General features: G+C 41.9%; 1 long non-coding RNA gene and 1 pseudogene across 1 annotated transcript; one reads left to right on the top strand and one right to left on the bottom strand.

The window, feature by feature from the left end:
* The first annotated feature begins 25,058 nt into the window (after positions 1 to 25,058).
* LOC132538693 (uncharacterized) lies at positions 25,059 to 136,784 on the top strand. The gene is made up of 3 exons (XR_009550047.1): positions 25,059 to 25,147; positions 66,728 to 66,827; positions 136,484 to 136,784. It is a non-coding gene; the product is annotated as an uncharacterized LOC132538693 (long non-coding RNA).
* LOC132538829 (U6 spliceosomal RNA) lies at positions 69,135 to 69,230 on the bottom strand (annotated as a pseudogene).
* Positions 136,785 to 144,179: the final 7,395 nt, after the last annotated feature.

Raw genomic sequence — 144,179 nt, 5'->3', positions numbered from 1 at the left:
TAGCTGGATTCTTGGGCTTGACTCTCTGACCATCTTTGCTCTCCACTAGACTGCAGGGTTGAGCATCTGCAAGGAGGGCCACATCCCAGACCATGTAGATGACCTGAGCTTCCCTGCTCTTTGTGGCTGCTGGAAATGGGACAGGGGACTCTGAAGAGCTATTTCAAGATGGTTCAGACCAACCCAAAGGTCTGGCAGAGTTCTTCCCTTTCCCAGGCTTTGGGGTTCTCTGCCTTTTGGTTCAAAGCTCTTAGAATGTTAATAAGCAGGGACTTACAAAGTCCTGAAATAGTTCTCAGGACACAAAGGAAATGCCCCAGTTCAGACAGTAAGCGGAGTCAGAAACTCAGAGGTCTTTTTTGAATTTGCTGACTAAACCTAGTCTTTACTTTTTCTTCTTCTTCTTCTTCTTCTTCTTCTTCTTCTTCTTCTTCTTCTTCTTCTCCTTCTCCTTCTCCTTCTCCTTCTCCTTCTCCTTCTCCTTCTCCTTCTCCTTCTCCTTCTCCTTCTCCTTCTTCTTCTTCTTCTTCCTTCCTGTATCCCATTTTCAAGTCATTTTCCTATCTGTGCCTCTGTTGGAGAGGAGGGGTGGGCAGAGCAGCAAACCACCGCTTCCTTTGGCAAAGCTGTTAACAGTCTCCCTGAGAAGTGAGGAAGGAATTACCTTTAAAAGCCAGGATTACAATTAGCTATTACCAATGTTTTTCCCACCTCTCTCTCACCATGTTCTGACTTGGCTGTATTACAGTTTGAAAGACTTTAATATTTATTAAATTCTATTGCCCTTTTTAAAACATGCAATTCATTTACTGTAAAAAAAAATAGACAAAGGATTTGAATAAATAATTGACAAATCACCTCCCACCCCGAGTTCACTTACAAGACAATACTCCTTTGGAGCTGTTCTATTTAGGGGGAAAACAGTTATACCAATAGGTGTGTATTAAAATATATGTTGGTACACACACAATCACCACGTCACACAAGTTAAAAATATATATATATATATGTATGAGTGCATCTTGAAAATCTTTCTGTATCAGTAAATAAAATTTTCTTTTCATGGTTCAATAGTATTATGTGGATATAACTTAATATATTTGGCTCACAATAACTTGTTTTTTAAAAAAGACTTCTGGATCTTTTTCAAATCAGAAAGAAAGTTGACTGTAAGACAAATTTGTTTGAAAGTTTAGGCTTATGAGGTCACTAGATTTTCCATTTCCCTCCTTGCATTTAATACCTCTGTCAAGAGTGCTTAGCACCACAAAATGTCCCAAAAAGTTGAATACCCCAGGAAACTTAATCTAGATTTTTTTTAATGAATGTTTATTATCTTTTCTTATGGAAAGCCACTATGATCCCAGCTCATGATATTAACAACAGAAAAGCCTGTTTCAGCCTGGGGCAAGCCATTGTGCCTCTACTTGGTTCCCAATTTTAACATTAGAAAAGAAAACGGGGCGGGGGGGGAATCTGGGCAGTATTCTGGAGTCTTAGAAGCTTTGTGGTGGGCAGGGTTAGCTGAGATTCAAAAGGTCCTACTTATCTGCACTATATTTCTGTGGTACAATCGGGCCCCATGTGAAACATGAACATATTTTAAGTAAAGAAGGAGTTTTGTTGTATCTGGAGCCAAAGAAAGGGCAGGCAGAAGGGCCGTCGGGGTGTACAGCGTTCTGGGGCTGAGGGACTTTGAAATCCTTCCTGTGTTGTCACTTGAATGTCGAACACGCTATTCCCAGTGGACACTAAAAAGAAGTACAGGTACCGAGGGCTCCGGGAAGATTCATTATTCACGGCCACAAATTTTCCGACTCCGGCCTGCAACACATTATAATTCAAATGAGCCCCGCACAATAGAAGGAAAATACACACGCAGATTTCTCGCTGTCGCGTCGCCCCCCCCCCCTTCGAAGCCCTGTAATTACAGCAGACAGGTGGAGCATCTGGAGTGTGGGGGAGTCCACTGCATTTTTACCTTGCCAGAACATGCCTTGTTTGTCGCATCAATATAGTTTATTTTTCATTAGACGCTTATTGCAAAAGCCGAGTCTTTGCTCAAAAAGCCCGATACACAACCTCCTCCCCCTTCTTTTCTCCCTTCACTGCGCACCGAGCGTATTACCATCTCAAATTCCACTGCGCGCCCTACGCTTTTACCGTCTCAGAATTCTTTTCTTAAAATGATCAGGGCGATCCCAGATGACATGCTTGCAAAACAGATCCCATTTCTGGAAGGGGGTAGGAGTGCTCTTTTCGTCCGCTAGATCTGCCTCGGGACTCAGAGGTGGTCGGGTGGAAGCCTCAGTCCCGCGCGGCTCCTCTGCTCCCCAGGGCCCCGCTTCCCCTCTGGGCGGCGGGCGGCTCTGTCTGTGCTCCCCAGAGGCCTCCACCGGCCCGCGCGGGGCAAAGGAGACGCAGAAACTGCAAAACAAGCCAGCTCCACCGCGCAGCGCCCCCAACAGCTTCTCCAACAGCACCCCAGCAGCACCCCCAGCCGTGCCCCCAACAGCACCCCCAGCAGCACCCCCAGCAGCGCCCCCAGCAGCATCCACAGAGCGCCACCAACAGCACCCCCAGCAACACCCCCAGCAGCGCCCCCAACAGCGCCCCCAGCAGCGCCCCCAGCAGCACCCCCAGAAAGCCCCCAACAGCACCCCCAGTAGCGCCCCCAACAACACCTCCAACAGCAGCCACAGAGCGCCCCCAGCAGCGCCCCCAACAGGGCCCCCAGGGTGTCCCCAGCAGCGCCCCCACTAGGCGGGGGCTTTCCGAGGTCCTGCACGGTGGAGCTTGGCGCCACCCTGAGGGGGCGGCGGGATCGGAGCCCCTCCGGAGGCGGGAGAGGGTGGGGTGCTGTGCGAGGCAGCCCCCCAAGATGTGGTTGACCCGGCCTGGAAGGAGGGTTGCGGCGGGGTCGAGGCAAGTCGGTCCCTCTGGCCTCCCGCGCGGCACAGGGGCAGCCCCCGCCCTCCGCCCACCCGGGTTTTCCTGTCGATCGCAGTCGGGGACTCCAGGAAGGCGGAGTGGAAAGAGATGTCCCGGAACTGAGTCCTGGCGGGGTGGAGGTCCCGGGCCCCGGTACTAGGGAGGAAGGGGCTCCGAGCCCCATTGCTGTGTGGGCAGGGACTCTGCGGGGGCCCCGGGCGTCTCCCGATTTCGGCGCTGGGATCCCTGGCTCCCTGTCCCCAAACCCGCGGCTGATCCAAGTGGGTTCCCGGCAGCGCGCGGGGCCCTGCCTAGGCCCGCAGGCCTCGCAGGGATGGCTCCCGGCCACTGCACCCCGAGTGTCACCTCCGGGGAGAACGCAAGTTGAAGTGTGGTCAGGGTGGTGGGGAGGGGGGGCAAGGGCTAGCCCGGGGACTCAGTGAGGACTTGGCAGAGAGAGGAAGCTCCCTTATCTTCAGTGAATTTGAACCAGGGGAAGGAAGAGTCCAGGGGAGTCCACAAAGGAGAGGGTTTCTCTACAAACTATACCCGGCAAACAGACTCCCACGTGGGGCAAAATCGGGGGCCAAGCTGGGCGTCCGTACTGCCCTGTGCATTTTCTTCAGTTTCCTGGATGCCCCCTGCAGGGGACCGACCTGTATTGAGGGGGATCCAGCAGCAGGGTGGTGGTGGTGGTGGCTTGACCTCAGGGAAGGGCCCCACGGCGCATTCTGTGGGTCATTTCTGAGACTGGATCCATCTTTTCCCCACCCGTTTTCTCAGAGACCGGGGCTCTGTGACAACTTTCATTGTTCTTTTTTCTTCCTCATTACAAAAGCAGTCCATGTTTATTGTAGAATTAATGAAAAATGCAAACATGCAAAAGGAAGAAAATAAAAACCAAGCAAACACACTCTCATTACCTAGAGAAAAATCTTGTACAGTCTGTGTATAAACATAGTCATTCTGTGGGACAACAGACTTTTTCTTCTTAAAAACCAATACAGTGTAAAAATCTTTCTGTATGAGTGTCCTTCCAATGAATATAGTTAAATAAATAGACTCTTCTGAATGACTTAAGGGTACTTTCCTTGCAAGGATATAATAATGTTTTCAGCCAGTTTCTTATGGGGTGTTACCATGGTATTTTACTTTTGTCTACACCATTCCAGGGTCATTCTCCTGCCTGGTCACCTTAATTATTTCCTTAAGATCTATTTCTCAAAACAACTAGGTTAACTGTTCTGCATTTCTAAAAAGTTTTTACCACATTTTGTAAAATTGACCTTTAGAAAGGTTATGTCAATTCATACTCTCACCTTCAGAGAATGCAAAAAAAGTCTGCTGGCAGAATTCATCATTGTCAAGCTTATTAGTCCTCCTTTTGTTCTCTTTCTTTCTTTCTTTCTTACTTTCTTTTTTTCTTTCCTTCCTTCCTTTTTAAATATGTTTTACTTTATTTATTTTTAATTTTTAAAAAATTTCTTTATTGGGGAATTAATGTGTTACATTTGACAGTAAATACAATAGTTTGTCATGCATAACTTTTCTCAGTTTTCCATGTAACAATACAATCCCCACTAGGTCCTCTGTCATCCTTCTTGTACCTGTATTCTCCCCCCTACCCACCCCAAGACACAACTGAGAGTCTTTTACTTTGGTGCAATTCTCCAATTCCAGTTCAGGTTCTACTTGTGTTTTCTCTTCTGATCTTGTTTTTCAACTTCTGCCTGAGAGTGAGATCATCCCATATTCATCCTTCTGTTTCTGACTTGTTTCACTTAACATGAATTTTTCAAGCTCCATCCAAGATTGGCTGAAAATGGTGAAGTCACCATTTTTTATAGCTGAGTAGTATTCCATTGTGTATATATACCACAACTTGCTCAGCCACTCATCTGTTGTTGGACACCTGGGTTGCTTCCAGGTATTGGCTATTACAAATTGTGCTGCTAAGAACATCTGTGTACACAGATCTTTTTGGATGGGTGTGTTGGGTCCCTTAGGACATATCCCCAGGAAAGGAATTGCAGGATCATAGGATAGGTCCATTTCTAGACTTCTGAGAGTTCTCTAGACAGTTCCCCGCAGAGGTTGGACCAATTTACATTCCCACCAACAGTAGGGTTCCTTTGACCCCACAACCTCTCCAGCATTTGCTACTGTTACATTTTCTGATGTATGACATTCTCTCAGGAGTGAAGTGGTATCACATTGTTGTTTTTATTTGCATTTCTCTGACAATCAAAGACTTGGGAGCATTTTTTTCATGTGTTTCTGGGCCTTTTGGATCTCTTCTGTGGTGAATAATCTGTCCATGTCCTCTCTCTTTGGATGGGGTCATTTGTTTTTTTCTTGTTGAGCTTGGCAAGCTCTTTATATATTTTGGTTATTAGCCTCTTGTCTGATGTATGACATGTATCTTATCCCAGGGAGTCAGAGGGTAGCACAGTGGTTGAGTGCAGGTGGCGCAAAGCACAAGGACCAGCACAAGGATCCCGGTTCAAGCCCCCGGCTCCCCACCTGCAGGGGAGTTGCTTCACAGGTGGTGAAGCAGGCCTGTAGGTGTCTATCTTTCTCTCTCCCCTTCCCGTCTCCCCTTTCTCTCTGTATTTCTCTCTGTCCTATCCAACAATGAAGACATCAATAACAACAATAAAAGTACAAGAATAAAACAAGGGCAACAAAAAGCGAAAATGAATAAATAAATATTAAAAAAAAAGATCTCTCATTCTGTGAGGTGTCGTTAGAGTTCGGGGCTCCAGCAGGCTGGGCTAGCTTCGTGGTGGTAGACAGAGACGACCAGAGACACTCGGCTGAGCTGAGAAGCTATCTTTCTTTATTCACAAACAACGATTCATAAACTAACCCAAACTAATCACCACACAGATCTGTTCTGCATCCTTCTCCTCCGACGGCTCCGCCAGAACTCTGGAACTAAGTAGCATAGGGGGCGGGGAGAAAGAGAGGCACGAAACTAGCAAGGGCCAAACCAATTCTCCTGGTGGGGGGAGAGCGAGACCAAACCAATGTGAAGCATAGCAACAATTCCCCATTTTCTTTTTAACTAAATGACCATAGTATCAGGGGTGTGGGGTGAACAGAAACCTATATCGTACAGGCATTTTTTTAAAAAAAGAAAGTGGCACAAACATGGAGGAACATGTAAGCGAGTAACAAGAACCAGTGTGCTGCCAAGGGAAGGCCTGAGGGGGACCTTTTTTTGCCTCTGGGGGGCGTTACTTGCCTCGACGGGCATTTTCTAGCATGGGGGGAGGGTGAGGCCTAGAGTCTCAAGGCAACTGGCTGCAGTCAGTCTTTGAGAAACCCAGTAGCATAAAGGGAAACTGCTAGTTTTGTGCAAAGTGTCCAAGAGGTGTACCAGTGAGTCCGATAGAAATGCCAGTCCAAAGCAGATGCCCACGGAAGAATGCCAGGGGTGGAACGTTGTATGAGGAAGGTCAGCTGTTGGAATTCTGCTTTTCTGTAGAGAACTTGACAGCTGCAATTTACTTACTATGAAACAAAACTTGTAGCAGGTTAGAAGTTTATCACAATTGATAACTCTATTACAATCATTAGCATAACCATAGTGCAATCTAACATTTTTAGTTGAGAAGGAGTTTGAGAATTTTTCATATCAATAAGTCTATTTAACCTTTTGTTACACCCAATCAAGATGGAGACACACCCTAGGTGTGCTCAGGTTGTTTTTTTTTTAGACTTAGTTAAAATATATTGATTTTTAACTAATTTTTACCTCAGACTTTAAATGTAAGTTAATTTTATCTTTATGAGAATTACGTTGAAAACCTTTTTCATTTAACTCTGTCTAAGTTATATTTTTAACCTTAAAGTTAATGTTACCAAAATTTAAACACACACATAAACATGGTCTTTAATACACAAGGAGAGAAACCTTTGTTATGAAGACATGTCATTTTAAACACGAATTTAGATCTATACTGTCTTAGTTGTTGGGGGGGGGGTCACCATCCAGAGGTGGCCTCCCGCGCAGCTCCACTTCTAGGAATTGTAGGTTGCAATCTCTGGACGAATCTCTGCGTATTCTAGCTCATCTGCCTTCAGACCCAAGTTTGGAATCTCTGCCAAGGGGCCCAGTTTCGGCAGGGAGCCCGCGATCTCCAGATGGTCTGGGATCTGTCCAGACTTCATAGCAGGAGGGTGGGCGGGCTGGCCATGAAGAAGGCACAGGCCAAGGTGCTCTGGGGTGGCGGCCATGATAGGCCGCAGCTCTGTCTGCCATGTCTGCTGCCCTGCTTCCAGCGGCCGAGCAGCATGGGAGGAGCCCACGCCCAATGCCCTGCGCCATGCAGTGGAAAGTCAGCTCCTGTGGGCTGGCGTTGGGCTCCTGTGGGCTGGCGTTGGGCGGAAACCACAGAGTGGTCAAGAGATAAATGTTCCAGAAACAGCGAAACAGTTTCATGAAGAAAGGGCAGAGGCCTTTGGAGATCTCTTCACAAGCAGAAAAGAAGGCTATATAGTGCATAGGTAGCCAAATTGTCTTCACTTATCTGAGAGATGCTCAGGTCAGGTCCATGTGGGTGCCATTTGTCGTTAATGTTCAGAGCTCCAGCAGGCCGGCCTAGCTTCATGGTGGTAGACAGAGACTCGTGAACACACGGCTGGGCCAAGAAGCTGTATTTCTTTATTCATGAACAACGATTCATAAACTAACCCAAACCAATCACCACACAGATCTGTCCTGCATCCTTCTCCTCCGGTGGCCACAGCCAGAACTCTCAAACTCCATCAGGGTTCTGGGGGCAGGGAAAAGAGGGCCCGTGAAACTAGCAGGGGCCAACCCATGAACATGGAATATCTTTCCACTTCTTTGTGTCTTTTTCAGTTTCCTTGAGTAGTGACTCATAATTTTCAGTATACAAGTGTTTCACTTCTTTGGTTAGGTTTATTCCTAGATATTTTATTGTTTTTGTTGCTATAGTAAAAGGAATTGATTTCTGGATTTCATCTTCTTCTAACTTAGTGTTTGCATAGAGGAATGCCACTGACTTTTGAATGTTAATTTTGTAGCCTGACCCCTTACTGTATTGCCTGATGATTTCCAAAAGCTTCTTGCTGGATTTCTTAGGTCTTTCTATGTATACTATCATGTCATCTTCAAATAGGGAGAGTTTGACTTCTTCTCTTCCAATCTGTATCCCTTTAATTCCTTGCTCCTGCCTGATTGCTATGCCAAGAACTTCCAATACTATGTTGAATTATAATGGTGATAGTGGGCATCCCTCTCTAGTACCTGATCTGAGGGTAAATGCTTCCAGTTTTTCACCATTGAGTATGATGTTGGATATATAGACTCCACTATCTTCAGGAATTTTCTATCTATTCCCATTTTGTGTAGTGTTTTGATCATAAAGGGATGTTGTATTTTGTCAAAGGCTTTCTCTGCACCTATTGATATGACCATGTGGTTTTTGGTCTTGCTTTTGTTGATGTGGTGGATCACATTGATTAATTTATGCATATTAAACCAACCTTGCATGCCTGGGATATACCCTACTTGGTCATTATGAACAATCTTTTTAATATACTGCTGTATCCAGTTGGCTAGAATTTTGTTCAATATTTTAGCATCTATGTTCATCAGATATATTGGTCTATAGTTTTCTTTTTTGGCTGTGTCCCTATCTGCTTTTGGTATCAAAGTGATGTTGGCTTCATAGAAGCTGGAAGGGAGTATTTCTGTGTCTTCAATCTTCTGGAAGACTTTTAAAAGTAGAGGTATTAGTTTTTCTTTGAAGGTTTTGTAGAATTCATTTGTAAAACCATCTGGTCCAGGACTTTTATTTTTGGAAAGGTTTTTGATAATTGTTTCGGTTTCATTAGCTGTGATGGGCCTGTTCATGTCATCTAGTTCCTCTTTACTTAATTTTGAAAGTTCGTAGGTATCTAGGAACTTGTCCATTTCTTCCAGGTTCTCTAGCTTAGTGTCATAGAGTTGTCCATAGAAGTCTGGCATGGTATGTTGAATTTCTGCAGTGTCTGTTATAATATCTCCTCTTTCATTTAGTATCGGAATTATTTGGGACTTCTCCCTTTTTTGTTTTGTGAGTCTGGCTAAAGGTTTGTCGATTTTGTTCACTCTTTTGAAGAACCAACATTTAATTTCGCTGACCTTTTATATAGTTTTCTTATTTTCAATGCTATTTATTTCTGCCTTAACTTTAGTGATTTATGTCCTTCTGGTTGCTTTAGGGTTCCTTTAATCTTCTTCTAGGTATTTAAAATATGAAATCAGACTGTATATTTGTGTATATTTCTTGTTTCCTAGTGTGTGCTTGTATGGCTATGAACTTCCCTCTCAGTACTGCCTTAGCTGTGTCCCAAATATTTTGATAGCCTGTGTCTTCATTTTCATTGAACTCTCAAAACATTTTGATTTCTTCTTTTAATTCCTCTTTGACCCAGTAGTTGTTAAGTAGTGCACTGTTGAGCTTCCACATTTTGGGACTATTACTAATCTTTTGTTGATTGTTAAGTGTTAGTTTAATTCCATTGTGGTCTTTGAGGGTGCTTGAGATGATTTCAATGCTCTGGAATTTGCTGATGCTGTCTTTGTGGCCTAACATATGGTCTATCCTTGAGAATGACCCTTGTGGATTTGAGTAAAATGTGTATTCCAGTTTCTTGGGATGAGTGACTCCGAAAATGTCCAATAGTTCTAGTTTATCTATCTCATCATTTAGCGCCCTCATTTCTTTATTGATTTTCTTCCTGGATGATCTGTCAAGTTGAGAAAGTGGGGTGTTGAAGTATCCTACTATGACTGTGTTGCTGTTAATATATTGCTGTAGCTCTTTCAGTAGGTGTTTGATGTATTAAGATGGCTTCCTATTGGATGCATAGATGTTAATAATTGTTAAGTCCTTTTGATTGACTGATCATGTGAACATTAACTAGTGTCCATCCTTATCTTCTTTAATTTTATTTATTTATTTATTTATTATTATTATTATTTTTTAATATTTATTTTATTTATTTATTCCCTTTTGTTGCCCTTGTTGTTTTATTGTTGTAGTTATTATTGTTGTTGTCGTTGTTGGATAGGACAGAGAGAAATGGAGAGAGGAGGGGAAGACAGAGAGGAGGAGAGAAAGACAGACACCTGCAGACCTGCTTCACCGCCTGTGAAGCGACTCCCCTGCAGGTGGGGAGCCGGGGGCTCGAACCGGGATCCTTATGCTGGTCCTTGTGCTTTGTGCCACCTGCGCTTAACCTGCTGCTCTATAGCCCGACTCCCTAATTTTATTTATTTTAAAGTCTATTGTGTCAGATATGAGAATATCTCTTCATGCCCTTTTTTTGTGGGGCATTGGCTTGTATGATAGTTTTCCATCCTTTCACTTTGAATCCATGTTTGTCTTGTTGAGTTGGGTGGGTTTCCTGTAACAGCATATTGTGGGGTTGTTTTATCTGATCCATCTTCCTACTCTGTGCCTTTTAATAGGTAAATTCAGGCCATTGACATGTAATGATAGCAAAGATTGAAGATATTTTAACTCTATTCTTGTAAAGTTTTAGAGTGTTCTGATATATGGCATATTTATGGTGGTTTGACTGTTTATAGGAGACCTTTCAGAACTTCTTTCAGGGCAGGCTTGCTGATAGTTGATTCTTTCAAGTGTTGCTTGTCTGAGAAGATTTTTATGCCTCCATCTGGCCTGAATGACAGTCTAGCAGGATACAGTAGTCTTGGTTGAAAGCCTTTCTCATTGAGCACTCGAAAGATATCTTGCCATTCTCTTCTGGCATATAGAGTTTGTGTGAAGTCTGCTGCTAATCTTATGGGTTTTCTTCTGTAGGTGACTCTTCGTTGTTTTCTTGCAGCCTTCAGGATCCTTTCTTTATCCTTATTCCTTTTCATTCTAAATATGGTGTGTTTTGGTTTTTTTAAGTCTGGGTTAACTCTGTTTGCGACCCTCTGGGTTTCTTGAACCTTTATATCTTTTATGTTGTCTAGACTAAAGAAGTTCTCAGCTAATATGTCCTGAAGAATTCTTTCTTCCCCTCCCTCTCTTTCTTCCTCTGGTAAGCCAATAATGTGTATCCTACTTCTTTTGAAGTCATTCAATACGTCTCTGTTGTTGTTTTCAGTATCACTTAATCCCTTTTTGAAATTGCCTACTTATTTTTTAGTTGTCTTTAATTCATCCTCGATCTTGCTAATTCTGTCTTCAGCCTCATTGATTCTATTCTCTCTCCCCTCTACTGTTTTCTGGAGTTCATCTATTTTGTTATCCTGTTCTGATACTGTTTTAGCTTGTTCAGCTAGTTGTGTTCTTACTTCAGCTATTTCAGCTTTCAGTTCTCTAATAACCTTGAGATAATTAATATTTTCTTCTGGAGTCTCATTTGTTGTTTCTGCACTTCTGACGACAATTGTTTCAAACTCTTTACTCACTCCTGTGACTATTTCCTTAACTAGTGTTTGGATGGTGACCTCATTATTTTGTGCTTCAACTTTTGGTGGTGGTGGGGGGTTTAGCTGGACTCTCGTCCTGGTTCATTTCTCCAATATTTCTTCTTGTTGGTTTAAACATTTTATATAGTGTATTATGAGATCCCTTTCTCAGTACTTTTCAAATTACTGATCACTCTTGCTTGGATCGACTTGTGTCTAAGTAAGGTAATTAAAGGGTTCACAGTTGTGGAAATTGACAGTTGTTTCAATAATATTTTAATCCCTGAGTTGGAGCTCATTGGCTTAAAAGCCTCTTTTGTTCTTTTTTCTTCCCTGTAGGCTATGGAAGCCTGTGGGCTTTTAAACTATAAGTAGGCTTCTTAGCTTAATCACTGACTCCTGACCACGAGATAAAGCAAGGTGGGTTAGAGATAATCCAGTGGTTATGCAAAGAGAATTTCACAGCCCCATCACTAGGCCACAGAGATATAGATCTTATCCTGAGTTTCCTCATTAGTTATTTGTCCCCTGGTGTGTCAGCACTGGGCCTCCCTGATGCTGCTTCAGATTCTGAGGGCAGTAGTAATGGATACTCATAGTTTCGTTTGGTGAGTCTTAGGGGAGTCGTCTCCTACCTTCAGCTGTCTTTTTGTTGTTGAAACAGACTGGAGGTGGTGTCTCAACTGGCAAACTGCCACTGTTACCAGCCACTTAATCATCTCCCTAAGTCCTCTCTGTCCACGAACCATACATGTTAGCACTCACTGGTGATTTGGTGGGTTCCTGATGTCGTTCTAGTCCTGTCTTGTTGCAGTCCCAGGTGGTCTCCTTTGGTATTCCTAGTTGACCTGGGAGAGGAGAGGAGAGAAACACAGCTGCTGCTGCTCTGTGGCCCCCCTTAACTCTGTCTTAAAACATAGACTATTCACTTTTTTGTGTTTTGCAAGAATGTTTTATGTATTTCTATATCAATTATTTATTATACTTTTTGAAATTATCTCCAATGTTTTCATTGAATTTTTTTGTCAATATATGTATTTTTTTCTTATATGTGTTTTTAATGTCTTTATTTATTGGATAGAGACAGCCAGAAATGAAGAGTGAAGGGTGTGGTAGAGAGGGAGAGACACAGAGAAACACCTGCAGCACTGCTTCACCACTCACAAAGTTTCCCCCCTACAGGTAGGGGCCAGGGCTCGAACCTGGGTCCTTGAGCATTGTAATATATGCATTCAACCAGTTCTGCCACCACTCAGCCCCATATTTTTTGTATGTAGCTGAAGTTTCTGGTATTTTAACTTATGGCTTCTGCTTTTGGTGATAAAGTCCTTTCTTCCCTCAAGTTGTTCTAGTTCTTCACCAAATAGTTTTCTTGCACATTCATTGTTTTGCTTACATTTTAAATTCAGATGGCATTAATTTTGACATATGTCATAAGACAGATATTGAAGGACTTCTGGAGATGAAGCTATAGAATAGCAGCAGCAAGTTTCACTCTCCCTGGTCAACTAGGAAAAGCAATGAAAATCACCTGAAAACTCAACAAAATATGACCAGGATTTCTTCAGAAACTCACCAAGCCACAGGTAAGTACAGACAGGTGTGGCTCATGGACAGAAAAAGGGTGTGTGGAACTATTCATTATAATCTTATAATCTTGTAACAAACTATTAATAAAAAATAAAAAATTGCTAATAAGAAAAAAAGGGGGGTGAGTGAGGGAGAGATTTCCAGGATTAAAAGGCTATACTCAAGGGCAGCTGGCACCAAAATGAGAGAGTGACAGCTGAGGCACATGACTTCCAGATCTGAGTCAACAAAACAACTGTTTAAAAAAAAGAAGGGGAGTCAGGTGGTAGCCCAGCAGGTTAAGAGCACAGACCAGTGTAAGGATCCCAGTTTGAGCTCTTGGCTCCCCACCTGCAGGGAAGTCACTTCACAAGTGGTGAACCAGGTCTGCAGGTGTCTATCTTTCTCTCCCCATCTCTGACTTCCCTTCCTCTCTCCATTTCTCTTTGTCCTATCCAACAATGAGAAAATCAATAACAAGAACAATAATAACTACAACAATAAAAAAGGGCAATGAAAGGGAAAATAAATAAATAAACATAAAAAAAACTTTAAAAAAAAGGAGAAAACTTTGCTACAGTTGAGTACACACACATGTGGATAGAAAGGGGATGAGGGAGAGATTCCCAGGACTAAAAACCAGTGCTCAGGGATGGTTGACACCAAATTGGGAGCTGAGCTGCACCACTTCTGGGTCAAAGTTTAAGCAACAAAGAACTGTTAAAAAGCAAAAACTGCATAAAAATTTACTAATTTGTAGCTGACTTCTTGAGTTTCCAGTGCTATTGTTGCCCCACAGTGACTGGAAGAACAGCAGGGAGACCCTATATTGACACCAGGGACACTGACCTGGCCTTGCGACTCAGGATAAAATCTCCCATCCCACATCAAGCTATGTAAGCAGGGAAACTGAATACCTTAGCTGCAGCACCTCCTGCTGGCACAATAACAAAAGAACACTAAATGTAGAAACTGAGAAATACTCAGTCAGCAATGACAAAAACCCCAAAACCAGACAGACACAGATCTAGAAAAAAATAACAGAGATAGAGAAAAAAATGGCAGAGATAGGAACTCATTATGAAATCACTTCAAGAAACCTAAGTTAAGATTCAAGAACTTAGTGACCATTTTACAAAAGAACTGGAAAGTATAGAAACCAAACAAACCACCAAACAGAATTGCAGGGCCTAAAGATACTACAAATGCACTTCAGGTTGAGGTAAGAGGCCTCAGAAGTAGACTTAATCAGGTGGAGGAGACAATATCAATACTAGAAGATACAACCACCACACTGTGAATTTAAAACTCTTGGAGAGGAAAGGTTTAGGGGAAATGAAACAGTTCTCAGTGAAATAGCAGACTCCATCAGAAAGACGAACATCAGATGGTGCTGGGGAAATTGGACAGCCACATGTAGAAAAGTGAAACTCGACCACCACCTAACAGCACATGCCAAGGTCAAATCAAAATGGATTAAAGATCTAGATAGTAGACCAGACAATCTAAAATTTAGAAGTAATTTTTGGTGAAACTTTGCAGGACCTTCACATCCAAGATATATTTGGTGACTCAGCCCCTGGGCATGGGAAATGAAAACAGGAGTAAATAAATGGGATTACATGAAACTTAAGAGCATCTCCATATCAGAAGCTGTTGGTATTCTTCGTGTTGGTTTGGCCCCCTTCCCCCTACCTCTGAGAGAAATGGTTTGGTCCTTGCTAGTTTTGCGGCCCTCTTTCTCCCCACCCCGTATGCTAAGGACGTGGAGAGTCCCAGCAGCAGCAGCAGCAGCAGAAAGAGAATGATGGGGGAAGCACATGGTGTGGTGATTTGCTCGTTCATGAATAAAGATTAAACTGCAGCTACTCAGCCCAGCTGTGTGTCCTCGAGTCTGTCTCTGTCTACCACCGTGACGCTAGCCTGGCCTGCTGGAGCCTCCGAAAATTAACAAGAAGCAAACTACACGAGGATAATCAGGCAACTAAGTAAATGGGAGAAGATATTTGCACACCACACATCAGACAAGTGACTGATACCAAACATCTATACAGAATTGGTACAGATCTACAAAAGAAGCATAAATAACCCAATAAAAAAGTGTCACAAAGAATTAAACAAAGTTTTCTTTTCTTTTTTAAAAATTTGTTTATTTATAAAACAGAAACACTGACAAGACCATAGGATAAGAGGGTTACAGTTCCCACCACCAGAGCTCCATATCCCATCCCCTCCCCTAAACATAGTTTTCTTTTTGTTTTTTATTTTTTAAATATTTATTTTATTTATTTATTCCCTTTTGTTGCCCTTGTTGTTTTATTGTTGTAGTTATTATTGTTGTTGTCGTTGTTGGATAGGACAGAGAGAAATGGAGAGAGGAGGGGAAGACAGAGAGGAGGAGAGAAAGATAGACACCTGCAGACCTGCTTCACCGCCTGTGAAGCAACTCCCCTACAGGTGGGGAGCTGGGGTTCGAATCAGGATCCTTATGCCGGTCCTTGTGCATTGCGCCACCTGCGCTAAACCTGCTGCGCTACAGCCCGACTCCCCCCTAAAAAGAGTTTTCTAAAGAAGAGATACATATGGCCAATGGGACACATGAAGAAATGCTCCACTTATAATTAGAGAAATGGAAATTAAAATTACAATGAGAGAACAACAAACATGTAACACCAAACCAAGAAATAACAGGCATCGGGGAGGTTGTGGAGAAAAGAGAACTATGCTACATTACTGGTTGGGACTTAAACTGGTGCAGCACTTACCGAAGACTGGATGGAGAGTCCTTAAACAAATAAAAATGGAATTACTTTATGATCCAGCAATACTACCCTTAGGCATTTATCCAGTGGACACTCAAGCACTAATTAAGAGGGTTATATGCACCCTTATATCATAGCTGTATTGTTTACAATAGCCAAAGAGTGAAAGCAGCCTAAATGTTCATCAACAGATGACTGGCTAAAGAAGGTATGGAATATGTTATGGAATAATACTCTGCCATCAAAAAGATGATATCGTGTCCTTTGGGACAAAATGAATGGAACTGGAAGTGATTATGCTTAGTGAATTAAGTAAAGACATGGAAGAAAACTACCAGATGATTTCACTGTTATGTGGAGTCTAGAGATCGATGTATATGAACTTGACAAATGAACAAACACCACAAACAAACAAACAAACAAACAAAACAGAAGCCTGCAAAGTATTTCTAAGACTTGTGAGAACTATGGTAGATATCTTGTGAAGTTGGAGGGTGGTGAGTGTAGTGTGGACCTATACACTGTAATCTTATTATCTTGTAACAAACTATTAGTAACAAATGAAAAATTACTAACAAGAATAAAAAAAAAGAAATCTAAGCTTATTTCCTGCCCCACACTCCCACACTTTTGCTATTGTTTTAAACTTAAAAAAAACACAGCATTTTTAGTGGTTTGACAGTTTTTTTAACAAAATCGTAAGATTTCAGGGTGCAAGTTCATATATGATGTGAATAAGTTATTTCACCATTCACTAATGTCCTGTGGTTCCCCCTACCTCGCTTCATAACCACCATAATTCTCACAAAGGTTGATAGACAATTTAGCTGCCACTTTTTTTGCAAGTTATTTTTTGCTTCATTCATCAATATTCCACATATGAATGAAATCATCCAGGAGCTATCCTTTACTTCTTATTTCACGTGATAGAATCATCTTCAGTTCCATCCATGTTATCCCAACTGATAGGACCTCATCATTTTTGATTACATAGTAACATCCCATTGACTATATAATTCACAGCTTCATTATTCAGTCATCCATCATTGGGCATTTAGGCTGCTTCTTCTATATTTTGGCTATTGTGATTAGTGCAGCCACGAATACTGGGGTGCTTTTATCCTTTTGAATTAATACTCTGATGTCCTTTGGAGATATGCCTAGGAATGGTATTGTTGGATCATCAGCTACCAAATCTTTTGATCTTAGCACACACCATGGCCAGTTCCCAAACCAGCAAAGGCACTGCATCTAGGGAGAACAGTGACTCGAGATGAAGGATTAGGAAACTTTTTCAAAACAGGAACAAGACCTGTTTTGTGGGCAGATCAATTGGAGTCACTTAGATCTGGATAAAGTCCAGTTTCAGCCACTTCCATCCTGTGGAATCTGGGGCAAGTTACTTCACTTATTTAATCCTCAATTTTGTAAATTGAGTAAAATGGGTATACCAATAGCACATAACCTCTCAACACAGGTGATAAAGCATTTGGCAATACCAAGTCCACAATGCCCATGGTAGTAGTGGGTGGGAGAGCAACATACTTCTATGTGATATGGAAATGCTTAAAAAAGAAATGCAAACTGCCAGTGGTTGTAGAAATAAAACTAAAGTGTCCATTTGCTATAGAGACTGTTGGAAGGCTGGCAGTTTTTACAGATCAGGTAAGAAGGGTTCCTCATGGATAAAAAGGGCATATAGTCTGACAGCTTGATCTTCTGGAACTGATTTAGTTGAACTAAACACACACATTTTCAAGGAATACAAAGATAATTGCCAAGCATATGACCCAGGTTCGAGACCCATTTCCACTACATTGGAGTAAACATCTGTGCTGTCATATCTTTCCTTCTCTCCCTCTGTCTCTATCTTTCTGTTTTTGTCTGAAAAAGTTAGCCTGGAATGGTGTAACCTCAGTGAAAACAAAACAAAACACAACAAAGAAAAAAAAAAAAAAAAGAAAAAAGAAAAGAATCCAGTGGCATTTATGCTCAAAACCTGTTCCAAGGTTTTCTGCTGGACCCTAAGTCAAACCTGACTCAGCTGGCATTTGGAGAGCTTAATGGGCAGAGAGCACCAGGGCTCTGGGCTCTAGGTGGGCAACCATCTCCCTCCTGGCTCACCCACAGCTGAGGATTGCTGCAGTGAGAAGTAGTCTCTGGATATGAGCCAGGGGCATCAGTCAGCTTAACCAGAGGAATCAATGGACACTGTGTTTTCCCTCTGCAAGTGAGGAAAATGACATGGTAAGAAGGCATATGCCCTGTCCTGAATCACAAATCCCTGGGGCAAGGAGAGCAAAGTGAAATGCCGCCTCATAAGGGGCCACTTGCCATTGTGAGTTGCCCAGAGTTGGGCCTTGCTTAACAAAGAGGATGGGAATGCTGCCCTTGAGCTCCTGGGCAGTGGAGGCCTAGCATATTTTTATGAGGCATGGACAATGAATAGCCATTCAAAAGGCTGAAGCTGCCTCCTCTTAGAAAAAAAAAAGGCAAATATTTTAGGAATCCCTTGTTACTAGGCAAATGCCTGATTGCTTTTTAGGGGAGTGAGACTTGGCTTGATGCTCTGTATCATGGATTTTTCTTTGGTTCTGAATTTTGCTGTACTAGAACAATGGTTTGCGATTCTTGCTGCACACTGGAATTCCCTGCAGAACTCTTAAAATACAGATGCCTGAAAAATAAAATAAAATAAAACAAAAAACCCCACAGATGCCTGTGTTCCACTTCTGGAAAGTTGGTTTAAATTACCCTGTGACAGGGCTGAGTTGTCAGGACTGTAAAAAATCTGCTTTGTTGGGGTCAGGTAGTAGCATACTTGTTAGAGGACCCAGGTTCAAGTCCCTAGGTCCAGTTGTAGGGGGCCGGGGGAACTGCATGAGTGGTAGAAAAGCGCTACAGGTGTCTCTCTCTCCTTCTTTCTCCCTCTATCTCTATCAGAAAAAGATAGAAAAATATAAGAAAATGGCTTTCAGGAGCTGTGTGGTCATTGCGCAGCCACGAAACCCAGCAGTGACACTGCTGACAATGAATAAACAAGCAAACAAATCAAATTTGAAAAGCAGTTAAAAAGTCTGCAGTGCCATTCTAGTGTGTAGTTTAGTGTAGTTTACTAAAAAGAATGTTATATTATTACTCAGGCTTAGAGTCCCTCCTCTCCTACCCCCTGCTTCACTTTCCTCAATTACGCTACCTACTCAACTAATTACACAAAAGAAAGTATGTAAGATGGGGAGTCGGACGGTAGCGCAGCAGGTTAAGCGCATGTGTTGCAAAGCCTTAATGGACTGGCATAAGGATCCTGGTTCGAGCCCCCAATGCCCCACCTGCAGGGGAGTCACTTCATAGGCAGTGAAGCAGGTCTGCAAGTGTCTATGTTTCTCTTCCCCTCTGTCTTCCCCTCCTCTCTCCATTTCTCTCTGTCCTACCCAACAATGACAACATCAATAACAACAACAGCAATAAAACAAGGGCAACAAAAGGGAATAAATAAATAAAATAAATATCAAAAAAAAATCTCTTAGTTTCTTCTGACATCAGCATTATTGTCACCCTTTGATAAGTTTTAGAAGAAACACTGTATACACCTGGCCAAGAGATATACTAGCAAAGAATATATATCAACGGAAGGACAATTATTCTATGACAACCTTTATTAGAAACACCGAACATGTAACTGTAGTAAAACTCAAGGTTAACTTAGGCCAATTTTATCCTGCTTTATATCTTACCATGTTTTAGTCACCGAGTTGCAGATGATACTATGATTTAATCCTGAACTCCCTGGACAGACAACCTCACCGACAGAACCTCACCTCTCTAGAACCCTACCGCTCTGGGGGAAGCTAGAAATAGGCTAGGGGTACGGATCGACCTGGAAATGTCCATGTTCAGCATAGAAGTTATTTCAGAACCAGACCTTCCACCTTCTGCACCCCATAAAGAATTATGGTCCATACTCCCAAAGGGGAAAATGTTAGGGGAAAATGACTAGAGGGCTCTGAACTTCAATTCCACTAGGCCCTGGAGAAAAAAGAGGGAAAAAAAAAAGAATAAGAAAGAAAGAAAAAGGGGCACTCAGAAGTAGTAGGTGTGACTTAGAAAAGAAAAGACAGGACCATAGGGAAGAAAAAAGAAGGGGAAAACATATATAAATACAGATAGATATAGAAATACTAATCAATTCCTATCTGCGATCTTGGGAGAACTAATACAGTTTCCAATGGGGAAAATGAATACACAGAACTCTGGTGGTTGGGAAAGGTATGATAACAGGTGTACCCCTGTTATTTTAGGATTTAAAAACAATTTTAAATGCTTTTTAATTATCTTTATTTATTTATTTGGATAGAGACAGCCAGAAATCGAGAGTGAAGGGAGGGACAGAGAGGGAGAGAGACAGAGAGATACCTGCAGCCCTGCTTCACCACTTGTGAAGCTTTCCCCCTGCAGGTGTGGGCCAGGGGCTCGAACTCAGGTCCTTGGGCACTGTAACATGTGCACTCAGCTAGGTGCGCCACCACCTGGCCCCTTCTTAGGATTTTTTAAATCACTAATAAAAATTTTTTAAAAAGGCAGATTCTAATTCAATAGGTCTGAGATGGCACTTGAGAATCTACATTTCTGACAAGTTCTGAGATGATGCTTCTATTACTGGCTTGAGGACTACCTCTGAGTAGCAAGAGTCAGGAGACAGTTCTCAATGAGCATAACAAGTTACCTGCTAACTCTAATGTAAAGACAGATTCTGGAGCAAGTGTCAAGATGGGGTGCAGGAATTCACAATTCCACCAAGTTGCTGGGTGAATTGATATACCTGTTCAAAGGCAAATGCGATGAGCCTACCTTGGTTTTTGCAGGCATCTTTTTAACACATCCTGACTTAAATACTGCACTAGGAGATGATGCAGTCAATTGGCTAGAGTGGAAATTGAACAGAGAGCCCACGATGACTGCCTTCCAGGTTGCAGCTTCAGCTCAGTGACTTTGAGATCCCTTAAGGTTCAGGCAAAATCCATTACCACAGAAGACCTGCTTGTCACTGTGTTCTTTTGGAATAAAAGAATTATCTTTTTAGGCTTGGGTTTTGACAGCAAAATCATTTGACCTGTCCTCCCCCATGGAACTGCGTCTAACGCATCAAAAATCCTTCTCCAAGAACCTTGGGAGAAAGAAAGGCAAAATACTTTAAAGATGGCTTCCACCCAAGAAAAAAGCTCATACAAGAAGGTGTAAAATGATATTAAAGGATCAATACTGGAGCTCCGCTTCCCCAGAGACCCACCCTACTAGGGAAACAAAGAGGCAGACTGGGAGTATGGACCGACCAGTCAACGCCCACGTTCAGCGGGAAAGCAATTACAGAAGCCAGACCTTCTACCTTCTGCAACCCACAATGACCCTGGGTCCATGCTCCCAGAGGGATAGAGAGTGGGAAAGCTATCAGGGGAGGGGGTGGGAAATGGAGATTGGGTGGTGGGAATTGTGTGGAATTGTACCCCTCCTACCCTATGGTTTTGTTAATTAATCCTTTCTTAAATAAAAAAGAAAAAAATTTAAAAAAAGGATCAATACTATATGTGATCTCCAAGATGCCACTAAACTCTTCACCAAATTGATGATTTTTCCTCTCCATTGAGATAGTCTACAAGATTGGATAAGCCCAGAACCTAAATTGAGAGTCTGAAAGAAAAATCAACAAATCCTACCTACTCTCTCATTCTGTTACAGTTAGGTCCACTATTTCAAATGTCTGTTTCTGAGCTTGTAGTTAGACCTTTGTTTTTAACCCGATTGTTCTTGTTTAGGCCATTGTTTGCACAAAGGATGGAAAGAGGACATGAACACTGTGTGAGATAATGCGATATTTGTAAGTAAGTCTACCTAGTCTGAGGCTTGATGGGGAGGAGAGAACTATCCTGACCCATTTTATATCACTGATGAAATCTTTATAGTAAAAACAAAGCGCCTTCCCCAAAGCTCAACAACAGGCAGCAAGAGCTTTGTAGAAAAAGTTGAACTTAAGGAATGATTTTTTTTCTTTTTTTTTAGAAAATGCAGACTTTTATTTAAATGTGTGGAAGTATAAATATAAAATTTGGAATTTTTGGTATGTATTTTTATGAAAATTAATTTGAGTTTTATTATACTAAGTAATATCTAGGTTAACATCAGTGTTTGAAATCAAGTCTTATTTTAAGTACCTCATCTATTACTTGCATAAAATGTAAATGTCAATTCACCTCCTTTAAGATTGTTTTCTCCTCTGTCATACAAACAACCGTAGGCATTTGGAAGGGTTTTGTTAAACCACACATGTAACAGCTTTTTGAGTTAAAAGCACTAGACTTTCCAGCTTAAATTGATTCACTCATCAGTTTTGGTGGCTAAGCTAGGATCTGCTACTCCTTCATCTTTTCATGCCCATAGTTCATTCCTGGAGAAGAGTTTGGGCACTGATATGCCCTACAGTTTCTGGAAATGGACCTGGAATTGCTACTGGTCTCCTACGTGCAGAACTGGAAGTCCACCAACCCCTTCAGCTTGGATTTCTGCTTCTTGTCTTCATGGACTTCTTAATTTGTGAACCCTTTAACAGTTTAATACCTCACTGTGAGAGAAGTTCTGTTTTCTGACTCGCCTCACTGTAGACAGTTTTGAATATGACCCTGCTTGGACTTCCTGGTTGCATCATGGTTGCACCAGTGTCTAAACTCTTCTCCTGGAATGATTTTTAATTGCATTCATTCAAATATATGTATTATATCGCATGCTTTTCATTCTCAGTCACATGGCTAAATTCTTGGGAGGTGAGGGGGGGATGATGGCATACATTTAAATTACCACATGTGTGATCCTTGTGTTTCAGGATTTTTAAATTTTTGGTCTATTTTTTTTCCATCTAGTTACAATATATAGCAAATTCTCCTATTCTCATTACTTACGCAGTAAATATCTTTGTGAAATTTCTTACAGAGTTTGATTACCCAGTTCTAGGCTTTGGCTGAATTGAGTAGTTACTGGTAAGAGAAGAAAGACACAGGCAATTAGAATTTTTTTATTGTTGTTGTAGCAAACACACTGAGCTCCTCAAAAATGAATGAACTAATGAGAAGTATAAAATTTCTTCTCAAACATCTATTTTCTCTTTTCCTTACAGTACTCATTGAAGCTGTAGAAAATAACTCTAGAGACTTGGCTTGTACTAGGAGAAAATGCTATTGCCTCATTCAAGACCTCTGAAAATTAGTTTAAACAGACATTAGGTCAATAACTCTAGTGGCCAATAACGCGTGTGTGCGTGCGTGCGTGCGTGCGTGTGTGTGTGTGTGTGTGTGTGTATTTTCCCAGATCACTGACAGAGGAAATAGAACCTGCAACTTTGGAGCCTCAGGCATGAGAGTTTCTTTGTGGGCTGGGAAGGCATCATAATGAGTTTGCAAAAGATGTTCATGCCTGAGGTTCTGAGGTCTCAGGATCAATTCCCAGCACCACTGTAAGCCAGAGCTGAGTAGTGCTCTGGTTCTTTCGCTCTCATTAAAATAATAAAATAGAAAAATATTTTAAAAGAGAGTTTCTTTGCATAACAATTATGCTATTTAGCCCTGCCTGCTAATGGTTTTCTTTTAAGAAAATGTTTACCACCCTACTTCTCATTGTGTAACACCACCAGAGGGTAGAACACAGGAAGGTAGGTTGAACAATTTCTCTATAAATTACACAAAGCAATAGCAATCATTTTCTATTATTGATGTTTAATTTGCTTTCTTGTTATATAACTTTTTTGTTGTTATTTACAAGGTCTTATTCAGAGACACTTCTTTTTTAAAAATATTTATTTACCCTTTTGTTGCCCTTGTTGTTTTTTATTGTTGTTGTAGTTATTATTGTTGTTATCGATGTCATCGTTGTTGGCTAGGACAGAGAGAAATGGAGAGAGGAGGGGGAGACAGAGAGCGAGAGAGAAAGACAGACACCTGTAGACCTGCTTCACCACCTGTGAAGCGACTCCCCTGCAGGTGGGGAGCTGGGGGCTTGAACCGGGATCCTAAAGTTGGTCCTTGTGCTTCGCGCCACGTGTGCTTAATCCACTGCACTACTGCCCGATTCCCTCACTCCCTCAGAGCCACTTCTGAAGAGCAATGGTTAGAATGGCAGAAACAATGGGTTTGGGACTGGCTGCCTTGATTTTGGTGAGGTTAGAATGCTTAAGCTGGATTCTATATAAAACTTTTGTGATTCTAGATCAGTGCTGGGCATAACACAGATTATGATTTTGGGTGAATATGTAGGTTAGCCATCTGGGTTTAAGTCATATGAGACAACCAATGACTTCTATTTGTGGATTTGTGGCTCAAGAAAGAACTTTGAGAGAACAGAGATCACAGTTTCCTATTCAGCTGGAACTCTCCAGTTTCTTTCCACACAGAATCACAGTTTAGTTCAGATGTTTTTCCCCCTCTCCTGTACCCTCAGGAACAGCAGCATCTGAGACAGCTATTCTGGAGAAGTCTCCTTTCCAGTAGCTGGTTCAGAAGTAAGACTTGGGGAATTGAAGATGGTTAATGCTATGTGAGAGAAAATCTTCTAGGGTTTCTCTATTGCTTCTGTATAATGTAGGTATCACACACACACACACACACACACACACACACACACACACACACACACACACACACACGTATTGTTCTATAGCTCATTGATTTCTTTTTTATGGAGAACCTAGACTGGATGTGAGGATGAGACTAATAAAACCTTTAATTTGTATTGACATTCAACTTTATACTTTGTAGGATAATTCATTTATTTGTTCTCTGAACTACTTTCAACCTAGAGTTTTATTTCCTATGGTCCAAACTTTCTTGAATGATTGAGAGTTGTGAGACCCAGTTCTCATTTCAGAGAAGATATGGTAAAGCTTGCTCAATGTCATATTGTCATATTGACAACAGAACTCAGGACTCAAGGTTGGATTATTATTTTTTTTTAAAGTTGGATCTTTTGCTTCAGTATTATTTTTTGTTATCTGCTGTTTCTTTCATAATTTGCTTAATTTTAAATTAAAGGCAACTTAAACATGCATCTCTGAACTCACTGTCCTTGTATTTAAAAAAAGATTGTCCTGCTTGGATCAAAGCTTGGAATTCTAACCCTAAATTTCCACATTCAGATGTGGAAGTGCTGAACCAAACTGGCCACTTACACATATGGAGAACATACTTGCTGACTTTGAAGAACTGGGAACACTTTGTTCCTCACTGCTGGAGGAAACTGGGATGAGGGGCGTGATCTTCTGGGTAACTGTGGGTAAGAAAGACAAGTCATACCACTTTGGGTCTAGACTTGGTGTTTGAAAGCTAAGGGAGACCGCAGGATGTTGTCCAAGGACTTTGCCAAGACTGGCTGGAAGATCTAAAGAAATACACAAATGGAAGATGAGGTGAGGGTAGGAGGGGGCACAAAGGGAGGAAATGGACTTTATTCTTTCTGTTCTTAGGGGTGTTTCTTACATCAGACCATTCTTCCATCTGTAAGGCAGTCTTACTCACACGATAGGACCCTGATTAAGCTGTACTCCTTTAACCAACTCTTCTCTGATCACTGCTGCACGTACCAGTAACTCTATCTAAGCACTCATTTCCAGAACTCTTTTTTCATTGTGCATGTCATATTATTACAGAATATTTTTTCTGGCATTCTATTTCTTTCATCCCTAAATTTTAGCATTAAGGAGTATATCAGCAAAAAAGAAGTGACATAGATTTGAAGGGCACACTGACATGGTTTGAAACCTTCTCTGAGGCCTCAGCTGTGCAGAACTCCAGGGACTAGTTAGACACTGTAGCAATTCTGCTGAACTCTCTCACTTCGGAGTAATCTCCAGGTTAGCTCAAGTCTACTATGTAGTGCAGTTGGAATAAGTATGAACTGAACACACCATTCATTTCCCATTGCTTCTGCAACAAATTGCCACAACTTGATAACTTAGAACAATGCATATTACCACACCTTTCTGGAAATCAAAAGTCTACAAGTTCAGCAAGTCTAGTATAGTCAGAAGCTTCTGAAGAAGAATCAATTTCCTTGTCTTTTCTTATTTCTAGTGGTTGCCTACATTCCTTGGTTCATGGCTCCATACCATTCCAACTTCTGTTTCCTTTGTAACATTTCTAAACGTAATCTTCAATAGTAACAGTTCTTTCTTATAAGGACTCTAGAGAGTAGGTGGACTCACCTAGATGTCCCTAGATAACATATTCCCAAAGATTCGGTCATTGGCATCTATGGAGGGGGTAGGCTTTTTTCTACCTACCGCATATATATCATCAGTGAATATTAAGTGTCCACATCTGTAAAATGGAGATACCACAATCTTCTCCACAGGGTTATTGAAGCGATTAAAACAAGTGATTGTATATACTTTTTTTTAGCACCTGTGCTGGCTAATAGGAGGTACTCATCACTGGTCAGTGTCCTCTTCTGAGGTGGTTGTTGTAGGCCAGAGATCAAGTATTATGATGTCTATTTCCTTTTCCTCCCTTTTTTTTTTTTTTTGGTTTTTGTCACTTGATTTCACCACTCCAGGCTGACATTTTTAGAGTGAGAGACAGAGAGGGAGCAATAAAAAGGGATGATATTGTGTCCTTTGGGATAAAGTGGATGGTATTGAAGATTATGTCCAGGGAAGCAAGTAAGGAGGTGAAGGACAACTACAGAATGTCTTCACTCATGCAGAATATAGACAGTTGAATATAAAATGTAAAAAGAGTCAACTTATTTTCAAGTCTGTGGAAGAACTAGAATGGTTGTCTGTGTGGGTGGGGGTGAAGACACAGACCTTTGGTGATGGGAGTGGTTGGAAAAAAGAAAGAGGGAGGGAAAGAGAAAGAGATCTAGAAAGGTAGTACATCACTGAAGTGTCCCCTAGTGCAGTAGAATCTGGACTCAAATCTGGGTCTCTGGTGGGGGTAGATAGCATAGTGGTTATGTAAAGAGACTTTCATGCCTGAGGCTTGGAAGTCCCAGGTTCAAGCTTTCATACCACCATAAGTCAGAGCAGAACAGTGCTCTGGTACAAAACAAAACAAAACAAAACAAAACAAAACAAAACAAACCACGTGGGTCTCATGCCTGACAAACCCGGCACCCTCCCGGGTGAACTATATTTGTCTTCTATTTAATTTTCTTTATTGTCTAGCTGGTTCTGCCTCTCAAGTTGGAAATCAATAAATGTAATAAATAATTACCTTGATCAATAACTGTGCCTTTCATATAGTAAGTGCTCTAAAGTGATTCATTGATTGTTATTTTGTTGGCAGTGGGAAAGGTGGGGAATATTTGACTAAATGCTATTATTTGTTGTTCCCCAATATAAATTTAAGTCCTCCTGCTTCACTTTTGCCTGATTACCTTAAACAGTAGGGGGAGAGAGGAATTGCTTCACTATTTAAAGGGAAACATCTAGCTGTAATGGATGTTCCTGGTTGGTCTGGAAACTTCTTGGCTTCCTGGGATGCAACTGACTGATCTCCCTGTAACTGAAATCTCTCTCAAAGGGCCTGTCCAGTTAGGTCACACAAAGCCTGCTTTATTATTTAGAGAGCACACAATACCCTTCACATGGGCACACAGAAGAAGGAGGGAAGGTTTTTTTTTTTTTTTTTTTAAACCAATTCCAGTCCCCTGGAGCTGCAAAGTGCCTTGGGGCAAAGCAGCCTGCAGAATAATTGGGAGGAGTCTGGCAGGAGGGGGAGATGGAGGGGAGTGAGAGTCAGCCGGTGTGCCTCTCTATATCCAGGGGTAGGTACCACAACACTTTTTAAGCATTCCCTTCTGGGATAGTCTGTATAAGACAGACAATGAAATAATATGTGAGAGCCAAGTCAGGAAGATTATAGCCCCTGCCCTAGAAATCATACTGAGAAACACCTGCCTGTCTTTGGCTCCAAGACTGAGGAGACAGATTCTGGTGATTCTGCAGAAGTGGGTCAGGGAGGAGTTGCTATCTGTTTAGAGAATGCTTTAGGCCCCTAAGTATTGTAGGTTCATGTGTTCTCAAGATAATGAGGTGGGAAACTGCCTCACCCCCCCCCCCCCCCCCCGCTATCAAACCGAAGTTGGATAATGTATTTAGAAAATGGGGCAAGAGAGGACGCAGAGACCAGATCCCAAGTCAGTGGGGAAGGGTGGGCCTCTGGGTGAGTTGCCCTGGCCCTCAGAGCTGGACTGAGGCTGCGGGGAGCACTTCTGGTACCTTGCCAGAATCATTTTCCTGGTCACATCTGGGTGAGCCAAAGTCAAAGGAGGTCAGGTAAACATACCTGAACCTAGGCTCACACATGGCAGCTGAACTTATCAAAAGGCCTCTGGGGAACAGGGACAAGGATGGCATTATTTGTAGCATATGTGACCAGAGTATAGAATATGTAGTCCCGGGAGTCGGGCTGTAGCGCAGCGGGTTAAGCGCAGGTGGCGCAAAGCACAAGGACCGGCATAAGGATCCTGGTTCGAACTCTGGCTCCCCACCTGCAGGGGAGTCGCTTCACAGGCGGTGAAGCAGGTCTGCAGGTGTCTATCTTTCTCTCCTCCTCTCTGTCTTCCCCTCCTCTCTCCATTTCTCTCTGTCTTATCCAACAACGACAACAACAATAATAACTACAACAATAAAACAAGGGCAACAAAAGGGAATAAATAAATAAAATAAATATTAAAAAAAAAAAAGAATATGTAGTTCCAGGAGATGGCATGGACAGTCACTGAATTGTCTCCTTCTGGACAGAGCAAACAGTGGGGTGTGGGGGGTCTGAGATGGCATATTTTAGAGGACAGAACCAATCCTAGCAGTAATACCTTGGAGTCGAGCCAAAGGCCCAGGGCAAGCAGCCCAGATTCAGTCTCAGGTTACAGAGGTTGTACTAGGCTGGAAGAGAAGAGTGAGTCAGCTGACACTGAGTGTCAGCTGAGTAAGGCTTGACACTGAGTCTGGAGGGCAGGGCCCAAAGAAGACTCCTCCTAGGCATCCTTGTGAGTACACACTCTTAGATCTGTCTCTAAGGGGCTCCTTAGAGCACCCTTATTTAGTGCATCCAAATCTTAGGGCTTAGGGTCAGAGGTCAGGAATCGAGGCTCAGAAATGTCTTGGGTAGATTGTCACTTCTGAAAAATTGAGATGCACAATCCTTAAGACGGACTGTGGCTGAGCTGGGAGGAGACTGGGTGGCTACGCATATGCTACTCTGTATGAAGGCCTGAGTTCAAGCCCCCCAGTCTCTACTTACAGGGAGGAAGCTGCAGGAGTAGGGGGGCGGGGCTACAAGTGCCTTTCCTCTCTGTCTTTCCCCACTTTTCCTTTCTCTGTCTCTCACCTTCTATCCAAGATAAACAAAAAAAAAAAAGTAAAAAAAAAAAAACAAACCAAAAAACTCCATAAATAAACAGAGGGGCTGGGTGGAGTGCACCAGGTTAGTGTACAGAGAACAAAGTGCGAAGACTGCTGGGGGGAAGTTTCACAAGTGGTGAAGTGGGTCTGCAGATGTCTGTCTTTCTCTCTTCCTCTGTCTCCCTTTCCCCTCTCATTTTTTTCTCTGTCCTATCTAATAAAATGGAAAATAATGGTCACCAGGAACAGTGGACTCATAGTGTAGGCACCAAATCCCAGTGATAACACTGGAGGAAAAAAGAAAAAAGAAGGAAGTGGGGTGGGGGATGAGGAAACAAATAAAATAAAGACCACAGGAAATAGTGGAGCAAGGCAAACACTGAGCCCCAGCATTAACCCTGGTGGCAAGGGAAAAAAGAGGATCTTGGGAAGTACAGTTGGCTAAGAAAGGGATCATACTTAGTGTCTCCTTTTTGCCACAAAATTGAGAGTGGTCACAGAGTCTGGTCTTGTCTAGTAATTTCTTGTCATCTAGCCTTCTCTCCCCTCACGAAGGTGTGTATGCTCCAGGCAGGGAGATTTCTCTACTTTTCTTGGGGGGCGGCGGAAGGACAGAATTCTTTTTTTTTTTTTTTTGCCTCCAGGGTTATTGCTGGGCTCAGTGCCTGCACCATGAATCCACTGCTCTTGGAGGCCATTTTCCCCCCTTTTGTTGCTCTTGTTGTTATAGCCTTGTTGTGGTTATTATTGTTATCGTTGATGTTGTTCGTTGTTGGATAGGACAGAGAGAAATGGAGAGAGGAGGAGAAGACAGAGAGGGGGAGAGAAAGACAAACACCTGCAGACCTGCTTTACCACCTGTGAAGCGACTCCCCTGCAGGTGGGGAGCCAGGGGCTCGAACCAGGATCTTTACACAGGTCCTAGCACTTTGTGCCACGAGCGATTAACCTGTGCTACCACCTGACCCCCAACAGAATTCTACTATCAGAAGCCCCAGTAGGTTGTCAGTATTGACTAAAATACTGAACACACAGTCAGGTTTGAATTTCAGAGAAACAATTTCATGGGATGTACTTGCACTGAAAATTATTTCATATTTTATGGAAACTCTTGATTTATTGGGGTATCCTGCATTTTATTTGACCGTTGTATTTACAGAGGTCCATGTAGAGCAACTATCCTAAGATAAGACCAGGTGACAGGCCAAAGCAGATTAAGCAGATGTCTCCATCTTTCTAAAATAAATAAATAAATAAATAAATAAATAAATAAATAAATAAATATCTCCATTTAAAAATACCAGTCAACAGAACAAGTATAGCTATCAGGTGAAATACCATTTACCAGGAGGCATGGCTATGGAGTAGGCGATTTTCAGATCATGTTCCTGGTAAACTAGAAAGAAAAAAACCCTAAAAATTACCTGAAAACTTAACAGGATATAACCAGGATCTCTCCACAAACTCATTAAGCCACAGTCACCAAGTTTTGGATGCTATGATTTTGTCCTGAACTCCCTGGGCAGACGACCTCACCACTGAGGTGAGCTCACCTCTCCAGAGCTCTAGCTCACTAGGGAAAGATAGAAAGAGGCTGGAGGTATGGATCTACCTGTCAACACCTATATCCAGTGGAGAAGCAGTTACAAACACCAGACCTTCCACCTTCTGCACCCACAAAAAATTTATGGCCCATATCCCCAGAGGGGTAAGTGTTAGGGGAAGATGTCCAGAGGGCTCTGAACTCCAATTCCATCAGAACCTGGAGAGAGAAGAGAAAAAAATAAGGAGGTGGAGGAAAGAAGAAGACACTCAGGGAGTCAGGCTATAGTATAGCGGGTTAAGTGCAGGTGGCTCAAAGTGCAAGGGCCTGCGTAAGGATCCCAGTTTGAGCCCTGGCTCCCCACCTGCAGGAGCGTCACTTCACAAGCGATGAAGCAGGTCTGCAGGTGTCTTTCTCTTCCCCTCTCTGTCTTCCCCTCCTCACTCCATTTCTCTCTGTCCTATCCAACAACAACAACATCAATAACAACAATTATAAAAAAACAAAGGCAACAAAAGGGAATAAGTAAATAAAATAAAAATAAAATATATTAAAAAAAGAAGACACTCAGAAGTAGTAGGTGTGACTTAGAATGGAAGAGGATATAGGACCAGGACCATAGGGGGAAAAAGGGCAAATATATATAAATATAGGTAGATAGTTATAGAAATAATATCTGTGATCTTGGGAGAACTAATGCAGTTTCCAGTGCAGGAAGTAGGGACACAAATCTGGTGTGGGGGGGAAGTATCCCTGTTATCTTATAATTTTTAAATCACTCATAAAATAAAAGGAATACCATCTGTCACCAGGAATTCTTTCAATTTAACTTGCAAGACATTCATTAAAGAGCCACTCGTCAAATGACCTCAAACATTTGTTAAACAACAGACAAAAATCCCAGTCTCATGGCTTTTCAAAAGCATGCTGATTTCTCTCTTTTTCTTTGCCTCTGAACTCTCTATGGAGAAACCCACTGAGGGAGAAAGCAATAATTGCTCTCACTGGGCCAGAAATTCCAGTCTGAAATGACCCACGGGTAGTAGGCAGCCTTGACAATCTGTCAGTTTTGGGGTAGTGTTCCTCATCAATCATTCAGTCCTGCTAAATTGCAGAAACTCCTTTTCTTCACACCAGACTTTATTTGCTAAGATGCCTTTGAAGCCCAGTTTCTGAAAAGTGTCCACTGGGTACTGGGGCCACCCAGTTCTCCACCTGGTCGTGGAGAAACCAAAGGCTTTAGGTATTCCTGCTCTTCCAACTAAGTTGCAACTTCCAGGTCCTCTCCAAATTCTTCATGTTTTCTGCTTTGATCTCATTTGGGCTGTAGCCAGCTTGATCTTCTTTTGGCTCCTTGAATGTTTATTCCCCTTAAAAGGGTGCCCGGGAACTAGGCAAATATCTCGCTTGGATAGTTGGCTGCTTCACCATGTGTATGACCCAGGTTTGAACCTGGTCCCCACCACACTGAAGGAAGCTTTAGTGCTGTGGTTTCGTTTCTTCTCTGCCTCTTGGTCTTACTCTATCTAAACAAGACAACCTGGAGCAGCAAAGCCTTGGAGAGACACCTCCCTCCCACTTCATATAAAAGGGGGTCTAACAGCCTTTCCTTCCTCCCTTCTTCCTTTCCTCCCTTCCTCCCTTTCTCCTTCCCTCCCTTCCTTCCTCCCTCCCTCCCTTCCTTTCTTCCTCCACCTTCTTTTAGAGACAAAAAGGCAGAAAGGCAGAGACAGAGAGGAAAAGGAAAAGAGAGAGACCACAGCACCAACACTTCCCTCAAAGCAGTGGGGGCGGGGCTTGAACCTGAGTAGCATTTACAATGCAAGTGAGTGAACTGTTTCACCCCCCCAACTCCAGATGTTTCTAGAGTTGTTCCTCCTAGACAGATCCCTTCCTGGTTTCCCAGTATGATTTCTCTCCCTTTAACATCACTGATTAAAAAAGGAAAAACCCTTTGTAGCATCAAGCATTCCTGTTATTTTCCAGTTAACTTATTTCTAAATTTATTCATAGTATCTCCTTCCAAAGGTAGGGTGCCCCTGTTTTAGAATTGCCTTAGGTACATAACTGGTGCTATAGTTAAGAATATATAGATATTGGTGGAACCGTGTCCTTCTGCATACACAATTTTTTTTTTTGCTCCCGGTCATTTTTCAGATAGATGATAGATAGATAGATAGATAGATAGATAGGTACCATAGTGCTGGTTGCCATAATACTTCCATGTGGTGTCAGGCTTGATCCAGCCTTACTTGCATGGCAATGGAAGGCATTCTACCCAGTAAGCTCTCTCTCTGTCTTGCTTCACATATAGTTAAGAGAAAGGAGACCCATTCCAGCAGGGCAGAGGAGAATGGAAAGCTTCCTCCCAGTTTCTTCCCCCTGTCTGGGCCCCCTGACTTCTATCATACGCACAGCACTAGACAAAGAATCAGCAGGGCAGTGCTCCGATTGTTTTATATCCACAGATCGCAAAACAACTGAGACTGGTCCTTGCTCTACAGAGACAAAAACAAAGAAGTATTTTATTCAAGAAGAATGTGTGTAATAACAGTAATCTGAAAATAATGATATCTATGAGGTCCTTGGCAAAACCACCCAGGAAAAGGAAAACAATAGATGTAAAAGCTTCAGTGAGTCATAACACCACCTTTCAGCACTGGGCTGCCCTGGAATCAAGATTCAGATAAACTGGTTTCATCAGCTCTGGACCCAGCTGTACATGTCCCTTTTTATTCCAAGCGCCAACTGCACATTCTCCAGATAATGGCAAGGTATTGGCTCTCCTTCAAAACACTCAACTGTGCAGGAGGAATGAAACGGGTTCCAGGTTCCGTGTCAGCTTCTTAAGGTCTGAACACAAAAATAGCTCCCTTTCTGGGCCTGCCCAGGGGGTCACCTCTTCCTGCTGGCCATCTCCAGGGGATTGCTTTCTGAGTGATTTACTCAAGGTGGCCTGTGGCTTATCTGCAACCCAGCGGCGTAAAAGCTGAGTTAAATGAGCTCGTCACCCAATTTGGTCCCCTATGCCTACACTGAACTTCTCTGTTCCAGTCTCTTGGAAACAGAGTTGGCAGTCAGCTGAGGTAAAGAACAAACACCTCATCACAGACCCCTGCAAGCGTCAACCCAGCTTTGACCTAGCACGTTATGATTGGGCCCTCCTCAATCGCTATCGAACAGGCCATGGCCGGTGCGCCGCTATGTTCCATTGCTGGGGAGCCAGAGACGACCCGAACTGCCCCTGCGGCTACAGACTATGACCCACACAGTCAACGACTGCCACCTCTCCAGATTCAAAGGAGGTCTCGAAACTTTACATCAGGCTCAACCTGACGCTGTTGACTGGCTATGGAAGAAGGGCAAACGCTAGAAGAAGAAGAAATGAGCTGGATCGTGGTGCATCCTGGGAGATCGTACACATGACTATGCATAAGGACCTGTGTTCAAACCCATGGTCTCCACCTGCAGGGGAAAAACTTCCCAAGCAGTGACGCATTCCTGCAAGTGTCTCTTTCCTTCTCTATCCCTTTTCCCCTCTCAGTTTCTCTTTGTCTAAATTAAGATATGATTTTAAAGATATATATATATATATATTATTTATTGGATAGAGACAGAAATTAAGAGGAAAGGGGGAGATAGAGAGGAAGAGAGAAGCACCTTCAGTCCTGCCTCACCACTTGTGAAGCTCCCCCGTGAAGGCGGGGGCCAGGGGCTTGAACCCCAATCCTTGTGCTAATATTACAACATATGTGTTCAACTGGGTGTGCCACCAACTGGCCTTTATCTTGATTTAATATTTTTTTTAAATTACCTTTATTATTTATTGGATGGAGGCAGCCAGAAACTGAGAGTGAATAGAGTGATAGGGGGAGAGACAGAGAGACACCTGCAGGCCTTTTTCACTACTCGCAAAGCTTTCCCCCTGCAGGTGGGGACCGGGGCCTAGAACCCAGGTCCTTGCACATAACATGTGCACTCAACCAGGTGCACCACCACCCAGCCCTATTTTGATTTTTTTAAAAAGCTTACTCAATACAGATTTCTGGGATTCTCCAAAGATCTTGTAATTCTAATCGGCCATGTTGGGCCTAGGAATCTGCTTCTGTAATGACCACACCTTGAGCACCACAGGTGCCCTAGGCTTGACCAGCTTGTCCAGCCATGCAGGCAGCCCTTGTCTTGCTGCCTGCACTGCCGCATGGTTTTCTGTATTTCTATGTAATCTGACATTTCTGTCGTATCCCCTTTAATGCCTATGTTACAATAGGTATTAAAAAAACACATTTATTGAGTGAGGAATGTGAAATAATTCCCCCTTGCTTAGAGCTTATTCAGAGAACAATATCATACTCACCCTAGAAAATTAGATCAGGAATTTTCCATTTTGATGTTTTCAGATAAATGCTTTTCTCTCCCTCTCTCCCTCCCACATGTAGTATGTGTGTGTTCTTTTTTCTGAAGTGATATTTTGGGTCAAAGCCCTCTCCTCATTAGAAAATGAAGTACAGGGAGTCGGGAGGTAGCTCACCGGGTTAAGTGCATGTGGTGCAAAGCAAGGACCGGCATAAGGATCCCAGTTCGAGCCCCCGGCTCCCTATCTGCAGGGGAGTCCCTTCACAGGTGGTGAAGCAGGTCTGCAGGTGTCTGTCTTTCTCTCCCCCCACTCCTGTCTTCCCTTCCTCTCTCCATTTCTCTCTGTCCTATCTGACAATGACGACATCAACTACAACAACAATAATAACTAAAACAACAAGGGCAACAAAAAGGAAAAATAAATACAAATAAATACAAAAAAATTTAAAAATTTAAAAAAAGAAAAGGAAGTACAGTATATTCCTGAATAAATTGTCTAGCCCCACCCCCCAAGGTGAAGGCTGTCACTTTTTTTCCCTGGAGCCCTGGTCTGGAAAGACTGTTGGAACTATCAGGGCATCCAGGAGGTCCTTGGGGAATAGGCATTCATGTGGATTATGTGGCTGAAGGCATGAGAAAGCCTATCTGGTCAATTGTACCTGGCTCTTTGGACTCTTCAGTGTGTGCAAATGGAGCCAATTCTACAGAAATCCCAACTTAGTTTATCAGTATCTCGCCCCCAGAGAGCAGAGGGCCCAACATCAGAGGAACCAGGGCAGAAAAGAGTTGAAGTTGAGAGAACTCAGGTGGGATAGTTGTGGGAAATTGGTCAGCAGAGCAGTGCTGGGGGTCCTGGTGGGAGGCATCGGAGGAACAGGAGAGACACCCCCCACCCCACAGTGGGCAATGATGGAAGCTTCTGGAACAGGTTTCACTTCTTTTCTGGCCTTGCTCACAGCTGCTCCTGAGACAAAACCCACAATGAGGCTGCGTCACCAATGTGAAGAGTGGAATAGCTGGAATGAGCGGAGGAGATGATATCAGATGGTATCGGCTCTCAGTGGGATCCAACCTCACTTAGCTCAGCCTCTGTCTAGAACTCTGGAACTAGGAATCTGATCGACAGACTCCTGGACTTTTTTTTTTTTTTTTTTTAACCCTAGGGCTATCACTGGGGCTCAGTGCTGGCCTACTGACCCTGAAAGCAGTCTTTCTTCCTTCCTTCCTTCCTTCCTTCCTTTCTTTCTCTCCCTTCCTTCTTTCCTTCCTTCCTTCCTTCCTTCCTTCCTTCCTTCCTTCCTTCCTTCTTTCCTTCCTTCCTCCCTTGTTTTCTTTCTCTCTCTTCCTTCCTTTCTCTTTCTTTCTTTCTTTCTTTCCTTCTTCCTTCCTTTCTTTCCTTCTTCCTTCCTTCCTTTCTTTCTTTCTTTCTTTCTTTCTTTCTTTCTTTCTTTCTTTCTTCCTTTCTCTCTTTCCCATTTTATTGGATAGTACAGAGACAAATTGAGAAGGGAGGGGAAGATAGAGAGGGAGAGAGAAAGACACCTACAGTCCTGCTTCACTACTTGTGAAACGACCCTCTTAAGGTGGGGAACAGGCAGGAGGAGGGGGGAGGCAGGTGGAACCAGGATCCTTGAGTGGGTCCTTCCCCTTCATACTATCCGCACTTAACCAGCTGTGCACCACCGGGCCCCCTGGACATTTTGTTTAAGTTGTCTCAGGGAGAGGATGCTTGTGCACTCACAGTCAGTGTGAGAGTCAGAATGAACTTTCATGGACTGTTGTCCTGCACTTTTCTGTTCTTACCCTACAGTCCTCTCCTCTTCCTTTCCTGGACTCCATGCCCTGACATACCTTTAGAGATGCGAAGAGCTCTGTGTCCTCTTGTTTTCTCTCCTACAACTTGACTCTTTGGACTTACTTATGAATCCCGACATGCAACCCGGCTCCCTGCCTCTTCTTTCTTTTGCTCTTTGACTTTTTGATGTCAAGCTTCCTCTGTCTCCCCATGTGCTCGTCTGCTCTGTTTCTGGTTGATGGTTCTGTCATTGGCTCAAGTCACCCAGGCTTGACCCAGGCTTGAACAATTGTCTCAGCCTTGCCTCCTCCTCCCCTTTTATCCTCAAGCTGTTGAGAGTGCTGAGAGGTGGCAGTGGTGCATTTTCACACTTTTTTTTTTTTTGATAGTTTTTGTCCTGGACAAGTATGGTGGCAGAAAGAGGAAACATCCATAGTGAAAAGCTGAGGGAGGCATGTAGACAGTGGACTTTCCAGCAGAATCTGTTTGCATTGTCAGCTGTGGCACCATGACATGGAGCACCAAACACGACTGCTCTACAAAGTCTCTCACTTGCTTAAAAATTGGTAAAGAAGCTTGTCAGTGCTCTTGGGGTGTGAGTTTAAATCCACTCAAGGCCTTTTCTTCTCTGACTTAGTGCATCTCTCTAGCTTATCTCTTGGCCCCCCTGAGAACACGTGGTGCTCCAGTCATCCTGAACAGTAGTCCAGTCATTTTTCACATCTCCTAGTGGTTTTTTTTTATGACAAGATTATATATAGTTATATAGTTGGTTTGATTATATGGGTAATTGGGGAGAGGGTCACCAGATTTTCTAAACGTCACAGAATTATGGATAACTAGGGAATGTTCCATTCTCTGAAGGGAGGTGGTATAGCATACTCTGCCTGTCACCTGAAGATGATGGGTTCTAAAATTGGCACAGCCTGGAGTGTTCCTAGCTGTGATCACAGAATGTGAGCTCAGACATACAGGGATGCAGAGGTTACATAGGCTCCTGGGCTGACTATGGGCCCCAGATCAGATCTACGGGGTTTACAGTTAACAATATGTATATACTTTCCTCATATTTGGGAGCTACTCTCCTCCCTGATTCAGCTTTCTGGTATTTTTTCCAACTGTGACAGCATCCCCCCAGATAATAGCTTAGGTCACCTGCATATTGGATGTCAGGAGCAGGCAAAAAACTAGTTGGGTCATGGGCTTCTTCAAATATACCTAAAATAGACCTACTAGCTTTTTCTAAAATGGTGACCCCAAATCTCCATCCACAACATTCTTGCCTTTAGGTTCATGATTAGTCAACAGTTTGCTCTGCTTTCTATCTTAAGTCTTTTTAGCCACCAGGTTCCAGATGCTACCACGATGCCAACTGGACTTCCAGGGCAGATGACCCCACCAATGTGTCCTGGACCCCTGCTTCCCCAGAGCCTGCCCCAGTAGGGAAAGAGAGAGACAAGCTGGGAGTATGGATCAACCTGTCAACGTCCATGTTCAGCGGGGAAATAATTACAGAAGCCAGAACTTCCACCTTCTGTACCCCATAATGTCCCTGGGTCCATGCTCCCAGAGAGTTAAAGAATAGCAAAGTTATCAGGGGAGGGGATGAGATATGGAATTCTGGTAGCGGGAATTGTGTGAAATTGTATCCCTCTTATCCTATGGTCTTGTCAGTGTTTCCATTTTATAAATAAAAACTTAAACAAAAAAGAAGACATTGTAAGGAAAAAAAAAGAATTATGGATAACTTAAATTTAAACTAAGTTTGTATTTTAGAAAGATAAAATTGAGTTAGAGCCTGGCCCCCACTGCACTGAAGGAAGCTTCTGATACTGTGGTGTCTTTTCATTCTTTATGCTTCTCTATCTCTTTGTCTGTACCTAAAAACAAATAAATTAAATAAATAAGTACATAAGTAAATAAGGCATAATTGTGCTGAACTTGGATGATGAATGAGCAGGGAAGGAGGCAGCAGAAGGCATTCACTGAGGCCAGACTTTATTCTGAAGGCAATGATGGAGTCATGTATGCAGCACGTGGCTGTTTAATCAGAGTGGTGACATCATCAAGTCCACATGTCAGATGACTCTGGCTGTAGAGTAAAGCATATCTTTGAGGGGAAAGCAGTGGTATGGGGATGTGATGTCCATGTCTTTCCTGGGCAAGTAGGCAAGTGGTAGTGACATTCCATGAAATAGATGACAAAGGACCAACAACAATTAGGGTACGAGGTGGTTGGTCGATGAAGGTGGGCTCTTCTGTGCTTGAGATAACTTTGGGAAACCCAAGTTAGTTTTCTGGAAGTCTGTCCAAGAATGGGAACTGAACTAGAGCTATCAGTTTAAGATTTAACAAAGCATAGTATGTGACCATGTCCAGAGAAACTTTTTAGAGTGAGGGGGCCAGGTGGTGGTGCACCTGATTGAACCCATATGCTATAACAAACAAGGACCCAGGTTTAAGCCCCCATCCCCATTTTCAGGAGGAAAGCTTTGCAAGCAGTGAAGCAGTATTGCAGATCTCTCTCTCTCTCTCTCTCTTCCTATTTCTATCTGATAAATAGATAAAATCTTTTAAAAAATGTATTTAGATGCCACCTGCAGGTTTGCAGTTGTCTATCTTTCTCTCCCCCCTCTGTCTTCCCCTCCTCTTTCCATTTCTCTCTGTCCTATCCAACAACAACAACAACAATAACTACAACAATAAAACAAGGGCAACAAAAGGAAGTAAATAAATATTGAAAATGTGTTTAGAGTCAATACTGCTTTGGGTTGATTCCCAAGTCACATCAGAATGTAAGCAGTTTGACACCTGTCCATAAGGCTGAGGAGGTAAGTCTGCAACATGGCAGAAGATAACCGGGGTCCAATGTCATGGAAACCAAGGGGGGTTGTTTCAAGGGATTGGTTGACAATGTCAAATGCTGTGGAAAGTTCAAGGGAGATAAGATGAAGACAGTATTTGCTGGTATTAGTAACAAGCTAGTAGTTGGTGATGTGGGTAAGAAGAGCTTCTGTGGGTGGTAAGGTCAGAGGCTGGTTGCAGTCAATCAAAGAATGAGTAGGAGTGGAGGCAGAGAGGGCACACACATTTTGATTTTAAAGGTGCTTTCGATGTGATGGAGGGATTTGGCCAGCAGCTCAACTGCTAAATAATAAAAACAGTATATGTGGGGGGATGGGACACAACAGAATAGCTCACCTGGGATGGTGCCTGGAATCCATGGATGGAGGGAGAGTGCTTTTCTGTCTCCCCATCCTTTTTCTTCTCTTCTTCCTCATAAAAATATACAATAAGACAATTGGGTCAGGTTGACTTAGAGGTGGAATGCACCCATGAGGCCCTGGGGGTGTCCTCTGGAACTGCTTAAACATAAAAATCAAGGGCTGGACAGTAATGTGCCCAGTAGAACACACACACATACACACACACACACACACACACACACACACACACACACACACACACACACACACACACACACACCTACCATATGCAAGGACCCAAGTTCAAACAACACCCTCTCAACCATCCTCACCTGCAGTGAGGAGGCTTCTTGAGGGGTAAGGCAGGTGTAGAAGCATCTTTCTCTTTCTATCTCCTCCTTCCTTCTCAATTTCTCCTTGTCTTTTCAAATAAGAAAATAGGAGGAAGGAAGGGGAGAAAGAAAAAAAGAAAGAGAAAAAAAATGGAGTGGTAGTTTTGTTGTATACAGGCACCAACCCTTAGCAATTGCCCTGGTGGTAGAAAAAAAAATAAAGATCAGCTGATGAGGGACGATAGAAGTTACAAGCTTGAGAAAACTATAGGAGGTTAGAAAAGCTGTGCGCTGCTGACTTCCGGGAACTCCGTCTCATTCTTCTTCCTGTGTGGAAGTCAACTCTGTCTTTCTCACACTCTTTCCAGGTCTCACATGCTCTGTACTTCACTCTGTACAGGTCCCAGGCACTAACTCTTTCCATGTGCTGGTAACTTCTTAGCTCTCCTGATAGACTGTTGTAAGAGCCACAAAGTTTTGTCTTTCTGTTCCTCACAGCCCAGCCAGTCTATCTTGGCGTTACTCTTGATTGCACCCTGTCATTTCACGAACATCTCATAAAAACTGCAGCAAAGGTGGGCACGAGGAATAACATCATTGCAAGACTGGCCAGCTCCTCACGGGGCGCGAGCGCTTCCACACTAAGATCATCATCTCTGGCATTATGCTATTCCACTGCAGAATACTGTGCCCCAGTATGGTTCCGTAGCCCCCATGTCCACTTGGTCGATTCCGAATTATATTCCTCCATGAGGATAATTTCTGGAACCATCCGTTCCACCCCGGTTCCATGGCTGCCAGTTCTTAGGAACATCGCTCCGCCGGATATTCGTTGGGATGCGGCATCATCTAAGTTCATTTCCCACGTCTACGTTTGACCGGACCTGCCAATATCTTCGCCCACCCTGTCCAACACTTGACGTCTCGTCACCCAATCTGGTCCCCTATGCCTACACTGAACTTCTCTGTTCCAGTCTCTTGGAAGCAGAATTGGCAGTCTGCTGAGGTGAAGAACAAACACCTCATCACAGACCCCTGCAAGCGTCAACCCGGCTTTGACCTAGCACGTTATGATTGGGCCCTCGTCAATCGCTATCGAACAGGCCATGGCCGGTGCACGGCTATGTTCCATCGCTGGGGAGCCAGAGATGACCCGAACTGCCCCTGCGGCTCCAGACAGACTATGACCCACATAGTCAACGACTGCCACCTCTCCAGATTCAAAGGAGGTCTCGAAACTTTACATCAGGCTCAACCTGACGCTGTTGACTGGATACGGAAGAAGGGCAAACGCTAGAAGAAGAACAGCCCTGTGACTTCCAGGGCACATAGAAGGGGAGCAGAAGCCATGTGTAGAATAAGGAAATGAGGGTGGCCTGCCCCTGTGGAAGGCAGCAGGGTATTCTTGTGGTCATCCGGCAAAGGCATATTTAGAAAGCAGAGGGTGAGAAGCATGGCTGGAGGGAGGTTTAGTAGTCTCTAGAGCTGATAAATACCAAATGTAGAGAAATCTGACTCTGGTGGCCTGCTGCCATTTAGAAGGTCTGAAGCTCATCACACCCATTTATTGAATTCCAGGGGTCTTGGTATAGCATGTCCAAAACCATGACATCATACCCTCTTTTGTAAAATCCATTTTACAACTCTAATTTTACTTTCTTTTTCCTTCTTCTGCAGAGACTTTATTGAGGCTTTTTGCCTGGATGATTTCACCACTCCAGCTGGAATCTTTTTTTTTTTTAAATTCTTTCTTCCCAAATAGAGGGTGAAGATTGCTCAACTATGTTAGTAAAAAATATATGTAAATTCAAGACAGTTTAAGTGGAGTTCTCAATATTCTTACAAGCACCCAAATGTTTTTATATTTCATTACCTGAGATGAAAAAATAAAAATGATTGTAAAAAATAGAGGGCAAAGGACAGAGGGAGATAGAGACAGAGAGAAGGAGAGCACAGCACTACTCCGGGACTCATGAAACTTCCTCTTTGCATGACGTTTCCATGTGGTGGCTGGGGACTCTGACCTGTTTCCTCAAGCATGGCTAAGTATGTGCATGGTCATATCCTCTTTTTTTTTTTTTGCCTCCAAGGTTATTCTTGGGGCTCAGTGACTGCACTGATTCTGGAGGCCATTTCCCCTATTTTTTATTGCCTTTGTCGTTATTATTGTTACTGTTGTTATAGCTGTTGTTGTTGGATAGGACCGAGAGAAATGGAGAGAGGTGGGGAAGACAGAGAGGAAGAGAAAGACAGACACCTGCGGACCTGCTTCACCGCTTGTGAAGTGACCCTCCCTGCAGGTGGGGGGGAGCCGCGTTTCAAACCTGGATCCTTGAGCCAGTCCTTGCTACCGGCCTGTGGACCACAGCTGAGTTGCAAAGAACAAGGGCTCACAAGGAAGTCAAAGTGCAGGGGCACTTTTCTGGTCTTATAACAAGTGTATCTGGATTTAAGGAACTTGCAACCACATTTAAGTACCTATTATCATCTTTGTTAGTGTGACATTTAAAAATAAGACTATGGGAGTCGGGTGGTAGGGCAGTGGGTTAAGCGCACGTGACTCAAAGGACAAGGACCGGCGTAAGGATCCTGGTTCAAGCCCCGGCTGCCCCACTTGCACGGGAGTCACTTCACAAGCGGTGAAGCAGGTCTGCAGGTGTCTATCTTTCTCTCTCCCTCTCTGTCTTCCCCTCCTCTCTCCATTTCTCTCTGTCCTATCCAACAATGACAACAATGTCTATCTTTCTCTCTCCCTCTCTGTCTTCCCCTCCTCTCTCCATTTCTCTCTGTCCTATCCAACAACAACAACAACAACAACCTCAACAATAAAAAACAACATGGACAACAAATGGGAATAAATAAATAAATATTAAAAAAAATAAAAATAAATAAAAATAAAAATAAGACTATAGGTAGATGTGTTTGTATACATATAAGTATTTACCTATGCATATAAAGTTGAGAATGTGACAGTTTCTAAGGTAGTTGTATAAAGATATGTCCTACAGGTGATTTTTTGGAAATGGTGGCTAATGCTGGGAAAAGTTTTGGAAAAAGTAAATGAAACCTTTCCCTAGTTTCTACTGTAGTTTCTCTACTGGATACTTCAGTGTATGTTGAAACTATGCAGAATGTATTTTGTGTTTATACATAAAACAGAGCCAGGCTCTAGTCTCAGAGAACTGTAAATAGTTTTATTTTCTTTTATTTTTTACCTGCATCCACGTTTGTTGGGTCTTCAGAGTCTTCTGGGACCCTGAGAGGGTGTTTGTTGTGACCATCCATCTTGCACGCAGAGGATGTATCTGCATCTTTGCTCCTGTCCAATAATTGCTAGGGATATTTTGCAAAACCAGGCTGAGACTAAGTCTCTGACTTAGGGGTCTGAAGAGGAAAAAGAGGAGGTAGAAGCTTCTGGAAGCACACTGATTGCTAAACTGCCAGGAGCAAAGCTGCATTTCCCTGGGCAGGAGCCTCAGCCAGATTGATCCACTAAACTGAGTCTGTAAATCCAACAGGCACAAATGACCTGTGCTCTGTATTGCTAAGCAGACAGGAGGTACTGTCTTTCCCAAGATAAGACATTTCTAAGAAGAAAAAAAAAAGTTTCTAAGATGCTACCTGAGACATAGCTATGCATTTTCCTATGCACAGTGTCAGTGGTATTCCCACTAAACAGTTGAGAGACCAAGGTTGTGGCCTTCACATTCCTGCTCATTCTGAAGAATTAGATAAAATAGCCCTCTTCTTCTTTATCACCTTCATCAGATAATAGTTATAGCTCTCAAGCTTACTTTGTTTATGTGTGGGTGTGTGTATTTTCTTTTCTTTCTCCCCTTCTTTTCCCCCTCCTCACTCCACTCCCTCCTTCTCCTTTTCCTCCTCCTTCTTCCATCAGGGTTATTGCTGGGACTTGGTGCTATATGATGCCACTGCTTCTGGAAGCCATTCCCTCCCCTCTTATTTTTTTTTTCTTAACTTTAATTTTTTATTGGGATGAATAATGGTTTATAGCAAATATGGTTGTTGAATCTTCTTCCTTTCTTTTTATTTCTTTTTTTACTTTATGATAGGGAAGAAAGAGGAGGAGAAAGGGAATAGGAAGAAGAAGGAGAAGAATAAGAAGGAGGAGGAAGAGAAGGGGAATAGGAAGAAGGAGGAGGAGAAGAAGGAGGAGGAGAAGAAGAAGGAGAAGAAGGAGGAGGAGAAGGAGGAGGAGGAGAAGGAGAAGGAGGAGAAGAAGGAGAAGAAGGAGGAGGAGAAGGAGGAGGAGGAGGAGAAGAAGGAGAAGAAGGAGGAGGAGAAGGAGGAGGAGGAGAAGGAGAAGGAGGAGAAGAAGGAGAAGAAGGAGGAGGAGGAGGGAAGGGGAGGAAGAGGGGGAAAAGGAGGAGAAGGGGGAAGGGGAGGAGAGGAGGAGGAGGACACTATACCACTGCTCCTCCTCTGGTGAAGCTTCCTCTCTGCCAGAAGGGACCAGAGTCTTAAACATGAGTCCCTGTGCATGGTAATCTGTGCACTCTACTAGCTGTGCCTCTACCCAGTCCTGATTTTGTTTTATTTTTCTAGAAGCTGTCTCATTCTCAGGACTCTCTTAACATTGTTCTCTGTGCCTAAAACATTTATTTATTTATTTTTCCTCCAGATTAAAAAAAATATTTATTCCCTTTTGTTGCCCTTTTTTATTGTTGTAGTAATTATTGTTGTTGTTATTGATGTCGTCATTGTTGGATAGGACAGAGAGAAATAGAGAGAGGAGGAGAAGACAGAGAGAGCGAGAGAAAGACAGACACCTGCAGACCTGCTTCATTGCCTGTGAAGCGACTCCCCAGCAGCTGGGGAGCCGGAGACTTGAACCGAGATCCTTAAGCGGGTCCTTGCGCTTTGTGCCGCTTGTGCTTAACCCGCTGAGCTACCGCCCGACTCCCTCCAGATTTTTTAAAAAGTTTTTTAAAAAAATATTTATTTATTTTTGTTGCCCTTGTAGTAGCTGTTGTTGGATAGGACAGAGAGAAATGGAGAGAGGAGGGGAAGACAGAGAGGGGGAGAGAAAGAGAGACACCTGCAGACCTGCTTCACTGCCTGTGAAGCAACTTCCCCGCAGGTGGGGAGCCGGGGGCTCGAACCGGGATCCTTAAGCTGGTCCTTACACTTTGCGCCACCTGCGCTTAACCTGCTGGGCTACAGCCCGACTCCCTATTTATTTAATGAGAGAGATAGCAAGAGCACCCAGAGCACTATGGTAGTATTGGGGATTGAAACAGGGACCTCAGAGTCTCAGCCATGAAAGTCTTTTGTATAGCCATTGTGCTATCTTCCCAACCCTTTTCTGCTTTCTTATCTAGTTTAAAGCCTCCTTCTTCAGAGAAGCATTTCCAGACCCTGAAGACCAGGTCCCAGATGGTCCTTCTTCTAATGATCTCTTGTCATCCTGAACTTCTCCATTACAGCTCCAGACACAGTACTGACCACACAGCAGTTTGCACTTAGTCTGTTTTCCTGACAGGAGGTGCACCGGTCCCACTTCCTAGCACTAAGCTGACATTCAGTACTTGCTTGATGAATGCATGTCGTGTATTTGCTCTATAGATAATAGCATATGCAAACCAGGAGGTTTGGTGGGATTCGGGATTAAAGGGGGGTAGATTTAAGGTAAACTAAGACATACAGTGACAAGCAAGTTCATTTGAGAGAAAAATGAAGCCAGGAATGTGGGGGAGTTTACTGGCAACTATGCAACTGGCTGCTTGATTTTCTGAAATTCTGTTGGGTGCTCTCTGGGTATCTGACTTATATGATGCCTATATATCAGCAGCCTCTGAGATCAGAAGAAAGAGATGTGCAGACAGAGTGAGAGTCATTCAATAGATGCCCGGTCAGTGGGTACAGATCAGCGGATCTGCTGGTGAGTCAGAGAGAACATGGAAGATATCTGCCCTATTGGCAAGTCAGTTCATTTTAAGGCAGGGCCCTGGCTTACTTGCCAACATTTGCTGTCTCTGGCTTTGGAGAAACCAAGTTCCTTCACTTTCTGTTGCCTCACCTGCTAGAGGGGATACTACCCATGTCAGAGACTGGCTGGGAGAATTAACGTAGAGGTTCAACACAGGCCTCTGTGTGCCTGTAAAGTTCTTTTTTAAAGTTAACTTTTTTTTTTTATTTATAAAAAGGAGACACTGGCAAAACCATAGGAAAAGAGGGGTACAACTCCACACAATTCCCACCACCAGAACTCCGTATTCCATCCCCTCCCCTGATAGCTTTCCTATTCTTTAACCCTCTGGGAGTATGGATCCAGGGCCATTATGGGATACAGAAGGTGGAAGGTCTGGCTTCTGTAATTGCTTCTCCACAGGCATTGATAGGTCATCCATACTCCCAGCCTGCCTCTCTCTTTCTCTAGTGCGGTAGGGTTCTGGGGAATTGGAGCTCCAGAACACATTGGTGGGGTTTTCTGTCCAGGGAAGTCTGTTTGGCATCATGCTAGCATCTGGATTCTGGTGGACGAAAAGAGAGTTAGCATAGAAAGCCAAACAAATTGTTGATTAATTATGAACCTAAATGCTGGAATAGTGCAGACGAAGAGTTCCGTGGCGGGAGGGGGGCAGGGTTGGGGGAGTCATCCATTTTGTAGATAGCTAGTAGGCATATTTTAGTTGTATTACAAAGGGCCTGTGGCTATACTAGTTTTTTTTTTTTTTCCTGAGCCTGATATCTCATATACAGGTGGATCCAAGTTATTGTCTGGGGAGACAATGTCATGGCTGGAAAAATGACCAGAAAGCTGGATCAGGGAAGAGAGTAGCTCCCTAATATGGGGAAGGGGTGTAAATATTGTTGACTGCAAATCCCAACGATTTGATGTGATCTGGGGCTCATATTCAGCTTAGGAGCCTATGTGACCTCTGCATCCCTGTAGATCTGAGCTCACATTCTGCAGTCACAAGTAGGAATGTTCCAAGCTGCCCCAATATCAGGACCCATCTTCCTCAGGTGTAGCATAGAGTATGTTGTCCAGCCTCCCTTTGGAGGATGGATCATTCTCTACCTTTGTTGATCCAAGTTGAGGGCAAGGTCCTATGGGGGCCCACAAAGGAGTCTATTTTGTTGTTCTTGATAGAGATGACTGGTAACAATGGAGAGAGGGATTTATTTGAGGTCTAGGCCCATCATGTCTGTTTGGGAATCTCAGGACTCCCTGAATAGGTCCCCAGCTGATGGGGTGGCCTGATAGTGACTAAAGAGTCATCATTAAAGTATGCCAGTCTCTTGCCCTTATTCAGCTTTTGCAGTCCTTGCTTTGATAAGGTTAGCTTTGGAGTGACTGAGGGAAGTGTAATAGGAAATAGGTGAGGAGGGTATCTAAGTCTAAGTAGACACTATTTCATTATGAACTTCATACTGACTCACTGCAGACTATTCTGTACTTTTACTTTCAGGCATATATTTTGCTCTAATTTCTGGATACATGTGAACATATGCTCTATCTCACGGGACCTGGTCTATATCTAGACTTTGGGACTTTGTTAGGAAGTGAACCTCCTGGAACGGAATTAGAGAATCCTATGAAAGGAAAGGTCTCACCCAAATAATGAGGGTGAGGGGTTGACATTCCATGCCTCTGGACACAGTCTGAAGTGAAGCATGCTGAGGTAGTACTTGTTGCGTTGATTAGGTTGGTATCGGCAGATGCAATATCATTTGGTATGAATTGAGAGAAGCATGCAGGAAAGTGAGCCCCACCCTAGAGGTTCCAGGACTGTGGGAAATATAGGCTCTATAGAGGAAGTGGGAGGTTCCTGCTGTCTTGGGGTTTAAGAAGGCAATAGAGAGTTGTTGCTATAATTGCATTATTTGGCAATTGGGTTAACTTTGAAATATCCCTTTGTTAGGATTTTCTGTATCGTACACATAATCATCATAATGTATGTCCTTTGACATTATTTGTATATAGCTGTCCTACTGGTTGCTTCTGTTCTCCCTGGTCCAAGCTTTTAAGAGAGTTAAGCTATCAAAGACTCAACCTATGGTCTGTGTAATAAAAAGTTTGAGACATTCAATCAATTTTTCCCTTCTCATATTAACTAAATAGTGATTTACATGGCTACAAATTAATAGGAGTGTACATAGACACCATTCCCACCACCAAAAGACTGTGTCTCATCCCACCACCGTGAAGCCAAATATCTACCCTCACCCTCAACCCAGGGTTTTTACTTCGGTACCCTACTCCAAGGCCTGTAAAGTTCTATGCAAGTATTTGAGTTGCACTTCCTCTCTAGATCCTAAGCAGGTTTTTTCCCATGTTGCCTGAGATACTCGCAGGAACCCTGGAGGCAGCCTGCACAGCAGTGTCCTTGCTCAGTAGCTGTACTTTGCAAGACTCACCAAGTTTTACTGGGGACCTGCTGCCTGCCTAGGGCTCTTCTGAGTCCTGAGACTGGAGAGTGGAAAAGGCAAAGCAGGTGGTGGTCAGTGTGATGAAGCAAACTCAAGTGGGGTAAGGTTTAGAGCAGTCAGACTGTAGTCTGCTCTGATGTGTGTTATTTTAGCCCCCGTTGTTGTTGAGGGGATAGTGACTATTGAGTCTGACTATTGAGGCTGATGGAATGCAAGTGGGCCACGTAGATAACACAGCAGGTTATGAAAGGCCTTCCCTTAGTCCTTTCCCTTGCCCTCCCTGTCCTTTCCCTTCACTTCCCTCCCTTTCTTTTCCCCTCCCTTTCCTTTCTTCTTGCCACCTTGCTATTATACAACCACTTCCAATGGATTCTTTCTCCTCCTCCTCCTTTTCCCCCTCCATCCCCTCCTCTTCCTTCTCCTTTTCCTCCTCCATTTTTCCCCTTTTTATATAGAAACAGAGACAGAGGAAAAGAGAGAAAATGAAATAGATCACAGCACCAAAGCTTACTTCAGTGAGGCATCCAACGTTCCTTCCTATTCTCACTTTCTTGCACCGTTTCTATTCTCAACATTCTTGTGTTCTCCTTCCTTTACTTATCACATATGGCTACCTGATCCTATCTTCAATTTTTCTCTGTATCTTCATTTAAAAATCAACAGAGGGGAGAGAGTGAAGAAAGTTGGTGACTAACGCACTGCTGATGACCAAGGGTGTGGATGTGAATTCTGGGACAAGTATCATATGCATCTCTTTCTTTCTTGCCACCTTTTGGGTCCAGGTCATCACCAGTTCTTGATAGTAGAGGTTCCTAACTGCTCTCTCTCTCTTTTTTTTTTTTCCTTTTTTTAATTTTTTATTTAAGAAAGGATTAATTAACAAAACCATAGGGTAGGAGGGGTACAATTTCACACAATTCCCACCACCCAATCTCCATATCCCACCCCCTCCCCTGATAGCTTTCCCATTCTCCATCCCTCTGGGAGCATGGACCCAGGGTCATTGTGGGTTGCAGAAGGCAGAAGGTCTGGCTTCTGTAATTGCTTCCCCGCTGAACATGGGCGTTGACTGGTCGGTCCATATTCCCAGTCTGCCTCTCTCTTTCCCTAGTAGGGTGGGTCTCTGGGGAAGCGGAGCTCCAGGACACATTGGTGGTGTCTTCAATCCAGGGAAGCCTGGCCGGCATCCTGATGACATCTGGAACCTGGTGACTGAAAAGAGAGTTAACATGCGAAGCCAAACAAATTGTTGAGCAATCATGGACCCAAAGCTTGGAATGGTGGAGAGGAAGTGTTAGGGGGGTACTCACTGCAAACTCTAGTGTACTTCTGCTTTCAGGTATATATTTTGCAGTAGTTTACGGATACGTGTGCACATAAGCTCTCTCTCACAGAAACTGGTGTATACCTAGGTTTTGGGACTTTGTTAGAAAGTGAACCACCTGAGATGAAATTAGAGTGTACTATGAAAGGAAAGGTCTCACCCGAGTAATGAAGTTGAAGGGATGTCATTCCACACGTGAAGTCTCTGGACACAGTCTGAAGTGAAGCATGTTGAGGTGGCAATCGTTGTGTTAGTAACTGCTCTCTTTTAACTCACTCTCTGAGCAGCAGCTGAGATGATGCTCATTTGAAAAAATTAATAGAGTTTTTATTAGTGATTTGAGAGATTACAGGGGTGTATTTCCTTACTGTACACATTATCAAAATTTTGTGCTCTCAACCCTCCTTCCCCATGATAACCATGGTAATTCTTTTTCTTCTTCTTCTTCTCTTCTTCTTCTTCTTCTTCTTCTTCTTCTTCTTCTTCTTCTTCTTCTTCTTCTTCTTCTTCTTCTTCTTCTTCTTCTTCTTCTTCTCCTTCTCCTCCTCCTCCTCCTCCTCCTCCTCCTCCTCCTCCTCCTCCTCCTTCTTCTTACCACAGTAATTCTTACAGAGTCTTAGATAGATTGACAGTAGCTCTTCCTCCTCCTCCTTCTCCTCTTTTTTGGCAAGTTTTTGTGTTTCAATGCTTTAATCTTAAAAAACAAAAGTAGCTTGGATGATGCCACTCTATGCTTCCAACCTTGTACTTAAAATAAAATTCAAACTTCTCACCCTGACTGCACCTTGGCATGATCTGACCCCTGCTTCCCTTTTCAAATTCATATCATCCTGCCTCTACCCTGTGTGCTAGGCTCTGCTTAGAGTTCATCAGGCATAGTGTGCTCTTTCTCCCCCAGTCAAGTACCTATCTGACGTTATTCATTTTGAGACTTTGAATGGAATGCCTCTTGCACGAATCAATTTCCCTTGGTCACCCAGCTTAAGTAAGGTCTCTGCTATCGTACCTTTCAACCTCCAGGACCAAGAAGCTATGAGGGCAAGAAGCTAGAGGCTAGCAATGGTGGGCAGGTTGCTTTATGATGACAACCCCTCCTCCCTGCAAGGATCCTGGATTTCACTCCTGTGTGATTTTATCTCTTCATTGTTATCGGACCCCACAGTTTCATTTAAATTTTTAAAAAAGATTTTATTCATGAAGAAGATAGGAGAAGAAAGAGAAAGAAGTGGACATCACTCTGGTACATGTGCTGCTGTGGACTGAACTTAGGACGTGCTTGAGAGTCCAAGTTTTTTTTTTAAATAATTTTTTATATTTATTTATTTTCCCTTTTGTTGCCCCTTTTTATTGTTGTTGTAGTTATTCTTGCTGTTGTTATTGATGTCATCATTGTTAGATAAGACAGAGAAATGGAAAGAGGAGGGGAAGACAGAGAGGGGGGAGAAAGATAGACACCTACAGACCTGCTTCACCGCCTGTGAAGCGACTCCCCTGCAGGTGGGGAGCCGGGGGCTCGAACCGGGATCCTTATGCCAGTCCTTGCGCTTCGTGCCACATGTGCTTAACCCATTGCGCTACTGCCCGACTCCCGAGATTCCAAGGTTTTATCCACTGAACTACCTCCCAGATCACTGATTTTTTTTTTTTCTTCCAGGTTTGCTTCTGGGGCACTGCAAATCCACTGCTCTTGGTGGCCATGTTTTCCATTCTTGGATAGGACAGAGAGAAATTGAGAAAGGAAGGAAAGATAGAGAGTGAGAGAGAAAGATAAACACCAGCAGACCTGCTACATCCCTGCTCCCTGCAGGTGGGGAGCTGAGGACTCAAACCTGATCCTTGTTTGGGTCCTTGCACTTTGTACTATGTGTGCTCAACCCAGTGTGCTACCGTCCACCCCCCACTACCTCGCATGGTTTCACTTGAATCAACAGAATATGACAAAGGTGATGAGATGTCACTTTTGCAATTAAGTTACAGAAGACTATAGCTTTTGTCTTACTAGCAAACTCTGTTCCATTCTTGGCCCACATGCTTGGATGAAATAAGTCTTCATACTGGAAAGACCCTCCCTCAGGCAAGGAAAGGGGATCACTGCTGGTTGCTATCCAGTAACTAGGTCCTTCAGTCTGCAGCTCTTGATGATCTGAGGGACTGGCACTGAGCTCTGAAGCAGATCTTTTCCCAAATGAGCCTTCAGGGAAGACCACAGACTTGACGCTTTGACTATAGATTTCAAGGGATTTTGAACTAGATGTGCCCCACTAAGGCTTACATGATTTCTAACCCACAGTAGCTGTGAGGTAATATGGGTGTTGTTTTAGACAGCTAAATTTTGGGATAATTTGACACACTGCAGTAGATAACTAGTCTACTGTCTGAAAATTCACTCATACACGGTTGTTGAAAGAATGAATAACTACCTCTACTTAAACATCCTGCTCAGGGGTAGGGGAGAAAGGCTTCAGAAATGCCAAGATCCTTTCCCCGAGATACTCTCCTCAGTCACATGGGAAGTTTAGACTAGAAGCTTACTGACTTCTTGAAAAGATACTTTCTTGCCTTTCTAGGGTGCAGAGGGCTCCTAGTGGGATGAATTTGGAAAAGTCAAAGTATGAATTTGGAAAGTCAAAGTATCCCCAACGATACACACATCCTCCAATGATCCCATCCTATTTCCTGGCTATCAGTGATTTGACACTCATGCAATAGAGCTTCCAAATGAATAATTCATGGTTTATGAGTATACTTTGTGAATATACAGGATGCCATATAAAATAACATAAATGTTTCCTAATAGAATTAACACACTTTACAAGTAGTTCAGCTTGAGGTAATTATTGCACTTCCTGGGAGATACAAATTACTTTGCCCTCAGCCTCATGCCAAATAACCCCCCTAAGACACACACTAATTACCCAGGAATACACTGCGTGCCATAGCTCACTGACTAATTGACAATCAGTTTAAAACTTCAGCAGAATATCTTAAAACTTGGGCATCACATTTAGTAAGGAAACCAATTTTGTTTATCTCCTCATTTTGGTCTGCCTCATTGGCAAAGTTGTAGCATGGCTTACAAGTAATGACTGAGCAGGCTTATTACAATGATCGATGGTAAAGGAAGAATATTCCATCATCCCATGTAACATTTCCATCTCTCATTTCTGTGATTCTATTAAGAACAATTACCAGTGTTATATCCATTAATGTGATGCAAAAATAGAATGCAACCAAGTATGTAACAGTCGTTGCTAATGCAGTCTATCACAACTCCTTTCTTGCACTTTTAAGAGATGGTCTTTCCCTGCTCTATGTCCTTTAAATTTTGATCCACACAACACTAGTCAGTTCACAATGTCTCTAAACATACTCCTCCTGAGTTTATTAAAAGATATGTCTGGGAGGGGCTGGTGGTGGTGCATGTAGTTGAGCACATATGTTACCATGTCCTAGGACCTGGGCTCAAGCTCTGGGTTCCCACCTGCAGGGGGGGGAGGGGGAAGCAGGGGTAGTGATATGCCCATCTTCTTCAATTTATCTTTGTCCTATCAAATAAAAGAAAGAAAAATATATAGTCAAGGCAAAGATTAAATCTTCAGAAATTATTCCTCATTCCTTATGTTTACAAACCTCTGCTTGATAAAGAACTAACTTCTTGTTCTTCTTTTGCAGATAAGTTTATTAAGCTTCACTTGCTTTAATGTCATTGATAACTTCCTTAAGAGGATAAGTACCACATGGATGACATTTCTAAGTGAGAGAACATTTTTTGCACAACATTTCTTTATTTCTTTCTATCATTTTTATTGGGGGGGATTAATGGTTGACAATAAATACAGTTGTTGGTACATGTGTAATGTTTCTCAGTTTTCTGCAAAATGACCTCACCCCCATAGGTCCTTCTCCACCAACATGCACCAAGGTCTGAAAGCCGTAGTGTTGTGGAAATGACCGGGGTAGCACTAGGGGGGAGTCTGCACTAGTCATGTCTATCACTTCTGTCACGAAAGCTCAGTCTCTGGCCAAACACTCATCAGACTTTTTAGGTGTCTGGCTAAAACAGTGCCACATTAGCCACACTGGGCTACAAGGGAGACCTAGAAACAGCATTTACCTGGTCATAGTGCTGTGTCTATTAAATTAGGGCCTCATTACGTATGGGTAAAGGGGTCCTGTCATGAGAAATAAATGAGTCTACCATAGCTGGGGAAAGTCTGAAAGGAGAGGGGCTACAGAGGTAAAAGAGTGACAGACAGCTGGGTTAGACTTAGGGAGGGTACTGGAGGGGACATAGGATATTTGGTAGAGCTGTTGTGAGAAAAACTTCAGAAGAGACTACCATTGGCCGCTTCCATAAGGAATAGCACATTGTGGGCGCTCTCAGGACCTTGGCTCTACCATAAAGCATTGATGGTAGGGATAGTCCTAGTGTCTGAAGGGAGGCTAAGGGAATCCTGCCCTGCCACTCAAGAAAGATTGGTCCTGAAATGAGTGCAGCCTGCAGTGTTCCTCAGATGTGACCATGAGCTATAAACTCAGACCAATAGGGGCTCAGCGGTTACACAGGCTCTGGTGTTAAATATAAAGATGTATTTATATATGGGTCTTGGAACAGATGGATGGAGGTAAATAGTTAATTTTAGCCACAGAATTTTTTTTTTTATATAAGAATGGGAGCTACTCCCTTCCCTAATCCAACTTTCTAGCCCTTTTCTCAACTCTGACACCATTCTCTCAGGCAATATTCTCATTCAACCTCAGGCTAGCTACCAAACTCAAGCAAAACTACTATAGCTGTATGCGCCCCGGAACATGCCTAAAATGGTTCTCCTAGCTTTCTTCTACCCTAAAATCCCTAATCTCGTCTGCTCTGATCCTACTTTTTTGGTTCCTGTTCATTAACCATCTTGTCTCAACTTAGGTCATGCCACATTCCAGACACCAAGCTACAGGTGTTATCATGACTCTACCCTAACTTCTCTGGGCAGATGACCTCAACAATGTGTCCTGGACCCTCGCATCTCCAGAGCTCTGATCCACTAGGGAAAGATAGAGACAGGCTGGAGGTATGGATTAACCTGTCAATGCCCATGCTCAGCGGAGAAGCAGCTACAAAAGCCAGAACTCCTACTTTCTGCTCCTTATAAACAACATTGATCCAGACTCCCAGCGGGGGAGAAGTAGTTGGATGAAGATAAGAGGACTCTGCACTCCAGCTCCATCAGCACCCAGAGAGAGAGAAGGAAAAGGAGAGGGACACATGGAAGTAGTTATGATGTCATCAGTGGCTTAGAGAGGAAGAGAGGATTGAATCAGAAAAAGAAGGGGCAACTATGTATAAATGTGGACAGAGAATTGTAGAGAAGATGTTTGGCCCATGTCTCCAACTTTAGGGTAACTGTGGTGGATTACAGTGGGGAGAGGGAAGATTCAGAACTCTGGGAATGGTGTGGATTCTAACCTTTGTCTACATGTAACTCTGTAGTATAAAAAGGAAAAAAAATAACAAAGTAAAAAAAAAAAGGAAAGAAAGAAAAACTTCAGGAGATGACGTGGTAGTAGCATCTCTAGGAAACTGTGAGAACTCTGCTTCAGGAAAATTTTGTTCTAAGAATCTGGAAAAGAGCCAGGCCTTGTTCCCAGGGAACTTCCCCACCCACCTTTGCCCTCTCACTCACACACCCTGGCTTTCTTTGCCAGGGTCTGATTCAAGAGGACTTCTGATCAAAGAGATCACAATCTGGAGGGAATTCTGCTCTGTTCTCTGTTCCTGTCCCTATGTCAGTCAGACATTCTCAACATTGACAAGGCATTAGAATAACTTGGAGGAGGTCTTAAAAATTTCTCCTGGGGGAGATGGGCAGGTAGTGCAGAGGGTTAAGCACACATGGCGCCAAGTGCAAGGACTGGCTCAAGGATCCCAGTTCGAGCACCTGGCTCCCCACCTGAAGGGGAGTCACTTTACAGGCGGTGAAGCAGGTCTGCAGGTGTCTGTCTTTCTCTCCCCCTCTCTGTCTTCCCCTCCTCTCTCCATTTCTCTCTGTCCTATCTAATAATGATGGCATCAATAACAAGAAGAAGAAGGAGAAGAGGAAGAAGAAGAAGAAGCAGAAGAAGAAGAAGAAGAAGAAGCAGAAGAAGAAGAAGAAGAAGAAGAAGAAGAAGAAGAGGAGGAGGAGGAGGAGGAGGAGGAAGAAAAAAACAGGGGCAACAAGAAGTTGAAAAAAAGAGAACTCATTTAAAAAAAAATTCTCCTGGATGCCAAGGCCATTCCTCAGACCCATTAAGATAGACTCTGGGGGTGGGGTCCATGGTGTAAAGAAAATACTCACATATGCATGTATACATTTATTACACATTTTATTGATATAAAGTATGTATATATAGCCTATGACTTACAAATGATAATAATGATAATAAAATATCCAGTGCTCTATCACAGAATGCTCTTTTAGGCCACTGATTCTCTTCTTATTAATTTATTTTTTACTGTACTTGAATGTTTATATAGTTAGCCTATAGTAGCAATTCAACTATGATTTCACAAAATCAGGCTGCAGATAAATGCTTGGTTATCGTCCAGTTCAGCCACTGACTCACATGAGGAGTTCTAACATAAATGCTGGCTGATTTTTTTGTTTACATTGACAAATAAGAAAAATGTAAAACAACAAAGATGTAAACTAGAAATTCATTTGCTCATAAATGATATGGGAGACTTCTTTGCAGATGGAGTCAGAATTCTCAAATACTGGAAGATTATTTTCTTAAATGTCTGTGCCATTCACAATGTAGTGGTTATAGCCAAGATACCCTTTCAAGTTTAACTGGCATCATTAACATCTTATCCATCACTTTCTTAAGTCTAGACCAAGAGTTGGCAAGGTTTTTTAGTAAAGAGCCACATGGTAAATATTTTATACAGTGCGAGCCACAAATGGTCTCTTCTTCTTCCTCTCCTTAGTCTTTCTTTTAAATAGTTCTTAAAGAATGTAAAATTTGTGGATCATATGAAAACAGATGGAAGGGTAAATTTGGCTTACGTACTGCATTTCTCCAGTCCCTGACCTGGATAGAGTGTGTGCCAATTTCTGTGGTGTAAATATTCCTTGAACCATCAAGCTGATGGTACTGACATGGACTTAGGGAGAGAAACAAAACAGCATATCATTATATATGAACTGGGTCCATATGTGTTGTAACATGTGCACTATGCCAGATGCACCACCATGTAGTCCCTAAAATCTTAAGTTAACAACAACAACAACTCTCCAGGAAATTCAAGACACAACCATTGCTCTCTGTAACATCTGACCTGTTTGACTGGAGCAGAAAGCCCTAGGGTGTGTTTTCTTCAAACCTGCCAATCACATTGGTTGAAGTCTGAATAAGCCACAGAGGCTCTGCTTTCTGCTCACCCCAGTGCAGGTACCACCCACTGTACGAATGTTCACGCTGCTCCATTTGAGTCTAATGAGAGACGTCTATTAGTGCCTCTGAAAAGACGGCCAAAGAGGAGTCTTGATTTTGCCACAAAGGAAGCTTCAGTGTAAGACATTTGCCTGTTGGATTTCAGGTTCATCAGCCGTCAACCCTTGCTCTGAACTTGGAGGCACTGAGGCAGGCTTCTGTGTTAGCTGAATTCTCAGTAGAGTGGTCTGTGGGAGATTGGAGAGCAATAGGAAAAAAAAAAAAAAGAAACCACGTGGTTCCTCTCTCTTTTCCTGCTTTGGGTGCCATCACTTTAGTGGCCATGCTCTCTCCCAGGATCCACCCCTGCGTAGCAGCTCCCACAGATTTCCTTCCCACCAGGCAGCTCTGGCTCCTGGCTTATCCCTGTGCCTCTCCTGCCCCATGTACTTGTTCTGTGTTTGGTACTCATCTTTGTTTTCCATTACCATTCCCTTTGCCCTTTCGTGTCTTTCAGCATCTTTGGAGGAGGAAATAGACAGGAGCAAGTGGAAGATATGGGTGTTTTCAGAACATACATTTAGCAAAGGTGAAAAGGCTGGACTGCAGGCTCTATGGACTGTCTGGAAGATTATTACTCTTTAGGAGTCTGTGGACACTTGAGATGCAAAACACTGTGCCTATATGTGTAAGTGGGTTTTTTTTTTCCTTCAAGGAATAGTACTCAGACATTAGAGATTCTATGAAATTTCAAGATCTATAAAGGCCTATTGGAGCAGCAGAAAGGAAGAAAGTAGAAAGGAGGGCTATTGGAGGAGAGGTAGAAAGAGCATTTAGGAAGCTAAATGATTCCTGCCAGGAAATAGACTCCAATCCAGGTGGCTGTGATGTCACCTGCAGAGAAACAGCCACATTCAGAAGTATAGGCAGGGCTAGGCAGGTAAACAAGCAACGTGGAGGCCCCAGAGGGAAGCAGGGGAAAGTACCTAGGACCCTGTGCTTGATGAACAAAGAGGAAGTGTCAGAATTCAACGGTCATCTGCTTCCTACACCCTTGCAGGAGGTCATGGGCAGAAGGAGGAATGCTGGAGGGACCAATCTCTTCGGAGACTAGGGATCAAGCTAGGCACCAGGCAGGCAGGCTGTCAGGCAGCCCCACCTCATCCCTCTCACCTTCTGTTACCACCATGGCTAGAACATTCCTTGTCTCTAATACAACCTGAAAACCAACCTGGCTGACAGGGGCATCAGGGTAGTGAATGTTACTGTGTGTGTGTGTGGGCTTGGGCAGAGCATGGCAGCAGAGAACAGCCAGTTCAAAGAACACAGTCCTCAGCACTTTGAAACTGTCCAAGAAGGAAAGCAACATCTCCCACATGATTGGTAGCTCTGGACATCATCACTTGCTCACTGGTTTCTCATCCTGCCTTTTTGGCCAACCCTCCTTTCCAAACTTGAACCTGACCTGTAATGTCAGACAAGAGGAAATAGATCACGGAGGATTTTGTTGTCGTGACTGTTCACTTTGTCCTAACTGCTGCAGCTGAGCTCTTTAATGTGGCAAGTCACAGCTTTCTGAATCTTCCTCTTCCACCAAGTCCAGAGGTTGCATTTGACGTCCCGTTCTTTGTACTGGCTTCTGACTTGAAAGTTTTATGACACTTTCAGGATGCAGGCTGGGTTTGGCATCGTCTCTATGAAAGGCATTTGGAGTGCTGGCTTCTGCCAAGTAGGTGAGCAGCCCGCCCTTGCCTGCCTGCCCTCCTCTGCAGTGGCTGAAGGGCTTCGTGCAGAAGAGAGCAAAGCAACGGTCTCCCTTTTCCTCCAAGGAGCTGACTGCAGGCTATTAGCATTTCATTGGCTTTGGGCTCTGCTATTGATTGTTAGGATTTGTAGTGACACGCTTTAGTATATGTTTGAGTTGAAATGTTATGCGGGCCCAAATAGCACTCACACTGAAGCTCTGTTTGTAGTCTAGCCGTGTGTTCTAGAGAGACCTCGTTTGAAGAAACAACTGCAGAAGCCCTGCTTACTATGCTAGTGGAGAGGATGAAAGATTGTTGCTGAGGGAAACTCTTGCTTTTGTGTGAATCTTAGAGATTTAATTTTACTAGCTGATGCAAATGTTCTGTTCCACAAATGTGAAAACAAAAGGGGGAAAAATCCCTGTGTCAATATCAGGATACCTGACTTAAAATTCCATTCAATAACTGTAAAAAAATGATCAGACACTGAATACATTATTTTTTCCCCTGACTTTGAGAAAACCAGTCTGCACAAAGAAGCAGCCCCATGAGATTATGGATAAACCAACCCCGTTAAAACTTCAGCATTTTCATGTCAGTCACAGGTTTCCTTCAGGCCCAAGTCACTGTTTAAGGACTAATGTGTTTGGAGTGGGGGAAAAAAAAAAAACCATAGCGTGTTATTAGGCAGAATCCCCTTTATATACAGGGATTGGATCAGTTTGACCCTGATTGTGTTACCTGCTTTATTGTCCTACTTCAAACACGGGGCCCTGGGCGTCATCTTAAGGAAGGGCTGATTGAACTGTCGGCCTGACACTTGTCAACTGTGGATAATACAGGCTTCAGTCCGTCATGCTCACACAGAAATGAACCATGACAGAGATAGACTGTTGAATAGAAAAAGCAGGTTTACTGTGGATAACCTTTCTTGAATAAATGCAACAAATAATAAAGTCTGAGAAAGAGGACACATACCTTAAAAAATCGGGGATGTTCAGAGCCAAATGATGATTATCTCGGGGGGGGGGCATCAGGAATTGTCCATTTAGTCAAAGCATGTGATTAAAAGGAAGGGGAGAAAGGCTGTGATTATGATAAAAACGATGGTAGTTGAGTTCAGTGCAATCTTCAACACTATACCAACAAAACAAAACCGGGTCACAGCTCACCAGGATTCAAAAAGAGGCATTGTTTGTGCAGCAAATGGAATCCACAATTGTTTTTAGAAAATGGTGGCATAATTAAAACAACAGATGAGGAATATGAAATTCTTTATTTTTCTAAAACATTTATCTTTTTATTTTCTTTCTTTCTTCCTTTCTTCCTTTCTTTCTTTTTTCTTTCGTAAAAGGGACTCCCAGTCGAAATTGTGCAAACCCTGCATTTCAATCAAGACAGTCAAAAGAAAGATTTGAATTTACAGGCTTGTAATTGGACCAAATTGAAAACAAAAGAAGAGCTTCCTTAGGCCATGTGATGTGGTCACAGAGCTGTTGTGTACTACAGTATGCTAGGGAAAAAAGTCATGTTTCTTTAAAGCAAAGCTAACTCCACTGCAGGCTGCAAGCAATTTGCATAAATGTCTCCACCATGATTTTTTTTTTATTTATGGGCCCTAAGTTTCTAATTAAATACTAATTAATACTATCACCAGAATTGTCTCCCATCCCCAGCTCTTCATAGCTTTGTCACTTTGATTAATGCACAGTCATTTATTAACTTATTTAACAAGCCAGGGTGCCTCATGACAAACTAGATTAAATTATCCTCATAACCGTCTCATTACTGAAAAAAAGGAGTTTTAAACTTAATAAAAATTATCCTCAATAATGTTAAAGCTTTTTCACCATACCCTTAAAAGATAAAAGTGGGTTTCTTGTTTGATTTATAATATATGGAGTTGTATAAAGCATCCATTAATAAAATTTATAAGTTCATTTAAACTTGCACATTACAGTAGTGCTATAGCCTTGGGTGCTTATTATTTAACTTTTGCTATAGTTATGAAGATAATTAATGTTCTGACCAGACAGGGGCTAAAATACCCACTAGAACGAGATAATTAGAGGCATAAATAATGTTAAGGTTCTTATGTGCTGCTTTTTAAAATTAATTGTTTTGTTTTCTACCCAAACTTGATAAAGAGGAAAATAAGAGTTTACCCAGGAACTGTACAATGAAGGTGATATGTTTATATTAATAGAGATAGATGGAAAAAAAAGAGATAGATTGGCAAGTGTTGGAAGGTTCACAGTTTGTGGCCTGCAGGGAGATGGGGCCCTAGAGGCTTCTATTCTTCCTGGAATTACCTTGGCCCCTTCTTGCTCTCTGGCTCCCCCTCGTGGCCAGGTTCTAGTGTCAAGCACACCTTGCTGCATGGCCTGTTTATTAACACACTAGGGAGGTCTCCCAAGGTGGTGAGCCAAAAATAAGTACTGGAGGAAGTCTCTCCCTTAAGCGGTGGGGTAAGCATCTCATCTTAGACTTGGAGGGGAGGGAACTGAACGAGCCTATGGCAGCAGATCTCTCATGCTTCTTCTTCTAGCGTTTGCCCTTCTTCCGTAGCCAGTCAACAGCATCAGGTTGAAAGCTGTCAGGAGCTGCTTGTTGCTGGCTTTGAAAGTGACTGGGATCCATGTAGATTCAGTCGGCTAGGAAGGATCGTCAGTTTCCCCAATGAATGGGTACTCACGGGATGCACCACGAGAAGGTCGATCCAATGCAACCAAATCTCTCATGCTGATAAGGCAGAATGCAGGGAACTGTGTTTCGAGTTCTGCTCATCTCAAAACAAATACGAATAAACGCACGGGTACACAGGTGGGGCACTGAGTTCAACAGGGATAGGACAGAGAGAAGTTGAGAAAAGAGGGGAGATAGGAAGGGAGAGAGAGAGAGAGAAAGAGAGAGAGAGGCACCTGCAGCACTGATTTGCTGCTTGTGAAGCCTCACCCCTGCAAGTAAGGACTGAGAGCTTAAGCCTGTGTCCTTGAGCACGGTAACGTGTGCTTAACCATGTGTGCCACTGCCCAGCCTCTAAAATAACGTTGTTCTTTTAAATAAATATTACTTGATAGAGATGGGAAAAAAAATTGAGGCAGGGGAGATAGAGAGAAAAAGAAACAGAAACAGAAACCTACAGCAGCCCTGTTTCACCACTCCTAAAGTTTCCCCCCCTGCAGGTGGGTACCAGGGGTTTGAAACTGGATCTTTGCACATTGTAGTGTGAGCCTTGAACCAGGTGGGCTACCACCTGGCCCCTCATAAAATAGCATTATTCTTAAGATTTCCTGGGTAACCAGGTAACCTGTTGGTTACACCGTTTTTAAAATCCCAAGGTAATCTGGTAGGAGGGCAGCAGAAATACATCTTCTGATAGAAAAGTTCTTGCTAGGGAGTTGGTTGATAGTGCAGCGAGTTAAGTGCATGTGGGGCAAAGCACAAGGACTGGCTTAAGGATCCCAGTTCAAGCCCCCAGCTCCCCACCTGCAGGGGGGGGGGTCGCTTCACAGGTGGTGAAGCAGGTCTGCAGGTTTCCATCTTTCTCTCCTCTTCTCTGTCTTCTCCTCCTCTCTCTATTTCTCTCTGTCCTATCTAACAACGACCACATCAATAACAATAACAACAACAATAATAACGACAACAAAAGGGAAAATAAATAAATTTAAAAAATGAAAAAAAAGAAAGAAAAGTTCTTGCTAGTTGTTTGTTTGTTTTGGTTATTTTTCTTGTCTCTAAGGTTAATGTTGGCTAGTGTTCAGTGCCCGCATGACTGAATTTTTCCTGGATACCATTTTTTCATTTTTCTCTGGAAGATGATACAGAAAGAGTCAGAGAGGAATAGACAGACACAGAGAAGGAGAAATACTTGAAGCACTGCTCCACCGTTCATGAAACTTCCCCTTCTTTGCAGGTGGGAACTAGGGGCTTAAACCTGAGTCTTCCAACATAATGCCATGTGCACTCTATCTGGTGCTCCGCCAGTCAGCCCCTCTTGCTTGCTAGTTAAGCTTCCTTTTGACCTGTGGTGTCCCAAGACTCTAGAAGGGGCTTTTGGGCAAGAGCCTTGGCCAAAGATATGGAGCTGATTGCCTGTTCAGGTCAACATTTTAACATTCACAAACTCTCTGACACCAGTTGTCTTTTCTCCTTCCTCATTTGGAATGAGACAGAGGGAGGAGCTGTTATGCCAGCTGCAGAGGAACCATGAACTGGACCATGGATCACTCTACCCTGGAGATGCCACTTGGCTCCATTCCTCAAGGCTTCCTGAGCCCTTGGTGTATCTTTGCGTCTCATTTCCTCTTCTCCCTTCTCCCTCCTTCTCATCTTCCCCTTCTATCATCCATTCAGAGAAGAGATAAGAATCACTCTATTTGTTCACCTACAAAAATAGCTCAGAAGGGAGTTGGGTGGCAGCACAGCAGCTTAAGCACAGATGGCGGCGTAAAGCTCAAGGACCCGCATAAGGATCCCGGTTCAAGCCCCTGGCTCCCCACCTGAAGGGGAGTTGCTTCACAAGCGGTGAAGCAGGTCTGCAGGTGTCTTTCTCTCCCAGAAAGGAGACAGAGAGTCTTCTGCTCCTCTCTTGATTTCTCTCTGTCCTATCTAACAATGACAACAATAGTAACTACAACAATAAAAAGAAACAAAGACAACAAAAGGGAATAAGTAAATATTTAAAAAAAATAGTTCACTTGTCAGAGCTGCACGGGGACTGGCACCACAGCCAGTCTGTGAGCAGAAGCAAGGTTCAGAACATTTTCCACGGGTCTAGAACTCCTAGTGGCCACAGCTATCTCTAATCACCGTCCTCTCTTGGGAAGTAAGCAGATGATAAACATCTGTGTTTTCTGTAACACTTCTTTAACATTGATTAAGATTTCCATTTTTGCTAGTTTATTACTAGAGGCCTATTATTAAATGGTGACTTTGGTGAAAAAAAAAAAAAAACAGAGTCAAATCTCAGCTGCCTGCTTTACTGGTCTCCTCCTAACACCTTTTCTTAGATCAGTATATTAAATACGCAGTCTGACCAGTGTCCGTCTGGGTAAATAGGCCAAGTGCAATTAACATCACAGATTAAATTAAAAGCAGGGACTGGGGAGGTGGAAAAAGGAAACACTGAGGGAGTTGGGTGGTAGCGCAGCAGGTTAAGCGCACATGGCAAGAAGTGCAAGGACTGGATCCCAGTTTGAGCCCCTGGCTCCCCACCTGCAGGGGAGTTGCTCCACAGGCAGTGAAGCAGGTCTGCAGGTGTCTATCTTTCTCTCCACCTCTCTGTCTTCCTCTCCTCTCTATTTCTCTCTGTCCTATCCAACAATGATGACATCATCATCAACAACAATTAATAACTACAACAACAATAAAAAAATAAGGACAACGAAAGGGAAAAATAAATATAATAAAAAAATTTAAAAAAGAAACTCATAGAAAAAGGAAACACTGACAAAAACTATAAGATAAGAGGGGTACAACTCCACACAATTCCCACCACCAGAACTCTGTATCCCATTTCTTCCCCTGACAGCTTTCCTATTCTTTATCGCTCTGGTAGTATGGACCCAGGGTCATTATGGGGTGCAGAAAGTTGAAGGCCTGGCTTCTGTAATTGCTTCCCCGCTGAACCCATGTTGACAGGTAGAGCCATACTTCGAGCCTGTCTCTCTCTTTTCCTAGTGGGGTAGGGTTCTGGGGAAGTAGGGCTCCATTACACATTGGTGAGGTCGTCTGCCCAGGAAGTCCGCCTGGCATCATGTTAGCATCTGGAACCTGGTGGCTGAAAAAAGAGTTAACATATAAAGCCAAACAAACTGTTGACTATGAAATACATGTATTTTATTTGATAGGACAGAGAGAATTTGAAAGGGGAAGGAGAGGTAGGGCGGAAGAGAGCAGGAGGGGCAGGTGGCGGCACACCTGGCTAAACACACACATTGCAGAGCACAAGGACCCAGGTTCAAACCTCTGGTCCCCTTACGCATGGGGGAAAGCTTCATGAGTGGTAAAGCAGGGATTCAGGTGTATCTCTATCTCCCCCTCCTCTCTCAATTTCTCTACTCAATAATAAACAAATTAATTGATTAAATAATAATAACTATAAAAAGAAAGAGAGAGAAAGCAGAGAGACACCTGGAACACTTCTTCACAGCTCATGAAGTTTCCCTCCTTCAGGTGGGGACCTGGGACTTGATCCTGGGTCTTTGCACACTGTAACATGTGTGCTCAAGCAGGTGCACCACCACCCGGCAGCCCCCTAAAGTCAAATTTCTAGCTGGGAGGGGGGCAGCATGCTGGGTGTATTGCACATGTCAGTGTGAAATAGGTGCTTGAGCTGCTGGCAAACTGTAAAGCAGAAAGAAGATGGTAGGCCACCAAGATGGCAATGGAAGGTCTAGGGGGTTGTGGTGGGGAGCAGGCTGGCATAAAGGAGAGAAGGAGGGGCTCGCAAGAAGCTAGAAGAACAGTGTCTCAGAGTGGGTAAGGACGCAGCTTCCCTGTCCAGGCCAGCACAGTCTGGAGGAATGAATTGGGGTGGGTGGTGCTTTGGGGAGAGAGCCAGGGCCTGAGGAAGCAGGAAGAGAAAGGAGCATTCCTTTCCCTAGGCTACGGTTGAAAGAGGTTGCTCACTGTGAAACAGAGATTCCAGAGGGGCTGGGCAACCTCAGGAATGACAAATGCCATGGGAGTAGGTGTCAGAGAAGATGAGAGCTGGTTGGGGGCACGCCTGTGGGAGAAGAGGAAACACAGCTTGTCCTCAAGGCTCCTCCCCCATGGGCCCTGGGAGGCTGTTTCTAAATGCTGTTTGGTGGATGTGGGTGGCAGAATGAACTTTATAAGCATAGCTGGAATCTCTTGCTCTTTTAAGGGAACATACACTTGTCTTTTTATTCAAAACCATGAAAATATCCCATCTGCGGCCATAGAGAGTGATGTCCATAAACCATCATGTGTGTTGTCAACTGAAACTCTTACCTGAAAACTGTGATGTCTTTCTTAGTCCCTTCCTTCCTTCCTTCCTTCCTTCCTTCCTTCCTTCCTTCCTTCCTTCCTTCCTTCCTTCCTTATTCCTTCTTACTTCCTTCTTCTTCTTCTTCTTCTTCTTTTTTTTTTTTTTGCCTCCAGGGCTATCATTGGGACTCAGAATCCACTGCTCCTGGAGGCTATTTTTTCCCTTTTGCTGCCCTTGTTGTTAAATTTATCATTGTTGTTATTGTGCCAGTAGAATGGTACCTTCCAGTCCATGCTCAGGACATCTCTGAGCACCATAATCAATTTCTCAATGATGTTGCCCACCATTCTCCACTGTCAGGGATCTTTCCACCTGTTGTTCTTGGAAAACTCATTGAGGACATCTTGAATGTCTTCAAAACTAATTGATGGGTGTTTTGTTTCTGTTGCTTTATTTTATGTGGAGCTGGGGATGGAACTTAGAGTCTCAGACTTGTGAAGCAAATGCTTTAGTGCTGAGCTGGCTTTCTGGCCCAATATTTATTTTATTTTCTCCTTACTTATCTATTTCTTTTGTAGAAGACAGACCAAAGTACTACTCCACCACCCATGGAGTTCTACTCATGTTGCCTTTGCTGCTCTCTTATGCAGTGCCAGGCCTAAACATAGGACCTCACATGTAAGTCACTGAGCCACCTCTCCAGTTTTTGGTTCTCTATGTTATTATTACTATTATTAATAATTATTATTGCCACCAGGGTTATCACTAGAGTAAGAGGCCATAGTTTTCCTTCCTCCCTCTTCTATTTTTTGATAGAACAGAGAGAAATTGAGAGGGGAGAGGCAAATAGAGAGGGAGAGAAAGATAGATACCTGCAGACTTGCTTCAAAACTCTTGAAGTTATCCCCTGCAGGTGGGGAGTGGAAGCTCAAAGCTAGGTCCTTGCATGTGGCAATGTGTGCACTCAGCCAGATGCACCACTGCCTGGCCCCCACCCCCAGTTCTCTGATCTTACTTAGTGACATTCATGATTACAAAGCTGGAATACATTGAATACATTGAAACCCAACCACCTAGAAAGATATCGTTTTCAAAAGCATCTGGAGAAGACTTCAGTGCATCTGGAACTCTCTCTTCATCCATTCATCTACCCCACTACCTTCTAGCATGGCTGCTGTACCTACACGTTTCCATGCGCTCATTCATTTCTTTCTTTCCATGCTCACTAGTAGCAAACTTTCTTGAATCCACTTTTATTTTATTTATTTATTTATTTATTTAGATTTAAGAAAGGATAAATTAACAAATCCATAGGGTAGGAGGGGTACAACTCCACACAATTCCCACCACCCAATCTCCATATCCCACCCCCTCCCCTGATAGCTTTCCCACTCTCTATCTGGGAGCATGGACCCAGGGTCGTTGTGGGTTGCAGAAGGTGGAAGGTCTGGCTTCTGTAATTGCTTCCCTGCTGAACATGGGCATTGACTGGTCGGTCCATACTCCCAGTCTGCCTCTCTCTTTCCCTAGTAGGGTGGGTCTCTGGGGAAGTGGAGCTCCAGGACATATTGGTAGGGTCTTCAGTCCAGGGAAGCCTGGCCGGCATCCTGATGGCATCTGGAACCTGATGACTGAAAAGAGAGTTAACATACAAAGCCAAACAAATTGTTGAGCAATCATAGACCCAAAGCTTGGAATGGTGGAGAGGAAGTGTTAGGGGGGTACTCACTGCAAACTCTAGTGTACTTCTGCTTTCAGGTATATATTTTGCAGTAGTTTATGGATACGTGTGAACATATGCTCTCTCTCACAGAAACTGGTGTATATCCAGGTTTTGGGACTTTGTTAGAAAGTGAACCACCTGGGATGGAATTAGAGAATACTATGAAAGGAAAGGTCTCACCCGAGTAATGAAGCTGAAGGGTTGTCATTCCACACGTGAAGTCTTTGGACACAGTCTGAAGTGAAGCATGTTGAGGTGGCAATCGTTGTGTTGATTAGGTTGCGATCAGCAGATGCAATATTATTTGATATGGATTGGGAGAGGCATACGGGAAAGTGGGCCCTATCCAAAGGTTCCAGGACTGGGGGAAGTAGGGGCTCTATAGTGGAGATGAGGTTCCTGCTGTCTTAGGGTTCAAAAAGACAATGGATAGTTAATGTTATCATCACATTATTTGGTAATTGGGTTAACTTTGAAAAGTCCTTTTGTTAGGGTTTGCTGTACAGTACCCAGTATCTTGTATATAGCTGTGCTATGAATCCACTTTTCAACTTGTGACTCATCACATTTCCCTTTTAGAAGTGTGCTGTTGCCTGTGGGCTCAGTGACTTCTTTTCTTTTCTTCCTTTCCTTCTTTCTTTTTTTTTTTTGGGGGGGGGCTGAACACTCACTGTCAAGATTTAGAGTCAACCCCTCCTTTCCAAACACCTGCAAGGGAATTTTAAAAAGGAGTCAGTTCCAGGGTATAGTTTTTCTTTATTATACCAAATATATTCATAATACATTATGCAGGTGTTTTGATGAGAATCCAGAAACATCTTGAGACATCATATTTCTCTGAAATGTGAAAATTTAAGGCTATTGCTATTCTAGGACAAGTCTCGTGTGTGGAGCTTTTAATTGCATTCATTTGCATTATTTCATTCACTTTCCAGAACTCTGTTGATTAGAAATGGATTCATTTTGCAGATGAGATAATAAAATCTAGAAAATATTCACCCAACTTCACATAATTGTTATGTGGAGACGCTAAGACCAGACCTTGTAAATTGACTCTCAGTCCACTGTGCTCTCTTTCTCTCTTTCTCTACTAGATCATTTAAGAATTCCTGAACAGTTTACAGTTGGAAGGGATCTTTCTCTGTATCTAGTTCAAGTCCCACTTACTTAGTATATATCCAATCAGGAAAAAGGCAAATTAAATAACTATATATCAATAAATATTATCCCTGAAAAGAAAAGGAATATTTGGTAAATGTACAAAACATAGAGGGGAAATTTGCATGTCAGCCTTGTGTAGGTTTCATGTTAATCTTCTCTGCATTGTTCAAGTTTTAGTATATATGCTAAAGCAACATCCAGGATGTTGTAAAGTGAACAGATACAATAGAAGATATCACAAATGTATCACACATAGTATGGTAAGTGTTGTTTTGTGAGACTTTTGTGTTTCATCTCTCTGAATATATATGTGGTACATTTCACAAAATCTAGCAAAATGCCAGGAAACAACTGGAACAGTAGGAACTGACTGGAAAGTGGATTCGAATACTTTGTTTTGGTTATTCCTCTACTAATGACCACCTGTGTTAGTTTGGCCAAGAAACTGAGCCTCTCAGAGCCTCCATTTTCTTATCTTTAAAATGAACAGGTTGGACTAGATGTTTTAAATTTCTTCTCTAAGATTGTGCCATGCTAGTGATTGTTTCATGGTGTGGATGAAGCACAAAAGCTTTTCAAGTGAAGGGATGGGTAGAGAGGTAGCAGGATCTTACAGACAAGTAGAAGCCAGGTGCAGTCACCTGACTTTGCCTCCCAGCAGTTGTTGCCATTGTGTTCATGTTGCCAAGATGCCCCGGGATGCTGCCACCATGAGGGTGTGAGTGATGGCTATGGTTGACTCCATTGTGGAATCTGTGGACAGCAGTAGGGGTGAGGTCTGCCAAATGCATACACCTGGAGCCACACTTGGCACTTCTTGGGGCTCAGAAGCATCTCTTGATGATAACAGTGATAGATATTTGGAGGGGCAATTGAAGATAAAGCAACCCCAGTAGAACAAGTATAAACATAGGAGCCATATTTACTCTATGATTTAAATGGCCTTGGAGTAGTAAAAACCTTCCCTGGGAAAAAAGTAAAGAAGGGGAGCCATTTCAGAAAATATATAATGTGCAAAGCTTCATTGAATTCTTTTCCGGCTATAGACTCACACCTATTAAATAAAGCATAGGGATCTGTTACTGTTTTCTACTCAACTGATAGATAAGACACAAAGCTAAGTTCATGGTGGAGAAACACTCAAGAGGTAGCTTGCTTTCAGTTAAGATAAAACATATAATAACATATAAACATCTCTGACATAAGCGCGTAGGAATTTTATGCTATACTCAAGGACACATATGAAGGAAAGAGATGCTAAATGCTCTAAATGCACAAATTACTTACTGATTCAGGGACAGCAAGATGAATGACAAGAAATGAGATGTATCTGTGTGGTATACATGCACATGTAGAAACTGAGGAAGTATTCCCCCCCAACCCCCACCCTCAGGTAGAAGAATAAAGCCGGAACACATTCTATCTTGGAAGAACAAAAGTACAAAGATATCCAAACCACTCAAGACTACAGTTTTGTACAATTGCTCATAATTCATTGCCTTTGGGAGTTGGGCATGGAAAAGTTAATCATCTTCCCCAGTCTGGATGTCTTTAGCATGAGGCAACTTAGTGTCAGTTGCTCGGTACTCTTTAACAAGATGTATCTGTTGGCTTGCAAAACACCTCAATAAGAGACTGAGTGTCCAGAAGGAGAAAAAAAGTAGGCTTGGTTGTCTTGGTTGGTCTCTGAACTTTTGAGGAAAAATGAATTATAGCTGTAGTTGTAGCACTTGTGGAGGACACTGAGCTGACAGCTTTGCAGCCCAAACTGTGTGCTATCAAAGTGCATCATGGGCATAAACATGGAGACTACCTCACTCAGCACCACAGATGAACCTCTGTCAGGCCCTCTAGTGAGAAGAAAAGTGCAACCTGTACCAGACTTCTTGTGAGGAGGCCTCTTCCCAGGAACAAACTCCTGGCTTACCTGCTCTGTTGTGCACCAGATGTGGCAGCCCAAAAGAGTGTTCCGGGGCAGTAGGAATGAGCTGACTGGGTCTTTCTGTGTTTGTAGCTAGAGACGCAACAAGAGATCACCAGGGTAATGTTTCATGAACAATCCGTTTATTGAACAGTAAAGCAGGACTTATAAGGGGTCTCAGAAGGAAGTGACATTTATATACCATATATATGGTAGGGAGGCAAAGGGTCTGGGGAGGGTCAGGACTTTTCCAGTAATTGTGCAAGAGGTTTAATTGGTTAAAGGAACAAGGAAGCAAGTTATCAGTAACCAGCAGTCAGGGGGGGGCCCTCAGGGCAGAGAGAAGATAGATCAGATATGATCAAAGGAATGGGATGGGTGGGGAAGTAGGGAGGGGACTTTCAGGCAAAACAATGATTATGTAGATAATAAAGGAGTGGACTATTGTGAGGCAGGGAGGCTGGTAGGTGGGGCAGATCCTGGAGGCTGTGTCCTTCCTTGTTCAACCTCTTAGTATAGAAAGACTAATAGGATTGGTCGTGCCCCCCAGGCACCCATCTTTCAATGGAGGTTCCTGCCAAGCTCTATCGTATCCTTACAGTTGCCTACAAACCTGGAGATTGGACTCTAGCTGGGTCATGGCTGTGCAGGTGGCTCTGCTGGATAGAGTGGGATAGAAACAGACTTAATAAGCTCTCCGTTAGTGGAGATGACCTAGAAGGTTGAAGTGATCTGAACACCTTTCTGTTCATGGCTCACCAAGACTGAAACTAAACATACAAACCTCTTTTTAAAATTTTATTTATCCATTTATTGGATAGAGACAGAGAGAAACTGGCATGGAAGGAGGGATAGAGAAGGAAAGAGAAAGAGGGATACCTGCAGCTCTGCTTCATCACATGTGAAACTTCTCTCCCCTCATCTACCCTGCAGGTAGGGACTGGGGGCTTTAACCTGGGCCTTCTCACATGGTAATATATGCACATGAACCTTTTGTAGGTTGTTAATAAATGATAAATAAATTTCTTCAGTCACTCTATTTACTTCAAAATGACAAAAATGAAACAAAACCAGAACAAAAATAACCCCTAAAAAAAAAAAAAACCCATGTCCAGTCCATTCTGACCAAGTGGCCATTATTTTTGGCTGTGGGCTGAGCTGGTGCGATGCTTTTTGGCTCATTGTCACTGCACAGCCCTCTGACTGGAAGTTTTTTTGTGAGCCGGGAAAGGGATGGTTATATTTGGTCTCTGGAAGGAAAACTGCTGAGATGGAGAGTCAGCTTTGGGTCATAGGATTTGAGCCCATGCCAACAAGAGGGAAGGCAGCTCGCCCCATTTCCTGCAGATGAAGCTAGCTGCATGACCCAGCTTGCTTTGGCAAGACAACGGAGAAGGTCTGGAGGTGAACTCGACCACTACAGCTGGAGGAGGCCTTGCAGCGAGCCTGGCTGTCTGCGATTTTTAAGGCAGGATTTATCCAGCCTGCTTCCCATCCCTGGAAACCAGGGAGCTCAGTCTTGACTTTTTCCTGGTATTGTATTCGTGGGGGTTATCTATGATACTGTTTTCTAGTTATCTACATGCCCTGCATTCACTACTAGATCATGTGAGTGTCTGAATTTACCTTTATGACCCCACGGAGCTCCTCGGCACAGGGACAATTTTAAAATCAAACACACATTAGGTTGCCTTCCATGCTTAAGCTCTGTTATGTGTACATAAAATAAATTATTAAGTCTTTTAGCTGCATTATAAAAAGAATGACACCCAAGTCATGAGAGAAAAACAAGATTATTGTTTATGAATATACCACCAAAATATGAATTTTATAGGGCTCATTGATTTATTTCCAATTCAAGGAACCACACAGACATAGAGAATGGTTCATTGGATATTCATTATACCTCCTTAGTTGCAGTGCTCACAGTGCCAATGGCAAGGGTGATATTTTTAAGGGTTGAATCAATGCTTGAATCTCATCAGTTTCTTATAGGCAGCTTTGGTTTGAGGTATTTTGATGATTTTATAGAAATGTTTTACCCCATTAAAAAGCTATAACTTAAAGTGTGGTGCAGGGTAGGCACATATTAGATGATAAATGGCTTTGTGTAGGAGATTTCAAATTTGTCAAATCTGCATTAAAGAACTATATTTAAAATTGGTTAGAAGGTTGGGTGAATTCTACAGGTAAAAATCACATTTGTTTTATGGATCCCTCTGAAACAATTTCCCCAGAGTTTTCATTTGAATAAATCACATCCAAGTTCAGCACTTCAGCAACAGCATAGTTGAGTTGCATTAACGACTTTTCAGTTTCCTTTTTCTTTTAGGGAAAACTCTTCCATTTCTTCTTCTGCAAAGGAAGGAAGACTAGATAACCTGGAGACTTGAATTTCATCCATCCATCCATCCATCCATCCATCCATCCATCCATCCATCCATCCATCCCCTATTTATTTGTTGAGTAGATTTGTGGATATGTTCTGACACTAGGGGAATATCATACAAAAATTAGACCTTGGGGGTCAGGTGGTGGTGAACCTGGTTAAACACACATGCTATAATGCTCAAGGACTCAGGTTTGAACCCCTGGTCTCCACCTGCAAGGGGAAAGCTTTGCAAGTGATGAAGTAGGGCTGCACGTGTCTCTCTCTCTCTCCCTTGCTATCATTCCCGTCCCTCTTGATTTCTGGATGTCTCTATCAAATAAAATAATAAAAAATAAACCTTGTTCTTATCCACATGGAGGTGACATTCTAGAAAGAGAATGACAATAGATAAATAATATTATTTCATGAGTTAAGGGGTGTCCTGAAGACAATATAGGCAAATGTAAATTGCTGTGGACTGGTGACCCTATGCCTTTTTGAGAAAGGGTAATTTCAGCTGAGGAGAAGTCACCTGAGTGAACATCTGGAGAGGAAAGAAATTAAGTAAAATGCTAGAGTCCCCCAATAATTATTGTTGAGCCTTTAAGTCTTCCTTCCCTCAGCTTTTTTTTTTTTTAACCTCCAGGATTATCGTTGGGGCTTGGTGCTGGCACTGTGACTAGGACAGAGAGAAACTGAGTTGGGGGGAGGATAGAGAGAAAGATACCGGCAGACATGCTTAGCTGTTAGTGAAGCATCTTGCTGCAGTGTGGAGCTGGGGCCTCTAACCTGGATCCCTGCCTGAGTCTTCGTACTACGTGCACTTAACTGGGTACACTACAATTCAGCCCCCCTTCCCTCCAGCTTTAGTCTGTGTCCCACCCACCACTATTGCTCACATCTCAGACAATTCACTTAGAAGCCACGCTCAACTTCTGAAGACTTTGCACTCAGTGGAAACTGGACTTTATCTCTTGTGTTCTAACTATTCTGCTACAAATGCCTGGTCCTTTCTTTCTGTACAAAGCCATACTTCTCATCTTTGTGGAACCTTCCCAACTTTCTCAGACCCCAAGAGAGTGTAATCACAAAGAGGTTATGTACCTCTTTAGCTCACATTTCAGATCTGCTCAGTTGGGCTTTTACTCTCCCATCCATTAGACAAAATCTGATGCAGACCCCACAAGTTTTCTGGATCCTGTGCACATATTGGAACAACAAGTTTGAAAATGTAATTTATTTTCAGGCACTAAAAGTCACATTAATTAAATGTAGGATTTCAATCTTACCTCCAAGTCAATGTTAATTCTGTAAACTTCAGAAATTAGGAATGAGGGGTTGCTTTTTAATATTACCCCACTTCTACTTCATCTCCTTTCTGGCTTTTCTAAGGTCCAGGCTGGTATTGGTGAGATTATAGGGACAGGGGCTAAACTATATCATATCAAAATTTCCTCTTGACTAGTGCTTGGAGTCCACACAGGCACTTCATTCTTGCAAAAGCTATCATCCATTTTCTAATAGGACACATTTTAGGTGCTCTTTCTACTCATTGCATTAACCCCATACTCCTTCCTCCTTCCTCTGTTTTGCCACTCTACCCTCCTATTTACTTCTTAATGTCACTATGTTCCTTCTTGCCTAAGAACCTTTACAGGTTCATTCATGGAACTGACATAAAATTGAAGGCAAGAACCATGTCAGTTAATCTCTGGAATCCTTATATAAGACTTAGCCCCAAATAGGGTTTCAGTAAGTTGTCTGTCATCTCAGTGTTTTGAACCTCACCAGAATTAGCCCAAACAATAAGAACTTACTGGAGTGCAATCCTTTTTTTAAAAAAAAATTAATTAATTTTTCCCTTTTGTTAACTTTGTTGTTTATCGTCTTTGTTGTTGTTGTTATTACTATTGTTGTTATTGGATAGGACAGAGAGAAATTGAGGGGGGGAGTTAGAGAGAGGGAGAGAAACATAGAAACCTGCTGACCTGCTTCACTGCCTGTGAAGCAACCCCTCTGCAGGTGGGGAGCTGGGGGCATGAACAGGGATCCTGATGCCAGTTTGTGCACTTTTCCTCCATTTGCACTTGACCTGCTGCACCACGGGCTGGCTCCCTGGAGAGCAATTCTTTTAATTTTTTTAATTTTCTCTTTTTGTTGCCCTTGTTGTTTTTTATTGTGTAGTTATTATTATTGATTTCATTGTTGTTAGATAGGATACAGAGAAATGGAGAGAGGAGGGGAAGACAGAGGGGGGAGAGAAAGATAGACACCTGCAGACCTGCTTCACTGCCTGTGAAGCAACTCCCCTCAGGTGGGTTTTCCTGGGCTTGAACCAGAATCCTTACACCAGTCCTTGCACTTTGCAATGTGTGCTTAACCTGCTGAGCTACTGCCCAACTCCTGGGAGTGCAATTCTTACCTGTGATTTAGACACATTTCTCAACACCAGCAGTAGAGAGGCTCTGTTACCCTTCCAAGTCAGGTCTTTCACCTGCTAAATTCACATTCCATACTTACAGAGGAACTTCACTGTAGAATGAGACATGAATACATGACTGTAGATCCAGACAATGGCAATTTCTAATAATTTGTTGTTGAAACAAAAGTGGTTTCATATATACACTTGCACTACTATCAGATCCACCATCCACCATCCAATTCTTGGTTCTCCAAACAGGGCCACCATATGTGCCTCCAACCTGACTTGCATGAAGACTTGTTTTATTAGTCACAATTAGTTGCAGGTGCAAAGACGGAGGGCACAACTAACTGTATCTGGAATCACCTCCTCACATACGAAATTAAACACTTGCACACTCAGAATTAGGTTCAAGTGGCTAATTGCACCCGGAAGTATGTAATTGCAGGTGCAATTAGCGGCAGCTACAATTTTTCACCCAAGACTAATTGCTCCCAAAGTAAGGAGATAGGGATTGGAAATTCAGCACCAAATGGCTGTGTGGTTATTGCAACCACCTGTGATTTTAATAGTCCTCCCCACTCCCAGACTAGAGAGTGGTGGTCTCCCTTTGGTCTTCATAATACTCAGGTTGCTTAACTCCTTCTGTGTGTCTGCTCTGCAGCAGTTTCTGCTCTAATGGGTCCTCCATTTCTTGCCTACACCGTTTTTCTTCCAAATCTCTAGAAAGTCCTTGTTTTTTTTTTTTTTTAAATTTTTGTCTTCATTTATTTATTGGATAGAGACAGAAATCAAGAGAAAGGGGATGATTAAGAGTAAGAGAGACACAGAGACACCTGAAACCCTGCTTCACCACTCATGAAGCTTTCCTCCTACAGGTGGGGGCTGGGGACTTGAACCTGGGTCCTTAATCACTGGAACATGTACACTCAACCAGGTGTGCTACCACCCGGTTCCCCGCCCCCCTCCCTTTTTAAAGTATGTTCATCCACTGTGTTTATCTGTTCACAAACATCTCAGAACAAAAGTGAGAAGTGGTCAATAACTGGGACAGCTCAGAGAATGGTAACTTCTAATTGGATCTTGAAGGCAGTTCTATGAGGATTGTCACTGGAACATGATGGATAATATGTCTTTCCCTGCATGAAGAGGAGATGACCCTGCATCCAAGTGTGAAGAAACCTGTCTTCATTGGTGGATCCAATCTGACACATCTTTCCCCAATAGATTTTTCCCCTTATGTTATTATAGAGGTCATTCAGGAAAACAGAAGCACTATAGTTTTTTTTTAAATGATTATAAATTTAAAGAGTATAGTTAGAAAAATGCAATGCATTCTTAAATTAAATTACATAAAGCAAAGCTAACCAACAAAACTGAAACTGTCAATACCAGTCCAGAAAGTCTTTTCATCATCTAAGCATCATGAAGGTAAGGAGTTATCTTAACAGAGAGATTAGTACAGTGAATTAAATGTGTATTAGAGGGTCAACTAGGAGTACCAAAGGAGACCAACTGGGACCACAAGAAGGCAGGGCTAGAATGACTTCATGAACCCACCAAATCACCAGTGAGTGCAAACACATGTGGCTCATGGACAGGGAGGAGCCTAAGGAGAGATTGAGCAGCTGGTAACTGTCTGGAAGTTTACTGGTTGAGGCACCACCTCCAGTCTATTTTACCAAGAAAAAGACTGCTGAAGAGAGGAGAAGACTCCCCTAAGACACACCAAGTGCAACTGTGAATCTCCATTGCTACTGCCTTCAGAGCCTGGAGCAGCAGGGGGAAGGCCCTGTGCTGATATCTGGGAACAGAGAACTGACCAGGAAACTCAGGAAAAGAGCTACACCTCAGTTGGCTAGCAGTGGGGCTGTATAGTGGGAGGTTTTCCACATTGTTATCCTGATGAGAACATGGTGAATAATTGCCTCAGAACCTACAGACTATAAACAGGACTTGTTTAGAAACTCAAAGGGCCCAGAAATGCTTCCCAGCTTGGCAGAGAAGCTGAATTGAGCCCAGAGCTTTGGATCCTTGGGGTGTGAGAGTGTCTTTGCATAACCACGGTGCTATCTCTCCCCCACCTTGCTTTATCTCTTGGTCAGGAGTGAGTGATTAAGCTAAGAAGCCGACTTATAGTTTAAAAGCCCTCAGGCTCCCATAGCCTACAGGGAAGATAAAGAACAAAAGAGGCTTTAACAGCCACTGTGCTCCAACTCAGGGAAATAATATTGAAACAAGTTTTAATTTCTGCAACTGTGAACTCTTTAAGTACCTTACTTAGACACAAGTCAATCCAGGTAAGAGTGATCAGTAATTTGAAAAGGACTGAGAGAGGGATCTCATAACAACTATATAGAATGGTTAAACCAACAAGAAGAAATACTGGAGAAATGAACCAGGACAAGAGTCCAGCTAACCCCCTCCCCAAGATTTAAGAATAAAATAGTGAGGTCAACATCCAAACACTAGTTAAGGAAAGAATCACAGGAATGAGTAAAGAGTTTGAAAGAATTATCATCTGAAATGCAGAAACAACAAATGAGACTGGAAGAAAACACTAATTATCTCAAGGTTATTAGAGAGAAGAAAGCTGAAAAAGCTGAGTTAAGAAGGCAACTAGCTGAACAAGCTAAAACAGTATCAGAACAGGGTAACAAAATAGAGGAACTCCAGGAAACAATAGAGGGGAGAGAATAGAATAAATGAGGCTGAAGACAAGACCAAGGCTGAAGCAAGATCAAGGACAAATGAGAAACAACTAAAAAAGAAGTAAGAGATCTCAAAAAGGGATTAAGTGATACTGAAAACAATAACAGAGACATATGGGATGACTTTAAAAGAAGTAGGATACACATTATTGGCTTACCAGAGGAAGAAAGAGAGGGAGGGGAAGAAAGCATTCTTCAGGACATAATAGCTGAGAACTTTTCTAGTTTTGACAACATAAAAGACATAAAGGTTCAAGAATCTCAGATGGTCCCAAACAGAATTAACCCAGACCCAAAGAAACCAAGACACATCATATTTAAAATGGAAAGGAATAAGGATAAAAGACCCTGAAGGCTGTAAGAGAAAAACAAGGAGTCACCTACAGAGAAAAACCCATAAGATTAGTAGCAGACTTTTCCACACAAACTCTACATGCCAGAAGAGAATGGCAAGATATCTTTCGAGTGCTCAATGAGATACTACCATATCCTGCTAGACTGTCATTCAGGATAGATGGAGGCATAAAAACATTCTCAGACAAGCAACAGTTGAAGGAATCAGCTCTCACCAAGCCTGCCCTGAAAGAAGTTCTGAAAGGTCTCCTATAAACAGTCAAACCACCATAAATTTGCCACATATCAAAACACTCTAAAAATCTACAAGAACGGCATTAAAATATCTTCAATCTTTGTTATCACTAAATGTCAATGGCCTGAACTCACCTATTAAAAGGGACAGAGTAGGAAGATGGATCAGAAAACACAACCCCACAATGTGCTGTCTACAGGAAACCCACCTAACTCAACAAGACAAACACAGACTCAAAGTGAAAGGATGGAAAACTATCATACAAGCCAATGGCCCACAAAAAAGGGCAGGAACAGTTATTCTCATATCTGACATGATAGACTTTAAAACCAATAAAATTTAAAAAGATAGGGATGGACATTACTTACTTGTCAGAGGATCAGTCAATCAAGAGGACTTAATAATTATTAACATCTATGCACCCAATGAGAAGCCATCTAAATACATCAAACGTCTACTGAAAGAGCTACAGCAATATATTAACAGCAACACAGTAATAGTAGAGGAATTCAGCAGCCCCCTCTCTCAACTTGACAGTTCATCAAGGCAGAAAACCAATATAGAAATGAGGGAGCTAATGAGGAGATAGATAAACTAGAACTATTGGACATACTTAAAATCATTCACTCCCCAAAACTGGAATATACATTCTACTCAAGTCCACATGGGTCATTCTCAAAGACAGACCATATGTTAGGTCACAAAGACAGCATCAGCAAATTCCAGAGCACTGAAATCATCCCAAGCACCTTCGAAGACCACAATGGAATTAAACTAACACTTAACAATCAACAAAAGATTAGTAATAGTCCCAAAATGTGGAAGCTCAACAGTGAACTACTTAACAACTACTGGGTCAAAGAGGAAATAAAGAAAGAAATCAAATTTTTTTGAGAGTTCAATGAGAATGAAGACACAAGCTATCAAAATATTTGTGACACAGCTAAGGCAGTACTGAAAGGGAAGTTCATAGCCATACAAGCACACACTAGGAAACAAGAAAATGCACAAATAAACAACTTGATTGCACATCTTAAAGACATAGAAGAAGAAGAAAAAAGGAACACTGAAGCAACCAGAAGGACAGAAATAGCTAAAGTTAGGGGAGAAATAAATAATATTAAAAATAAGGAAACCATACAAAAGATCAACAAAAATAAATGTTGGTTCTTCAAAAGAGTGAACAAAATCAACAAACCTTTAGCCAGACTCACAAACCAAAAAAGAGGAGACCCAAATAAACCAGATTGTAAATGAAAGAGGAGATGTCACAACAGACAGCTCAGAAATTCAAGGTATCATGTGAAGTTGCTATGATGAACTATATGGCTAGAGAACCAAGCTAGAGAACCTAGAAGAAACAGACAATTTCCTAGATACCTAAGAATTTCCAAAATTAAATAAAGAGGAACTAGAAAATAAGAACAGGCCAATTACAGCCAATGAAATTGAAACAGTTATCAAAAACCTTCCCAAAAATAAAAATCCTGGACCAGATGGTTTTAGAAATGAATTCTACAAAAGTTTCAAAGAAGAACTAATACATACTTTTAAAACTCTTCCAGAAGATTGAAGACACAGGAATTCTCCCTTCTAGGTTCTATGAAGCCAACATCACTCTGATACCAAAAGCTGACAGGGATACAACAACAACAACAACAAAGAGAAAATGACAGACCAATATCTCTGATGAACATAGATGCTAAAATATTGAACAAAATTCTAGCCAGATACAGTAGTATATTAAAAAGATTGTTCATCATGACCAAGTGGAGTTTATCCCAGGCATGCAAGGTTGGATTAATACCAATGTGATCTACCACATCAATAAAAGCAAGACCAAAAACCATATGGTCATATCAATAGATGCATAGAAAGCCTTTGACAAAATTCAACATCCCTTTATGTTCAGAATGCTACAAAAAATGTGAATAGGTGGAAAATTCCTCAAGGTAGTGAAGTCTATATATAACAAACCTACAGCCAATATCATACTCAATGGTGAAAAACTGGAAGCATTTCCCCTTAGATCAGGTACTAAGACAGGATTGCCCACTGTCACCATTACTCAGAGTGTTGGAAGTTCTTGCCATAGCAATCAGGCAGGAGCAAGGAATTAAAGGGATATAGATAGGAAGAGAAGTCAAACTCTCCTTATTTGCAGATGATATGATAGTATACATAGGAAAACCTAAGGAATCCAGCAAGAAGCTTTTGGAAAGCATTAGGCAATACAGTTAGGTGTCAGGCTACAAAATTAACATACAAAAGTCAGGGGTATTCCTCTATGCAAACACTAAGTTAGAAGAAGATGAAATACAGAAATCAATTCCTTTTACTATAGCAACAAAAACAATAAAATATCTGGGAAAAACCTAACCAAAGAAGGGAAAAACTTGTACACTGAAAACTATGAGTCACTACTCAAGGAAATTGAAAAAGACACAAAGAAGTGGAAAGATATTCCATGTTCATGGGTTGTAAGAATTAACATCATCAACATGAATATGCTGTCCAGAGTCGTACACAAATTTAATGCTATCCCCATCAAGATCCCCCATCACATTTTTTTAGGAGAATAGAACAAATGCTACAAATGTTTATCTGGAACTAGAAAAGACCTAGAATTGTCAAAACAATCTTGAGAAGAAAGAACAGAACTGGAAGCATCACACTCCCAGATCTCAACCTGTACTATAGGGCCATTGTCATCAAAACTGCTTGGTACTAGAACATGAATAGACACACTGACCAGTGGAATAGATTTGAGAGCCTGGAAGTAAGCCCCCACACCTATGGACATCTAATCTTTGACAAAGGTGCCCAGACTATTAAATGGGGAAAGCAGAGTCTCTTCAACAAATGGTGTTGGAAAAAATGGGTTGAAACATGCAGAAGAATGAAACTGAACCACTACGTAAATCCCAAGTGGATCAAGGACTTGGATATTAGAGCAGAAACTATCAGACACTTAGAGGAAAATATTGGCAGAATTCTTTTCTGCATAAATGTTAAAGACATCTTTAATGAATCAAATCCAGTTACAAGGAAGACTAAGGGCAAGCATAAACTTATGGGACTACATTAAATTAAAAAGCTTCAAATTAAAAAGCAAAAGAAGCCACTACCCAAACCAAGAGACCCCTCACAGAACGGGAGAAGATCTTTACATGCCATACATGAGACAAAAATTTAGTAACCAGAATATATAAAGAGCTTTCCAAACTCAACTACAAGAAAACAAGTAACCCCATCCAAAAATGGGAGAGGACATGGACAGAATATTCACCACAGAAGAGATCCAAAAGGTCGAGGAACACATGAAAAAATACTCTAACTCTTTGATTTTCAGAGAAATGCAAATATAGACAACCATGAGATACTGTTTCACTCCTGGAAGAATGTAATACATCAGAAAAGGTAGCATCAGGAAATGCTGGAGAGGTTGTGGGTTCAAAGGAACCCACCTGCACTGCTGGTGGGGATGTAAATTGGTCCAACCTCTGTGGAGAACAGTCTGGAGAACTCTCAGAAAGCTAGAAATGGACCTACACTATGATCCTGCAATTCCTCTCCTGGGGATATATCCTAAGGAACCCAACACACCCATCCAAAATATTTGTGCATATCTATGTTTTTAGCAGCACAATTTGTAATAACCAAAACCTGGAAGCAACCCAGGTGTCCAACAATAGATGAGTGGCTGTTGTATATACACAATGGTATAATATACACAATACTCAGCTATTAAAAATGGTGACTTCACCATTTTCAGCTCATCTTGGATGGAGCTTGAAGAAATCATGTTAAGTGAAGTAAAGATGAATATGGGATGATCTCACTCTCAGGCAGAAGCTGAAAAACAAGATCAGAAGAGAAAATACAAGTAGAACCTGAACTGGAGTTGGTGTATTGCGCCAAAGTAAATGACTCCGGGATGGGTGGGTCAGGGGGGAAGAATACAAGTCAAAAAAGAATGACAGAGGACCTAGTGGGTATTGTATTGTTATATAGAAAACTGAGAAATGGTATGCATGTACAAATGGCTGTATTTACTCTCGAATGTAAAACATTAATCTCCCAATAAAGAAATTCAGAGAAAAATAAATGTGTATTAGTAGACTGAAGGGGGGAGAGAGAGAGAGAGAGACAGAGAGAGAGAGAGACAGAGAGAGGCCTGGGGTGGCTCAGAGATAATAACTGCAGGAATGAATCATTTACCTTCTTGGGGTAGGTGGAAACTGAGGCAAAAGACTGGTGGTCTGAGCACTTGAAGCCTGTGCTGGGACCCTGAACTCTGAGAAGAGATGCTGCCCTTCAGGTTCTGGTGGTTTAGGATTTGGTGAGACCCTGCCAGGTGTTATCAGATTCTAAGTGGAGCTGTAGCTCAGTGGCTGCACTAACCAGCTACCAGGGCAGTACACAGCTGTGGAGCCCAAGCTGCCTGCAGGTGTGCCTCTGTGGTCTGGGGTTGGAGGAAACCAGCATGGAGTATGTCTTGATTGAGGAAGCGGAAGTGGCAGTTGCAGAGAAGTTACTGAAGAAAGCATGAAAGAAGCAAATGTGGACCTGTACAGGCAGGACCTGTGCTGTCAGGCATGTCCTTTCTCTACACTTAACAATTTCCCTTGGTGTGTGGCTTTATTCATTTATTCATTGTGTTGAGAAAAGAATAAGTGCGTGTGTGCGTGCGTGCGTGCGTGTGTGCGTGTGTGTGTGAGAGAAAGAGAGAGAGAGAGAGATAGAGAGATAAAACATCCAGGGAGGGTGAAAGTGAGGTAGGAGAGCCAGGACTAGCACTGAGTGCTGTGGTGAGCTAGTGAAAACCCACTAGTGGTGGTCTGAATGGGTGGTAGTGGTGGTGGTGGTGGGGTTTTAGAACACAGCACATTATTCTTTGGCTTACAGCTTACCTCTCTACCCTCTTTGCTTCCTGCTGGAGGAATTCAGAGCCCTTGGAGTCTGGACCTCCTACTTGCATAGTACTAATTCCTCTGCTCCCCTGTTTAGTCATTCAAAGTGGGATGGGGTCCTACTTGCTCAGCTGGTGCTGGCCTGTGCTGACTGACAACTGCATGGGGCCATAGGGAAGGTGACTCCTTTGAACTCCCTCTGTTGAATTTGCCATTGTTTAGACCGTGCTGTGTGCAGGAACTGGTGACAAAGGCAGGCAGAGGAAATGGGAGAGGTGGTAGCTTGAGGGGGGAGATGTCTCTGACTTGGCCTGGGCATCTGTTTCCCCCACAACTCTCCCCCAACCCATCCCCACACACAAACATACAACTTGAGCCCCCAGGCTGCTGGTGGGTGGGGGTGGCTGAAGGAAGACTGTATTTACTTGGTGGCTAGTCTGGTTCCTGGTGGATTGCTCCTCTGGGCATTTCCACTTGGCAAGGGAAACCAGCATTCCTTTGCCCTTATCACCTTGCTTTGAGACAACTGAGGTCTCTGGAGAGGGAACAGTGGAAGTTGGATCCCCTATCAGTGGTTTGAGCTAAACACACACACACACACACACACACACACACACACACACACACACACTCACACACATACATTTTGTTTTTGTCTTAGAAAATAAATTTAAAAATCACATGAAAAAAAGTTCTAGAAACAGAGAGAATAATAACTTTAAGAGATAATTAACCTACCATAGTCACTAATAGAATTTAAGGATATCTTCCTCAAGGTGATGCCCCACACCCATAATGAACTGGCCCAATTCATTCATTCATCCATTCATGCATTCATTCATTCATTCATTCATTCATTCATTCATTCCATATTTGTTGGATATCAACTATTATCTGGAGCTAGGATTGTAAACAAAATAGATAAACATTCTGGCCCCTGGGGAGCTTATATTCTAAAGAGAGGAAGGCCAGCTGTCTAGTACTTACAGCCTCTGAAAGCATTTTCACTTGTCAGCCTATCTCAGCATCACCTCTTAGTCACTCTGTCATCTTCATACCCATTATGCTGATGGTGACTGCTTTTTTTTTTTCTAAGTAAACAAATGAGTTGATTTAACCATTTTACTACAGCCAGATATGAACTTCCTCCCATGTTCAGTTTTAAATAATATGATAAATACATTTCAAGATCATATTTTTGTTAAAAAAATTAAAAAGACTATTTCAGGTGATTTCTTTTGTGTAACTTTCACAGCATCAGGATGGACTCTGAGGTACAAACAACAGATCCTCCAATTTGGTTAATAGGAAAAGAAGCTGTTGGAATACCATCCATTAAGAAACTCGGGAGTTGGGCGGTAGTGCAGCGGGTTAAGCACATATGGCGCAAAGCGCAAGGACCGGCGTAAGGAACCTGGTTTGAGCCCTCGGCTCCCCACCTGCAGGGGAGTCACTTCACAGGTGGTGAAGCAGGTCTGCAGGTGTCTATCTTTCTCTCCCCCTCTCTGTCTTCCCCTCCTCTCTTCATTTCTCTTTGTCTTATCCAACAACAATGACATCAACAACAACAATAATAACAACAACAATAATAAAATAAAAACAAGGGCAACAAAAGGGAAATAAATAAATAAATAAATATAAAAAATTTTTTAAAAAGAAGCTCATAGAACTGACAGAAGGCTGGAGAAGAAAAGTTAGAAAAGCAGGAAAGTGACCAGAAAGTACAGCCTGGCTCTACTTCCAAAAGTGGTCAATTCAAGTCTGTGGTCACCCTCCTTTGGTTATGGCTTCTGCTATCAGTACATCAGGAAGAAATCCAGTCCTTGAGCCTTTGTCTCAGGTCCTCCCAAGTGTAGGATCTCAAGTTCCGGGCTAGAGACTTGGCATGGCTCAGAAATCATCATCATCATCATCATCATCATCATCATCATCATCATCATCATCATCATCATCATCATCTCCTCCTCCTCCTCCTCCTCCTCCTCCTCCTTCTCTTTTTGACTCCAGGGTTATTGCTGGGGCTCAGTGCAGGCACTATGAATTCACTACTCCTGGTGATCATTTTTTCCCATTTTGTTGTATAGGACAGAGAGAAATTGAGAGAGGAGGGGGGAGATAGAGAGGGAGAAAGAAAAAGAGACTTGCAGACCTGCTTCACTGCTTGTGAAGTGTTCCCCCTGTAGGTGAGGAGCTGGGGTCCTCACTTAGTCCATGTACTTGGTACTATGTTTACTTAACCGGGCTCACCATCACCTGACCCTCAAGATGGTTTTTCTATTTCTAGAGACTGAGGGGAGTGAGTCCTGCCTTGGGGGACTCACTCCTAGGCTTCCTTCCTTCAGGTAGAAAGAGTGGTGGATACAGAAAAGGATGCACTCCAAACTCATTCTATTTCTTGTTAAGATATGTGTTTACTACTTATGGAGGAGGAAGAAGGAATGGCACATAATTAAAAGCACAATTCACAGGGTGATTAGGTGCACATGCAAGAACCCACATTCATACCCTTGGACTCCTCTTGCTGGGAAGACGCTTCATGAGCAGTGAAGCAGTGTTATAGATGTCTTTCTGTCTCTCTCCCTCTCTCTCCCTCTCCCCTTTTGATTTCTTTCTGCCCCTGTCCAATAAAATAACAATAAAAACAAAGAAAATGTATAAAATAAATGTATTGCTTAAAAAAAGCACAATTTAATTATGTCTATAACAAAAGGACACAAAATATAGTCCAGTAGTATTGGGCCCTATTACAGCTGGGAGACCTGAGTCTAGGTCTTCTGAAATCCTCCCCGGGTTAGAGGGTTGCTTTTGAATTCCTACTGCTTCCCAGTACTGAGCTGGGGACTGGTGAAGGGGTGCCTGGAGCAATCCAGGCAAAGGCTCTTTCAACAAAGCCGCCTTTGTAACAAGGCTTTCTTTGTTTGGCCACCAAACTGTTCCCTGGAGTAATTAGGGCCTGTAGTCTTTAGATAGAAGACTGGCTGACATGACTTGACAGTAATACAGTGATCTGAGCTTAGGTGCCTGTACTGTGTTTGAATTGCATAAACTGGGGCAGTCCTATCCTCCAAAACACCTGGGCATAAGCCAAGTGGCTGGACAGCTTTGCCTCTCCTGCTAGTTCTGTGGGTATGACAGCACCTTCTGGTCCTGTTGGTGGCCTCTTCCTGGGCAGTGCCAGGTGAGAAGGCTGGCTTGTAGTTCCCACTGCTGCAGCTGTATCTTTGGAGTCTGTAGATGAGTGTCTGCTCCCTTGCTGCTCAGAAGAGGAAGGTCACAGATTTCTGAGGGTCCTTGGATGCTAGGAAATACCCAAATGTATCATTTCTGCCAGTGCAAAGTACCCTCCTGGGGTGGTGAGTAACTACCATTCTCTTTGTATAGGGATATAATCTCCCTTAGATTCCCAGAGCAACCAGCCTTCAAATTAGCTCATAGTTTCCCCTTCCCTTCCCTTCTTTTCCCTTCCCTTCCCTTCCCTTCCCTTCCCTTCCCTTCCCTTCCCTTCCCTTCCCTTCCCTTCCCTTACTTTTCTTTCCCTCTTCTGTACTTCTCTCCTTATAATATTAGCATATATGATTTTACCATTCTGGACACTTTTCTCTTTTTAAAAAATATATATGGATTTATTTCATTTTGGATAGAGACAGATGGGGAGTTATAAATGGAGAGGGAAGGAGAGACACCTGTAGCATTGTTTCATTGATCATTTAGTTTCCCACCTTGCAGGTGAGGCAGGGGGTTTGAACCTGGGTCCTTGTGTGTGGTAATGTGTGTGCTCCACAGTGCACCACAGTCTAGCCCCTCTGGACTGAGAGAGATATGAAGACATCACAGCACCTAAGCTTCCTCTGTTGTCATGTACCAACTAGGTGGTGCTGGAGTTGAATCTAGGTCACACACATGACAATTCAAACACCTACCCAGGGAGTTGTCTGTCCCTGAGCTTGTGTTGTAATTCACCTTCTGTAAGTATGCATTTCTGTTAGAGGTCCCTATCTGGAGGAGGAAAAACTCTCCTTGGAACTAGGATTTCATTAGCTTTATGCCCCTGACCTCCAAGAGGGTGACAGGACAGAAACACAGTCTCACAACACCCCCAGGATCCCTCAGTGTGGCTTCCACATAGAGGGGGAAAGAGAAGATATTTTCATTAAGTGCCCAGGACTCAGCTTTGCAAAGTGCTTGGGCCCCTACTGGAAGCCTGAACTCTCTCCATCCCTCCCTCATGCCCAAGCTCATATGTGTAAGGCTCACCTGCCTTACAAAACAAGAAGCTTGGAGGTTTGGTTGGAAGTGGAATTCTGGCACTAGGAGAGTTAACACTGTCAGACTCAACTATCTGTGCTTGTGGCATGAAGTGTGCACATTTAATTGTGCTGAAGCATACATTTCCATTACATGCGGGTGGGTGAGTCACTTCACTACTGAGAACCAGCCCCAGTGCTTCAACCGGACTTAGGGCTCTCAGTTCCTCTTCACAGAAGGCTCTCTGTGGAGAGAGGATAGCTGTGCTTTAGTGATATTTGAGAATTTGGGCAGTTGTGAAGGTCTCTGGCTGTCCCCTGGCAGGAGTGGGGAAGGCCCTGATGTTTCAGGCTTACCCTTTCCCACTTCTGCTCATACCCCCTTCCCCTGGGAGCCCTCAAACTGGGAGTGCAGTGACACCAGGCCGATGGGAACAGTCCTTCAGGCTGCCACACAAGGCTCAGGCCTGCTAAGTCTGCTGAGAATTTAAAACCAATAATAAAATCGACTCTAAGTCAGTTTGCTTTTTATTATCCCCATGCCTGCAATTCTAAACAATGTCAGTGATAAAATACTCCTTGCCCCAAATCTTTTGTTGGTCTGTGTTCTTAACAATTGCTGTGGTGACTGTCAGATTTTAATGAAATACATCCCCTTCAAATATATATGCTTCAAATTGACATATTGTACGAATTTTAAATAAATATTATATTTCACATGAAAATTTTAATTAGAAGAAGTCACAATAAGAACAGTTCAGCATTGTTAGAGCTGGCTTCAGGCAGTTTCTGTCTCCCAGCCCTATCATACCAGGTATTACTGCATTTAAACCGATAGGGCTGACAAAATAGCTCATTTGAGTAGTGTGATGCTTTGCCATGTGCACAACCCAGATCTGAACCAGGCCCTCACTGCATTGAAGGAAGCTTTGGTGCTGTGGCCTTTTCTACTCTTTCACTCTGCATCTCTGTCTCTAAGGGAGGGGAAGGGAAGCTCTAGGTAAAAATGATGGTAGCACAGCGATTACAAAGTCAAAAAATGAAATGCAACCTCAGTCTTCTTCTACATGGTCATCTGACACTTTAATGTGCTAAAATTTAGTAAGTTCTAACTTTGGTTCATGTGGGGAGTGCACATTTTAGTCCACACAAGATGAATGGGTTGAATTTGAATGATAACTTTCAAATTAATACTTACTCTTTTTTAAATGGTTGCTTTAAAACTAATGGACAGATCATGAGAAGAATAATAATGACTTACTATTACACAATTATCACTGAAAGTAATTCTGTCACGTAAAGGAAGGTGTTAAAAAAGAATCAATTTTGGTTGTCAAATGTGCTATGTCATTGCTTCTTCTTCTTCTTCTTCTTCTTCTTCTTCTTCTTCTTCTTCTTCTTCTTCTTCTTCTTCTTCTTCTTCTTCTTCTTCTTCTTCTTCTTCTTCTTCTTCTTGCGTTTGCCCTTCTTCCGTAGCCAGTCAACAGCATCAGGTTGAAAGCTGTCAGGAGCTGCTTGTTGCTGGCTTTGAAAGTGACTGGGATCCATGTGGATTCAGTTGGCTAGGAAGGATCGTCAGTTTCCCCAATGAATGGGTACTCATGGGATGCACCACGAGAAGGTCGATCCAATGCATCCCATTGCTTATTCTGATGCTAGATATCACTTCAGCTAGTTGGAACAGGAGGGCATTAATGAACAGTTATTAAATATCCTATATTTCCCCCCTTTTTTCTGTTTTTTTTTAAATTGATTTAATAATTATCAACAAGTCTGTTGGATAAGAGGGGTACAATTCCACACGATGCCCACCATCAAGATTCCACATCCCATCTCCTCCACTGGAAGTTTTCCTACTCTTTATCCCTCTAGGAACATGGACCCAAGGTCATTCTGGGGTGCAGAAGGTGGGAGTTCTGGCTTCTATAATTGCTTCTCTGCTGGACATAGGTGCTAGCAGGTTGATCCATACTCCCATCCTGTTTCTATCTTTCCCTAATGGGGCAGAAGTCTGGGAGAGGTGGGGTTTCATGACAAATTGGTGAGGTCGTCTGCTCAGGGAAGTCACATTGGCATCATGGTAGCATCTGCAACTTGGTGGCTGAAAAGCATTAAGATATAAAGCAGAACAAATTGTTTCAATAATCAGGAACCTAAAGGTAAGAATATAGTAGATGAAATTTGGGGTCTCCGTTTTGAAGAAAGCCAGGAGTTCTATTCTGGGTACATTCCAAGGGGCCCATGATTTTACTAGTTTTTGCCTGAACATGACAGATAAGATGCAAGTGGGCTAAAGGTATTATGTGGGCAGATGGTGTCAGAGTTGGGAATAGGACTAGAAAGCTGGATCAGAGCAGAGAATAGCTCCCAAATATGGAAATCTATAACCTCCACATCCCTGTAGATCTGAGCTTGTATTTTGTGGCCATAGCTAGGAGATGTTTGATGTATTTAGGTGACCATTGGGTGCATAGATGTTAATAATTGTTGAGTCCTTTTAAGTGACTGATCCTCTGAGCATTAAGTACTGTCCATCCTTATCTTTTAAAATTTAATTTAAGGTCTATCCTGTCAGATATGAGAATAGCTGTTCCTGCCCCTTTTTGGTGGTCCATTGGCTTGTATAATAGTTTTCCATCCTTTCACTTTGAGTGTGTTTGTCTTGTTGAATTAGGAGGTATTCCTGCAGACAACATATGGTTGGGTTATGCTTTCAGATCCATCTTCCTACTCTCTGCCTTTTAATAGGTGAATTTAGAACACTGATATTATTATTATTAGATTTAAGACTTTTTAATGCTATTATTCTAAACTTTCAGGGTGTTATGATACATGATATGTTTATGGTGATGTTGTAATTGCTTATAGGAGTCATTCCAAAACTTCTTGCGGGGCAGGCTTGGTGATAGCTGATTCCTTTGACTGTTGCTTGTCTGAGAAGGATTTTATGCCCCATCTAATTTGCATGACAGACTAGCAGGATATGTTTTCTGCCTCAGTTATTCTGCTTTCTTTCCCCTCTGCTATTTTCTGTAGCTCAGCTATTTTGTTACCCTGTTCTGATAATGTATTGTTTAACTAGTTGTGCTCTTAGCTCAGCTATTTCAGTTTTCAGCTCTTTAATTACCTGGAGATAGTGTTTTCTTTCAGAATATCATTTGTTGTTTCCCTATTTCTGATGATATTACTTTCAAAAGTTTTCTTCACTCCTGTAACTATTGCATCAATTAGTGTTTGGATGTTGTCCTCATTCTTAAGTACCTTTTTGGGGATTTTGTCTGGACTTTTGTCCTGGTCCATTTTTCCAATGTTTCTTCTGAGTTTAACCATTATATTTTTAGTGTTATGAGGTCCCTACCTCACTACTTTTCAATCCACTAATCACACTCTCCTGGTGACCTGTGTCTAAGTAAGGTTCACAGTTAATAGTTCACAGTTGTGAAAAATTAACCATTGTTTCAATGTTATCTCAATCCCTAAGATGAAGCACAGTGGCTGTTAAACCCTCTTATGTTATTTATCTTCTTTTCAGGTTATGGGAGCCTGAGGGATTTTTTTAAAAAACATTTATTTATTTATTTACTTTTGTTGCCTTTGTTGTTTTATTGTTGTGGTTATCATTGTTGTTATTATGTCATTGTTGCTGGATAGGACAGAGAGAAATGGAGAGAGGAGGGGAAGACATAGGGGGGAGAGAAATATAGACACCTGCAGACCTGCTTCACTGCCTGTGAAGTGACTCCCCTGCAGGTGGGGAGCCTGGGGGCTTGAACTGAGATCTTTATGCTGGTCCTTTGTGCCACCTGCACTTAACCTGCTGTGCTACCGCCCATCTCTCTATCTGAGGGATTTTTAACTGTAAGTAGAATTTTTAGCTTAATCTCTCATTCATGATCAAGTGATAATACAGGGTGGGGTAGATAGCACAGTGGTTATGCAAAGAGACTCCCTTGCCCTGATGGTCCAAAGTCCTGAGCCCAATCCCCGCTCTACCACTGGACAAGCTGAGCCAAGCAGTGCTCTATGGCCCTGTGTTTTTTAATAAATGCTGATTTCTGAGGGAATTATTCACCCTTTTCCCTAATTTATCAGGAGAAATATGCAAAAAGGCTATATGGCCACACTTCTTGACCACTGGTAGTATAGATTTTCCTCCTGAGTCACCTGGTCAGTTCTCTGTCCCCCATTGTCAGTATAGGGCTTCCCTACTACTGTTCAGCCCATGAGGGGCAACAGCAATGGAGACCACAGTTGTAAATTGGTGAGGTTTAGGTGATCTCCTCCCTTTAGCAGTCTTTTTGTTGGTAAAACTCAGACCAGAGGTGATGCATCAACTGGCAAACTGCCATACTGGTACCAGCCAATCTGGAGTAGGTACAGCTTTCGGCCCCACTCTTCTTAAGCCTCTCTCTGTCCATGAGCCATGCATATTTGCACTCACCTCTGGCTTGGAGAGTTCCCGAAATAATACTAGCCTTACCTTATTATGTTCTCAGGTGATCCTCTTTGTTATTCCTAATTGAGAATAATGCAGCAACACACCTCCAGAAGTCCCCATGGCCATAGATAGGAACACTCTAGACTGCACTCATTTCAAGATCAGTTTTCCTCAAGTGTCAGAGTAATCTGACCAAGTCTCCTTCTGGAGAGTGGGGCAGTTCCTACCATTGTTGTTCCATATTGAGTACAAGGTTCTGTAGAGGCCCACAAGTGGATCCATGATGTTGTTCTTGAGGGAGATGACCAGTGATGGTGGAGAGTAGGATCTATTAGAGGTCTAGGCCCATCATATCCGTGTGGGAATCCCAGGGTTCCCTGACTAGGGCCCTGCATGATGAGGTAGCCATCATTAAAGTGTGCTCGTCTTTTGCCCTTATCCAGGTTTTGTAGTCCTTTATTTATCTGTCAAGGTTAGCCTTAGAGTGATTGAGAGAAATAGGTGAGAAGGGTACCTAGGTCTAAGTAGAAACTGGTTGATTAAGTACTTTATGGTGTCTTTTTTTGGTCTTTCTACTTGCTTGCTGCACTTATTGAGTCACTGAAAACTATTGTGCACTTTTACTTTAGGGTATATATTTTCCCTTAACTTATGGATACATGTGCATATGTGCTCTGTCTCATGGGCCCTGGTCTATATCTAGGTTCTGTGAATAGCCTTCATTTTGAAGGTTGAGCAAATAGACTCTAGCCAGAGTTCCCAGAAACAATTCAAACTCAATGAATTGCTTTGCTCTATGTGATAAGATCAAGAAAACTGTACTTCCAACTGCCCATTTCAGATTCCACCATTTTATCCATGACTGCCACTGGCCCAGGAAAGACCTGTGCTCCACCTCTCTCTCAATAGAGTTGGGCTCTAAATTGCGATCTGGAGATAATGCATCTGACTGGTGGCAGATAGTCAATCCCCTGCAGACCCCTAATTAGAAAGAAAGATAAGAAACTTAATTTTGCAGTATCTGCAGTTTAGAATGGTTCCTGGGGAGCTTGGAATGAAAGTCTAGCAACTTCATATGCAATATCCCCCATCTCCATCCGAGTCTTTCCATATCACCTTCTTTTGTTCTCTGGAGAGCTGTAGACCTGTCCTGTTCTACCAGGTCTCATTCATGTTGGTTTCTGGGTGACAAGGTTCTGAAATCAAGGATTTCTGGCTCAGGTACTTTTGTTCTGGGCCCCCCTCTATTCTTTTCCATAAGGGTTGTTTTCACTTGGACTTTTTGACATGGTTCTTTTGGAAGGTGCATTGTGTTTCCTTTAGATCATCTCACTGTCAACTCATAAGCACCTATTGGGTAAGAGTGACACCAAAACACCCACAGCTCTTGATGATGCCACCCCAAATTCTGTCCACCCCAGTGATGTGCTTGTGTGATGTTTTCTTTCTTCTTTTTCTCTAGTTTCTCACCACCAGGGTTATTGCTGAGACTCAGTGCTATACTGACTCTTATTGGTCATTTCCCCCCTCTTTTCATTTATAGAATGTGATAGACATAAAGAGGGAGAGACAGCAAGAAATAGAGACAGCTGCAGCCCTGCTCCACCATTCCTGAAGCTCCCCCACCTTTCACACATGGGGGCTAGGTGCTTTACCCTGGGTTTTCAAACACAGTAATGTGATGTATGAGCTCTAGCAGGTGTGCCACTACCTGATCTCAAGTGTGTGTGTGCATGTGTGTTAAGATTTTATCTAGGGAGCTGGGTGGTGGCATACCAGGTTAAGCACACACAGTACAAAGTGCAAGGATCCTGATTCAAATCCTTAGCTCCCCACCTGCAGGAGCATTACCTGCAGACCTTACATGTGGTGATGCAGGTCTGCAGGTATCTTTCTCTCCCTCTCTCTATTTTATTTTCCCCTCCCCTTTCAACATCTCTCTGTCCTATCCAAAAAAAAAAAAAGGTCACAAGAGCAGTGAATTCATAGTGCAGGCACTGAGCCACAGTGAAAACCCTGGAGGCAAAAAAAAAAACCAAAAAAAAAAAAAAAAACCACCAAGACTTTATCTATATCAGAGCAACTTTTGGGCATAAACAGTGCTAAAGATTGAACTGATAACCTCATGGATATGAGTCCTGCAATCAACCAGCTAAGCTATACTACAACTTGTGTTTTTATCTTGATAATGATTCTTTTTTAAAAAAATCTCATTTTTATTAAATTATTATTATTGAAGAGAGATACAAGAGATACAAGAGCTCTGTTCAGCTATGGCATAAGCTGGTGTTGAGAACTGAACCTAGGGCCTCATAGATTGATGGTCATAATGGTTCTTACTTAGATAAAGTAGGGCTGAGAAAAGAGGTGGTACAGAGAAGTAGAAATGAGAATTTGAGGCATCAGGGGGAACTTCATTCTGGATTATCTCTTGGGGAGACAGAGGGTTGTCATGGCACCTTCAGCCCCTCCTTGGTCATTCAGAAAACTGTCTACAATCCAATATGGAATGTAGCTAACGAAAGAAGTGAGCCTTCTTTTAGTATCTTTATGTCTTTTCTCTCCCCAGTGACTAACACTGGTTCATACCAGCTGTCAGCAGCTTTTTCCTCTTTCTTCCTTAAAGCTTCCTTGTGATCTAACCTTGTTTTACTTCAAAGAGGAGGAGAAGAGAGTGTGACCTATCATTACTACCTTCAATATAAGAAGTTTTAAATCCCCATTTACAACTTTTAATAAAATTTTTAGAATTTTTACTTATTTTTATCAACAACAACAACAACAACAACAACAACAACACATGTGAATCACAGTGAGAGGGAGAGAGGGAGACACCAGAGCACTGCTCAGCTTTGGATAATGGTGGTGCTGGGGATTGTACTTGGGGTCTCAGAGCCTCAGGCATGAGAGTCTTTCCTATAACTATGATGCTGTCTCCCTGGCCCTCATTTAAATTTTAAAATAAAAATTATTTGATTTAAGGTGCATAGCATTATGCTTTAACAATGTGCATCGTGAAATGACTGGTACTGTCATTGTAGAACATGGACTTTTCTGCTAGAGCCCCAGTTCTCTTTAAAGCATGGCTTCTCAGTGTTTTGCAAGGGCACGGCACACCACATGTTCAGATATATATTCAGTTTGTATAGTCACGCTTTTATTTATTTATTGGGTAGATACAAAGAAAGACAAGCAGGAAGAGGGAGATAGAAAGGGAGAAAGAGAGACACCTGCAACACTGCTTTACTGCTCATGAAGTTTTCTCCCTGCAGGTAGGGATCAGGGGCTTGAACTTTGGTCTTTGTGCACTGTAATGTGTGTGTGTTCAGTTGGGTGTGCCACTGCCTGGCCCCTCTTATCCATGCATTCATATATACACTTATGTATACATGCATATGTATGCATTTTCATGTATGTATAGCTTTATGAAGATTTAATACTTCCTGGTTCTTATTTACTGTAAGGACAAGCATCTTGGCAGTGCCCATGCCCTACTAGCAAGCCTTCCCAAAGAAAGAAGACATGGTCAAGATCAGGCTCTTTTCCAAGGATACAGCTAATTCCAACCAGCACATTAACATTCTGTAGTTAAGAGCACATTGTGAAATGTGAATCGATGTGACATTGTCAAACAAAATGACCTGTGGGCTTGGGAGGTTGGCACATCGAAGTATGCATCTTAATCTTGATTTCCTTTGGGGATATTTCCTCCATTGTATTCCTGATTCTGATTATGTTCTCATGCAATCAACATAGCTCTAGTCTCTTGGGATGGATAATTATTTCTTTTTCCTTCTATGCTTCTTTATTTTTTTCCTTTGCTTTTCTGTTTGTTTCAACAAAGATCAAATTACTGTTTTGTTTTCCTTTTTTTTTTTTTTTTTGACCAGCAACAACTATTTGGCTTTATTATTATAAATTTACATATGTGCATAAAACCCCATCCTATCAGAAAAAAGAAAAAAAAAAAGAATTGAATTTAAAGTCCTGCTTGGTGTTTACATCATTTAAAAACACAAGGATCTCAGATGTTCAGGCCAGAAAATCAAATTTCATCATTCAGAGTTTGATCTCAAAATGGCACAAAGAATCCAATAGGTAAGCACAGATTTCTTCCTCTATATCCATAATCTGAGGATATTATAAAGCCTTTAGCCTTAAGAAAATTTCAACTGGGATTTGTATTCTACATGAAGGTTATCTTTTGCTTGGTTTGGAATGTATAGCAGACATTAAGTAAACAGGGTAACAACAGAGGTCTGAATTCTAATATAAGGTTTGGCTCCTTATCTCTTATTTTCCCTGTCAGTACATGATTTGGAAACAACCCTGCTGAATTTTACCATAACTGGTTTTGACTTTTTTCCCTTTATTTTAAAGCTAGTGCTCTGTTTAGAGTCTCCATCCATCTCCATTTCTGAACTTCACTTGGGCCCTCCCTGGGCTCTCTTTCAATTTCTGTGGCTATGTACTTCAGTGACCTGCAAACAAACAGATCATTTTCCTGATGGTGATAAGGCCATAATGGACTTTACTTCACTGCCCAGTGCCTCTCAGATATGTTTCCTACCCAACTCCTCAGCAGAACAAATACAGTTACTGAATTTGGTTACTGGTACACAATGATATAATAGCTAAATAATATCGTTATGAGGTTATAACTTAGTTAAATCATGCAGTAAGTTGCACACAATAGAAAATGTAGTTAGGCAGAGAGAATGAGATTAAGGGTTAGAGGTAAAAGAGAGGATATATCTTTAGATGTGATTTGAAATGAGAAGCAGACACCCTGGAAAGGACATAGAGAGATGCCACCAGATAATCCCTGAGGAAGCAGCTTTTCTTGTCAACTTTGACAAGACTTAAAGACAATAGGAGAAGGATGTCCAGTTGACTATTATATTTCTTCTGTTCCCCTCCCACAGTGACCATGATGATTAGGTTTTTATTGTCTTCTTTTTCCTGATCTTCATGATTGCCAATTATCAGTAGCTGGTTGTCCATGTCTCTATTGGTTTGGAGCAAAATTTTCCTTGAATATCATTCCAATCATATAGTTCTCCTTTCCCATATCCTTCGAGCCTCTTCTTACTTGCCCATATAGTTTCCCCCCTCCCTTTTTTTTTTCCTTTTTTTTTTTGCCTCCAGTGTTATTGCTGGGACTCAGTGTCTGCACTACTAATTCACTGCTCCTTGATCCTGTAAGCTATTTTTTTCCCTTTTATTGCCTTTGGTTATCATCGTTGTTGTTATTATTGTTGTTGTCATTATTGGATAAGACAGAAAGAAATTGAGAGAAGAGGGGAAGACAGAAAGGGGGAGAGAAAGGTAAACACCTGCAGACCTGCCTCACTGACTGTGAAGTGACCCCCCTATAACTGGGGAGCTGGGGGCTCGAACTGGGATCCTTAAGTCGGTCCTTGTGCTTGGCAACATGTGCACTTAACTCACTGCACCACCACTCAGCCCCTGAGGTGCCAGTCTTTCAGCGTGGCATTTAAGACTTTGGTATATATTAATATGCTTGCTCTAGTCTAGTCGTTAAAGTATGTACCAAAAAAACAGCATCACTTGTGAACTTGTTGAAGACAGAGAGTTTCAGATCTTAACTTGGGCTTATAGAATAGGAACATGAATTTTAACAAGATTTCCTAGCTGATTCACATGCACAAAAAAAAAACTGAGGGGCACTGCTCTAGCCAAAACAAAATATAAATAATATATGCCCTGATTTTATAATTTTATAATAATTTGTGGAATTACCTCCATTTTTATTTTACCTTTACTTCTCCTATGACTTGCACTCTCTCTCTCTTTTAAATATTTATTTTTCCCTTTTTTGTTGCCCTTGTTGTTTTTTTATTATATTGTTGTAGATATTATTGTTGTTATTGATGTCTTCATTGTTAGATAGAACAGAGAGAAATGGAGAGAGGAGGGGAAGACAGGAGGAGAGAAAGACACCTGTAGACCTACTTTACCGATTGTGAAGCGACTCCCCTGCAGGTGGGGAGCCAGCAGCTCGAACCAGGATCCTTATGCCAGTCCTTGCTTTGCGCCACATGTGCTTAACCCACTGCGCTACCACCCGACTCCCCCAGCACTCTTTTATAATCATCTTAAATATTACCTTCTCCATGGAATCGTTTCTAGTTAATACCATGGGCTAGGCAGACCAATTTGCAGAATATCTGCCAAGCCCTTTCTAGTTGAACTGACCCTGCTGTAGAAAGAGCTAGCTTTATTTATACTCCACGACCTTATCCATTTGGCCATAGAGAACTAGTCCATGATGGTTGGGTAATCAGTACTAGAGCAGTCCATCTGGCAGAGTGCAGTCATATGAAATGTGAGTAGAGTCAACAAAATTCTCTCTCTTTAGAAATTCAGATCAAGATTGTTCTCAGTGATCTGAAATTAAACACTTTAAGATGTACTCAAGATCATAAATGATTATGTTCAAACCACATTCATGAGGAAACTATGTACATCATGTTAGTATGAAAGGAAGATAGAGCAGATAAGTAGATAACATAATGGGGAAAAAATGGGAACTCCACATTTCTGATGCCAGGTCACAGACTCTTGTGGTAACACCTAATACCTATGGCTTGAACCACTTCCTACTCCCCAAATGGAAATACTGGCCTCCATCCCTACAATTCCCTTTGAGACCATCTTCTTCACAGTTAACTGTTAACTGTTTCCCAGCTTTATATTATAAACTGTTTCCCAGCTTTATATTATAACATTTGTGATGCTATAAACACCTGCTATTATCAACTTGAGATAAGATTGTGACCTCTTTTCTTAGCATCTAACAAAGCTTATGTTAAAAGTAAGGGTAGGATTGATTCAAGTTGAATTTCTGAGAAGCAAAATCATTATGGTGGAAAGATCTACAAAGAGGTGATAGGATTTATCATTAACAAGGGCAAACGAACTCTAAATGGCCAGTATGAAGTTGAAGGTTTTAAAGCACTGTACCAGACAAGTTAAAGAGTCAGAAACCAGCAAGTGTCATGTTGGTGAAATTAGTCATTCCTGTCTCTCAGCAGTCGGATCTCAGCTGATGTCATTTTATCAGTAAAATAATTTTATGTAGTGAGTTGGATGTACCAAGTACATGTTTCCAGCTGGTCAGCAAGCTTCCTTTTTAACCTTTAAACTGCTCCAGGCTATTAATACAGATTACAGGACCAATGATGTTTGGAGAATGATTGGTCTCTGCAAACTGAAGAACACGATTTCATCACTTAAATTTGGAGCGTTCCCTCTCAGTAAGGGCCAGGCAAATTTGTGTATGTGTGTGCGTGTGTGCGAGCATGCATGCACATGTTCTCTTAGTGTGGAAGACAGGTTAAATCTGAAAAGTATCATTGTCATTGTTGCAAAAAAAAAAAAAAAAAAAAACAGAGAGGGAGGCCCTAATTATATAAGTAGATGGGGATTTCTTTCCTCTCAACTCCCTCTTGGAGAACAACATGCTTCACATTGGGAGGTCTCATCTGCTTTTAAACTGGAAACTTCTTCTGTAATGGCTTTGTGACTCACAGGGTCTGGGTGATGGTTGCTTTTTCTGTGTATAGAACTACAATCCTTCTCAATTATCAAAGACATAAATTACTGTTATTTCCTTACCAGATCGAACATCTTGCTTAAATATGTGAAAGAAAAATTGTTGGTTGTCTGGTGAATTTTCCTCTTGGAAAAACTGCCTATTCTTAATCTACAAGTTCAGTGAAAGTTCAAAAGTTTATCAGTGCAAATTATATTCTAATAATTCATCAGCCAGATTCTGCATCCACATCAGAAGCCTTTTTTTTTTTTTTTTGGTCTTCTTTCCCATCTAAAAGTAATCAAACATCACATTTCCTGGGCATATCTGAAATATCTGTTGATCATAATCAGAGCACAGGTGGTAAGAGAGAGGTTGGCTGACACATAGGCCCTTGTGTCAATCATGGGAACAAATTGATTTTGACTGTCCAGTCACAATTCTCTGACACTAGCAGAATTCCATTCCAGGCTTCCAGTGAGAGAATTTTGAGAAGACAGCATTTCTGAAGGAGTGTCATAGTCCTAAGTTATTGTAGAGGCAAACCTGATTATTGAGAAAATGGTGATTTTAATATATCTCATACTTACCTTGACCACAGAAAGTCAGTGTCTTTTTCTGATGTTGGAAGAGTGCTCATCAATTTTAAATTTATCTCGATTTACGTCTGCTAATTAGAGGAAAGGAAAATTATGATTTGATTTTCATTTTTTGTGCCGTAACAGTCAAGTATCATTCATACTTTCCTGTCTGTTTGGGATTTGTTTTCTTACCATTTTTTTTTCTTGGTGAACAATTTTCATTGACAAAATTAGAGCTCATACTTATGACATCAATCTTTTCTTTATGACTTGAGTATATATGCTTATCTGCAGAATACTATGGGAAGAGGAGGCTAACACCCCTTCCCCCCAATACTATTATAAGCATTAAAATCTGTGAGAGCCAGAAAGGAGAGGCCAGATAAGAACTTCTGCAATACTATCCATTACTGTCCACTACTTTACTGCTTCATACATCAAGGCTGCCAAGGCAAGTTCAATAAGAAATGGGCCTGACTCCATCAGAGAAGGGTCTAGTATGAATGAAGAATGGTTTAGAGTCCAAGATATCCTGTCCTTATCCCAGCCCCTTAACTCTTGGCCTGCCATTTTTATCAGTCTTTTTTTTTTTAATCACTTAAGCATCCCACACCATTCCTCTTGTCTTGATTCCCACGTAAGCTCTCACTGACGTGGGTGGGGGAACTTGGTAACTACGTTCTTATGTTACATTTTATTTTCTGGCCATACTTGGCTGTACCAAGGCTAGATATTGACCAATTCTTAAACAGATCAAAGTCAACCAGATATCTTCTCTTCAGAATTAAAATGATGTGATATATGAAGCAGATACAGACATGAGAGACCTCAGGCCCTTGTCAGGGACAGAAATGTAGGTACACCTAGCTCTGTAGTTTCATTGTCAGACATGAAAAATTTCCCATGACCCAAATACTGAAACTCCCACCCTGAAATGCTTTTATGCTTGCCTGTTGTGTTTCCAAATGTTTTTGCTTCTCATAAGCTAACATCAGTAAGTTTATGTTCTTTTAGACAAATAAACCCTGGCCAGGAAGTAACCTGATAGAGGGATTCAGGTAAAAACTTTATTCTCCTCTACTTAACTAATCCAAGACCTGAAACTCTAAAAACTCTAGTGTGTTCTTTCATGTAGTTGAGTGAAGTTCCAAAAGAGGCTATGCTAGGAGTGAAGGTGTTATTTAAAAAAATATATATGCTTTTTAGTTTAATGAGAGACATAGAGAGAATGAGAGAGAGAGAGAGAGAGATAGACAGAGAGAGAGAGAGAGAGAGAGAGAGAGAGGCCAGAGCACTGCTCAGCCCTGGTTTATGGTGCTTGAGATTGAGCCTGGAACCTTGAAGAGACTCAGGCATGGAACTCTTTTGCATAACCATTATGCTTTCTCCCCAGTCCCAAGGGCCTTACTTTTTAAACGCTCAAATGATTGCTCCAGCTCTCTAGCATTTACCATTTGCTTAAACAGTTCTGCCTTTTCCATTATTCCTTGTAGTAGATTCAATCTAGCTACACATTCATAGTGATTTCTTTTTCCACGGAGAGGTAGAATCCAATTCCCATTCCCATTGCATATGGACTGACTTTTGCAATCTGCTTAACTAATAGAATGTGAAGGAAGTGATGTTCAGGTCTCCCAACTTTAGTCTTATGAGTCTTGCTGCAGCCCAGAAAGTGACACAGTGTTAGAGCTTTGGACTTGTATGCATGAAGTCACATGTTCGATTCCCTGCAATTCATACATCAGGGTGTTGTCCCTGATTTCTGTTTGTCTCTGTCTCTCTCTCTAATGTCTTGCTATATTCCTGGGAACACTTTTGCTCCTTAGCTGCCTTGTACAACTCTGTACTACCCTGAGGCTGCTATGCTGTGAAAAATCTCAAATGATGGTGATATGGACGAGACAGGTAGGTTGAGGACTCCATGTGAAGAAGTTACCTCAGAAGTGAAATGTCCAGCCCTAGTTTAGCTGTGTAGATCAGAGATGAAACCATTCAGTTGAACCCTTTCTCATTTATCAAGCCATGAGACATAAAAATTATGAGCATAATGAAATGTTTGTTTTAAGAAACTAAAATTTAAAGTATATATATATATGACTAACCAGAATAATCTAAATTACCCCAGGGCAGGAATTCTCTGCCTTTGTGTATATCATCCCCTGGCCCAGGGATACTTTCCTTCTTCCTCTCTATCTTTATATCTTTTGGCTATCAAGACAGGTATCTCCTTTTCTGAGAGACCTTCTCTAGTTATCCATCTCTTCTACAGAACATTTTATTTTTGCGGAGACAGAACCTTACACATGTGTAGTTTCACTGCTCCTGAGTTGCTTTTTCAGAGAGCGAGAGAGAAAGAGAGAGAGAGAGAGAGAGAGAGAGGACAATGTAAGAACTTTCTTCAGTGCTGTGGTGCCCTCATCTGATATTGGGACTCGAATGCATAGGTAGGCATACACCCTACCCAGTGAACTGTCTCTCTAGCTCCCGTAGTACATTTGGCCAAAGTGACTCTTTAAAAAATATGTATGTGTGTGTGTATTTATGTATTTATTTATGTGAGCCTGAACATCACTCTCACACATGTGATGCCAGGATTCAAACTCTCAACCTTATACCTGAAAGTCCAACACTTTATCCACTACACCACCTCCCAAGCCATCAAAATAGCAGTCATAACCCTGTGTGTCTCTTCAGTTTAGTTTTACTGCTATATCTTAACTCCCTAAGAGCAGGACCTACACACTACTCCTGTTTTGATTTTCCTATCCCTTGATGAAGTCTTGGACAGAAAAAAAATTCAACATATGTTCCTGTCTGTAGGTTAAATAATCCTAGTTATCTTACTTACTTCTTACTAGAGAGAGAAGAGAGGTATCAAATCATGAGAGCATTTCGCAACTCTGCCATCTATTAACTCCTGGGATCTAACCTGGGGTCTTTGGATTTTGGGCATACAAGTCTTCTAACACGGACCTGTCTCCCAAAACCTTTATCACCTGAAACCATACTTATTGGAACTAATCAAAGGTTTGCCTTCAAATAGACATTTATTCTTAGGTATTTAGCTCTAGAGGTATTTTCTTCTTTCTACTCTCAGACTATGTGTAGACTTTACACTTTTAAGGTGCTTGGTAGAAACACTAAAGTACAAGGAAAAAAAAATCCTGTGTAGCATAAGACATGGGCAGAGTCAGGTAACCCGTTCTGTTTTTCAGCTTGTCATCCTATGCCTGGATCGTTTATAGGGGGTCAGGGTCAAACTGCAAGTTTATAGTTCTGATTAAGCTGAGTGAGAGGTTCTAACCACACCACCTTTTTCAAAAACCTATTTTAGTTGGACTTCTCCCAGCCCACCAAAATGTATTTTCTCATGTTGCCAGGACATTTTCCCCCCATTTCAACAGACTCTTTGACTTTCCTTTTGCATGGAACATTCTTCTTTGCAATGATCAGAAGGCTCATTAGTGTCTCAACCCAACTGGTGGTGTACACATACTTTACGCCCAACACCCCCACCTGCACTGAAGTAGATGTAAACAAAGCTCGTATGAAATGTTGGCCTAGTGCCTAAGGATTTGACCCCTGAATGTACTTCAATAAGTCAGAGTAGAGGTATGTGTGTGTGTGTGTGTGTGTGTTTACACGTAACTAAGCCTTTATCATCATAAATCCTCAAATGAGCACTATTTTCCTTTCTGTATATATCAATTTCCTTTGTTCATAGTGTGCCATTTATTTATAGAAACATCTACTGTTATATTTCTCCATTTTGCCTCAACCTAACAATCACAAAATCAGCCACATAGCAGGTGAACCAAATTGAGAGGCAGAGATCTTTTTATAATGTTGCAAAAGAACAGAAAGGACACATTTGAAAGTTTCTGCTTCTTAAATAATTCTGAAAAAAACTGTGGGATTATTTCGCTTCTCCCTAGAAATTGCAACTGTGTAATTCTAACTTTTCCCAGTGCTCAAACACAGGGAAACAAGGAAATGTGAAGTACATTCTACTCATGCTCATAGGTCGTGACTAAGATAAATAGATTTTCAAGAAACATTGATGTGGGTGTGCTCCAAGTGGGAGGAATTTGATGTTCCAGTCTCCTTGCTGAATCCCTCAGAGATTAGAAACTCTGAAAAGTTTGTGCTTGACTCCTTTTAAAGGAGGATGTGACTGAGGTCACAGTGTGAGAAATTTCTGACAGGACCATGTGTGAAGAACAAGGATCTGAACAAAGGCAAGCAAAACAAGCTGAAGTGAAAAGTTCAAATGCAGGAACGATATTCCTACAAGAGGCAACTGAGGGTTATTAAAACATAGCTTTTCTAGAGAAGGTGACTAATCACCAACATTTCAAGCAGGAATGTGTCTCTGCTTCCCCTTTCTCTCCTGTTGTCAGTTAGAACATCACCAGTGCGCGCTCTCTCCCTCTCTCTCTCTCTCTGCTTATTTCTACTTAAAAGCCAATCTGTTGAAAGTATTTACTTTTCTTCATCAGCATACTGAACCGTGACATAGATCTTCAGTTCCTTAGCAACAAACTGTCATGTCACCCTTAGGAAAATTCTGGTCAGCTGAGAGCAAAGGGAAGGCTGAATTATGATGGTGCACATCCTTATTTTAATCACAAATGTGTGTAAGAGCTAGAAAGACAATATAAAAAGACAGGTCAAGGAAGCTGCATTTGAACAAGTGTTTTTGATTAAGGTTGGTGTCAGCCCAGAAGTCCCCTTTAAGTTCCTTTTTATTGAATAATTTCCTTTTGATCCTTGAGTAACTAAAAGAAAACCTGGCACTTGACATTAACCTGGGACTTAGAGCCCTGTCTTGGATTCCTTTGGTTGACTGCTGTCAGGGGCCCCCTTAGACACAAGACTCTCCCGGTAGCATGACTACACTAATCTCTATTCCTTTTCCCTCTCTCTTGGGCTGGGGGGCAGACTAGTCAGAAGACACTGATGACAATGTAAGGAGACATCGATTATCTCAAGAACTCAGCCCTAGAAAAGGGGACAGAGATCACTAGACACTGGGGATGTTGAGAATTCCATATCATCTTTCCTTGATCTATTTATTAGGAATGATGCAAAAAGAAAAAAAAATGTTTTTTTAATTTGTGTCTTTGTGGATTCAATCACATTGTTGACCAGCACTAAAATTAGAACAAATGAGAGCAAAAAATCAAAAAGAAAACACTCGGAACTCTTTTTAAAAATAGAAAAAAAGAAATAAAAAACAAGAAGCAAAAGATGATTTAAACAACCAGAAGCATTTTTATTTTTTTGTCTCCAGGGTTATTGCTGGGGCTCAGTGCCTGCACCATGAATCCACTGATTCTGGAAGCCATTTTCCCCCCTTTCGTTGCCCTTGTTGTTGTAGCCTTGTTGTGGTCATTATTGTTGTTGATGTCATTCATTGTTGGATAGGGAAGAGAGAAATGGAGAGAGGAGGGGAAGACAGAGAGGGGAAGAAAAAGATAGACACCTGCAGACCTGCTTCACTGCCTGTGAAATGACTCCCCTGCAGGTGGGGAGCCAGGGGGCTTGAACCAGAATCCTTATGCTGGTCCTTGCTCTTTGTGCCACGTGTGCTCAACCAGCTGTGCTACTGCCCGGCCCCCAGGAGCATTTTTTAAAGCTATACCAGTGCACTTCATCTGAATTCCCAGTTTCGGTATTTAAATGCCTGATCAGTCATTTTGTTCCAATATAGACATGATATTTGAAGGCCACTTTGTGATTGTTTTACCCTGGTTCATATTATTTGCAGTCTGGGGAGGACGTGGGAGGGGATATGCACTGTGCACATCTGTACACAAATCAAAAGAATGGTTATGTCACTGTGTGTGCCATACCCATTGCTGGGTCCCCAAGGTTCTTAGTCTATTTGTCTTGGCACTTGTCCTTTAGCTGCCCCTGGTTGGGCTGGGTGGGAAACACAACAGCAACTACTACCCACAGAACCCTCAGCAGAGATGATGGCCGCGGAAATGGGGCTACCTGGGAAGATGTGTTGTCCTTCAAGGGCACCAAACTTCACTATGGTGAAAGCTGTCTAGAGAGAGGCCACTCTGGGCTCCCATGGAGGCCTTTGCTGAATGGCTGTCAGAAAGAGCCTGATCCATCTGTGGGAGGGGCAGCCTCACTCTTATCTCAACCTGTAGTTAGCTCCCACTCAGTGGGTAATGAACAAAGGCATCTGTACAGGGAGGAGAGGAGAAATCTTTGTTTCTTTAACACATTCTGCTTTACACTGCTCAGGAGACAATTTTTCATACGTATAAAAAGAATTATCTGTATAACTGTGTATGGTGGCAAGGTGGTGATGTGTCTTTAAAAGAGCTGTCTGCCTGCTGCAAGAGATACTTTGTCTCTCCCACACCCTACTGATAGAGTAGCCTGTGTTTATAAGAAAATCCACTCAACCCCTTAACGATGACCTAGAATAAACATCTGACATGCACTTGCTCTCAGGCTCTCCTGTGTTTAGGCATGCATTGTTCATCCCTAGGCCTTTTGTATCCCGTCTGAAGGAAAGACAAATGATACAAGGGATGGTTTACATTATCAATAGAGGCAGAGGTTATGCCTGTGTTTATCTGATCTGCTTTTATTGTATAACAAGTGCTGAGATAACTAGCTTGGTGCACAATGACCATTCAGGTTGAGTCACCACCCACCTCATTTCCATGTTGACTTTAATTTTAAAGTACATTAAACACACACACACACACACACACACACACACACACACACACACACACACACACACTTGAATTTCTCAGCTTTTGTTCAGGCAGGCCTGTAGGAGAAAGATTCGTTTTCTCTTTTCATGTCAGGCTTCCTCGACCTCAAACCTGCCAGGGTGATGCAGGTGGGCCCTCCTCTCTCCCTGTGTGAGGATAAGTGGTACTCCACTGAGAATGAGGTGGATATGCACTTGGACTGACTCTGCATCCTCTGCAGAGTCATAAAAATTAACGACCTTTTCACGTAAGCATCAGAAAAGACCACAGAGAGTATGCATGAGCTTGGGGAAAATGTGTAAGCTTTTTTACCCCCCTTTCAATGAATACATAAGTAAAATCAAGTCATCGCATCAACAGTTAAATCAGACCTGGAAAGCAACTATACTAGGATAAGCTGTATCACATTTTAACAAGACTTGAGTTCACCAATTATTCCCTTAACCACAAACTACTGAGTTGTGTTCAGTACCAGCTGACTTCTGAAGGTGTTCAGACCAAATGCTTCTTAGCTATCTGCGATCTATTTAGTCTTAGATGTGTCATTATCAGAGTTATCTCAGCTCCAGTGACCAACATCCCTAGGGCACTCATGGAGTGCTAGTAAGTCTGCAGTGATAAAAGTCAGATGGAGATGGGACAATGATAATGGCAGAAGATAAGATGGCCTCATGTGGGAGTGGGGCAGTAGCGCAGCGGGTTAAGCTCATGTGGCACAAAGTGCAAGGACTGCCTAAGGATCCCAGTTAGAGCCTCTGGCTCCCCACCTGCAGGGGAGTTGCTTCACAGGTGGTGAAGCAGGTCTTTCTCTCTCCCTCTCTGTCTTCCCCTCCTCTCTCCATTTCTCTCTGTCCTATCTAACAACAATGACATCAATAACAACAATAGTAACTACAACAATAAAAAAATAACAAGGGCAACAAAAGGGAAAATAAATATAAATTTTTTTTTTAAAAAATGGCCTCATGTATCAACCCCCAAAGTCCTCTTCTGAACTGACTCAAAGAATGAGGAGGGAGAATTTCAGTTCTGAGTCAGATGGAATGGTAGTGTTGGAAAAGCATTCACAAGCAGTGAAGAAGGGCTGCAGTTCTCTCTCTTGCTCTCTCTCTCTCTCTATCTCCCCTCCCTTCTCAATTTATCTTTCTCTCTCCTCTTCAATAAAATAGAAAGAAAAAAAAAGGAAGAAATGGCTGCAAGGAACAATGGATTTGTAGTGCTGGCACTGAGCCCCAGCAATAACCCTGGTGGCAAAATAAATAGATCAATGAATAAATAACCAAGTCAGAATGGGTGAGAACTCTGGAAGTAAATAGTAGCAAACAGATTGGGGGAGAATTTGTACTAGTGGTATGTTAACTGTTTTTTTTTTTCCTGCTCTAGTATGTCCCATACTGAATTCAACATAGTCTCACAGCTAGAAGTGGGTTCCAGGTTGCAGACAGAACTCTAGGAGAAGCTTTGGTACAAGGAGCAGGGGTAAAAAAGACTCACTTAGAATGCAAAAAAATTTTATTTCATTTTAATCCTGTTTTCTTATATCCCAGCCCCCAAGAAATCCCTTAATGGCAGCAAAGTGAACAAAGAAAGCAATAAAAAGCAGAAATCAATAAAATTTAGACCAGAAAAACAATAAAGACAAAAGTTAAAAAAATCAAAAATCACTTTTTTTGCAAATATTATCAGAATTGATAGAACTCTAGCAAAGTGAAATGAAAGAGTTAGAAAAAAATGAAGGAGAAAGAGGTTGAGGGCAGGGGTAGATGGCATAATGATTATGAAAAGATACTCTCATACATGAGATTCCAAAGTCCCAGATTTAATCCCCTGCACCACCATAAACCAGAGTTGATCAATGCTCTGGAGAGAGAGAGAGAGAGAGAGAGAGAGAGAGAGACTTGGAGAGAGGATACAATACCAATAGTGAAAAGGAAAATATTGCTATTGATCTTACAGACAATTATGTACATCAATTCAGGAACTTAGAAAAATGGCACCATTTTTTCTTGAAAAGTCCAAACTACTAAATAAAACTCAACACAACAGATTTTGGGAGGTGTGCTCCTGGCAGAGTGTACACACTACTATAGACAAAGATTCAGGTTCAAGCCCTGAGCCCTCACCTACAAAGGAAATTTTCACAAGCAGTGAAACAGTGCTGCAAGTCTCTCTTCTCTCTCTTCCTCTCTCCTTATCTTTCTGTCTCTTACTCTCAATCAAAGGAAATAAAAAGGGAGTGGGATGGTGGTGGGAATGGCTACTGGGAGTGCTAGTGGAGTTGTGCATGCACTAAAGCACCAGTGATTAACCTGGTGGGGACACACACACACACACACACACACACACACACACACACCCTCCCCAATGTTAATATATAATCTGATAACCCAAATGACCTTATAACTAAGAAACTGGATTTGTAGTTTAAAAACTCCCAAAAAGGAGGCTTCCAGTGTTTGATAGGTTTACTAGTTAATCCTTTCAAACTTCTGAAGAAGAAATTAGAGTCTATACAACCGCTTCCAGAAAATGGTGGAGAGTAGGGCAATTTCCATCTCATCTTCTGCATTGACTCAATACCAGACCTGGGGCCTCTAACATGCATATTACATGCTCTAATTCTGAGATATCTCCCAGGCCCTTCAAGCCTTGTTTCTATCACTTCATTCACTTTGAGTTTACTTTTGTCTTCTTTTGTTAGTTTCTTATGGTAGGAGCTTAGATTATTTATTTGAATCCTTCCATTTTTGTACAATAATCTAACACTTTAAGTAAACATTTCATGCAGTAAGTTTTCCCCAAACCACTTCTTTCATCTGTATCTCACTAAATTAATATAAGGAGAGAGAAAAAAATAGATCAATGTCCATCATGAATACACACACACACATGAATACACACACACACAATAAAATAAAAGTGTCAACAAGAGTATTTCTGAGGAACAGGAAACCACTCACTCAATAGAGTCCTTACTTTCTCATAGTGGGGTTCTGGATCTGTGCCCTGGTCTCCCATAGGAGCATCATGGCACCAGGGGAAGTTCCATGATATAGCGGAGTGTTTCTGTGGTGTCTCCTGCTCCTTCGGTGTCATCTGAATGAAAAAGTCTTCCCAGGAGTGGTGAATCTGGAAATATGTGAGTTGCAAAAAACAAAAGAAAAAAAAATCCAACCCCCCCAAAAAAAATCCCAAACAAATCCCCAAACCAAAGCAAAAAAGACAACTGAGTCAAATCCTTTAGCAAAATGTAAGAAGGATATCAAGTGGAATGTACAACATTCACAGTTATAAAGAAGCAAAGTCATACGTTCATTTTCTCTGATGCAGAAAAAACCTGAACAACATTCAGTGTTCATTCATAAAAAAAAAGTGTTTAGCAATTAGATAGTTAATAAGACTTCCCTAAGCTAGTTAATAGCAGCTACGAAAAACTTACAGCTGCAGCCTGGTGGCACACCTGCTTGACCACACATGTTCCAATGTGCAAGGACCAGGGTTCAAGCTCCTGGTCCCCACCTTCAGTGGGGAAGTTTCATGAGCAGTGAATCAGTGCTGAGGTATCTCTCTTTCTCTATACCTCTCTTTTCTCTCTCTGCCTCTATCCAAAAAATAAAAACATTAAAAAGAAGAAAAACTTACAGCTAGCATTATGCTTAATGGCGAAAGTTTATATGCTTAACTCCAAGACTGGGAACAAAGCAATATCATCCATACTTTCCATTCCTATTCCAAACTGTGCTGGGAGTCCTACAACGAGCAATAATCAAGTGAAAGAAATAAGTCATACATATTTGAAAAGAAGAAACCTATTCAGAGGTGACACATGTGTCTGTGAAGCACTTCCAAAGTCAAGATGAAGACCAGATGATCTGTGCCCTGCCATGTGGATAGTTTTCTCCAATGAAAATAGTCTTTCTGCTAAATCGGATGGACCCATTATTTTCTTTCATCTTGGCACTTAAGAGAGTTTGCAGAGTTCCTCATCAGCTGACAGGGCCACCACTGAACTCAGCTAGGAGTAATCCACATGCCCAAGTTACTTGTCTTGGAAGACTTTTTTTTTTTTTTTTTTTTGATAGTAGAGACCTTTACATACTTTATCTTTTTTAGTCTTTTTTTCTTTCTTTCTCTCTTTCTTTCCTTCCTTCCTTCTTTCTCTCTTTCTTTCCTTTCCCCCCCCCCCCCAGAGAGGATCATTCCATGTTTTAGAGCCCAAATGCAGGATAATGGTATGACTTAGAAGTAGGAGGACACCTAATTTGGAAACTCTGATATCTTTAAATTTACCCTTCACTCACAAAGGCCTCTTAATGACCCTCTGTTGTTCTTAGGTGATTGACAACATGTATGCACTCAGTCTCCTTGGCCACACTCCCTCTGCTGCCCCCTCTGCCTTGCTCTGACATTCAGCCAAGCAGTTCTCTTTCAACTGCTCTGACCTGCATCTTCTGTCCCCAGACAGGACCTTTGTTAGTGTGGCATCGTTTGCATGGATTACTCTCTTGAAACCTTCACCCCAACCCCTACCTACATAGTCATCTTTCTCTTATTGCTCTCAGCTCTAGCCACCCACCAGTTTGGGCCCCATGATGTACTTTCTTGCACCTACCCATCACTGATTCAGCATGCATGCATGTGTGTGTGTGTGTGTGTGTGTGTGTGTGTGTGTGTGCATGTGTGTGAGTGATGATTTAGCAGAGGAACAATGGCTGATTTTGCTCCACCACTTTAGTTCCTGGAGCCTAGCACTGCCTGACTCAGAATAAGCTCTTAATATTTATTGAATGAAAACATTAATTAATGAATGAAATAAAAGCTCCTAACTTTTCTGTAGAGTTCCAATTTCAGAATAAGGCAGTGATAACAATTGTTAAAACAAAAGACAAAGTAACACAAGTTCTAAATCTCTTGGTGCCAATAGTTTTGAGTGATGCTTCGGTGGGTAGGAATGACATGTGAATTTCTAGGGGCTGAAGAAAGATTATGAACTTCAGAAGTACCACTCTGGCTTGAATAGACTTCATTATTTAAAAGGAAACAGAACCCTATTTTCTTTGTTTTTATTTTAGTAGTGATTTAATAATGATGGATAAGAATGTGTGATAAGAAAGGTAAAATTCCCACCACCAGAGTTCTGTATCTTATCCCCTCCAATAGGGTTCCCTGTTCTTTATCCCCCTGGAAGTATGGACCAAAGATCTTTATGGGGTACAGAAGCAGAAGGTGGGAGTTCTGGCTTCTGTAACTGCTTCTCCACTGGACATGGATGTTGATAGGTCGATCCATACCCCAATCCTGTTTCTGCCTTTCCCTAGTGGGTTAGACCTCTGGGAAGGTAGGAGAATCTAATTTTCTGCCCAATCATAGAATTTTCCCCACATTATGTGTGATTTTCTTTGTATATTTCTGCTAAAACTCAATGGAGATATGTAGAAATAGATGATTGAAATCAGTTCAACATTAAAGTGGCCTTCAGTAGTCAATTGTGCCCCCTTGTGAGATTGTTGGCCTTGTGTGTGTATGGGGTTGTGGAAGGGGGAGAAACCAGAGGACTGGGGGAGGGTGAAGGTACTTTTAAAGATCAAAGCCCCTCTTTCTGTCAGGATGAGGTGAGGTGGAGGTGGGTCAATCCATATGCAAGGCACCAGGGACACTAGTCTGCAGAACTTTTTAAAAGGAGCTATTTTACCTGTCAACTTCCAGATAAGAAGCCCATGCTTCTTATTAGATAAGTCTCCAGTCTTCTCCTTTACCCAACTTTTGCTGCAAAGAGAAAAATCAATATTTGATGTATGTTATTCTTACTGCTCTTTGGAGTCACACGGGGAGATAAAGAGGGATAAAGACTAGGAAAGCTATCAGGGGATGGGATGGGATATGGAGTTCTGGTGGTGGAAATTGTGTGGAAATGTACCCCTCTTAGCCTATGGCCTTGTCAGTATTTCCATTTTATAAATAAAAATTATATAAAAAATACTGAGATCTAGGTCCCACCTATTGCCAATTATATTAGAATATCTGGGGCTAGAGTCTATGTAGCAGCATTTAGAAATTTATTTGTTAGGAGTCAGGTGATAGCGCAGGAGGTAGAAAGCGCAAGGATTGGCCTAACGATCCTGGTTCGAACCCCAGCTCCCCACCTGCAAGGGAGACGCTTCACAAACGGTGAAGCAGGTCTGCAGGTGTCTATTTTTCTCTCCCCCTATCTGTCTCCCCATCCTCTCTCCATTTCTCTCTGTCCTATCCAGCAACAACAATAATAACTACAACAATAAAACAAGGGCAACACGAGGGAATAAATAAATATTTTTTGAAAAAGAAATTTATTTGTTTATTACTGGATAGAGACAGAAATTGAAAAGGAAGGGGGAGACAGAGAGGGAGAGAGACCAAGAGTCACCTGCAACCCTGCTTCACCATTTGTGAAACTTTCCCCTTGCAAGTGGGACCAGAGGCCTTAACCTGGGTCCGTTCACACTATGAGTGCTTGACCAGATGTGCCCTGGTAGCAGCATTTACAAAATAAATCTCTCTAGAGAATTCCAAAGAGCAGTGTCAGTGTTGGTGACAATTGTAAAACATGCTCATAGTAACCTTCTTTCTTTCCCATTGTTCCTTCTGGTTCCCTTTTTGACTATGTGAAAATGGTGCGTGTGGGGAGTCGGGCTGTAGCGCAGCGGGTTAAGCGCAGGTGGCGCAAAGCACAAGGACTGGCATAAGGATCCCGGTTCGAGCCCCGGCTCCCCACCTGCAGGGGAGTCGCTTCACAGGCGGTGAAGCAGGTCTGCAGGTGTCTCTCTTTCTCTCCCCCTCTCTGTCTTCCCCTCCTCTCTCCATTTCTCTCTGTCCTATCCAACAACGACAACAACAATAATAACTGCAACAATAAAACAACAAGGGCAACAAAAGGGAATAAATAAATAAAATAAATAAATAAATAAATAAATAAAAAAGAAAATGGTGCGTGTGGTAGGCAGACTGCCGTGACAGCTGCCAGAGGTCTTGCCATTACCTGGCACTACCATTGAGTGTGAGCTGGACTCGAATTCAGATCAATCTAACCATCCAGCACAGTCAGAAGGGTTTGGAAGGGAAGATGAAAAGTCTTCATAACTCACAGTGTGTGTGATCAATCTGTACTTATCAACAAACTTTGCCACCTCAGGTCTCTCTCCCTAACTCTAACTTCAGCCCAGTAGGGAGGCACTAGGGGTTATCAGCCCCTAGCTACTCTGAGTATTCTACACAGATCCTTTCTTTATGGTTTTTGTTCTACCCTCCTCATTCTTTGCATTTTCTTTTTACTTCAGTTGTCTAGTGTGAACTGGGAACTGGCAACATGGTCTCTTTCTTGTAGATTGAGAAAATCATACTCTCAATGTTGAGCCAGCCTGAACAAGGCTCTGCACTGGGCAACCATGAGAAGCTGCTTATCTCGATCACGACTGCGTTCATTACAGTGGTGTGAGCCTGAGCTCTGGGGCCAAGGTCTCACTGGAAGCTCTGGCTCTGGCAAGTAGCTCTGGCAAAGTCAGTGTGTCATCTCTGATAGGGGAGATCAAACCAAGACTTGACCTCTGTGACTCTTGGCATTTCTTTAAGGAAATTTGGTTTGCTGCTCCCTTCAATTTCTTTCCCCTGAGCAGCAGAGGAACAGCTCTGAGAATTCTATTCCATGTCCCCAGTTCCCCCTACCCCAGAGGTGCCAGCAGCCTTTTTGTTGGTTTGGCTCTCCACTTAGATCACTGAAGCGGTTTCAGATCCAACTGGGCAGCACTCAGCATTTCATTTATGTCTTGGCAAGGTTACCATGTTATTACTTAACTGTGCTGCTGCTACTCAATAAGTGGGAACTGATTGAAATAACCACAGGAGTTGCTGAATTCCCCTAATTTTAGCACAGAGTTAAAGCTCACTCCCACAGTTGGAAGTTAAAATAGGTTGCCAGCCCACAGAAATGCCCACCCACCACACCTAATTGTCACACCACTGAGGCTTGTCATGGAGACATAGAAGAAAGTTGCAGAACGATCTTAGAAGCAAGGTTCTTCTTGGCAGATGCCTGAAGTCATTTTGGCCAGACCCCATCTCTTTTAGACCCTAAACTGGTAGAAATTTACTTGACTGCTTTAGATGCTCCTTTTTTGCTTACCTGATTTGTTTAACAGGTCATCTAAGTACAGAGTATACATAAGAGAAAAGGAAAAAGGAAAAAAACAAAAATGGAAGAGAACAGAAACTTCTGCTTAAGGGCATTGTGACTCATTCCTGGAGTCCAGATGTGTGGAGGAGGGAAATGGCCTTCAATAATCTAGGTGACCTGGAAAGCAGAAACATGATCGATAATCCAGGTTAAACTGAATGAATTTTCATGGTAACAGCAGTCTATTATCATCCAAATGCCAGGTCTTGAAGATAAATTGGAATAAGTGAGTTCTTGTGTAAATCTTCCTCCCCCCAATGACATTGTCCCTTTGAGGGAGGACTAACTTTTGAAAATTATTACTAGAATTTTGAAGGAATTCTTTGAGGAGTTATTATTTTTTATAGCATCCTCACTACTTAACGTTTTCCCTTACTGTGTAATTTTCATACCTTGCACCTACTTCAAGTCGCAATCTATCTCCTTAGCCTCTTATCTCAACATAGTTGGTTAGACTGTCAAGGGCAAGGGAAGGGAATTTAATGGGGCAGTGTAGAGTCAGAGAAGGAGAAAGATAATTGGTTATGAGGTATTCCTGAGAGAGAGTCCTTGTCAGTTCTCTGAGTTCTGATGAATCTCATTTGCAGACACTGATCACTTAGTTCTGTTCACCATTGTCATGGTCACCACCTTTCTGTGACCAGGTAGGAACATCCTGACACCTGTTTTGGTCTTTAAAGTCTCATTAATCTTGTCCACAGGTATTTTTTTCAGGATTGGGGAGGTGACTCCACAGCCTGCCTTGCAGGTGTGAAGTCCTGGGTTTGATGCTCAGTGACCAATGGAAAAGCAGCTAAGGTAGATAGACATTCATGGACCTCAATGGATAGTGGAACAGTGCCCTGGAATCTCTCTCTCTCTCATATAAATGTGTTGGGATTTGGTTCAGTGATAGAATACCTGTATGCCTTTCATGTGTCGTCTTGGATTCCATTATTGACATTACACACACACACATACAAATGAAAATAAATATTTTTTTTCCTTATGTCACTCTCCTGACTAAAACTGGTCAGTGACTCCCTATTGACTGTAGAATCAAGTCTAAACATTTCAGGATTTCAATGAACTGGGTTCTAATGACATTCCACTATTAGGTTTCATTGCTTCTCTGTGAAAACATTTTCAAAAGTTGTATTTATTTACCAATTATATATATATGTATATATATATATATAATTATCATTATTACTTTGGCATATGCATTGCCAGGGATTGAACTCAGGACTTCAGGACCGAAAATCTGGCCCTCCTGGACAGCTACACAGAAATAATTTCTCATCTCATCAAAGCAAGGATTGCAAAAGCTGAATAAGGGCAAGAGACTGGCATACTTTAATGATGACTCTTTAGTCACTATCAGACCACCCCATCAGCTGGGGATCTATTCAAGGAGTCCTGAGATTTCCAAACAGACATGATGGGCCTAGACCTCAAATAAATCCCTCTCTCCATTGTTACTGGTCATTCCTAGCAGGAACAACACAATAGACCTCTTTATGGGCCCCCATAGTACCTTGCCCTCAACTTGGATCAACAATAGTAGAGAATGTTCTATCCTCTGAAGGGAGGCTGGATAACATGCTCTATGCTACACCTGAGGAAGATGAGTCCTGATATTGGGGCAGCTTGGAGCGTTCCTACTTATTACTACAGAATGTGAGCTCAGCTCTACAGGGATGCAGAGGTCACATAGGCTCCTAAGCTGAATATGGGCCCTAGATCACATCAAATCGATGGGGTTTACAATCAACAATATTTATACACCTTTCCTATATTTCCTATACTCTCTTCCCTGATCCAGCTTTCTGGTCCTTCTGCCAGCCATGACATCATCTCCTCAGACAATAATTAGGATCCACCTGCATATCAGATTTCAGGCTCAGACAAAAAAAAAAAAAAAAAGAAGAAGAAGAAGAAACACTAGTATAGCCACAGGCCCTCTGGAATATAACTAAAATATGCCTACTAGCTATCTACAAAACAGAGATTCCCACCCCCCAACTCTTCACCTGCAATATTCCAGCCTTTAGGTCCATGATTGGTCAACAATTTGTTTGGCTTTCTATGTTAACTCTCTTTTCAGCCACCAGGTTCCAGATACTAGCAGGATTTGACTAGACTTCCCTGGACATACAACCCCACCAATGTGCTTTGGAGCTCCGCTTCCCCAGAGCCCATCCCCAATAGGGAAGGAGAAAGACAGGCTGGGAGTATGGATTGACCTGTCAATGCCCATGTTCAGCAGGGAAGCAATTACAGAAGCCAGACCTTCCACCTTCTGCATCCCACAATGACCTTGGGTCCATACTCCCAGAGGGTTAAAGAATAGGAAAGCTATCAGGGGAGGGGATGGGATACAGAGTTCTGGTGGTGGGAATTGTGTGAAGTTGTACCCCTCTTATCCTATGGTTTTGTCAACATTTCCTTTTTATAAATAAATATTTTTAAAAAAAGAAATGATTTCTAGTCAGACTTGCCACTTCTTTAACATACCTGCTCAAACTGATTCCCATCACTTCTGTTAACTTTGCCTCCACAAACGCCACACTTCCTACCCTCCTCATTCAGTCTCATTCAGCTACCTCATTCCAATTAGTTTAGCTCATCTCAAATTTCTGAAAAGTACTTTTTGTAAAAATTTCATGTTGGTATTGCCTCTCTCCCCACCGTTTCATCTAGATTCCTTGGACTCCTATCCTTTTTAGCAATTTCTTTTTTTCTTTTTAGATTTTTTTACGATTATTTTTATTTAACCAGAGCACTGTTCAGCTCTGGCTTATAGTGGTTGGTGCCAGGGATTGAATCCGAGATTTTGGAGCATCGGGCACAAGAGTCTATTTGCATAACCATTATGCTGTTTACCCTCCACCCTCTTTGTAACAATTTCTAACTGATCATCCTCAGAATCGATATTTCCAAACATCCAAAATAACTTGGAGAATGTGGATGCTGGAAAGGGCATGAGAGACACAAAGGGTTGGACAATTTTGCCTACAACTGTAATTCCCAAGGTTGGCTGGCTGCTCTCAGAAATCCATAAAATTTTCTATAGTAGAGAGTTTCTATGAGGCCAAGGGAAGCTGCAGAGGAATCTTCTTGCACATGGAGTCACAGTTCTTGCCTTTCAGGACCTTACCTAGGAATTAACAAGATTTGGGCTGATTCATTTTTTTTTTTTTCTGAAGCTACAAAGAAATCAAGTCCATGACGGTACTTATTCACACATTTACTGAACCAGGCCAAACCTGGAACTAAACAATGAAAATGAAAATTAATCAGGGACTCCCATGGGTCTCACATATGGCAGTTTTGAATCTATTTTTTTCACCATCATAATTATTTTTCTTACTCATTTTCTTTGGTTGAATACACAGCTGTAAAAAAAAATGGTGGTAGTAGTGGTAATGGAAATGAATAAACCCATGGAAACAGTTAAACATCTACAGAGGCAACATTATGAAGGAAGGAAACAAAAATCAAATTTAGTGTTTCTGTGCAAGGCATGCACACCTTTCCTTGCCAAAAGCCTAGATCAGGTGGTCTAACTAGGTGGCAGGTGCTTCCTCCACTCACACAGAAAACAAGCCCCAGGGCTCTGGCTGTTGACCGAGTTACATCTGACATCAAGCTACCATGCATTTCTCCCCTTTCTGCCCTTCCCAGAGGAGATAAAAAGTCAAGGTGAAAGTTTTCTTCTACTTCTTAGTTTGTGGAACTTTAAAGTAAAAACTCTCTTTGACACTGCAAAGTAGGATTATGCCCTCTTTATTGAATTTTTGTGGAAAAGCCAAATGGCAACAGAAAACAAGGAATTATACAGCATATCATTCATTAGAACACTGTTTATCTTGTAGAACTCACCCACTTCAATGCATAGAGACCTCTTTGTTTGTTTCACACTAATTAGCAAATAAGATTTAACATGACTGGAATCAGATTTTAAAAATGTGTCTGGTGCCTTTCATTACGAATTGAAAACTATGTGAGACTCTTGCTCCAGGAAACTGCTCTGACAGTTTATTGATATTGCCTCAGCATAAGCAGAGCACATGCAGGAACTTAGATTCATAAAAAGATAAATCCAGAATTTATCCAAATGGAGTGTTTCCTTCTGAGTGATGGGCTGCTTTTGCTTGAGTTGTCAATGTCGCTTCTACGTCTGACATAAAAATTCCCATTTTTTTCTAAAGTTAAACTACTGCTCAATTTTTTAGTCAAGCACAGTTATCTAAAGTGATTTTTTTTTTAAGGAGACACTTATGAAGAAAGGACTGGAGACCTGTCATTATATCTAATCAGCTGTCTAGGAGTTGGGGTAACTATTATTGGCAGTCAAGACTTCAGAGTCTCAGGACCATTCATGCAACTCAAATTCCTTCCATTGTTTGTCCTGGCCTTCTGGAAGGGCCACAAGGAGTTAGTATGCACCAGAACAGATCGACTGTACTGCCAGCTGGTAGTTTACTTTCGTACAGGAAAGCTGCTTTCCTTACACACAATTCTTTGTTATACTAAATAGAGATAAAGATGTAAAAACCAGAAAGTAAAACTTCAGCTCTTTGTCTGCCACCATTGTCAGCGCAATGTGTTTGGAGGATATATCCAACATATTTGCCTGGCAGGTATTGTTGAAAAAAGTACATGATCATACTATAATAACTGCCCCATCCACTCTACAGTTCGTCAAGGACTTACACTAACATGTCTCAGCTGACATTCCCAATGTCACTGCAAGGCAGAAGAGTCAGATACTGCTATCTCTTCAAAGGGGGTGACCCTACTGCTTCAGCATATGTGTGGCTTTTGTGTCAGGAAAATTCAGCTTTTTATTCTGTATTTTCAAGTATTTTATGTTACTGTGAAGCAGTATTTTATACTGTAGTATTGCATAGTGTTTATAATAAGGAAAAAGTAGATCCTACTTCCATTAAACTCTGATAAGACTTCTAGATGGAATAGAATGTAACTGCCAGGAATTTTGACTTGGAGGGATTGGATATAAACTTATTAGTGCTGAAATATATTTGTTATTAGAATGAGGAGATAGCATAATGGTTATGCAGAAAGACTTTAAGGCTTGCGATTCCAACAGGTTCAATCCCTAGCACCATCAGAAACTGGAATATATCATACTCTTAACAATAAAATAAAATAAATTGATTTTTTAAAAAATATGGGATGATCTCAAAAGAAGAAACATTTAAAAAAAATAAAATAAATTGAAATGAAATAGAATAAACTAACATGTCTGCTAGCAGACAGCACACTGTGATGCCTATCTGATAAAACAATAAGTGCATGACAACAGCAGTGCTTATTTCTGTGTACTGAGAACATGTGAGGCATCTTTCCCCTCATCTCCCTCCATCCCCCCTGGATCAGCTATCACTTTCTATTTTAATTCTTCTGAATATGGGAGTCAACATTACCAATGAGTTTAACTTGCATAATAGCACATCAGCCATGGTCCTGGTAGACACCTGAATAGAATCTAATGATGGAAAGGCAGTGCGAACTGAGGTGTGATTTTTCCAAGGTGTGAGACAAGTTAAGGGAACAAATGATGGTGATAGGGCACCCAGGCAGAAGGAACACTGTAAAGTCATGAGAGCCCCAAGGGTCAAAGGCACTGCCCCAGGGGGGTGTCACGGTGGTGGAGGAGCCCCTTCATCACCTGAACCTGTAAGGATCAAAGGCCAGAGAAGCAAGGAATAGGTACTGTGACCTTTCTTCTGGCCTTCAGGTTTCCTGCTAACATCTTCTGACCAAGAACAACTAGAAGTCAAGGGGTAAATGCTTTGCAGAAGTTAGTCCTCTGGGGTACAGATTGGGACACTGTAGGACAAAATTTAACTGATGGTGGGGAGAGAAGAGTTCAGTGAACATAGGGAGCAGAACACCTGCTGTCTGTCCCTTGGAGAGAATGGATCTCTCTCTTTATCTTTCTGTTTATCTCTTATAGAGATAGAGAGTAATAGAAGAGTGGGGGATAGAGGAGAGAGACAGAGAGAGATAGAGAAAGATACCTGCAGTACTGCTCCATCACTCATGAAATTTCCCCACACCCTGCCCAGAGGCGTGAAAAGGGCTTGAACTGGAATCTTCACACATGGTAAGCTGTGTGCTCAACCAGGTCTGCCACTGCTCTGCCTCTGGGTGTCTCTCTTTTTTTTTCTTTTTAATTTTTTATTTATAAAAAGGAAACATTGACTAAACCATAGGATAAGAGAGGTACAACTTCACACAATTCCCACCACCAGAACTCTGTATCCCATCCCCTCCTCTGATAGCTTTCCTGTACTTTAACCCTCTGGGAGTATGGACTCACAGTCATTGTAAGATGCAGAAGGTGGCTTCTGTAATTGCTTCTCCATTGAGCATGGGCATTGACAGGTTGAGTTAGTTATTATTGTCCCTCATTCCTGCGTGAGGACACGGAGGCATAGAAATGTCAAGGGAATTGCTACCAATCAAAGAATTGGTAAGCAACAGACTTAGGACTCCACCCAAGATGTAGGGTTCCTGGACAACCTCCAAATGTTTCCCCATTCGGCCACCTTGAAGCTAACAGGTGGGCTCACTTACTTGGGTTTGAAGCTGATCCACCCTCTACTCACTTAAGACACAAACTCAATTCCTCACATATTACAACCCCTCCCCTACATGTGAAGTCACAGTCTGCAAGAAATCCTGTACATGAAGTGCTTTAAGTCCCAAGTCCTTGATGGTCGCTCCCAGTAGCTGTTTGGACAGAAAACAGGGCAAATGAGTAGCTGCTGTTTGGATTTACATTTCTTGAGATCAGACAGAATGAAATGCAGACTTATGGGACCACGGTGAATCAGGTAGGTCCCCAGTTTCCAGAATGTGTTCCATGGAGAGCCACCAGTAATGTGTACTCTGATTCTGCAGCCTGTTCTGACCAAGGGAAAAGATGGGAAGATGATCTTTGCATGAAGGATGTCAGCATACTGTCCTCATCACTTCCTTGAAGTGTCAGGACTCCTCACCTGAGTAAGGTAGTGAGGAAGCGTCAGCACACGACATCATGGGAACTCATCAGCTCACACAGGAATTCAGGGATTCTGCATTCATGAGCAAAATATGATCAGTTACTCACTCCCTGCAACAGAATCTTCTCAGAGTTGTGTCACTTATGAGTGACATGCTCTAATATAATATCCATACTTGATCTCACCACTTCTAGACCACTTTTTTGTCCAGGTGGTAAAACTGAAAGAGATTTAAAAAAAAAGAGACAGAGAGAAAGACTAGGGGCCAGGTGATGGTCCACCTGGTTAAGAGCACACATTACAGTGTGCAAGGATTCAGGTTCAAGTCCCTGGTCCTTACCTGTAGGAGAAAAGCTTCACACATGGTGAAGCAGAGCTGCAGGTGTCTCTGTTTCTCTCCCTCTGTATCTCCTCCTCCCTTTCAATTTATCTTTGTCTCTGTCCAGTAATAAATAAATAACTTTTAAAAAGTTCATAGAAAAATAAAAGGCAAAAAAGACCAGGGGTGGAGCCCACAGCACCAGAGCCTTCAGGAGAGTCCTAGTGCATCCAAATTAGTGCCAAGGCTCAAGCCTGATTTATACTTGTGGCAAGGCAGCAGTCTCTACCCTGTGAAATAACTCTCAGACACCATGTCCTCAACTTTATAAGTGCTTCGTCACCAAAGTCAAAAGAGTTTGCTTGGTGTGGGAAAAACAAAGCAAACAAACAAACAAAAAAGGAACAAACAAAACCAAAAGAAAAGAACAAAAACCCAGAAACCCCTCCAAAGGCATGAGACACGAGTGAAAAGTCAGATTTAGGTTTGCACTAGGCTGACTGCTGCTTTCTTTTCTTCCTTTACTCATCTTGATAGTCCCTTGCAGGGAAGGCATCCTTTAGTGACTGACAGTAGTGAATTATGCTGAGCAGAGCTGCAGATGCTGCTTAGACATGCCCTGGCTGGAGCCTGACCCCGATCTGGAGAGAATATGTGGTGAAGGAGGAGTGGTGGGTTTGGGCTCAGTTCTTTATCTGTCAAGTAAAGGGATTGGCCTAAAGTTTCTAAAGTTCCCTTACTTTAAAAAAACACATTTTTTTTTCCTCCCAAGTTCTTTCTCACAAAGAGCTTAGAAGACTCACTCTGCTACACTGAGTCTAATTAGTTAAGAAATGTTCTTGGGTACAGCATATGCTTTGCACATATGAAACCTTGAGTTTGATCAGATGCACACCCCCAAATGCTCTTAACCTTGAACTAAATGGGAAGGTATCATGAGTTGAATGGAAGGAGGGTTGGATGCAGACTGTTGCTGGCCTGTAGGATGGTTTGTTAGTGATTAGACAATATGCCTCCCCTGGATAAAAGTATCTGTCAGGAGCCTGGCTTAGTGAGCCAGCAATCCCATTAGGGAACTGTTCCTCCAGCAGATGAACTATGGTGTTAAGGTGTTCTGCTTGGTGGAAGACGCCCTCACCCACTCTCCAGTCAAGTCCCCTGCAGGGCAACTCCCACACAGTCTACCTAAGGACCAGTGTGATTGGCCATGGCATCCATGAATAGAAGCTACAGTTAATAAGTAGGAGCCTGCTGTTTTGAAATTTTTTAAATCCATTTTTTTACCAAAAAGTAAGCAAGCAAGCAATCAAGCAAGCAAAAGTCACTGGCATGTCAATGTGAGAAGACATTGCTTGAAATATGTAGAGATCTTGCACTTTACACAAACATCATGCTTCATGCATAGGTGTGGGGATAATGTCTTAGCCTGAATTGTCCCACAAAGCAGAGTCTGATGAAGCAGGATAATGCAGGTGGTGTAGTTTTGGGAAACACAGATAACAGGAATGGGAGCCTAAGTAGTGTCAAAAAAGTGGGGATGTCAATCCAGGGTGCTCTGCTAGGCCTGGGTGTGAGATGAAGATGTGTGCACAGGGTTGGAGGGTAGAGGGGGAGGCAGGTGGTGGTGCATCTGGTTAAGCGCGCACATTACAGTGTACAAGGACCTAGGTTCAAGCCCCTGGTCCCCACCTGCAGGGGGAAAGCTTCAAGAATGGTGATGCAGGGCTGCAGGTGTCTCTGTCTGTTTCTTTCCCTCTCTATCTCTACCACCTCTAAATTTCTCTCTGTCTAATAAATTAAAAAAAATTTTTTTAAAGAGACAGATCTGTGAAGTGTGTTATCATAGGTCCATCTGTATGATATTCCTCCTCACTTTCTTTACCTTCAAACCAAGTTTGTTCTGAGATTTCTCATCCAACCAGGAGACCACTCACCATTGCTCATGGTCCAGCTACATCCTTAACTCAAGTCTATTTCTTCCTTCCTACAAAACAACTGTGCAACTTCGCTATTCACAGCTGTGCTCATTGGGAGGCTTGATCTTGACTATCCTTCAGGGACTATCCCTTCTCCCCAGGAGACCTGCAGCCTGGCAATGGTTCAATTTTTGTTAGTGCCAACTTGACAAGGCAACCTATTAATGAACTAGGTCCAAATGTTTCTTTCTTGGCTAGTTGTAATGAACTGTAAGACATTAGGGATGAAATGAATGAAAGAAGATAACACAGGAATCTGAGTCCCATGTCTGAGTGGGACGTGTGCTTTCTAAGCCACATTTGACTCCATCTTCACTGAACTATTTCCATTGAAAAGCTTCAGCACCTGTTTAACCTTGTCTGTCTGATCATGTCCAGCTCATAAAAGGCAATTCTTACTTTATGGTCACTTGATGTCCCAAGTCAGAAGAGTCCTCTCTAACTGGGCTCAGGGGCTGGTTTTCAAATGGTTTATAGTTTTCTGCTGCAGAAGGGAGATCTAGCTCTAAAGCTCTCTGACCTGTGCTTCAACTCTCTTTATTGGGCCTGACACTTATTGCAATAAACAGCAACATTTGTTCTACTGGCGGTGTGGCCTGAGTGACAGGGACACTTGTCCCATAGCCTGGATCTGCTGCAGGTCCTGCTCGGACACTTAAAACTGGCAGCCTTCCAAGTCACCGATTAAGTGGGACAGAGCAGTATTCCCAAAGTAACATATGCTGCCTCCAGTTTCTAAATATTTCCAGTATCTTCAAAAATATCATCTCAAAATTCTTTGAAAATTTTTAATTTAATTTTATTTTATTTTGCCATCAAGAGATGAGGATGGTGGTTGATACTCTCTGTGACTTCTGAAACGGAGTCATCACAGTCCTTGTTGCTTTACTCCTATTCACAAGGTTACTTAGTCTATCCTGAAATTGCCATAGGGTGAGGAAATCAAGATACATATGAGACTATGAACTGGTGTTCCAGTCTACAGGCCTCACTGAACTTAGCCTTCAACTTATCTACCCTACACACTTGAAATGGAGATGGAGATGATTCCATAAAATTTCAATCTTGTTAGGGACCCTTGCAATCACTTGTGTTCGTTCCATGCTGCCTGCTTCCCTTCCAAACTCTGGTCAGCTTTTATCAATTGAGATCCCTTCTGTTAATCACATGCAGAAATAGCATGAGTAGCTATTTTCTTAGTTGTCCAGAGTTTGGAATATAACTAGTATCATTCTGAATACAAAAGAGAGAAATTAATTCGTTATAGTCAAATGAATGCCTTCAGTCATTCACTGAACCCTGATTAAGTTGGTAGAAATTGAGAGGTGAAATGTTCATGGTATGTCTTAGGCAAATGTCAGGCCTACAGAATCTATAAGAATAGAAATATAGTTATCTTATACCACTAAATTTTGAAGTGGTTCGTTATGCAGTAATAGAAATCTAGAATAAGATACAAGACCTAGACTTGGGAAGATAATTCTACCTTCTGGTTATGCAAAAGTTTTATGCTCAAGGCTCTGAGGTCCCAAGTTCAGTCTCCATCATGTCCATAGCCATAGGTTAACAGGGCTCTGGTAAGAAAAAAAGAAAGAAGATCTAAAATGTCGACTGTTACTTTAAATATGAAGTATTTGCTTACTCTAAATAATTTGAACCCCTAAAAATACCACTGATGGGAAAGACTGGGAAATCTTTTGGGGATTTCATTCCAATTCTCTAATACGCAAAGTGCTACTTATTATTTCTCAGTTTAGATTTGCAAAATGTCACCAGGGTAGTGTGCTAGCATGCCTATGGAGTATCTGTACAATTAGGATCCCTGCAAGACAATTTTGTGACATTACACAAGAGGCTTCACATAGCCTCAAGCAAGATTATGAACATGTCCTGATGTCCTTTCCACTTAAATAAGACCTGCTTTGATCCTGTTTATTGATGACAGGGTTGAAAAGAACATATTCACTGGATCAATAGCAACATACTGAGTGCCAGAGGCTGTGTTGATTTGTTGTAGTGAAGATGTTGTATCTTGCTTAACAGCTGAGCAGCTGAGATTGGGGCTACCGTTTGGTTAAGTTTAGAGTAAGTCTACTATCATCCATCAAGATCTGTCTGTTTGCTTTGCCAAAGGAATTCAGGTGAATAATATAGTGTTATGATGGAGAATGCTATCCTTATATACTTTGAATCATTGATGGTGGCTAAAGTTATCTTTGTGTTGACTTGAATTTATTCTCTTGACTGGTGGGGTTGAGATAGTTTCAGAAGCTTCCATGTGGCCCAATATATCTCAGTGGCTGTTATTCCATAGGTAGGGAACCATGTGTGTGGGGGGGGTGTTCTGTCAGTTGTTTTTTCCATCCAAGTTTTATAGTGGAAAAATCATCATAGATGGATTGTGAACCCATCTAGGTTACTCTGAGCTGTGCTTATGCCAATTCCCCACCCCCTCCAATTCTATGATTCAAATATCTCTTTGGTTGAGTGCGCATTTTACTTACTGCTGAGAACAGCCTGATCTTTTAGCCACTATCACAGACACCTGAGGGCCAAGGCACCTTTCAATATTTTGGTAATTACATATACTTTCTATTATCCACTTAAGAGTTGCCAGATGGCCTCTGATATTTCAGAATCCTGTAGTACTGGTTGATATGAAAGACTCCAGGTCTAGGGCAGCACTCTTGCTATCAACCCTAACTTGCAGGGGAAGCCAGCACGTGTAGAGAATAGACTGTATTGAAGCTTCTCAGAAAGTTGAAAATAGAATTACTATATGATTCAGAAATTCTACTTCTTAAAATTTTTTAAATTATCTTTATTTATTGAATAGAGAAATGGAGAGGGCAGGGGGTGATAGAGAGGGAAAGAGACAGACAGACACCAGACAGACAGACACCACTTGTAAAGCTTTCTTTCTGCAGGTGGGGGCTAGGGGCTTGAACCCCCGCCCTTGTACATTGTAACATGTGTGCTCGATCAGATGTGCCACCACCTGGCCCCAGCAATTCTACTTCTAGTTATCCAAAGAATCTTAAAAGTTAATTCAAAGTTCATGAAGCACAATGTGGAACACGACAACAACCGATTTCCTACCAATAGTACATATAACAGTTGATTCCACTCAACTATAAAAAGATGAAATATAGCCATTTGCAACAACATCGGTGAGTTTGAGGAGATTATGCTAAGTAGAATAAGTCAGAGGGGAAGAAAAATGCTAGATAATTTCACTCATATGTGGAATATAAAAAAACAAAGCAGAGGGCCAGGCGGTGGCACACCGGTTAAGTGCACACATTACAGTGCACAAGACTTGGGTTAAAGCCCCTGGTCCTCACCTGCAGGGGGAAAGCTTCACAAGTAGTGAGGCAGGGCTGTATGTCTGTCTCTTTCCTTCTCTAGCTCCCCATTCCACTCTGTTTCTCTCTGTCTCTATCCAGTAATAATTAAATAAATATTTAATGAAGAGTTTAATAAATAAAAAATGAAGCAAATGAACAAAGTCAGGAATTTGAGGTGAAGAAGTTAGAAGTTGATAACAAAATGGTAGTTACTATAGAGGGAGAGAAAGGATGTGTGAGAACCTGAAAGAAGAGATCACTAGGTTGGTCTTTGGTCATAGTCCTTTGCTGGTAGGTGTTGCATGATACATACACAGATTGAGATGTGATGTTGGTCTGAAACTCATATAGCCTTATAAACCAATGCAAAACATATGCCTTATAGTCAGAACTGTCCTGAGTTTGAGTTTAGTCTTTGTCACTTACTAGTTCTATGACTGTGGGCAAGCAATTTATCTTTTACAACTTCTCTGTTATATCAATAATGTTATATAATAATCAATATTAATAATTATATCAATAATGTTATATAAGAAAATTATAATAAAATATAATTAACAATCAATTATATCAATAATCTTATATAAGAAAATTGATAAGACTTAATGGGAAACTAAATGAATCTCAAGCCCTTGCCCTGGCTTAGAGCACAGTGAATAATTAGTGTCATCAATTATTATTAAAGTTGCTAACTTCACTACTATTTCATCAAAGTCAATTGGCAGTAAACAATTTAAACACTGTCTTTCTATTATGCAACTGTGGTCAAACTAAATGCTCCATTTATTGTCTTCAACAAGTCTTGTGTTGAAGAGTCCTATCAAGAGTAGTGGAGATTGAGAGCTGAATTATCACTTTCTTACATAGCTCTTGATAGCATGAATGAGTACACAGATTTGTAAACTCTCTGGTTCACAAATTGCAGGTCTTAGTCTAGTTGTTATTGATTGTGTGACTTTTCAAGTTACTATGTCCTAAGTAAAATAAAATAATTTAGAACTTGATAGGAATTTTGAAAGGATTTTAGTGAAATAATATATGTGAGATAGCCATTCTCCAAGGAAAGCAGCCATTCTCCAATGATGATGCCTCAGTGAACTTCATCTGGTAACATGCCCCTTTGTGTTCTTTGTCCACATTGAATTGACAACTATATGTATTTTTAAAGCTATGTCATGAAAAGCATTGAGTTTCTGCCTTCATGCTCTAGAATACCTGTGAAGAAGCATTAGACAGCCACATGAAGAGGCCTTGTACAGAAAAATTTATGGAAGACAAATCAGAGCTGTTTCAGCCATCTTAGTGCAAGTGCCAGACATGTAAGTGAAGCAACTGTTGTAGCAGAAACCATATTGAAAAAAAAAAGACCCCAGACAGTGCCCTCAGTTGTGGTAAACCCATTATCTTCTGTAACCCAGACTCAGCTGAGGACATAGACTTTAGAGAGCAGAGACACCAGTTTCAATTGAACCGTTGACAAATTCCTGACATGTAGACTCATAAGGCAAAATCATGACTGTTGTTTTTATGCCATTCAACTCAGGAGTGATTTGTTACATAGCCTAGATGCCTGGGATAATATCTGAGGCCTATGTCATATAGTGGACTAGATCTAAGCACATGGTTTATGTTTTAAGAACTTCTTTTTAAGTAAGCAATCAAGAGTGTTTCCTTGAATGGAAATTAGAGGTTGCCATGCTTCACTCCTAGCTTCATAGGCTGTGTCTGGTCTGTAGTAAGGTGTCGGCTTCTTAGGGGGATCTATCTTGGGTCTAGATTCCCCAGCATGATCATTCCATTGGCCACCAGAGCTGGGCACCAGCAAGAATCAGACCCAAGGCAGCAGGGGTGAGTACGATGGGACCTCTCTCTGCGACCTGCAGCAAGAGGTGTTGCCAGAATAGTGCATTTATTGTGCAGCAGAGCAGAGTTTTTAAAGGGTGGTAGGGGTGAGGAGAGGTCTGTTAAGGCGTACCTTATATGGTCAAGACAGCAGGGGGTAGAGAAATGGTGAGGGGGTTTCCAGTAACCGTTGGGTAAGTGGTTGAGCTAGTTTAGGGAATGAGGAAGTGAAACTGCCAGCTAGCACAGAGGAGGGACGTGGGCCTTTGTGTAGGCAAGAGAGAATGATAAAGGTACTAAAATCTGTTAGCCGTGTTCCCCTACTCTACCCCTGGGTGGGGGAGACTGATGGGAAACTGTACTTCCAGGCACTCGTGGGTGGTTCCCGCGAGTGGTCCCTGCGAGTGGTCCACACCATGCTTGACCTCAGCCTCACAATTTCCCACATCTCCCCCTTCCTTTTAATAGAATGGCTTGATGTTAGGGATTAATGTAATCTCTTCTAGTGGGAGGGCGGCATAGGGGTAAACCAAGACTCTCTGGACAGTAACCTTGATGATATCTTGTAAGCCCCTCCTAAGGAACTGGATAATGCAAGGGGCAATGAGCAGAAGGGTAGCAATAGTGAGGAGGGAGCCTAGGAGGAGGAGGAGCCAAGAAACCAGGGGGTAATTAAACCAAGAGTCTGGGCTGTAAGAATGGTATCGGTTTTTTAGGTTGAGGCTGAGTTTTTGTAAAGTCTTAACAATCTGTTGTTGCAAGGACTTGAGGATTTCTGCTGTGAAGTCTAGGGACTGCTGAAGTTGTTCTTCCAGGAGTTCAGTGGTGCGAAGGGAGTGGCCAAGGGCACCACCAGCAAGTCCAAGTCTGATAAAGGTGGTTAGCCCAATGCCAATGACCAGGGGAAGAGACACCAATGCTTGGTTCTGGTGAGGGAGGGCAGCCACTGGAACTCACCTTGTCCGTATAAAGTGAGCTGTGGTATGAGAGAGACTAGGAGGCAGGGGCCAGGTGAAGAGGAGTTGACATGAAACAACAAGGTGAAGTTACACCAGAACATAAAGGGGTGGGGCACACACGTTAGAAGATAGTGAGAGGTTTTTGAACAATGAGGAATGTTGGGAGAGGAAAGGGAGGTCAATAGACACACAAGGGTGAAGTCAGGGCTGATAGATTCCATGTAAAGAAGGATAGAAGTAAGAGGTGGCAGTTCAGCAGAGGAGGAGGAATTAGGTAAACTAGCAAGATCCAATGTAGTATTGCTCAGTGGTGTAGTGATGTGGCAGCAAGGGGTGAAAGAGGGGATATAGGAGGGTTTTGTCCCTGAGCTCTGTCAGGATCAGGTTCTTTAGGTCATGCTATGTCATGTTATGAGTTCCAGGGGGCGTTGTAGTCGTGCCATCCTTTGGGCAATGTTGGACATGGTGGGCAAGGACCCAGATGGGTTTTGGGGATTCCTGTGGAAAAACACATACAAATCCACTTCCAATGGTTAGCAGGGATCTGGCGCCTCCAGAGGTCATCAAGCGGGTCCCGCTATTTAACCCTGATAGATGGGAAGAAGGGTGGTGTCTGCCAATGAAGACTGATTGGGGGGCTGGTCCGAATTTTTATAAATATTAAAGAGATTAACTATAGCAAGAGACATGGCCAGCTGAACATTCGGCGGAGTGTATCCCCCTTTTTCTTTTATTAATTGATTTTTTAGCTTTTGGTGAGCTTTCTTGATAATACCTTGGCCTTGTGGATTGTAAGGAATACCTGTGGGTAATACCCCAAAGTGAACAAAAGGCTTTGAATTGTTGGCAAGTAAATGAAGGAAAATTATCAGTTTTGACCTGCAAGGGGAGGCCCATAATGGCAAAACAAGATAACATATGGGACACAAGTTTCTTGGCACTTTCTCCAGTTTGAGCTGTAGCCCAGATGATCTTGGAATACGTATCTGTTGTTACAAAGACATACTTTTGCCTGCCAAACTGTGGGATGTGGGTGACATCAATCTGCCACAGAGCATTGGCCTAAAGGCCATGGGGGTTGACCCCAGGGGTTTTGAATCCCAGATGTTCTGATAAGGGAGGAGCAGGAGGAGCTGGTTTTAATAATGCGTTTAAGCTGGGCTATGAGAATGTCTGGAAAGTGCACTTGTAAGCCTTTAAGGTTGGTATGGGTACAGCAGCAAGAATGGGCCTTTGGAGAGAGGCACACACAAAACAATGAGAGGCATTGGGGGGTAGTTTGAAAATTTAAATTTTGGTAAGTTTTTGAAAAGATTAAGTGTAGCCAAGGCTATGGCTAATTGTATGTCAGGAGAGTATAAAAAAATTAAGGATATGAGTGACCTTAGGGGTCAGTACACACCCATTAGTAAAACATAAGAATACTATTATTAAGTCACATAAGCTAAAATTGAACTACACATAGGGGAACTTCTTTTTTTTTTATTTAAATAAATGTTTTAAAGATTTTATTTTATTTATTTTTTTTTTATTAATTAACAAAACCATAGGGTAGGAGGGGTACAACTCCATACAATTCCCACCACCCAATCTCCATATCCCACCCCCTCCCCCGATAGCTTTCCCATTCTCTATCCCTCTGGGAGCATGGACCCAGGGTCATTGAGGGTTGCAGAAGGTAGAAGGTCTGGCTTCTGTAATTGCTTCCTCGCTGAACATGGGCATTGACTGATCGGTCCATACTCCCAGTCTGCCTCTCTCTTACCATATGAGCAGTTGGTTCTTCATGTGAAGGCTTGAAGTCATTCTCTTGTGAAGAAAAACTTGTACCAAGTTACAAGTTCACTGGAATTGATAATTCAATGATTAGAATTGGCTTAAGAGTCTTGGGAGGTTACTTTGTTGGGTACTCAGCCTAACACATATGATCTAGACTAGATAATTACTGCTTGAAAGAATTTGAGATATTATGAGAACAGGAAGTGGGGAAGGTATTAAGAGACATGGAAAGAAAATGAGCCAGAGGCTGTGACCAATGGAAATCCAAAGAAGGAAGAACTACAAAGAAAGGGGGAAATTCAGAACAGAGTGCAGAAAAGTGAGCAGAGCTAAGGAGGAACTCTAAAATAAAGCCTTTAGGACCCTAAGGGGTGACAAGATCATCTTCAGTTTTTTGTTAAATCTATGTGTGATAGACACTGTAATTTTAATGATGTCCTGGTATTAAATCTGTCTCCTCTGTTAACACCAACAGTAATCTACCCATCCTCTGGCACTCACTTTGCAGTTAACTAGCACATCCTGAATGTGTGATCCTTTAATCCTGGAAGAAATTCTTTATTAGACTTTTTTTTTTTTTACTTTTTGTTTAATATATTACTAAAGTGCTCACATATTACTTTAAAAAATATTTGAAGGTGTTAATTTCTCCTATACAAAGATTGTGTCATTAGTTACTTAAGTACTTAATGAGAATGACTTCTCCATATTAGTTTCAGGCAGTAATTTCTTCTTTTTCTCTCCGTTCCTTACATCCTTCCTTTTTTTTTCTCCCTTCTTTCCTTCCTCCACTCTTCCTTCCTTCCTTCCTTCCTTTCTTTTTTCTTTCTTTCTGTCTTTCTTTCATTCTTTGTTTCTTTCTGTTTTTCTTCTATCTCTTTTATTTCTTATAAACCAGATCACTGCTCAGCTATGGGTTATGATTGTTCCAAGAATTCAACCAGGGACACAGGAGCCTCAAGCAAAGAAAGTCTGTTGAGTAACTACTGTTCTATCTCCCCAGGCCAATGTCTTCTTTCTTGATCTGAGTTTTCTATGTGATCATCTGAATCCTATTGCTTTTTTCAGTTTTAAGAATGGCCCAGGAAGTAGGATAGAGGATAAAGTGTCTCATGCATACTGTTCTGAGCTCTGCCCCCTGCATTGCTCATGCAAAATTGATATTCTGCCACTACCCATAAGTAAATAAGTAAATAAATTATTAATCTTTAAAAAAACTACAAAATCACTGCTCAGACAGTAGACCTCATGCTTAATATTTTTACCACACCAAAATATAATTTAAAAAGCAATACACAGTAAATTTTAACATTGAGTGTGTCAACTCATCACTTATGTGGCAAGTCATGGGAAGCTAGATATTAGAAGATAAAACTATGTTTAAATAAAGTCATAAATGAGATGTTTAGCATTATCAATCCATCTACTTCAACAAAAAAATATTAATGATAGTCAGTACTAGGAAAGCAAAACTGCATAAGACAAGTTTCTGTTTTGAGGAATTCATAGTCTAGTAGGACTGACAAGGAAATAGATCATCATCATTAAGTATTGGAATCCAATATCATAAATTGCACTGACTTCCCAGGAGCCAGAAAAGGGGATACCTAGTTCTTCCTGAAAATCAGAGACATTTTTTTTCTACATGTAATGCTTATGAAGAGACTGCAATAATTTCTAAAAGTTAATAATTTGTTAGATGCATGTGATTGGGGAAAGAGCAGTCCTAAGAATAGCAGTCTAACAATTGAAGCATGAATTCAGAGGCATGAGAGAATATAGAATCTAGGAAACAGCAAGTAATTTCATGAGGCTGGACTGTAGAATGTAAATGAGAGAATGGATAAAGACGATGTTAGATAATAGCAAACTTAAGAAACTACTATTAGGATATTCAAGAAACTTTGGGTTTTATCTAAGAAAGTAGATTTCACTAAAAGAACATTTTGGTAGAATTACGGGCAGAGAATTGGATCAGAACAAGCCTAGAGGCAAAGAAACCAAGAAGTTATTGCCATAATAAATGTTAAAAATGGGAATCTGAACTGAGGAAGCAGTCCTGAGTTAAGAAGAGTAGAATGGTCAGGAGAAAGGAACATCTAAGTGATGTGGTTGTTTGGTCTTTGTTTGTTTGTTTTTCTAGATTGTATTCTCTCTCTTTCAAAATCTGTTTATTATCTTTATTTCTTGGATGGAGACAGCCAGAAATTGAGAGGAAGGGGGATATAGGGAAAGAGACAGAGAGACAGAGACACAATTGTAGTCCAGATTCACAAGTGGTGACTTGTAAAGCTGCAGATGGGGACCAGGGGCTTGAATCTGGGTCCTTGTGTAATGTAATATGTGTTCTCAACTAGGTGCACCACCATCCAGCCCTGAGATTGTGTTCTCTAACATTTCTTCTGGAGTCCTGATTAATTCATCTTCTCCCTTCCATTGGCACTTATCTGTCATTTAAACACTCTATATTTTACTAGTTTATCTTGTTTATTGTCTATCTTCGATATAGAATAGAAGTGAAATATATTAGTTGCAGGAATTTTATCTGTTTGATTAACTTTTACATTCTATCATTGGTAGATGGATCTTAACTCATTATGCTATTGTTTCAAAGAATGAAAACTGATCTAACAAAATGGTTAAGGTGGAAAGGCTGAGTACATTCCTCTTTAAGACCAGGAATCAGAGAAGGACCCCTTCTCTATTAAACATAGTACTTGAGTTCAAAGAGGCCAGTGCAATGAGATTAAAATAAACAAACAAACAAACAAAAACTTAAAAGGAAAACATGAAACTGTCTTTATCTACAGGTCATGTGTATAGAAAATCCTAGTAAATCTACAAAGCTACTGAAATGAGAGCTGAAAAGATAGCTCACCTGGAGGATGTGCCCACTTTGTCATGCATAAGACTCAGATTAGAACCAGGTCCCCACTGTATTAGAAGAAAATTTGATGTTGCATTATCTTTTCATTTATTATTCTCTCTCTATCTGAAAAACTCGACCTGAAGCCATAAAAACATGGAAATGTCTAAATAAATAAATCTAACAAGGAAATTTAGTAATAACATGGGAATAGAAGAGCCATATCAGCAATAAATTGCCTTTATATACTAATAAATAATTGGATGCTAAAATTAAAGGATAGCATTACTTATAATAACATCAGAAATATGAAATAGGGATACATTTGACAATGAAGTGCAAGATATTTCCACTGAACCTTACAAAACATTGCTGAGAAAGAAAATTAACACTAAATAAGTGAAGAAATATATTGTATTCATGGGGTTAAGAAGCAAAATATTATTAAGACATTGTTCCTCTCCCAGAAGTGGGTTTTTTGCAGCATTGTGTGGATGTGTATTTGCTTTTATTCAATTGGCCAAAATCTATTTATTTCAATATTTAATCCATATAATGTGGTTAGAGACTTGGTTAGATTAAGTCTATCATTTTGCTATTTGCTTGCCCCACCATTTGTTATTTGTTCTCTTTTTTTCTCTTTCAGATAATTTCTCTTCTCCTTGTTCTTGTCTTTCTCCCTGTCCTTACCTGTTCTTCCCCTTTTTCTTTTTCTTGTCCTTCTTTTCTCTCTTTTTCTTCCTTATTTTCTTTCTTTCTCCTCCCCCTCTTCTTTTGTCATATCTCCTTTTTAAAAACACAATGCTGGGACTTCTGGAGAAGAGGCTACTGGGCAGCAGCAGCTGTGTTTCTCTCCTCTTCTTTTCTGGGTCAACTAGGAATACCAAAGGAGATCATCTGGGACTGCAACAAGGCAGGACTAAACAACTTCAGGAACCTACCAAATCACTGGTGAGTGCAAATACATGTGGCTCATGAACAGAGAGGAGAGATGAAGTGGCTGGAAACAGTATGGTAGTTTACCAGTTGAGACACCACCTCCAGTCTGTTTCACCAACAAAAGGACGGCTCCCCTAAGACTCACCAAATACAACTGTAAGTCTTCATTGCAACTGCCCTCAGAGGCTGGAGAAGCAGGGGGAAGGCCCTGTGCTGATACCAGGGGACAGAGAACTAACCAGGAAACTCAGGAGAATATTTATACCTCAGTGGCCTAGCCATAGGGCTATGTGATGGCAGCATATCCATGTTGTTCTCCTGATGAGAACATGAAGAATAGTTGCCTCAGAACCCACAGACTATAAACGGGACTTGCTTAGAAACTCACAGGAACCAGCAGTGCAGCCTGGATTGGCAGAGAAGTTAAATTGATCCCAGAGATTTGGAACCTTGGGGTGTGAGAGTCTCTTTGCATAACCACTGTATTATCTCTCTCACACACTGCTTTATCTATTGGTCAGGAGTGAGGGGTTAAGCTAAGAAGTCTACTTAGAATTTAAAATCCCTCAGTCCTACAGCCTACAGGGAAGAAAAAGAACAAAAGAGGCCTCTAAGCCACTGTGCTCCAACTCAGGGATTAAAATAATATTGAAACAACTGTCAATTTCCACAACTGTGAACCCTTTAGTTACTTTAGACACAAGTCAATCCAGGCAAGAGTGATCAGTAATTTGAAAAGTACTGAGAGAGGGACCTCATAACATACTATATAGAATGGTTAAACCAACTAGAAGAAATACTGGAGAAATGAAACAGGACAAGAGTCCAGCTAAAAGCACCCCAAAGGTTGAAGCACAAAATAATGAGGTCAACATCCAAACACTAGTTAAGAAAACAGTCACAGACTGAGTAAAGGGTTTGAAAGAATTGTCATCAGAAATGCAGAAACAATGAATGAGACTCTGGAAGAAAACACTAATCATCTCTAAGTTACTAGAGAGCTGACAGCTGGAATAGCTGAACTAAGAACACAACTAGTTGAACAAGGTAAAAAAATATCAGAACAGGGTTACAAAACAGATGAATTATAGAAAACAGTAGAGGGGAGAGAGAATAGAATAAATGAGGCTGAAGACAGACTTAGCAAGATAAAGGATGAATTAGAAACAACTAAAAAAGAAGCAAGAGAACTCAAAAGGGGATTAAGAGATACTGAAAACAACAACAGAGACCTGTGGGATGACTTTAAAATAAATAATATATGCATTATTGGCTTACCAGAGGAAGAAAGAGAGGGAGGGCAAGAAAGCATTCTTCAAGACATAATAGCTGAGCACTTCTCTAATCTAGACAACATGAAAGACATAAAGGTTCAAGAATCCCAAAGGGTCCCAAACAGAATTAACCCAGATTTAAAGAAACCAAGACACATCATATTTAAAATGGAAAGGAATGAAGATAGAGAAAGGATCCTGAAGGCTGCAAGAGAAAAACAAAGAGTCACCAACAGAGGAAAACCCATAAAATTAGCAGCAGACTTCTCCACGAAACACTACAGGCCAGAAAAGAATTGCAGGATATCTACTGAGTGTTCAATGAGAAAGGCTCTCAACCAAGACTACTGTATCCTGCTAGACTGTCATTCAGACTAGATAGAGGCATAAAAACCTTCTCAGACAAGCAAAAGTTGAAAGAATCAGTTATCACCAAGCCTGCCCTGAAAGAAGTTCTGAAAGTTCTCCTATAAACAATCAGGCCACCATAACTATGCCATATATCAGAACACTCTAAAAATCTACAAGAATGACATTAAAATATCTTCAATCTTTGATATCAATAAATGTCAATGGCCTGAGTTCAACTATTAAAAGGCATAGATCACTTTCATACCAAAAGCAGACAGGGACACAACCAAAAAAGAAAACTACAGACCAATATCTCTGATGAACATAGATGTGAAAATATTGAACAAAATTCTAGCCAACCGGATACAGCAGTATATCAAAAAGATTGTTCATCATGACCAAGTAGGTTTTATCCCAGGAATGCAATGTTGGTTTAATATACGTAAATCAATCAATGTGATCCAGGCTATTGAGAAGCAGCTGTTTGAGAACTGAAAATACCTGTGGTTTAGGGGAATTTGTTTCAAGTTACATGGTCAGCTACAGAACCAATCCAAGAATATAGGTCCCAGAGTGCAAGACAGCACCCTTTCCCTTTGGTTAGGCTGCCTCAGGATACTAAAGGCTTAAAAAGTCAATTATTATTTTTAATGTGACTTTTCAAAAGCCAGGCAGAAACAAAGATAGTGGAACAACTGTAGGACTCAGATAACATGGCATGTGTTTTCACTATAGAAAGTAAGGCTGAAATTGGAGTTGTCCTGCAGCAGAGGTTAAACAATAAGAAAATGGAGCAGGCCTCCCCAAGGTCCTGATGATCTGAAGAATCTAGGCAAGCATTGAATGAAATCGGACAAGCAGGGGTTCAGGTGAGCCGGGCAGCTTTCCAAACAAATAAAACACACCCAGCAGCAGAGTTTCTGGACAAAGGAGTTTTAGATAATTGGAACTGCACAGCATACACAAACAAAAGGGACAAGAAGTAGGAGGAACTAGTTGTGAATATTTAAGTCACAAGGAAGCTGGTATCTATAATGACATTCTGTTTGGCTTCAGATGACTGAATTTCTAAACTTCAGAGAGGTAGGAGGGTGCACAGGCTGGAAACTTGGATAATTAATTCCTCTGGTCTATAAAACTGGACACAAAGTAGCACTGCATCTTGTGAATGTTTTAGGAAGGCAGGGCAGAGAAAAGGCTGTACATGTGAACACTGAGGGCTTGGTGTATTGCACCAAAGCAAAAGGCAGTGGGAGAAGAATAGGAAGGGAGTGGGGCAGGGGCCCTCTGGGGTCCTGGTGCATGATGGGAAATTTTGCAGACACTTATCCTAGTGAAATGAGAGATTTTACCCTTGTGTCCATGTGTCAACAACTCTATTGTAACCCGTTAACACCCCCACCCCAATAAAAGAGGTGAGGGGAACGCTAAAGTATTCTTGTTATGGAGATTTGGGTAAAAAAGAAAGCTGTGAATGAAGGTAGGGCTACAGGGCTTTACCTGCTTCTCAGGATTAGTATTTAAGCTTTGGTACATTAGCATAGTACCATAGAAATGGGCAGAAGAATTCAAGGATTATTGGGGAAGAACGCCCGCCAGATCTAGCTAATAACAATAAGCTCTACTGCCACCTCCTCCTCCTGTCTGCAAAACCCTTTCTCCTTTCTAGGAGACCAAATAAATGTTCCCTCACCATTCTACTGGGAACTCCAAGACAAAAATAACACCTACAAAACATATAAAGCCTTTATAAGCATCTTAGTTAATCTGGTCATCATAAATTACAGACTAACCCATTATTGATGCTAAGAAAAAATATATTTATTTTTTTAATTTTACTTATTTATTATTGGATAGAGACAGAGAGAAATTGAGAGGCGAGGCGGAAGATAGAAAGGGAGAGAGACAGAGAGACACCTGCAGCTCTACTTCACCACTCATGAAGCTTTCCCCTTGCAGGTGGGGACCAGGGGCTTGAACTTGGGTCCTTGTGATTGCAGTAACCAGGTGTACCACCGCCTGGCCCCCTAAGGAAAAAAAATAATTAAAATAAAATATTAAACCAAGCAAGTCCATGGTACCATGTAGAGGTTGGGGGCCATAGCCAGATATGACCTGCTCTTTTGGTCTTTCCTTTCCCACTCCTCAGACCCCATCTTTACCCCCCCACCCCCCTTATCTTGGCCCCTGGATCTAGTCATACCAGGTGGGATCAGGCAGACCTTTAAGTCATGTGGTAATAAGTCAGATGTTTCTTTGTTATTCAGCCAGGACATACAGCCCAGGTCTCTGCTATTCAGGGGTCTGTGTAAATATGCCTTTCTGTAATGCAGATAGGTAGGCTACAGTCTTTTCTCTTCACAATTGTTTCCTTAATATGTAGAAATGCAAATTAAAGTCTTTCTCCCTAGCCATTTTTCTTTGCTTTCCTAGTAGCATAGTGGAGGCAGGGCTCTAGAATGGAGAGCAGGGGTAGGGGACCAAGGTATGATCCATTGATAATAAGTCATGGAAAAGAAGTCCAGTAGGCTGATACAAGAGGGCAAAGGGGCAGAGAGTGGGTTGGGATTTAGGCTCCATTTCTGACTTCACTTATGATCTGTAAAGTGGTGTGTCTCCCATAGATTGAAGGCTGTGAGAAGGTAGGATTGTTTCTGTGAGAAAACTGTTTCTTCTTTTTCTTCTCCTTCTCCTTCTTCTCTTCTCCTTCTTCTCCCTCTCCCTCTCCCTCTCCCTCTCCCTCTCCCTCTCCCTCTCCCTCTCCCTCTCCCTCTCCCTCTCCCTCTCCCTCTCCTTCTCCTTCTCCTTCTCCTTCTCCTTCTCCTTCTCCTTCTCCTTCTCCTTCTCCTTCTCCTTCTCCTTCTCTTCCCCCTCCTCCTCCTTCTTCTTTTTCCCCCTGCCTTTTTACATTCTAAGTCTAGAGAAAGCTTCAGTCTGGCACCAGTTTCTTAACATTTCTCCAGCTTTTCTTAACCTCTCCCTACTGCCTTTTCCACCCTTTCACACACAGTGAAAAGGCTTCTGCTCTTCAGAGCACTGGTATGCAACTGTTGTTTGCTGGAATCCAATCACAAAGACTTGTTTTCGTAGTATTCATTTCTACCCACAGCACGTGATCTGGTTTTACATTTATAGCAGCTTAAGTTTTCTTTAAATCAATTTGCAAAAAAAAAAAAAAAAATTCATGGTATTAAAAATCTTGTTGGGTGTCTGGAACTAATTATCAAACAGGATTGTTTATTGACCAAAATGTCAAGAAGATAACAGGTTGGTGTGGTGGAACTAAAGTCTTGTTGGAGAATCTGGACTTTACCATGGACTCTAAGCATGAATTAGGGGGTCATGTGACTTAATATCAATCAGTTAAAAACATATGGTTGCTATCTATAACTTAGCATGAGATGTCTAAAGTGCTAACATTATTAAAGTTCTAATCAAAGACAAAGGTATGAGGTATTTTAATGAGTATGTCCATGCAACACACATAAGTTCAAATATCACAGGATCTTGTGAAGACCCCCAGCAGAGTGGTTATGTAAAAGACTGTCCTGCCTGAGGCTCTTGAGTTTCCTGGTTCAATCCACAGCGCCACCATAAATCAGAGTGAGCAGTGCTCCAGTCTCTTTAATTCTTTCTTTCATTAAAATAAATAAAATTAAACAGCGAAAAGACCTTTGGATGTCAGCCATCAGACTAGACTGTTTTGAAGGGATCTTTTGCATCAAAATGCTGTGCCAAATATTCAATTCAAGGGTTGACTAAGGCAATAATCTTATAAGGAAGAACAATGATAGATTATCAAATTAGAATCTTACTTTTATTATCTCTACTTCACCTATCAAGTAGGTAACCTTGATCTACTTGTAACAGAGGTCAGGTGCCAAGCAGAACCATTTCTCTTGTCACCCAAAATATCTCTCTTCTAAGATACACTTTTTCTTTTTTTGTATCAAAAGTTCTACCACCTTTTTTATTTTAAGGCTAAAGGAACTGAGGACTTAAGTAGATAAGCATGGCAAGGGGAAAGACCGGCTTCTGGTTCTGAAGGGAGACTTAACCTTCTACCCTAGAAGCTTCCCCTGGTTGACCTACCAAAGGAATCTCCTGTCTCTAGAACTCCTCAGAGAGTATCACCATCTGCATTTCTAGCAAGATAATAGGACTTAAGTTAGGTGTTATAGAAACTGAAAGCCTGGGTTCGAATTTCAATTCCCCTAGGGAATCTTCACTTAGTTTAAATTTTAATATTTATTTGGCATAATAATTCACAGAAGAAGGCTTACTTTCAGGATAGTTTCTGTTACTATAAAAAACTATGTGAGCCCACACCTATGGACATCTAATCTTTGATAAGGGGGCCCAAAGTACTAAATGGAAGAAGGAGGCTCTCTTCAATAAATGGTGCTGGGAAAACTGGGTTGAAACATGCAGAAGAATGAAATTGAACCACCTTATCTCACCAGAAACGAAAATCAACTCCAAATGGATCAAAGACCTGGATGTTAGACCGGAAACTATCAGATACCTAGTGGAAAACATAGGTGGAACACTTTCCCACCTAAACCTCAAGGACATCTTTGATGAAACAAAACCAATTGCAAGGAAGACTAAAGCAGAAACAAACCAATGGGACTACAGCAAATTGAAAAGCTTCTGCACAGCCAAAGAAACTATCACACAAACAAAGAGACCCCTCACAGAATGGGAGAAGATCTTCACATGCCAAACATCAGACAAGAGACTAATCACCAAAATATACAGAGAACTCAGCAAACTTAGCACCAAAAAAGCAAATGACCCCATCCAAAAATGGGCAGAGGATATGAACAAGACATTCACTTCAAAGGAGATCCAAAAGGCTAATAAACATATGAAAAACTGTTCCAGGTCACTGATTGTCAGAGAAATGCAAATAAAGACAACACTAAGATACCACCTCACTCCTGTGAGAATGGCATACATCAAAAAGGACAGCAGCAACATGTTGGAAAGGCTGTGGGGACAGAGGAACCCTTCTGCACTGCTGGTGGGAATGTAAATTGGTCCAGCCTCTCTGGAGAGCAGTCTGGAGAACTCTCACAAGACTAGACATAGGCCTTCCATATGACCCAGTAATTCCTCTCCTGGGGATATGCCCCAAGGATTCCATAATGCCCAATGAAAAATATATGTGTACACCTATGTTCATAGCAGCACAATTCATAATAGCTAAAATCTGGAAGGAACCCAGGTGCCCAACAGCAGATGAGTGGCTGAGAAAGAATGGTACATATACACAATGGAATACTATGCAGCTACGAAGAACAATGAGCCCACCTTATCTACCCCATCTTGGATGGAGCTAGAAGGAATTATGTTACGTGAGCTAAGTCAGAAAGATAAAGATGAGTATGGGATGATCCCACTCATCAACAGAAGTTGAGAAAGAAGAACAGAAAAGGAAACTAAAAGCAGGATCTGACTACATTGAGAGTAGGGCACCAAAGTAAAAACCCTGTGGTGAGAGGTAGGGTGGACATTCGGCTTCCTGGGGCAATAGGGGGGGGAGTGGCAGAGAGGGGGTGGGATGGGACACAGTCTTTTGGTGGTGGTAATGGTGTTTATGTACACTCCTATTAAATTGTAGTCATATAAATCACTAATTAATATGAGAGGGGAAAAAATGATTGTATATATCAAACTTTTTAAAACACAGACTGAGTCTTTTTTTTTCACTCCCACCACCAAAAGACTGTGTCCCCCCACCCCCCACCATGCTGGGAAGCCCATTGGCCACCC

This window comes from Erinaceus europaeus, chromosome 5 (assembly GCF_950295315.1).
Source record: "Erinaceus europaeus chromosome 5, mEriEur2.1, whole genome shotgun sequence".
NCBI classification, from domain to species: Eukaryota; Metazoa; Chordata; class Mammalia; order Eulipotyphla; family Erinaceidae; genus Erinaceus; species Erinaceus europaeus.
Note: the sequence above shows the minus strand (reverse complement) of the source record. Positions and strands in the feature narration are given on the sequence as shown.